Source organism: Anolis carolinensis, chromosome 2, assembly GCF_035594765.1.
Source record: "Anolis carolinensis isolate JA03-04 chromosome 2, rAnoCar3.1.pri, whole genome shotgun sequence".
Taxonomy (NCBI): domain Eukaryota; kingdom Metazoa; phylum Chordata; class Lepidosauria; order Squamata; family Dactyloidae; genus Anolis; species Anolis carolinensis.
In genome coordinates, this window is record NC_085842.1 from 1,687,098 (window position 1) to 1,830,545 (window position 143,448).

The 143,448-nt window shown below is 45.1% G+C and overlaps 6 protein-coding genes across 15 annotated transcripts in view; 3 read left to right on the forward strand and 3 right to left on the reverse strand.

The window, feature by feature from the left end:
* Window positions 1-2,488, reverse strand: part of LOC103281120 (zinc finger protein 709-like) — an 11,900-nt gene extending 9,412 nt beyond the window's left edge. The window contains exon 1 of one of the 2 annotated variants that reach the window (XM_062972776.1): window positions 1-1,954. This exon is cut by the window's left edge and continues 619 nt beyond it. Coding sequence is in view for 1 of the 2 variants with exons in the window: in XM_062972777.1 (XP_062828847.1) it covers window positions 2,231-2,357 (127 nt within the window). In the remaining variant the exon portion in view is untranslated. Of the gene's footprint in view, window positions 1,955-2,230 lie in introns of those variants that run through there. The other variant, XM_062972777.1, reaches the window with a different exon arrangement.
* Window positions 2,489-16,994: 14,506 nt separating this feature from the next.
* Window positions 16,995-70,475, forward strand: LOC103281128 (zinc finger protein 709-like). Of its 4 annotated transcripts, none has more exons than XM_062972763.1 (3): window positions 16,995-25,628; window positions 26,724-26,833; window positions 67,342-70,475. In XM_062972763.1, the coding sequence occupies exon 3, from the start codon at window positions 67,633-67,635 to the stop codon at window positions 69,214-69,216; it is 1,584 nt and encodes a 527-aa protein (XP_062828833.1). In that variant the 5' UTR covers window positions 16,995-25,628; window positions 26,724-26,833; window positions 67,342-67,632; the 3' UTR covers window positions 69,217-70,475. The 4 variants fall into 4 exon arrangements, with proteins under 4 accessions (XP_062828833.1, XP_062828836.1, XP_062828835.1 ...); XM_062972766.1 differs by lacking the exons at window positions 16,995-25,628; window positions 26,724-26,833 and adding exons at window positions 34,461-39,223; window positions 42,189-42,201 and having other exon boundaries at window positions 67,812-70,475; XM_062972764.1 differs by lacking the exons at window positions 16,995-25,628; window positions 26,724-26,833 and adding an exon at window positions 50,575-52,019.
* A 9,174-nt stretch (window positions 70,476-79,649) lies between these two features.
* On the forward strand, window positions 79,650-93,003 carry LOC134296851 (zinc finger and SCAN domain-containing protein 2-like). Of its 2 annotated transcripts, none has more exons than XM_062972819.1 (3): window positions 79,650-79,771; window positions 88,680-88,825; window positions 89,050-93,003. In XM_062972819.1, the coding sequence occupies exon 3, from the start codon at window positions 89,345-89,347 to the stop codon at window positions 90,581-90,583; it is 1,239 nt and encodes a 412-aa protein (XP_062828889.1). In that variant the 5' UTR covers window positions 79,650-79,771; window positions 88,680-88,825; window positions 89,050-89,344; the 3' UTR covers window positions 90,584-93,003. The 2 variants fall into 2 exon arrangements, with proteins under 2 accessions (XP_062828889.1, XP_062828888.1); XM_062972818.1 differs by lacking the exon at window positions 79,650-79,771 and adding an exon at window positions 88,246-88,539.
* Window positions 93,004-95,853: 2,850 nt separating this feature from the next.
* LOC134296849 (zinc finger and SCAN domain-containing protein 2-like) lies at window positions 95,854-108,252 on the forward strand. Of its 2 annotated transcripts, XM_062972813.1 has the most exons (3): window positions 95,854-96,346; window positions 100,600-100,722; window positions 102,855-108,252. In XM_062972813.1, exon 3 carries the CDS (start codon window positions 103,140-103,142, stop codon window positions 104,451-104,453), a length of 1,314 nt encoding a protein of 437 aa, XP_062828883.1. In that variant the 5' UTR covers window positions 95,854-96,346; window positions 100,600-100,722; window positions 102,855-103,139; the 3' UTR covers window positions 104,454-108,252. The 2 variants fall into 2 exon arrangements, with proteins under 2 accessions (XP_062828883.1, XP_062828884.1); XM_062972814.1 differs by lacking the exons at window positions 95,854-96,346; window positions 100,600-100,722 and adding an exon at window positions 100,739-101,875.
* Window positions 108,253-114,694: 6,442 nt separating this feature from the next.
* LOC134296838 (zinc finger protein 709-like) lies at window positions 114,695-126,064 on the reverse strand. Its single transcript, XM_062972744.1, has 2 exons — window positions 124,714-126,064; window positions 114,695-118,809 (listed from the first exon to the last, which is right to left on the reverse strand). The coding sequence occupies exon 2, from the start codon at window positions 118,525-118,527 to the stop codon at window positions 116,812-116,814; it is 1,716 nt and encodes a 571-aa protein (XP_062828814.1). The 5' UTR covers window positions 118,528-118,809; window positions 124,714-126,064; the 3' UTR covers window positions 114,695-116,811.
* A 3,491-nt stretch (window positions 126,065-129,555) lies between these two features.
* The window catches only part of LOC134296854 (zinc finger protein 239-like), a 24,488-nt gene continuing 10,595 nt past the window's right edge, over window positions 129,556-143,448 (reverse strand). For 2 of the 4 annotated variants that reach the window (XM_062972827.1, XM_062972826.1), the window contains exon 2: window positions 141,771-143,448. This exon is cut by the window's right edge and continues 1,241 nt beyond it. In XM_062972827.1, coding sequence (XP_062828897.1) covers window positions 143,297-143,448 — 152 coding nt within the window. In that variant the 3' untranslated portion in view covers window positions 141,771-143,296. Of the gene's footprint in view, window positions 130,133-133,858; window positions 134,001-135,644; window positions 138,590-141,770 lie in introns of those variants that run through there. The other 2 variants (XR_010003696.1, XM_062972828.1) reach the window with 2 other exon arrangements.

Sequence of the window (143,448 nt, forward strand, 5' to 3'; positions counted from 1 at the left end):
AAGGAGGGATTAAGGAAGACCCTATTAAACATCAAATTAGGTTATGATTTTACAAATTAAGCACCAAAACATCATGTTTTACAACAAAATTGACAGAAAAAGTAGTTCAATACGCAGTAATGTTATTTTGTAATTACTGTATTTATGAATTTAGCACCAAAATATCACGATATATTGAAAACGTTGACTACAAAAATGGCTTGGATAATCCAGAGGCTTGGATAAGTGAGACTCTACTGTATTAGGAGAAACCTTGACCCTTTACCCATTACAATATGATTATATATTATTATATGTATATACAGTATTCTATATGATTAGCATAGCACAATATTAGTATTAGGGGGAAACCTTGACCTTTACCCATTACAATATGATTATATATTATTATCTGTATATACAGTATTTTATCTGATTAGCATAGCACAATATTAGTATTAGGGGGAAACCTTGACCCTTTACCCATTACAATATTATTATGTATTATTATCTGTATATACAGTCTATTATCTAATTAGCATAGCACAATATTAGTATTAGGGGGAAACCTTGACCCTTTACCCATTACAATATTATTATGTATTATTATATGTATATACAGTCTATTATATTATTAGCATAGCACAATATTAGTATTAGGGGGAAACCTTGACCCTTTACCCATTACAATATTATTATGTATTATTATATGTATATACAGTCTATTATATTATTAGCATAGCACAATATTAGTATTAGGGGGAAACCTTGACCCTTTACCCATTACAATATTATTATGTACTAGCTGTGCCCGGCCACGCGTTGCTGTGGCGAAGTCTGGTGGTATGGGAAATAAAGTATTGAGGAATTGGTGGTAGTTAAGGTCAAGGGTAAAGGTTTTCCCCAGACATTAAGTCCAGTCGTGTCTGACTCTGGAGGTTGGTGCTCATCTCCATTTCTAAGCCGAAGAGCCGGCGTTGTCCGCAGACTCCTCCAAGGTCATGTGGGATGACTACATGGAGCGGCGTTACCTTCCCGCCGGAGCAGTACCTATTGATGCACTCACATTTGCATGTTTTCAAACTTCTGGGTTGGCAGAAGCTGGGGCTAACAGTGGGGGCTCTCTCCGCTCCCCCAATTCAAACCTGTGGCCTTTCGGTCCAGAAGTTCAGCAGCTCAGCGCTTTAACACGCTGCGCCATCAGGGGATATTATTTCCTAAAGGTTGTGAATATACAATATTTCTGATTGGTTGTTGTATAATATGATGTTTTGTTGCTTAATTTGTATAACGATTACCTAATTTGATGTTTAATTGGCTTTTCCTGAATCCCTTCTTATTATCCAACATATTCACTTATCCTGCCGGCCTGTTTACGTTGGATAAGTGAGACTCTACTGTATATTTCTAATCTTAAATTATCTGCTTAGAACTGGATTATATGAGGCTCCTTCTTCACAGCTGTATAAAATGCACACTGAAGTGGATTATATGGTAGTGTGGAGTCAAGATAATCCAGTGCAAAGCAGATAATATAAGATTATAAATGGGTTATATAGCTGTGTGGAAGGGCCCTGAGTCTACACTGCCATATAATCCAGTGAAAATTAGATAATCTGTGGAAGAAGTCTAAGTGAGGCCTAAATCTGCCTGTCCCCTAACTGAAATCTGGCTGTCCCTTGGTTGCTAGGCAACCAAGTGGGCAGAGATTAGCCCTCTAAACTGGCAGCAATTGGATAAAAAAAATTATTGCTCTCCCTCTAATTAGGACTTTATTTTTCTTTTCTTTTTGTTGTATCAACCTTGAGGCGTGGATGATGGGTTGTGTTGTCAAATTTTGAGGTTGGGGGGCGTGTACTTTTGTTGTTTTGTGAATTGCTGTGATGCCATCACTCTTTTATATATATAGATTATTATCTGTATATATTATCTGATTAGCATAGCACAATATTAGTATTAGGGGGAAACCTTGACCCTTTGCCCATTACAATATTATTATGTATTATTATCTGTCTATCCAGTCTATGATCTTTTTACCTCAGCGCCCTTCCTTCCTTCCTTCCTTCCTTCCTTCCTTCCTTCCTTCCTTCCTTCCTTCTCTCACCCGGATGAGGCCTCGGCCTTCCCAACGGTCCCTCAGCCACTCACGTGACCCCGCCCACGGCTTTGGGTCTAGAGAGAGGAGGAAACTCCCAGTCCCATCAGAACTAGACTTCGGGTTCTAAAGCGACACATTAAGAAGCAGGGAAACCTCGTCTAGCGGAGGCCGGAGGAGGCTGCTTCCCCCGACAGGACCCGCCAAACCAGAGGCGCGTCCCGCTCCTTCCTCCCGTCCCCGCTTCAGCCTGGCGCTTCCTGGAGCGGAGGCCGATCCCCATGGGCGGGTCCCGGGAATGGCCGTTAATGGCAGAAGGGGGAGATTCTGCCCGGAGACTGATGACGTCAAGGAGAAAGGCGAATTCCCATTGGTGGATTCTGGGCGTTGGGAAGAAAAGAAAGGAGGAGCGTCTCTCTCTGTCTGTGTCGGGCTCCGTTCAACGGCCGCGAAGCCCCGCCCCTCTATGGGCATCCTGCCCGCGGCTGCCATGTTAGGTCCGGGCGGAAGTCCACCGAGGAAGGGAGGCCTCTTCCTAGAGGGGCTCAGGACGAGAGGTCACTTCCGGAGGAGGAGGGACAGAGGAGGCCTTTCGGAGAGAGAGCGGGAGAGAGGAAGGAGGCGGAGGAGGAGGAGGAGGAAGGGGTGAGTGTGCGTTGGGGGGGGGGGTCCCCGAGTTTGCTCCTGTGTGAGTGTGGGCGCGGAGGGCTATGTCCCCCCCTCCCCCCGCCTCGGTCTGTCTGTCTGTCTGTCTGTCCCGGGGAGGCTGCGGCCTGCTCTGCCCTCCGGCCCGTGCCTGCGCCCCTGCGCATGCGCCTTCCTCCTCTCACGCCTTCCCTGAGGATGGCTCCTGTGGCGGGGAGACTCAGGGCGCCCAGTCCAGAGCAGACCCCAGGGTGCCCTGCGCTGTTAATCCCAATTCTGTGGCAGAGAGGAAGGGCCCCAGGCAGGCAGGCAGGCAGGCACCCCGCAGCCCCCCTCCCTTCCCCTTGGACTTGTTTATATTTATTTATACTCATTGATTGATTGATTGATTGGCAGTGGTGAGCAACAAAAGATCGCCAAACGTTCAGTGCCTGAGAAATAGAACAAATACCATTCAAATAATACACAGTCACATACATCGGGATATACTTCTAAAACCACTCCAAGTAACAGGTGAGGAATTTAGATATACAGAATAACATAATTGGGACACATTTCTGTCGTGACTCCAGTAATAAATAATAATAATAATAATAATAATAATAATAATACTTTATTTTTATAACCCGCCTTCATCTAGTAGGAGTCAGAAGTAATGAACACAATTAAGACATATCCTTCAGTAAGCAATGGACAAAGGTCACTCTCCATGAGCTGGTTCAGCATTTACAACAAATTCCCAAAAGGCCTTAACTTCTGTGCTGCGTTCCCTCCGCTGCCTTCTCGGATCCCTGATCTGCCCGGAGAGACTGGGATCCCTTTGAAGAGCCGGATCTCCCTCTGCCGTTCTTTTCCCTCTTCTGTGCTGCGTCTCCCCTCCGGCCTCTTCGGCTCCATCGTCCAGCCTTAGGACACAGGGATCCCCTTGGAAGAGCTAGATGTTCCTGTCCTGCCTCTTGACTTGAACCTGGAGGCCCCGGTGTCAGCGGTGGCCAGGAGAGCATTCTTTGCACAATTCAAGCTTACGCGCCAACTGCGCCGGTTCCTTGGGAAGCCAGATCTGGCCACGGTGGTCCATGCCTTAGTTACATCCCGCTTGGATGACTGTAATGCGCTCTACATGGGGCAGCCTCTGAATAATAATAATCTTTATTCTTATATCCCGCCCCATCTCCCTGGAGGGACCGGGGCGGCTCACATGGGGACCAAGCGCAAAATTCAGCATAAAATACAACAGCAAAAAGAATGCTCTGAAACTTCAGTTGGTTCAAAAAGGTGAATCCAGGTTGCTAACCAGGGCTGGATGCAGGGAGCGTACTCCCCCCCCCCCTTGCAGCAGCTCCATTGGCTACCAGGCTGTTTGCTGACCGCATCCCCTTGCATGAACCTGCCCAGGCCCTGAGATCCCTTCAGGAGAGGCCCTTCCTTCCTTCTCTCGGTCCCTCCTCCATCTCAAGCTTAATTGGTGGGAACAAGAGAGAGCGCCTTCCTTCTTGGTGGAAAATGCCCCTCAACTCTGGAACTCCTTCCCCTGGGAAGTCAGAATGGCCCCCTCTCTGTTGTCCTTCTGACGGCAGGATGAAACTTCTTCATCCAGGCAGGCTTTTGAAGGTGAAGGTTGTGAAGATCAAGTCAGGGGCTGCTGTGGTTTTTAATTTTGAATGTTTTTGATGGATATTAACTGAATTTTTTAGTGCTGTTTCTGTTTAATTATGTTTTATATATTTGTATATTTTAAATTATATACTAATGCTTTTATTTCAAGACACTTTGAGTTCCCTTTGGGAAGATACAGCGGGGTATAACAACAACAACAACACAGCTGTAAGCAGTTTTGGTTCTTGGTCAATGGACTGAGCAATTCAAGTCCAACATTTATCCCATCCATCTCTCCATTAAATTGATCTAGTCATTTTCCCAACCTCTTTCGGGCCGATGAGTTAGAAACCCAGAGCTCAGTGATAAATTCTCCTGAATTGACCGACTGGCCCCCTGTTTCAGTAGGGAAGTTGCAGACCTGGTCGTTGGTCTAAAAATAGAAAAGCGGATGGATCAGATTTAATTATCCCAGAGATTTTGAAATCGGATTCCCCCCCCCCCCCCTTTTGCGGCAGTCTTCACCATCATTAACAACACGGGCATCCTACGAAACAGTTGGCAATTTGCCATTATAGTTCCAATCTACAAAAAGGGTGACCCTCCCGATTCTTCCAATTACCGGCCAGTTAGCCTTCTATTGGTAATTTGAAAGCTTTGTGCAAAATTCCTATTAATAAAGTTGCAAACCTGGCTGGACTGGAACAAAATAATCAGCCCTGAGCAAACTGGATTCTGTAAGGATAAATCAGCCTTGGATCACTGCTTAGTACTTTCTCAAATACTCTACTGTTTGCTGCATTGCTCCCAGTTTTTAATCTCTGTTATCCTGACATCCATTGCTTAAACTATTTATTTATTTATTTATTTATTTACATCACTTTTACCCCGCCTTTCTCTCCGAGGGGACTCAAAGCGGCTTACAGTAAATAGGCAAAAATTCAATGCCTAAAAACAATGTAAAAACAACAGTTCATATAAAACGATATACAAAACAACAGTTCATATAAAACAGATACCATTACAAAATAAAATCACATTATATAAAATTTTAAGTATGTCCAAGATTAAAATCCATTCATCCAGAATCCTACTAAAAAGAAACCCTCAAAAGTTGATCTATCTTTTATATTATTGTCCATTATTTTCAAACCTAATAATCCTGTCTTTCTGAATCATCTTCTTGTATTTGATCTTAGTTTAATTGCTTGTCTTTTCTTTTCAGCATTTATACCTCGCCCTTCTCGCCCTGAAGGGGACTCAAAGCAGCTTTACAGAACACACACACATGGCAAACACTCAGTGCCTGATTATACAATCAACAAGGACAGACAACACAGACAGAGGTAAAGACAGTTTTTTCCCATCTTATTTCCGGCATCTTAGAGGCTGTGCTCGACGCTGGTCATGGGGAGGGGGGGTTTCTGTTGCTCCATCTTCTATGTCGAGGAGCTTCCTCCCGATCGATGTCCTTAAGGGCGCTTTTATTACCTCTCCACTGAAAGCGCTACCTATTTATCTACTCACATTTTGGCATTCAACCTGCTAGGTGGACAGGTGAGCTGGGGCTAACAATGGGTGCTCACCCCGACCTGGGCTCAAACTCCCGACCTTTCGATCAGCATGTTTTTTCTCCAGCACACAGCGGTTTACCCTGCTGTGCTAAGCCTGTTTCTCTGTATCAGTTAGATATTCCTGTTCTGATGCGATAGCTTAACAGTGTAAATCATTATAATCAAATACTTTCTGGTAGAGAGTCATTATTTTTTTTTTTTAGTTGCTGTGAGTCTATCAGCCTGTCTGGCCATGTTCCAGAAGCTTTCTCTCCTGCCGTTTTGCCCACATTTATGGCAGGCATCCTGAGAGGTGTGAGGTATGTTGGAAACTAGGCTAGTGAGGTTTATATATCTGGGAGGTCCAGGGTGGGAGAAAGAACTCTTGTCTGTTGGAGGCAGGTGTGGATGTTGTAATTTGATTAGCATTTGATGGCCCTTTAGCCTCAATGCCTGGTTTCTCCCAGTCTGGGAAAATACTTTGTTCGGAGGTGTTAGCTGTCCCTGATTGTCAGAAGAGAAAGCTTCTGGAACATGGCCATACAGCCCGAAAGACTCACAGCCACCCAGTGATTCCGGCCATGAAAGCCTTCAACCATATATGATTTTTTTTGTTTCATTTCCTTCTTTGAATAGTCTTTGATTCCAAGGGGCTCTTGAGGGAAGGTAGTCCAGTTGGGAAAGTCAGTCGGGGTCGGCAGTATCGCTGAAAACAGCTGCAGGGATTATGTGTGTGCACTTCCTGACTTCTTTCTTCCCCTCAATGGGCCCGGGCTGTGGCGCAGGCTGGAGAGCAGCTGCAATGTATCACTCTGACCAGGAGGTCATGAGTTCGAGGCCCGCTCGGAGCCTGTGTTTGTCTTGTCTTTGTTCTATGTTAAAGGCATTGAATGTTTGCCTATATGTGTAATGTGATCCGCCCTGAGTCCCCTTCGGGGTGAGAAGGGCAGAGTATAAATGCTGTAAATAAATTAAATAAATAAATAATGGCGATCCATCTCGGGAGATACAATCCTCCAGGGAACTCACATAAGATCACGGCTTCCCCTATCAACACCGCCATTGCAAAGTTTGCAAAGGTCTGCACTTCTCCTTGGCTTAGTTCAGTGCAGCCAGGTGAACTCCTGCCCTTATTTTGAGCCCATTGGAGGCACTAATCTTGCTACTGACTACAGACAGAGCCTTTCTTCATTTCGTCTGCCGCTATTCCTAAACCGGAAGTTCAAGTTGATGTATTTGAATATTTATTGTTTCTGATTAGACAACCATACATCAAGACTGTTTGCCAAATTAGATGCTCTGAGGAAGGCCAGCTAACTTCTAGAATTGGTGCTACAAGCAGGGCTGCATCCTGGCAAAGTACATTTTCATTACCTTTTTCATTATGTAATTGCGCAAGGGAGGGAGCTTCCAGGGCTCCTTTCTTCCTCATTTTTAGACTTACTTACTTACTTACTTACTTAGGCGATCCCTCGTCGTTCGAGGACGATAGTCTTCCAACCTTGGTATCTTGGGCGTGTGTTCTTAGGCGACTGAAGAGACTGATTCTTGACCCGCATATTCTCCCGCAGTGAGGACATTGGTTTCCAGGTGGAAGGCGGTCCCAGTCGGGGTTAGCTTGACGCTCCTTCCTCTTGGCACGTTTCTCCCTTAAGCCCTCCGTTCGTGCCTCTTCGAACTCCGCAGCACTGCTGGTCACAGCTGACCTCCAATTGGAGCGCTCAAGGGCCAGGGCTTCCCAGTTCTCAGTGTCTATGCCACAGTTTTTAAGGTTGGCTTTGAGCCCATCTTTAAATCTCTTTTCCTGCCCACCAACATTACGTTTCCCATTCTTGAGTTCGGAGTAGAGGAGCTGCTTTGGGAGACGGTGATCGGGCATTCGGACAACGTGGCATTCAGTCCAGCGGAGTTGATGGCGTAGGAGCATCGCTTCAATGCTGGTGGTCTTTGCTTCCTCAAGCACGCTGACATTTGTCCGCCTGTCTTCCCAAGAGATTTGCAGGATTTTCCTGAGGCAACGCTGATGGAAACGCTCCAGGAGTTTGGTGTGACGTCTGTACACAGTCCACGTTTCGCAGGCATAGAGCAGGGTTGGGAGGACAATGGCTTTATAAACAAGCACCTTGGTCTCTCTACGGATGTCCCGGTCATCAAACACTCTCTGCTTCATACGGAAAAATGCTGCACTCGCAGAGCTCAGGCAGTGTTGTATTTCAGTGTCGATGTTGACTTTTGTGGAGAGGTGGCTACCAAGGTAGCGGAAATGGTCAACGTTTTCTAATGTTACACCGTTAAGCTGTATTCCTGGCTTTGCAGAGGGATTAGCTGGAGCCTGTTGGAAGAGCACTTTGGTTTTCTCGATGTTCAGTGAGAGGCCGAGCTTCTCGTATGCTTCTGCGAAGGTGTTTAGAGTGGCTTGTAGGTCTTCTTCTGAATGCGCACAGACTACGTTGTCATCAGCATATTGGAGTTCTATAACAGATTTTGTAGTGACCTTGGTTTTGGCTCTCAGTCTGCTGAGGGTAAATAGCTTGCCATCTGTCCGATAGATGATTTCCACTCCGGTGGGAAGCTTCCCATCAACAAGGTGAAGTATTATAGCGATGAAGATGGAAAATAATGTGGGGGCAATAACACATCCCTGCTTGACACCTGATTCCACCTTAAATGGGTCACTTTGGGAGCCGTTGCTGTCCAAGACTGTTGCCATCATGTCATCATGGAGGAGCCGCAGGATGTTCACAAATTTGTCAGGGCACCCGATTTTTTGGAGGATGGTCCAGAGAGCGCTGCGATTCACTGTGTCGAATGCCTTTGCAAGGTCAATGAATGCCATGTACAGAGGTTGGTTTTGTTCCCTGCATTTTTCTTGGAGCTGTCGAGCAGTGAAGATCATGTCCACTGTTCCTCTGGAGGGACGCAAGCCATTCTGGGATTCTGGGAGGGTGTCTTCTGAGACAGGGAGAAGGCGGTTTGCAAGGATTCTTGCAAGGATTTTCCCGGCCGAGGTTAGAAGGGAGATACCACGATAGTTCCCGCAGTCTGTTCTGTCCCCTTTCTTGAAAAGGGTGATGATGTCATCCTTGAAGTCAGCTGGGATTTTTTCGGTCATCCACACCTTTTTAATGAGCTGGTGGAGTTGTTGTATCAGCTCAGGTCCACCCTCTTTGAAGATTTCAGCAGGAATCCCATCAGGTCCGCTGGCTTTGTTGTTTTTTTGTTGGCTGATGGCATTGCTGACTTCTTCCAAACTAGGCAGTGCTGCAAGCTCATCCCTGGTTTGTTGTTGCGGGATTTGTGAGAGGGTCTCTTCGGCCACATTGGAGCTGCGATTCAGCAGGTTCTGGTAGTGCTCTTTCCAACGTAGTGCAATTGATGTTTTGTCCTTCAGAATTTTGGTTCCATCTGATGAGCGTAGGGGCTGTATGCCATGGTTTCTTGGTCCGTAAATGATCTTTGTGGCTTTGAAAAATCCCTGAGCGTCATGGGTATCTGCAAGGTGTTGGATTTCTTCAGCCTTCTTTGTCCACCAGATGTTCTTGAGTTCTGTTTCAGAAAATTGCATTGGATAGACCACATCAGCTCTAGATTATTAAATACCGTTTTCTGTGGGTGAGCAGATGGCACCCACGAGCAGGGCCAGCCCTCGCTCCCTGTTGTTCCCTGCCAGGCCTGGCCTTCCTCCCCAGCAGCAGGGACCCCCAGGCCGGGAGAGGGGAGGGCTCTCTTCCGGAGGAACAGCCTTGTGCGTCTCCCTCCCTCTCCTTCCCGCGGTCCTGCTCCTTTAAGGCCAAGCCCCGCCTCTCTTTGGGCGCCTGCCTCCGCCCGCCATGATAGCGCAGGGCGGAAGTAGGGCTCCGGGGTGACGTCATGGCCAGGCGCCCCGCCCCGTTCCCTTGGAGACAGGCAGGCAGAGGGAAGGGGGGGGCTCCGCGGGCGGAAGTGGGAGGGCGCTTCCGGTTGGGCCCAGCCGAGGGAGAGGCGCCAGCCCTTCGCGGGTGAGTGGAATGAGGGGGGGGAGGGGGGGTCGTAAGAAGGCCTTGTTCCAGGATGGTGAGGAGAGGGAGAGACACGTGTGCACACCCGTCTAGACACACATCCACTCCCCGGAGGCCTTGGAGAGGGAGAGGCGCCAGGCCTTCCGCTGTGCCCAGGGCTCGGGACCCGCCTCAGAGCCCCTCCCGGGAGGCCTTGGGGTCCGAGGAAGGGAGGGAGGGAGGAGGGCGCCCCTGAGGGAAGAAGGCCCGGCCCTGAGCAGATGCCTCCCCCCCCCCACGGCAGTGGCACCCAAAGGGGTGAGAACAAAAATACTACTGAGGAAGAAGTAAATACAAGCAGGTAGGTCGGTAGGTGGGTGTGTCAAGGAGCCTCAGGGCATTTGGATGAGGCTGGTCACACGCTTTGGTTTCAAATGCGCTCTTTCCTTCCAAACTGCCCTTGAGGGAGGCCAGCTGCCCTGGGAGGGAGGCTTCCCTTCTCCCCTCCCTCCCTCCCTCCCTCCCTTCCTGCCCGGTTGGTGCTTTGGATCCGATGTGTGTCACGTGTCTTGTTCCTGTGTGAAACTGACCTACGGAACATTCTCTCTAACATTAATCATGACTCTCTCTAATAATAAGAGCCTGAAGCAACCTCTGGTCCCCCAACACAGGAGCAGCAACGTGGGACCCACAACCCCTTGCAGGGCAGGCTAAGAAGGGCCTTTTCTCTTCTTTCTTTATCTCATTCTGTAGTCCTCACCAAGGGCTTGCCAAGGCAGGGGGGTGAACTGGCAGGAGAAAGCCCCTCCTCCGCCCATTGGCCTCCCTTCCTTTCCTTTCCTCTTCCTTGTTAGACTGACACATCACAAGGACACACTGCTTTTTCTCAGCACATGACAAGTCCCTGAATCCCCCACATTCTTCTCCTGTGAGCATGGAGAGAGACAAGATATCTGCTAATTTTCCTATCTGGTTATGTACGGTAGCTTTTTGAATAAAGTCCTGTGTAACTTTTCAAGCTTGACTCTGCTGCCTGAATTGCGGAAGCATCATCTCTCCACTGCTGGCCCTAGGAGCTCCTGATCTGCGGAACTGCTGTTGTTGCTGCTTCCCCCTTTTTGACTGCTTTTTCCCTTTTTGGAAATGGCCCCAGACCCATAACCCGGACGCTTCCCTGAGCAGAGGAGAGAGGCCCCAGGGAGGGAGTGGCGGAGCCCCTGCAGAAGAAGCTCCAGGCCGGAGCGGAGGAGGAGGAGGAGGACCAGCAGGTGCAGGAAGGTGAGGTGGGCTTGGGAGTGGAATGGGTATGTTTAGCTTTGAGGGAAAGACAGGCCGAGGGGACGGGAGAGCCAATATGTGGAAGGATGTCTCATTGAGGAGAAAAGGGCAAGTATTTCCTACTTCTCTGGAGACTGAAATACAAAGCCATTGATTCGCATTGTGGGAAAGATGCTTCCACCTAAACATTAGGAACCATTTCCTGCTGGTAACGGCTGTTCAGCCGTGGAAGCCTTGTCCCTTCTCAGGAGCCTCCCTTCCCAAGCCCTGGCCTTCCACCTCTTGGGGACTCCATGTCCCAGAATCCCTGATCTTGGGTCAAGGCAGCTGAGACTTCTGGGTGTTGAAGTCCCAAGAAATCCCAGAGGAATAGAGTTTGGGAATCCCTGCTCCAGAGAGCGGAGGGAATAATGATAATAATAGTAATAGTAATAACTATTTCTGACCCTCCCTCTATCCCCGAAGGGAATGGCTCTCTTGGACTACAATGCCCAGAAACCCTACAAAACGTCCTGGCATGAGGGTTGGAGGAACCTGGGAGTTGTATTCCAAGACAAATATCTCACAAGTCCTTGAGGAAGAGGAGGGGGAGGGGGAGGCGGCAGCCTTGGCCTAGGACTGAGACACGAGGAATCCCCGAAGCCAGAGGGTTGGAAGGGACCCCAAGGGCCACCCAGCCGCACCCCCTTCTGCCGGGCAGGGAAACACAACCCAAGCCCTCCCGACAGATGGCCGTCCAGCCTCTGACTAAATCCTCCAAAGAAGGAGCTCCCTCCAGACTCTGAGGCAGAGAGTTCCCCTGCTGAACAGCTCTTCTTCTTACCCTCAGGAAGTCCTTCCTTGTGTTTAGGGGGAATCCCTTTTCCTGCCGTTTGACCTCCTGTCTCCGTTGTCCCTTAGTCTCCGGAGCAGCAGAAAGGAAGCCTTTCCCCCTCCTCTTCCTCACCAATGGGACATCTTTTTGGATATTGAAACATGCCTGCAGTAAAATCTGGATGACTGACAGAGCTTGGAGGACTCTCCTCAAAAATAAAACTTGACAAGCAGACATAGTCACATAGTGTAAATGTACACAGAATAAACACTTCAAACAACTCAGACCTTATTAAGTGGTCAGATGGTGCCCAACAACTAACAGGCTGAGATCAATTCCAGTATCTAGACAGGATTTAATATATCTAGACAATGATACATATCGAGTCGTATTAGTCTTCCTCCTCTCAGTAGGTCAGAGTGCATAGATGTGTTTTTAGTTTGTAGGCAAGGAGGGAGGGGGCAGTTTTTAGTTATTTTGGGAGGGATTTCCAGAGGAGGGGAGGAGCACGGAGAAGGCCCCCTCTCTCGTTCCCACCAGCCGTGCTTGAGTTGGGAGTGGGACCGAGAGCACGGCCTCCTCCGCTGATCTCAGTGCTCGAGTCGGTTTGTAAACGAAGGTGCGGCTCTGCAAATAGTCTGCATCTCTGTTTACAAACCGGTTTGAGCACTGTGATCCTAAACTCAACAAGCTCTATGAGGTATGACGAGCCAGCTGAGAGCCCGAGTCTCTTCTGGTGTGGGAGAATCAGCCATCTACAAAGATGTTGCCAAGGGGAAGCCGAGTATTTGATGAACCAACATAGTATATTATTTGAGAACACAGAAATGTTGGATTACTCTGACAACTACCATGTCAGACTACACAGAGCAGCCATTGAAATCCACAAGCTTGTAGACAATTTCAACAGAAAGGAGAAAACCATGAAATTGAACACAATCTGGCTACCCGTATCAAAAAAGACTCTAAAATCAGGACAGTAAATAAAAATCAACACTCCAAAAATGAGAATTACAGGCATGAAACAATCCGGGCCAGCTAAGAAAGGATTCCCCCAGGCAGAAAGCAGGCAGGCTTTGAAAATGAAATTCAGTGTCAATCAAGGTGGCCAGCTGCAACATTCACACTTGCCTCAGGCAGACAAGAATTATTTCTCCCACCCTTGACATTACACAGATATATTAACCCCACGTGCCTAGTTTCCAACAGACCTCACAACCTGGAACATGGCCATACAGCCTGGAAAACTCACAGCAACAAAGTTATCAGACCTCCATTATGAAAACGGGTGCCTTTTGGGAGATTGGAATGGAGTGATTTCACCAAAGAAAGACAAACTCTCGGGGAGGAGATGCAAAGAATATACTGTATATACTCAAGTGTAAGCCTCTCCTCCTTTCCCATGCAGCGCACGCCTTCCTCTCCTCCTCTCTCGCCGCAGTGCGTGCCTTCCTCTCCTCGGCGCTCGTCTTTCCCACTTTTCTTTATTCATATACACACTGCATTTCCCCCAAAATGTATAGTTAAAATACATTTAAAATACAAAATGTATAGTTAAAATAGTTAAACTATGGTGATTATTGGAAGGATATGTAAGCACATTCACATTGAAGAAGGTTAGAATAATAATTGGACAGTCTTAAATCTTAAATTACAGTTGTATGTAAATATTCAAAAACATTTAACCTACTGATGCCTCAATTAATCTAATTTTATTGTTATCTATTTTTATTTTGAAATGTACCAATACCTGCTGCATCTCCCACCCCCGTCTTATACTCGAGTCAATAGTTTTTCCCAGTTTTTTGTGTTAAATTAGGTGCCTCGGCTTTTACTCGAGTATTTACGGTACACATTTTTCAGAAAGACAAAAGGCTTTCTCTAGAATTGATAAGATATGGATCTCTGCCAAACTCACAACCTATGTTCAAAAGACAGAAATCCTACCCAAAACTATCTCAGATCATAATCCATTGACTTTAGTAATTAAAAAGAAAGTAAAACACTTAGATGGCAGCTGAATGAATCACGACTGCAAAAGGAGGACGCAATTGAGAATTTGAAAGAAAAACTGAAAGAATATTTGGAACTTAATTTAAATCAAGTTACAGATATTCAAACAGTATGGGATGCCAGTATAGTTTATATTAGAGGATACTTTATAAAATGCAATACTGAAATGAGAAAGAATACACAGAAACATTTTCAGGTAATTTCAGATGATATTAAAAAAAGAAGAGGAGTTAAAGAAAAATCCTTTGAATTCAAACATTCTAACTCAGATAAAACTCCTACAAAAGCAATTATCATGTTACTAGTTAATGAATTGGAAACTAAAATAAAGAATGCAAAAAAATTACTTTGAATCACCTAACAAACTAGGGAAATGGTTAGCATATACACTGAGGAAAGAAAGGCCAAAAAATGTAATTGTCAATTCTTTATTTATGTATTTATTTATTTATGACATTTTATACCGCCTTTCTCTACCCTGAAGGGGACTTACTGTTAAGATACAACATGAGGATAAAATATTAATGAATGATATCAATATTCAACAGGCTTTAAAACATTATTACATTAATTTATATAAGGGTGACCACATATCTCTACAAGACATTGAGAATAATTTAATTGTGCAAAAGACACCAAAAATAAATGTTCACAGTTCACAGCCTGTTATGCCTTCAGCTTTGCTGCATTGTTGGATTTTAATTTGTAGGGTTGAATTTTATTTTGTGCAGAGAACCTTTGCGCACCGTTCCCTTTGGACCTGAGGAGGGATTGTTTGTTGTTGGGCAAGTGTTAAAGCATTTCTCACCAGGCAATGGGCACCTTCCCTCTTCCCTTGGGTTTGTTACAGCACGAGACTTGTTCTTCATGTTCCATGAGATCTTTCTCTGTTAAACTCCTGAAGAGACTTTCCCCTCATTTGTCTGCAGGTAACTTCTGAAAAAGTTCTTCGAAGAACACGGCGTGAGAGCTTTGCCCGAGGAGTGCTCTAAGTCTAAAGTGACTTCAAGATACACAGCAATGACAACAAGAAAAAATAATTAGTAGAAAAATATATTTCAAGTTACAAACCTATGCAGTTAACAGGAAGAAATAAGATTGTGCTGAAAAAAGAGAGGCTTGGAAAAGCGAGCAGAAGGCTACAGCAATACAAAGATTGTGCTATTCAGGAGGTTATGTCTGTGAACCCCTGGCGTAATATTTGAATTATAAATATAAAAGAATGGCAAGTCCTCTACCTCCCTATCCTAGATCACAAACACGGGAGAAGTTACATCAGTGTGTGGAATGTGGAAAACAATTTGATAGGAAAGGTTCTCTTACTAGACATGAACGGACCCACACAGGGGAGAAGCCACATAAATGCTTGGAATGTGGGAAGAGCTTCAGTCGGAGTGACAAATTACGTTCCCATCAAAGGACCCACACAGGGGAGAAGCCATATAAATGCATGGAATGTGGGAAGAGCTTCAGTCACAGTGATAAACTACGTTCCCATCAAAGGACCCACACGGGGGAGAAGCCCTATAAATGCATGGAATGTGGAAAGAGCTTCAGTCAGAGTAGCAGTCTGCGTATCCATCAAGGGGTCCACACAGGGGTGAAACCATATAAATGCATGGAATGTGGAGAATACTTCAGTCACAGTACCCGTCTGCTTATCCATCAAAGGAAGCACACAGGGGAGAAGCCCTTTAAATGCATGGAATGTGGAGAAAGCTTCAGTCACAGTACCAATCTACGTTCTCATCAAAGGACTCACACAGGGGAGAAGCCTTATAAATGCATAGAATGTGGAGAAAGCTTCTGTTGGAGTGGCAGCCTACGTTCCCATCAAAGGAAGCACACAGGGGAGAAGCCATATAAATGCATGGAATGTGGAGAAAGCTTCCATTGGAGTGTCAGCCTACGTTCCCATCAAAGGAAGCACACAGGGGAGAAGCCTTACAAATGCATGGAATGTGAGAAGAGCTTCAGTCGCAGTGACAGCCTACGTTCCCATCAAAGGACCCACACAGGGGAGAAGACACATAAATGCTTAGAATGTGGAGAAAGCTTCAGTCGCAGTGGCAGTCTACGTTCCCATCAAAGGAAGCACACAGGGGAGAAGCCACATAAATGCATGGAATGTGGGAAGAGCTTCAGTCAGAGTGGCAATCTACGTTCCCATCAAAGGACCCACACAGGGGAGAAGCCATATAAATGCATGGAATGTGGGAAGAGCTTCAGTCACAGTGATAAACTACGTTCCCATCGAAGGACCCACACGGGGGAGAAGCCATATAAATGCATGGAATGTGGGAAGAGCTTCAGTCACAGTGATAAACTACGTTCCCATCAAAGGACCCACACGGGGGAGAAGCCCTATAAATGCTTGGAATGTGGGAAGAGCTTCAGTCAGAGTGGCAGTCTACGTTTACATCAAAGGACCCACACAGGGGAGAAGCCACATAAATGCTTGGAATGTGGGAAGAGCTTCAGTCGGAGTGGCAGTCTACGTTTACATCAAAGGACCCACACAGGGGAGAAGCCACATAAATGCTTGGAATGTGGGAAGAGCTTCAGTCGGAGTGACATATTACGTTCCCATCAAAGGACCCACACAGGGGAGAAGCCATATAAATGCATGGAATGTGGGAAGAGCTTCAGTCACAGTGATAAACTACGGTCCCATCAAAGGACCCACACGGGGGAGAAGCCCTATAAATGCATGGAATGTGGAGAAAGCTTCTTTCAGCGAAGCAGGCTATGTTCCCATAAAATGACCCACATGGGGGAGAAGCCTTATAAATGCATGGAATGTGGAGAAAGCTTCCGTCGGAGTGACAGTCTACATTCCCATCAAAAGACTCACAGGGGAGAAGCCATATGAATGCATGGAGTGTGGAGAAGGCTTCAGTCAGAGTGACCATCTGCATTTCCATCAAAGGACCCACACAAGGGAGAAGCCATACAAATGTACCCAATGTGAAAAGTGCTTTAGAGAAAGTTCAGCATACAGTAGACATCACAGAACTCATGTTCCTCTAGAGGAGACGGGCCTTTGAGTTTCCGAGCTCTCTCTAAAAAAGCATTGCAAGGAAAGAGGAAGGCCAGCACCTTGCTCTCTCTCCCCCAGAACTGCAGTTTGTGTGGCCTTGGTTGACGACTACTGGGAGCAGGTGTCACTCAGAGGGGCTCTTTTCTCCGGATTGCAGCAAGCTTGGAAGGGGTTCACCTAACCTCCTCCCCAAGGAGACCCATCGCAGGCTTCTAGGATGATCTGTGAATGTTTGCTGAAATGAGCAGCAGCTGAGATCTCGGGATAAAAGGTTCTGAAAAAGAATAGCTCTTTGGTTGCAGATAACGTCATATCTTCATACTCCTGTCTCATGTCTTGGCTCTGCTTCATTCAACGGCATTGAATGTTTGCTGTGCATGTGTATTGTGTGGACTGTGATCCGCCCTGAGCCCCTTTGGAGAGATAGAGCGGAATATGAATAAAGTGTTGTTATTATTATTATTATTATTTTGGGCTCTAGCTCTGTACCTGTAACCCTTTTCTGGACTTTGTTGTATACTGAATATTTGACTCTAAATTCTGGACTGACGTTCTGGTTTCGTTTATGGACTGGACTTTGTTTGTATCCCTGACTTGCTGTCTTGATTTTGGGACTCTAAATTCAGTTTGTACTCTTGATATTTGATGAACTCTGCGTAATGAACTCTTGGCATATGACCATTGGTCTGTAACCTTGGGTCTTGTTTATTTTTGCTCCTGACCTGGATCTACAGTACTCGACGTGTCTGCATTAACTGGACTCTTGACCTGCACTTGTGTTCATTGTTCCTTCGACTGTGTGGCTCCAATTGCATTATTTTTAGCCCAGTGGTTTCCAACTAGGGATCACTTGACCAGGGACCACTCTCCAAAATTAATACCAAAAGGGTTACAACTCAGTTTTTGGTCAACTTTAGATTCGGTTTGGTTATTTGGGGTGCTGATTCAGAAAATGGCATTGGATAGACCACATCAGCTCTAGTTCCTGATACAGAACACATGCCACCCAGTAGTCGCCATCTGCTCGTCCACAGAAAACCATATTCAATAAACCTCGGCACTATAGGAGGGTTTTGCGAGACTACTCGCTCTCATTGCAATGGTGTAGTAATGGTGAGGCCATGGACCCTATTTAAGCTCTTCCGGACCATTGGTGGCCCACGGACCACAGATTGGCAACCACTGTTTTAGCCGGACCAAAGACTTCAGTCTTCCTGTAAGTTAATATGGTCTTGGCTTATCTTGTGTTTGTTTAATAAACCTCAGAGTTTATACTAGGAGAGCCCTGGAACACGAGACCATCACTCTACATGTGCATTTATCGTTGCTTACAGTGAATCATTTTTGGTATTTGGGACTGTTTAATCCCCACCTTTGGCAAAGGGTCCATTAGGATACACAACATATCTCCCTAACAGCAGGGAATGGAAGGCAAAGAATGATGACAACGACTGATGTACATTCATGAATCAGTTCAGATGGACACATTAACTAAATTGATGAAGTATAGAGTATAGAACAGTATTGAAAGGAAATCGAGTAAACAGATAATCATATAGTGAGTGAGAGGTTTCTAGACTATGGTTTGGGGTCCATTAATTTTGTTCTTATTGTGCAAGGTGTGTGTCCTTGTTCCCTTTATATTTGTTAAGTAGTCATTAAAAAAAAAGGTACCAAAGTTATAATTTGTGTAAAAAAATAAAATGCCAAAATTGTAATTTGTGTAAACAGGCTTTGATTTGTTTTTCTTTTTCTGTGTTTGAATAAAATGTTTTTTTTTTTAAATAAAATGTGATAGAGCAGCTTTAAAAAGCCAATGTGATTCTAGGCTGTACCAATGGGAGCATGATGTCTAGATCCAGGTAAGTTTTAGTTGACTCTGTGTCCAGTTCTGAGCAGCTCAATTCAAGCAAGAGTTTGGGATGCTAGAATGTGTCCAGAGAAGGACTCTAGGGAATGGCTGAGGGAGATGAGTGTGTTTAGTTTGGAGGGGAAAAAGGCCGACGGGACAAGAGAGTCGATAATTGGAAGCATGTCCCATTGAGGAGAAAAGGGCAAGGAATAGCAAACACAGAGCTACAGCTGAATGTCTTGTTCTTTTCAAACAATTAAACATTCATCTTCTAAGTCTAAACGTTAGCAAGGTCATTGAAAAGTAGAGTCCAGCAGTCTCGAAAGTTTAGGACTCCCATGCTTAGGCTTCAGGACTAGTATTCAGGACTAAAGTTGGTTGTGGAACGCCCTCCCAAATGATGCCAGGGAGGCTCCCTCTCCTATCTTTCCGCAGGAAAGTTAAGACCTGGTTGTGGGACCAGGCTTTCAAGCAAGAGCAGCAGCATCAATCACTACCACACCTTTTAGAACTCAATGACAGACCCAGTTTTTAGACTCCAAATGTGCCAGTTGTATATTTATATGTATACTAGCTGTGCCCGGCCACGCGTTGCTGTGGCGAAGTCTGGTGGTCTGGGAAATAAAGTATTGAGGAATTGGTGGTAGTTAAGGTCAAGGGTAAAGGTTTTCTCCTGACGTTAAGTCCAGTCGTGTCTGACTCTGGGGGTTGGTGCTCATCTCCATTTCTAAGCCAAAGAGCTGGCATTGTCCATAGACTCCTCAAAGGTCGTGTGGCCGGCATGACTGCATGGAGCTCCGTTACTTTTCGCCGGAGCAGTACCTATTCAACTACTCTCATTTGCGGGTTTTCGAACTTTAGGGTTGGCAGAAGCTGGGGCTAACAGTGGGGGCTCTCTCCGCTCCCCCAATTCAAACCTGTGGCCTTTCGGTCCAGAAGTTCAGCAGCTCAGCGCTTTAACACGCTGCACCATCAAGGGATATTATTTCCTAAAGGTTGTGAATATACAATATTTTTGATTTTTTGTGTGTGTGTTGGAGGCAAGTATGAATGCTGCAATTAGGGGAAATGATTAGCATGTCATGGCCTTGCAGCTTTAAAGCCTGGCTGTTTCCTCCCTGAGTGAATTTTTTGTTGGGAGGTGTTAGCTCGCCCTGATGGTTTCCTGTGTGGAATTCCCCTGTATTCAGAGTTTAGTTCTTTATTTAGTGTTCTGATTTTAGAGATTGTATTGTTCTGTTTTATTATACCACAGTAATTTTTATATATTCAGATTTCAGTGTTTTTGAATAGTTGGAGCCAGATTGTATTCATTTTCACAGTTCACAGCAAAACAATAATAATAATAATAGTAATAATAATGACTTTGGTAATACACACTGCTTCACTCCCTTCTCAGCTTCCTTTCTGGAAGAATCCTTTCTTGGGAGGTGTTAGCTGGCCCTGATTGTTTCCTTTGTGGAATTTCCAATTTCCCTGCTTTCAGATGTTGCTCTTTATTTACTGTCCTGGTTTTAGAGATTACATTGTTCTGTATTATTCTATCACAGTAATTATTTCATATTACAGTAGAATCTCACTTATCCAACATTCGCTTATCCAATGTTCTGGATTATCCAACGCAGTCTGCCTTTTAGCAGGCAATGTTTTTGTAGTCAGTGTTTTAAATTCATTGTGATATTTTGGTGGTAAATTTGTAAATACAGTAATTACTACATAGCATTACTGCGCTGGAACTACTTTTTCTGTCAAATTTGATGTATAACATGATGTTTTGGTGCTTAATTTGTATAATGATGACCTAATTTGATGTTTAATCAGCTTTTCCTGAATCCCTTCTTATTATCCAACATATTCACTTATCCAACGTTCTGCCGGCCTGTTTATGTTGGATACGTGAGACTCTACTGTATATTGATAATCTTATATGATCTGCTTAGAACTGGATTATATGAAGCCCCTTCTTCACAGCTGTATAAAATGCACACTGAAGTGGATTATATGGTAGTGTGGAGTCAAGATAATCCAGTGCAAAGCAGATAATTATAAATGGGTTATATAGCTGTGTGGAAGGGCCCTGAGTCTACACTGCCATATAATTTATTTATTTATTACAATATTTATATCCCGCCCTTCTCACCCAACAGGGGACTCAGGGCGGCTTACAATAAAACACACATATAAAAACTATACAATACACTATAAATCAGTTTAAAAAATTAACTTACATAAAACATTCATAAAACGCATTATAAAATACAGATAGGCGTGCTCAAGTTTAAAAGACTGGGTCTGTCAATTGAGTTCCAGTATACATAATAGTAATTAATGCTGCTGATTCTTATTCGAAAGCCTTATTCGAAAAGCCTTATAATCCAGTGCAAATTAGATAATCTGTGGAAGAGGCCTAAGTGAGGCCTAAATCTGCCTGTCCCCTAACTGAACCCTGGCTGTCCCTTGGCTGAGCTGGTTGCTAGGAGACCAAGTGGGCAGAGATTAGCCCTCTTAACTGGCAGCAATTGGATAAAAACAATTATTGCTTTCCCTCTAATTAGGACTTTATTTTTCTTTTCTTTTTTGTTGTATCAACCTAGAGGCGTGGATGATGGGTTGTGTTGTCAAATTTCGCGGTTGGGGGGGCCTGTAGTTTTGTTGTTTTGCCGGTGCCGATTCCATTACTCTTTTATATATATAAATTGCTAGCTGTGCCCGGCCACGCGTTGCTGTGGCTTAGTCTGGTGGTGTTGGTCAGTCTACATTAAGTTGTATTTATGCTGTGACCTCCATCCTTCTTTATACTCACATTAGTAGTAGTATTTGAAGTCCGTTACCTTCTTCAATTTTTGTGTTGATTGATAATTGCTTGAGATCCCTGTTGTCTTTGGTTTGTTGTTAATCGTGATGTCTGATTCTGCTGAGTGCGGTTTACATCTTATTGTGGTACAATAGTCTTTCGTTTGTTTTGCCTGTGTAGGTGTTTATTATTGTTGTTGTAGTGGTCATGAAGGCTGGATAAGTTAGATGCTACTGTATTGTTTTTTGGAGGCCCAGTGTAGCACTGACTGGCCTCTTAGCCTCAGTGCCTGGCTGCTTCTTGCCTGTGATGGTGTTGATTCTTATTGTTATTGTTGTCATTGTTATTATTGTAATTGTTTTTCTGGAGGCCAAGTGTGAATGTAGGGATTGGGGAGGTAGATGAGCACTGAATGGTCTTGTAGACTCAGTGCATGGCTGATTCTTGCCTGTGTAGGTGTTTATTATTAGTGGGTGAGTGGATGGATAGATAGAGTGGGTGCTCTCCTTGTTTCCTTTATTCCTATGCTGTTCCCTTTCTCTGCTCCAATCCTGAGCTCACTGATAAGAACACACTGGTCAGAAAGGAGGGTAAATATAGCCGGATCAATGGTCTTTCTCTCTCTTTTGCTCTTGGCCTTCTGGGCAGAGAGGGAGGGCTCTTGTCCTTGGCATTCCTTCGCTTCCCTTCCCTCCCTCCTTCCTTCATTCTATCCGTCCCAGCCTTTCCTGCCTGCAGAGCCATGGAACTGGGTCAGTGGGTTGGATGGTGGGGAAAGGGAGAAGGAAGAGGCCTCTAATTGAAATGCATGGACTCCATGCCATGGGGTGCTGGGATTTGTAGTTTGCATCCAGTCTAACCCCTTTCTTTCTTTTTGTCATGGAGGAAGAACCCACCCAAACCTCTCAGACAGATGGTCATCTGGTTTAGTTGTGTTGTTATAGTCACGATGCATTGTTGTGAGCTTTATGGGTCCGGATTGTGGTTTTGTGGTGTGGTTGTGTTGTTACAACCAGGAGGCAAGGCTTTTGCATTGTGTTGTCAAGTTTTCTATTTCTGGGGCGTTTAGTTGTGTGCCAAGTTTCGTATTTCTGGGGTGTTTAGTTGTGGTGTTATAGTCACGATGCATTGTTGTGAGTTTTGTGGGTCCGGATTGTGTTTTGTGGTGTGATTGTGTTGTTACAACCGGGAGGCAAGGCTTTTGCGTTGTTTTGCCAAGTTTCGTATTTCTGGGGTGTTTAGTTGTGGTGTTATAGTCACGATGCATTGTTGTGAGTTTTATGGGTCCGGATTGTGTTTTGTGGTGTGATTGTGTTGTTACAACCGGGAGGCAAGGCTTTTGCGTTGTTTTGCCAAGTTTCGTATTTCCGGGGCGTTTAGTTGTGTTGTTATAGTCATGATGCGTTGTTGTGAATTTTGTGGGTCTAGTGTGGTTTTGTGGTGTGATTGTGTTGTTACAACCGGGAGGGAAGGCTTTTGTGTTGTGTTGCCAAGTTTTGTATTTCTAGGGCATTTAGTTGTGTTGTTATAGTCATGATGTGTTGTTGTGAGTTTTGTGGGTCCGGATTGTGGTTTTGTGGTGTGGTTGTGTTGATGTAACCGGGAGGCAAGGCTTTTGCGTTGTGTTGCCAAGTTTCGTATTTCTGGGATGTTTAGTTTTGTTGTTATAGTCACTGCCCCCACAACTTTATCCTTTTATATATATAGATTATAAGTATATACAGTATATTATATTTTTAGCATAGCACAATATTAGTATTAGGAGAAAACCTTGACTCTCTACCTATTACAATCTTATTATGTATTATTATATGTATATACAGTATATTATCTTATTAGCATAGCACAATATTAGTATTAGGAGAAAACCTTGACCCTTTACCTATTACAACATTATTATGTATTATTATAAGTATACTAGCTGTGCCCGGCCATGCGTTGCTGTGGCGAAGTCTGGTGGTCTGGGAAATAAAGTCTTGAGGAATTGGTGGTAGTTAAGGTCAAGGGTAAAGGTTTTCTCCTGACGTTAAGTCCAGTCGTGTCTGACTCTGGGGGTTGGTGCTCATCTCCATTTCTAAGCCGAAGAGCCGGCGTTGTCCGTAGACTCCTCCAAGGTCATGTGAGATGACTGCATGGAGCGGCGTTACCTTCCCGCTGGAGCAGTACCTATTGATGCACTCACATTTGCATGTTTTTGAACTTCTGTGTTGGCAGAAGCTGGGGCTAACAGTGGGGGCTCTCTCCGCTCCCCCAATTCAAACCTGTGGCCTTTCGGTCCAGAAGTTCAGCAGCTCAGCGCTTTAACACGCTGCGCCATCAGGGGATATTATTTCCTAAAGGTTGTGAATATAAAATATTTATGATTTTTTTGTGTGTTGGAGGCAAGTATGAATGCTGCAATTAGGAAAATGATTAGGATGTAATGGCCTTGCAGCTTTAAAGCCTGGCTGTTTCATCCCTGAGTGAATTTTTTGTTGGGAGGTGTTAGCTGGCCCTGATTGTTTCCTGTCTGGAATTCCCTTGTTTTCAGAGTGGTGTTGTTTGCGATATTTTATGTGCTTCTACTCTCTGTGGCCCTGAGAAAACAGAGGATTTGCCAGACTTTGATGATGGGAATACTTCGTTGGAGGTGTTAGCTGGCCCTGATTGTTTCCTGTGTGGAATTTCCCTGGTTATGTACTGTCCTGGTTTTAGAGATTATATTGTTCTGCATTATTCTATTCCAGTAATTATTTCATATTAAAGTAGAATCTCACTTATTTATTTATTTATTTATTGACAACATTTATATCCCGCCCTTCTCACCCGAAGGGACTCAGGGCGGCGTACAAATTGGCAACAATTCAATGCCTGCACATAATTAAAACAGCAATGAAAATCCAATAAAACAATTAAAACAATATAAAAATATAAAACATATAATTAAAATCCATTCCATTATTCAACATTCACTTATACAATGTTCTGGATTATCCAACGCAGTCTGCCTTTTCATAATCAATGTTTTTGTAGTCAGTGTTTTAAATTCATTGTGATATTTTAGTGGTAAATTTGTAAATACAGTACAGTAGAGTCTCACTTATCCAACATAAACGGGCTGGCAGAATATTGGATAAGCGAATATGTTAGATAATAAGGAGGCATTAAGGAAAAGCCTATTAAACATCAAATTAGGTTATGATTTTACAAATGAAGCACCAAAATATCATGTTAGACAACAAATTTGGCAGAAAAAGTAGTTCAATACACAGTAATGCTATTATAGTAATTACTGTATTTATGAATTTAGCACCAAAATATCACGATATATTGAAAACACTGACTACAAAAATGCATTGGATAATCCAGAACATTGGATAAGCGAGTGTTGGATAAGTGAGACTCTACTGTAATTACAACATAGCATTACTACGCATGGAACTACTTTTTCTGTCAAATTTGTTGTATAATATGATGTTTTGGTGCTTAATTTGTATAATCATGACCTAATTTGATGTTTAATCGGCTTTTCCTGAATCCCTTCTTATTATCCAACATATTCACTTATCCTGCCGGCCTGTTTACGCTGGATAAGTGAGACTCTCTCCGGGTCTGCCCGGAGACCGGTGACGACGCGGCAGGAGCCCGATTCCCATTGGCGGTCCCGGGAATGACCGTTAACGGCAGAACGGCGAAGGAAAGGGCCGGGGGAGAGTCTGCCCGGAGACCGATGACGTCGGAGAGGAAGGCGAATGCCCATTGGAGGAAAAGAAAGGAGGAGCGACTCTGCCTGTCTGTGTCGGGCTCCGTTCAAGTGCCGCGAAGCCCCGCCCCTCTGTGGGCATCCTGCCCGCGGCCGCCATGTTAGGTCCGGGCGGGAGTCCACCGAGGAAGGGAGGCCTCTTCCTAGAGAGGCTGAGGACGAGTGGGGGCGGGTGAGCGCACTTCCGGAGGAGGAAGAGAGAGCGAGCGAGCGAGTGCGGGAGACCAAGGAAGAAGAGAGCGGAGGAGGGGTGAGTGTGGGGCTGTGTGGTCCCCGAGTTTGCCCCCCCTCCCTCCCTCCCTCCCCCTCCGGGCCGGGCCCTCCTCTCGGCCTTCCCCCTCCCCCTCCGCCTGGGCCCACAGGCCTCCCTCCCTCCCTCCCGGCTGGGGACTCACAGGCCTTGCTCCCTGCCTTCCTTCCTTCCCGGGCGGGGCTGGGCCTTCCTGCCTCTCCCGGGGCCTCTGCGGCCTGCTCTGCCCTCCGGGCCCATCGCGCATGCGCCTTCCCCCCTCAACACCTGCTGTGGTGTTTAACTTGGAAGGTTTTTCATGAAAATCAACTGTGAATCTTTTGTGCTGTTCGTGTTTCATTCTCTTCTAATGTTTATATATGTGTATATTTTAAATTACATACGAATGCTTTTATGTCAAGCCCCTCTGAGTCTCCTTTGGGAAGATACAGCAGGGAATAATAATAATAATAATAATAATAATAATAATACAGTAGAGTCTCATTTATCCAACATAAACGGGCCGGTAGAACCTTGGATAAGCGAAAATCTTGGATAATAAGGAGGGATTAAGAAAAAAGCCTATGAAACATATGATTACATATGTTACAATCATATTACATTATGATTTTACAAATTAAGCACCAAAACATCATGTTTTACAAGAAATTGACAGAAAAAGCAGTTCAATACACAGTAATGTTATGTAGTAATGACTGTATTTATGAATTTAGCACCAAAACATTGAAACATTGACTTCCAAAACAATGACTACTAAAAGGCAGACTGCCTTGAATAATACGGTGATTGGAAAGCTTTTTGCAAGATTCCTATGAATAAAGTGGCAAACCTGGCTGGACCATCATAACCGTATGGATAACTCAACCTTGGATCACTGCTCAGTACTTTCTCAAATACTCCACGTGTTACTGCATTACTCCCAGTTTTTAATCTCTCTTACCCTGGCATCCATTGCTTAAACTACTAAAAAGAATCCCCCCAAAAGTTGATCTGTCTTCTATATTATTGTCCATTATTTTCAAACTCAATAGTCCTGTCTTTCTTCTTCAATCATCTTCTTGTATTTGATCTTGGTTCAAATGCTTGTCTTTTCAGTATTTATTCCTCGCCCCGAAGGGGACTCAGAGCGGCTTTACCGAACACACACACGGCAAACATTCAGTGCCTGATTCTACAATTAAGAAGGACAGACGACACAGACAGAGGTAAAGACCGTTTTTTCTCATCTTATTTCCGGCATCATGGAGGCTGTGGTCAATGCTGGTTACCGGGTGGGGGGGGGGAGTGCTGTTGCTCCATTTTCCATGAGAAGGAGCTTCCTCACAATCAGTGTTCTTAAGGGCGCCTTTATTACCTCTTCACTGAAAGAGGTACCTATTTATCTACTCACATTTTGGGCTTCGACCTGTTAGGTGGGCGGGTGAGCTGGGGCTAACCACGGGTGCTCACCCCGACCTGGGCTCGAACTCCTGGCCTTTTAATCAGCATGATTTTTCTGCAGCACACAGCAGTTTAGCCTGCAGTGCTAAGTCTGTTTGTCTGTATCAGTTAGATATTCCTATTCGTATGCAATAGGATAACAGTGGAAATCATTATAATCAAATACTTGCCGGTGGAGAGTTGGAATTTTTATTGGGGTGGCTGCAAGTCTTTTGGGTTGTCTGGCCATGTTTTTTTGTTTCATTTCATCCTCCTTCGTTGAATAGTCTTTGATTCCAAGGGGCTCTTGAGGGAAGGTAATCAGGTTGGGAAAGTCAGTCGGGAGTCGGCAGTATCGCTGAAAACAGCTGCAACTATTATGTACCTGCACTTCCTGGCCCTGGCAGCAGGGAGTCTCTTCCCAAATCTCTTCCCTTGGCAATTGGGACTGGGCGTTCTGCTGCTCACCATGGTCCTGGCCACCAAGGCGAAGAACATCGCTCTGCCAGCCAACGCGGGGCCCGAGGCAGTCAAGGTTCAGAAGGAGAGGCCTGGGCCAAGGGGGATGGGAGTAGTTTCCCGGGCGAAGCCTTAACGGGAGCACACACGCAGGAGCTGCGAAGGGGCGGGGGCACCCAGCCGCCATCTTGCTTAAGGGCACACATGCGCCTTTTATTCTGGAGAGGGGAAGAGGAAAGCAGCTGGGCAGCTGCCATCTTTGCTAAGGGCAAACTGAGTTAAAAGTGGGGCCTGACTGCATCCGTTCTACAGTGTGTGTCCGAGCTGCAGCCTGACTCCATAGCAACAACAATAATAATAGGAAACCTACTAGGTCAGCTTTGGAGTTACTGCCTCTCAACTTTGCCTACCACACAAAACTCCCAAAAATCTCCATTTATCTCAAAATCCCTTTAGAGAATGAACACGGGGTTTTCCCCACCACAACATTTAGGGCAGAGGAGCAGGCGGCACAAGGCAGTCAGGAGAATTCTGGGAAATGTAGTTTGGGAAGGCGAGGAGGCCTTCAAAATTCAAAAGGCCCCACCCTGAACTACATTTCCCAGACTTGTGTTCACTTCTCGTGTTAAAGCCTCAATTGGAGTGTGGACCAGGGACCCCTCTCTGGCTCTAATGGCCTAAGGAATGGCCGGGATTTGTGGGTTGGATCCGTTCCCCCCGGAAGAGGGCAGGAGGGAGCTCAGAGGAACCCATGGATGAGCAGCACGTCTCAATATCAGCCTTTTCCCCATTTGGGGATTCAAGTTCTGTTCCTCCCCGTTTCCTGTCTCAAGAAACCCACTGAGGAGGGAGGCCTTGGAGGGGTCTTAGGTGTTATATTCCATGCTCTCCGTGTGGAATCTGCCAATATGCTATCTGACGGAAATCCAGTTTGAGCCGGATAAATGTATATCATTTTTGAGGAGGTCCAATCCAGCAGCTAGAGCCGTGGTTCCCAACCTGTGGGCCACGAGACATGTGGGGAAAACTGCAACTGTGCATGTGCCAGGGGTGCGAGAGAGGAGAGGGAGAAAAGGAAGGAAGGAAGGAAGGAAGGAAGGAAGGAAGGAAGGAAGGAAGGAAGGAAGGAAGGAAGGAAGGAGACACCAGTGCGTTGCCCTCACCCATGCTTTCTTGGCTTCTCAGGCCAGGGCAGAGAAGACTCACCCAGCAACACACGCGAGGGAGCAAGAGAGAGAAGGGGAGTCCACCAAAGTAATGATTATTGTTGTTATTAGCTCCCATTGCCACACATCAGTTTTAATGGGAAAGCAGCCCTTTGTAAGAACCTGTTTAGTCCCCAAAGTAGTAGTAGTAGTAGTAGTAGTAGTAGTAGTAGTTATTGCCATTAGGGACAGTTTATTGGGTCTCGTGCTCCGCTTTTTGCATTTTTTTCAATCTCAGCCCCCTCCCCTTCTTTTTTTTTAAACGAGTGTTAACAAAATCCACGGATAATAACAGCCCAACAAAAAAAGTTGTATTTCTTTTTTTAAAAAACAAAACAAAAAAACTTTATTTAATTTTGATACATAAACATAAAAACATTTGGGAAAGAGGAATTGAGTTAGGGAAAAAAGGGGAAGGGGAGGATAGGTAAAGTGGGGTCAAGGTTGGGGTAGGGATACAGGGTGGGTACTTCTAGGACAATCCCATTTGTTACTTATCATTTTACTTTTTGTTCTATATAAATTTTTAATATAACTCCACTTTCTTTTATCAATAAATTGTGTTAGTCTTCCGTATCTTCCGTATCGATTACCGGAGAGGGAAAATTCAATTTTCACATTTTCAACTTCTTAGCTTTTTCTTTTTTTTAGTTTATTTTTTTGAATTTTAGGTAGTTTTCTAATTGACTCCAATCGGTTTCTTTTCTCGGTCTTCCTTGCTGTTTGGCTATCAAAAAGGTCAACGTATCCATATTTTTTATTTCTAGTATCTTGACTATCGAAGGTGTGTTTTCTTGCTTCCAATATCTTGCGTATACAATTCTGGCCGCTGTTGACAAAAATGTTAGAATCTTCTCTTCATTAGAGGTGATTTGGAGATATTCAATAAATAGGTTTCTGGGAGTTTCTGAAACTTGGCACCTAATATTTGTTGGGTATTTTCATGTATTTTGTTCCAATATTCCTTGGCCAGTTTACAGTTCCACCATATGTGATAGAATGACCCTTCTTCCACTCCACATTGACAGCATTTTGTATTTGCTGTTTTGTTTATTTTTCCTAGTTTCTTAGGCGTAAAATGCCATCTATACAGCATTTTCATCCAGTTCTTCAAATTGTATGAATATGTATATTTTATTTTCCTGTTCCAGCATGCTTCCCACTCCTCTAAGAGGATTGGTCTTCCCACACATCTCGCCCATTTGGACATGCTGTTTTTAATTAGTTCTGTTTCAGTATTCCATTCCAATAAGACTTTATATATTTTTGTAATGGTTTTCCTGTCTGAAAAAAGTATCTTATCCCATAAATTGTCCTTATCCATAAATCCCAGGACTTTGTCTGTCTTAAAGTGTTCTCTTAGCTGGTGATACTATAACCATGTCAGGGTTTTATATATTGTTTTTATCTCTTGCAGTGATTTTAGTTCGTATTTTTTGCCAGATTTCTTTATTATCTTCTCGTAGCATGGCCATTCTTCCCATCCCAACAATCTTCTCTGCAAGGCTTCTAATGGATAAAGTTATATTATACATCCTTTTTCTATATTTGTCCCATGTTTTTATAAGGGATGATCTAAAAAAATTATTCCTGAAGTTTTTCTCCTTTGATATTCTCTCTTTCCATAAATATGCATGCCACCCCATACACAGATCAAAACCTTCCAAATTTAGACTTTTCTTGTTTTTTAGTTGTATCCAATCTTTAATCCAAATTAAGTTGCAAGCCTCGTAGTAAGTCTTAAAATCCGGCAATGCAAAGCCTCCTTTCTTCCTATCATCTATTAAATTTTTCATTTTTATCCGTGGCCTTTTCCCCCTCCATATGAATTTGCTTGAGTCCTTATTCCATTCTTGAAAGCATCTCTGTGATCTTAAAATGGGAAGGGATTGGAACAGGAATAACATCTTTGGTAAAATATTCATTTTAATAGAAGAGATTCTGCCCCATAACAATAAATTCAGGTTTTTCCAGGTCTCTAATTCTTTTTTTACTTCTTTCCAGGCTCTTTCATAGTTGTTTTTTAATAGCCCAGGGCTGTGGCGCAGACAGGAGAGCAAACCAGTTGCAATTAACTGCAGTGAATCACTGACCAGGAGGTCATAAGTTCGAGGCCCGCTCGGAGCTATGTTGTTTGTCTTTGTCCTATGTTAAAAGGCATTGAATGTTTGCCTATATGTGTAATGTGATCCGCCCTGAGTCCCCTTCGGGGTGAGAAGGGCGGAATATAAATGCTGTAAATAAATAGCTGGGAATTTTTAATAGCTGGGAATTGTTTTCCTTAGTGTCTTTGTTTTTAGGCCGGTTCCTGGTGTTATTTGGATTGCTGATTCAGAAAATTGCATTGGATAGACCACATCAGCTCTAGATTATTAAACACGGCTTTCTGTGGGTGAGCAGATGGCAAACACTGGATGCTATATGTTCTGTATCAGAAATTAGAGTCGATGTGGTCTATCCAATGCAGTTCTCTGAATCAGCACCCCAAAAAACCAAACTGAATCTAAAGTTGACCAAAAACTGATTCGTAATCCAGTTGGTACTAATGTTGGAGAGGGGTCCCTGGTCAAAAAAGGTCACGAACCACTGAGCTAGAGAATGGATTGCGCTTTTGACCACAAAAAGAACAATATATTTAGGAGCCTTGTTTTTGAAAAATTCTAGGCAACTCTACAGATTGCAGAGGTTTCAGATCCCCATTTCCCCTCCTTTTCCCTCTGCAGGTCTCCTTGCCCTCCTCCGGGGCCTCTTCTGTGTGCGGCCAGGCATCTTTGACCTTCAGGGCCCAATCCCACAATGCCAGGGGTCAAAGGGGATGGTCGCAAGGGTCGGTGAAGCCAAAGGGTTTCAGAAGGCAAAGGTACAGCCTTACGATTTACAGAGTAATATTATTACCATCATCATCATTTCTATCCTACTATCTCTCTCTTAAAAGGAGACCCAAAGTCACTAAGAATAAAAGCAACACTGCATATCATTTCAAACCAAAAACACACACATTAAAGTTAAACACTGAAACAAACAGTTACATCCAATTAGAAGCCTATTCTGAGCCATCCCAGCAAAAGTAAGCAGGCCCAACCAGTTACAGTAGAGTCTCACTTATCCAAGCCTCTGGATAATCCAAGCCATTTTTGTAGTCAATGTTTTCAATATATCGTGATATTTTGGTGCTAAATTCATAAATACAGTAATTACAACACAACATTACTGCGTATTGAACTACTTTTTCTGTCAAATTTGCTGTATAACATGAAGTTTTGGTGCTTAATTTGTAAAATCATAACCTAATTTGATGTTTAATAGGCTTTTCCTTAATCCCTCCTTATTATCCAAGTTATTCGCTTATCCAAGCTTCTGCCGGCCCGTTTAGCTTGGATTAGTGAGACTCTACTGTATTGTAATAAATAAATAAAGTCTTTCCTGCTCCTCTGGGGCCTTCACAAGACATTTGGTATATATATAATATTAATACAGCATACCCTGAAATATCACTCGTTTATTGAAAGGTTTAAGTTTGATAAAGTTTGGGGTACAGTTGCAAGGTCCTCCTGAGGCTTTCGGGAGCTTCGAACTCTGGGCCCTCTGAAACAATAATAATAATAATAATAATAATCTTTATTTGTATTCCGTCCTATCTCCCCAAGGGAACTCGGGGCGTCTTCCAACATACAACGGCAAATATTCAATGTCTCTGTTAAACAAATAAATACTGACATAAAATCCCAGAGAAACCCTGCATATGAAAACAACATTCAAATCTCACATCAAATTAAAGCCAATACATTAAACTACGCCTAGTCAAACGAAATTGCATAATAACGTAAAATCTAAACAAACATCCACATTAATTTAAAACAGCTAACTAGCGGTCACAAAACAGTGTGAGTTGGTTGTCTAGTCAAACGATGGTCATTGGGCTGGCGAAATGGTTGCCAACCAAGGGCTCGGGACTGATCTCTCGTTACCTTATCCGCCGCCTCCTCTCCATAGGCTCGTGGGCATAGGTAGGTAGGTCTTGAGTTGCATTTGGAAGGAGAGGAGGGAGGGGCCAGCTTCATTTCTTGAGGGAGGGGCTTCCAGAGGTGGGGGCGGCCACGGAGAAGGCCTCTCTCTCTCTTTCTCTCTCTCTCTCTCTCTCTCTCTCGTTCCCACCAGCCCTACTTGGGATGGGGGTGGGACCGAGAGCAGGGCCTCCTCCTCCTCTGCTGACCGCACTTCCCAGGCTGGTTTGTAAGAGGAGATGTGATCGGTCAAGTAGCCTCGACCCAAACCGTTTGGGGCTTTAAAGGTAGTGACCAGCACTGTGTATGTAGCCCGGAAGCAGAGCGGCTGTCAGTAGAGCTGCCATCCATGGAAGTGCATCTGCCCCTGAACGGGCTCCTGTCAGTCACTCTGAACCAGTTGAATCTTCCGAACTGTCTCCAAAGGCAGCCCCAGGCAGAGAGCGTGGCAGTAGTCCAAGCGGGGTGTGACTGAGGCTGGACTGCCATGGCCGGATCTGGCCTCTCAAGGGATGGGCGCAGCTGGCGCAGAAGTCTCAATGATGGGAGTTGTAGTCCCCATCCCTGGTGCCAGGCCCTTCTGCAGGGATTGTGGTGGGTGTTCAGTCCGGGCGGAAGGGGAGCGAGAGGGAGGTCTCCGCTCCCCAGAGAGGCCGGAGGAAGTGCTCAGGAGGGGGGGGGGGGAGACGGTGACGCCCTTCCCTCTGAACTCACTACCGGAGGGAGGAGAGGGCCTTGTCTCGGGCGCCTTCCAGACCAGGCCTGGGCCTCGCGTGGGCCTTCTTTCCCTCAGGGACTCCTCAGAGCGGACTCCTCTTCTCCCTCCCTCAGCCGGTGAGTGTGGCCAGGCCTGGGGCGGGGGGGGGGAGGGGTCTCCCGGTGGCCTCCTTCCCCCTCCCCTCCCCTCCCCCACTCGGCCAGGGACAAGGCCTGTCTTCCTTCCCTCTCTCCCTTCCCCAGCCTTCCCTCCCCTTTTCCATTTCCATCCACTCAGCACAAACCAGAATGGCCCCCAGGCCTTTGCCCATCAGACTCCCCATTTTACATTGCATTTCACATTGGACACCTTGCAGTGTAAGACATCGCACACAGAGGACCTTTGGGAACCGTCCCCTTTGTCCCTGAGGAGGGATTGTTTCTTGTTGGGCAAGTGTTAAATAATAATCAAGAATAAAACTTTATTTCATCTCCCCCTACGAACCCACACGTTCTCTTCGCTCGTCGGGGGAGGCCCTTCTCTCGCTCCCACCACCCTCGCAGTCGCGGTTAGTGGGGACGAGAGAGAGAGAGGGCCTTCTCCGTCGTGGCCCCCATCCCGGCTTTGGAACTCGCTCCCTAGAGAGATCAGGCAGGCCCCCACCCTCCTCTCCTTCCGAAGGAGCTTAAAAACCTGGCTCTTTCAAAAGGCCTTTGATACTTAATTTGGTGTCGGACTGATCTATCTGCCCATTTTAGAATAGCCCCATTCTCGAGGTGTTGCCAATGCTATACTGCACTTTGTCCATTTATTTATTTATTTATTTAATACATTTATATCCCGCCCTTCTCACCCTGAAGGGGACTCAGAGCGGCTTACAAATTAAATTTACTTACAATATTATATTATTAGCGTAGCACAATACTGGCAATAAATTACCATATTGTACTATATCTATATATTGTAATATTATTTATAATATTACATGTAATATATAATTTATAATTAATATTATTATATTGTATTATTAGTATTATATTGTATTATAAAATAATATTATTAATATTATGTCAAGGACAGAACGCCACCAGATAAGATTCAACACAGTTTATTAAAGTTACAGAACCAAAAATGCCCGTAAAAGACAAAGGGCAAGGCAAACACTGGCCTTCAAAGTAAAAAGGAACTAAAAAACGTTCAAAAGATAAACCGGATTAAACTGGAGTTTAATCCGGGTTAAACCAAAAATGCTTACTTCAGCCTGGGACTATAAACAAACAGAAACTGGTAAACAAAGGTTCAAAGAAACACAAATAACTGGCAGCAGATACTTCACAACCAAAAGCTGTGATTGAGTAACTAAGAAGTTACTCCTCCGAGCAGCAAACAATCTCCGAGTTCAAACACATCAATCAGGGGCAGCAGCGGTCAGCGAGGTCCCAATCCGGTCCGAAGGTCGTAAGCCAGGTACAGATGTTTGTAGTTCACCAGTTCCAACGATAGCCACAGGAAGGATAGTCCGAGGTCGTAGTCAGTCAGTCAGTCAGTCAGTCAGTCAGTCCAGAGTAGGCAATTAGCGTCCGTCAAAAAGACGACGGAGGTCCAAGGTATTCAGCAAACGAATCACACCCGTCTTCAGGAAATTCCCAACCAGAGCCCAAGCGTTCGTCCAGATTACCTTGCCCAACGCAATTAGCCCTGGATTCTAAACCCCATTTTATGCCAGTTTACAACTCCTCATCGCTATCAGCTGTTACCCTAATTCCAGGTGTCTCATCATCCTCCTCCTCATTAGAGCTGAAACACCTTTGACTACGCCCCACAGCATCCCCAGCTGTGGATCCCGTTCCATCCCTCCAGCTTGTCCACGGGTCTAATCCTGAAGGTCCCCAATCGCCTTCCATACTAGTATTGCCGGTGGCACCCAAATCCTCCCTCACACGAGTCCATTCCATGTCATCCTCCTCTGAGCTAACCATCTCTTCCTCCATTCTCTCGGTAAAACCCTCAAAGGAGTCCTCGTCAGATGGTTCTGCAAATAAGTCCCGCAGCCACTTCCTTTCTCGCTCCTCGAGAGTCTCTGACTCCCGAGGAGTCTTACGACCACGTCTCCCAGTATCGGAGCCATAAGGCTCAACCATAACATATTATGTGCATATACAATATATTATAATATTATATATTATTGTAAATTATATATGTATATATTCATGTGTGTGCGTGTGTGTGTGTGTGCACACACACACACATATATATATATACACAAACACACACACGCACACAAAGCATGTTACTGGTAGGAGGGGCCTTCAGCTGGAGCAAGGAGACAAGATGGAGACTGTCTTTGCTGGCTCCCTCTCTGCTCTGGCATCATTTCAACTGGGAAACTACCTTCCCTATTTCGGCACATGTTGCACTTTGCCTGGGTTCTATGAATTAGTCTCCAGTGTTAATATTTTATGTTTTTTTTTGTTGATTTTAACGATGGTTTTTACTGTAATTGATGTTTTTATTGGATAACGTGTTTTATTGCTGTGTTTTGATATTTGATTGTTTTATCGGGCCAGGCCCCATGTAAGCCGCCCCGAGTCCCTTCGGGGAGATGGGGCGGGGTATAAAAATAAAGTTATTATTATTATTATTATTATTATTATTATTATTATTATTATTATACCCCGCGACCATTTCCCTGCGGGGACTCGGGGCGGCTCACATTGTTACAAAAGTAACAACACAAATAAATAAATAAATTAGCAGAATATACACAGGTTAAAACACAATAAGATAATAAAGCAAAAGTTAAAAGTTAATACAACAGTAATAATATCAAACAACCACCAATACAATTCAGTCAAACTTCACAGGTGGGGGGACTGCAGCAGCAATATAAAGGTTGAATAATTAGATTAAAATACCCAGATGAGAGGGACCTAGTAAAATTCAGAAAATAATAATAATAATAATACAGTAGAGTCTCACTTATCCAACACTCGCTTATCCAACGTTCTGGATTATCCAACGCATTTTTGTAGTCAATGTTTTCAATATATCGTGATATTTTGGTGCTAAATTCATAAATACAGTAATTACTACATAGAATTACTGCATATTGAACTACTTTTTCTGCCAAATTTGTTGTCTAACATGATGTTTTGGTGCTTAATTTGTAAAATCATAACCTAATTTGATGTTTAATAGGCTTTTCCTTAATGCCTCCTTATTATCCAACATATTCGCTTATCCAACATTCTACCAGCCCGTTTATGTTGGATAAGTGAGACTCTACTGTAAATATATTTTAAAAGCACTATATTGGGGGAAGGTGAGATAATAATAATAATATATTTGAAGCATTGAGTCCCTGTATTGGAGGGAAGATGGGATAATGATGATGATAATAATAATAGTAATAATATATTTTAGGGAACATGTTGGTTAATAATAATAACAATAACAACAATAATAATACATTTTAAACATCAAGTCACTATATTGGGAGAAAGGCAGGATAATGATAACAACAATATTAATAATAAACACTTTTAAGCACTGAGTCACTAAACTGGAGGGAAGGCATGATGATGATGATGATGATGATGATGATAACAACACATTTTAAGCATGGAGTCCCAATATTGGGGGGATGGTTGTTTAATAATGATAATAATAATACATTTTAAGCATTGGGTTATAGTATGGATAATAACAACAAAAATTAAATGAAATAAAAGAATAAACTGCTGCAAAATATGGAAGACCAGAACCCAGTTGGCCGCCTCACTGTTACTTCTGAGCACTGCTGAAACCCCACCTCCGCAGGAATCCTGGCCACACCCCTGGCACAGGGAGACCCACCCCATCTCACGCATGTGCACCGAGTGGCGCCGGCCGCCCCACCCCTGGCCACCAGGCAATGGGCACCTTCCCTCTTACCTTGGGTTTGTTACAGCACAAGACTTGTTCTTCATGTTCCATGAGATCTTTCTCTGTTCATCTCCTGAAGAGATTTGCCTCTCATTTGTCTGGCAGGTAACTTCTGAAAGAGTTCTGCGAAGAACACGGCGTGAGAGCTTTGCCCGAGGAGTGCTCTAAGTCTAAAGTGACTTCAAGATACACAGCAATGACAAGAAAAAATAAGTAGTAGAAAAATAAATTTCAAGCTACAAACCTATGCAGTTAAGAGGAGGAAATAAGATTGTGCTGAAAAAAGAGAGGTTTGGGAAAGCGAGCAGAAGGCTACAGCAATACAAAGACTGTGCAGTGAACACCTGACATAATATTTGAATTATAAATATAAAAGAATGGCAAGTCCTCTACTTCGCTATCCTAGATCACACACAGGAGAGAAGTTACATCAGTGTATGGAATGTGGGAAACAATTTAATAGGAAAAGTTCTCTTACTATACATGAACGGACCCACACAGGGGAGAAGCCCTATAAATGCATGGAATGTGGAGCAAGCTTCAGTTATAGTAAGAATCTGCGTATCCATCAGAGGAGGCACACAGGGGAGAAGCCACATAAATGCATAGAATGTGGAAAGAGCTTCAGTCGGAGGGACAGTCTACGTTCCCATCTAAGGACCCACACAGGGGAGAAGCCATATGAATGCATGGAATGTGGAGCAAGTTTCAGTCAGAGAAGCAGTCTGCGTACTCATCAAAGGACCCACACAGGGGAGAAGCCCTATAAATGCATGGAATGTGGAGAATGCTTCAGTCACAGTGGCAGCCTACGTTCCCATCAAAGGACCCACACAGGGGAGAAGCCACATAAATGCATAGAATGTGGAGAAAGCTTCAGTCAGAGGGACAGTCTACGTTCCCATCAAAGGACCCACACAGGGGAGAAGCCCTATAAATGCATAGAATGTGGAAAGAGCTTCAGTCGGAGGGACAGTCTACGTTCCCATCAAAGCACCCACACAGGGGAGAAGCCATATGAATGCATGGAATGTGGAGAAAGCTTCAGTCTCGGTGGAAATCTACATTCCCATCAAAGGAAGCACACAGGGAAGAAGCCACATAAATGCATGGAATGTGGAGCAAGCTTCAGTGAGAGAAGCAGTCTACGTTCCCATCAAAGGAAGCACACAGGTGAAAAGCCATATAAATGCATGGAATGTGGAGCAAGTTTCAGTGAGAGAAGCAGTCTACGTTCCCATCTAAGGACCCACACAGGGGAGAAGCCACATAAATGCATGGAATGTGGAGCAAGCTTCAGTCAGAGAAGCAGTCTGCGTACTCATCAAAGGACCCACACAGGGGAAAAGCCATATAAATGCATGGAATGTGGAGAAAGCTTCAGTTATAGTAACAATCTGCGTACCCATCAGAGGAGGCACACAGGGGAGAAGCCACATAAATGCATGGAATGTGGAGAAAGCTTCAGTCACAGTGGAAGTCTACATTCCCATCAAAGGACCCACACAGGGGAGAAGCCCTATAAATGCATAGAATGTGGAAAGAGCTTCAGTCGGAGTGACAAACTACGTTCCCATCAAAGGACTCACACAGGGGAGAAGCCACATAAATGTATGGAATGTGGAAAGAGCTTCAGTCGGAGGGACAATTTGCGTACCCATCAAAGGACCCACACCAGGGAGAAGCCACATAAATGCATAGAATGTGGAGAAAGCTTCAGTCGCAGTGGCAGTCTACGTTCCCATCAAAGGACCCACACAGGGGAGAAGCCATATAAATGTATGGAATGTGGAAAGAGCTTCAGTTATAGTAACAATCTGCGTACCCATCAAAGGACTCACACAGGGGAGAAGCCACATAAATGTATGGAATGTGGAAAGAGCTTCAGTCAGAGTGGCAATCTACGTTCTCATCAAAGGACCCACACAGGGGAGAAGTCACCTTAATGCACGGAATAGGAATAGAGCTCATGTACCTCTAGAGGAGACGGACCTTTGAGTGTCCGAGCTCTCTCTAAGAACGCCTTGGAAGGAAAGGAAAGCCAGCACCTTGCTCTCTCTCCACCAGAACTGCAGTTTGTGTGGCCTTGGTTGACGGCTACTGGGAGCAGGTGTCACTCAGAGGGACCCTTTTCTCAGGATTGCAGCAAGCTTCCAAGGGGTTCACCTAACCTCCTCCCCAAGGAGACCCATCGCAGGCTTCTAGGATGATCTGTGAACATTTGCTGAAATGAGCAGCAGCTGAGATCTCGGGATAAAAGGTTCTGAAAAAGAATAGCTCTTTGGTAGCAGATAACATCATATCTTCACATTCCTGCCTTATTTCTTGGCTCTTCTGCATTCAATGGCATTGTTTCCCATGCATGTGTACTGTATGTACTCTGATCCGTCCTGAGTCCCTTTGGGGGGATAGGGCAGAATATAAATAAAGTGTTGCTATTATTACTGCCCCTTGGTTGAAATTTTGGGCGCTAGCCCTGTACCTTTAACTCTTTTCTGGACTTTGTTGCATCCCGAATTGTTGACTTTAAATTCTGGACTGACGTCTAGGTTTCGTATATGGACTTGGACTGTGAACCCTATTTTAGTTCTTGCAGACCACTGGTGGTCCATGGACCCCAGGTTGGGAACCACTGTTTTAGCCGGACTGAAGCTTTTAGTTTTCCTATAAGTTAATATGGTCTTGGCTTGACTTAATAAACCTCAGACTTTATACCGAGAGAGCCCTGGAACAGGAGACCATCAGCTTTGCTTTGTGTGTACTTATCCCTGTGTAGAGTGAAACCATTTCTGGATATGAGACTGTTCAATCCCCACCTTTGGCAAAGGGTCCATTAGGACACACAGTATCCCTCCCCAACTACAGAGAATGGAAGACAAAGAATGACGATAACGACTGATGAAGATTCATGAATTAGTTGAGATGTACACATCAACTACATTGATGAAGTATAGAACAGCATTGAAAGGAAATAGAGTAAATAGATACAAATCATGTAGTACACTAGGGTTTGATGTCAGTTTTGTTCTTATTGTGCAAGGTGTCCTTGTTCCCTTTATATTTGTTAAATAGTCCTTTTTAAAAAAAGGTACCAAAATTATTATTTGTATAAAATACCAAAATAGTAATTTGTGTAAACATGCTTTGATTTGTTTTTCTTCTTTAGTCTTTGAATAAATATTGTTTTTAAAAAACAAGTGTGATACAGCAACTTTGAAAAGCCAGTGTGATTTTAGGCTGTACCAACGGGAGGGTGATGTCTAAATCCGGGTAAGTTTTAGTTGACTCTCTTCTATACTTTGATCAGACCTGACCTGGAATAACCCTGTGTCCAGTTCTGGGCAGGACAATTCAAGAAGATTTTGAGATACTAGAATGTCTCCAGAGAAGGACTCTAGGGCAGGGGTCCTCAAACTTTTTAAGTGGAGGGCCGATTCATGGTCCCTCAGATTGTTGAGGGGCCGAATTGTCATTTGAAAAAAAAATACAAACAAATTCCTATGCACACTGCTCATGTCGTATGTGTAGTGCAAAAAATATTAGCATTATATATTACTATATTGCACTATACCATTATACTATAATATTATTAGTAATATTACATTTAATATTTAATATATAATTAATATTATTATATTATACAATATCATTATATTGTATTATTATTCGCCACCCTGAGTCCGCTATTGGGTGAGAAGGCCGAGGTAGAAATACTGTAATAAACAAATAAATAAATATATTGTATTACATTATAATATTATCAATATTATATGTGTACACAATATATAATATTATTACCATATTATTCATTTACAATATTTCATTTACAATATTAGTAAATGAAAGAACAATACAATATTTAAATATAAAAACAATTTTAACCAATATACTGTAAACTTATCAGGATTTCAGTGGGAAGTGGGCCTGCTTTTGGCCAATGAGATAGTCAAGTAGGATTGTCGTGTGCCTTCAAGTCATTTCAGACTTTGGGCAAGCCTCAATCTAAAACTGAGGGCGGGGGCCAGGTCAATGGCCTTGGAGGGCCGCATCCGACCCCCGGGCCTTCGCTTGGGGACCCCTGCTCTAGGGAATGGCTGAGGGAGTTGGGTGTGTTTAGTTCGGAGGGGAAAAAAGGCCGAGGGGACAAGAGAGCCAATATTTGGAAGGATGTCCCTTTGAAAAGAAAATGGCAAGTTTTTCCTGCTTCTCTGGAGACTAAAATACAAAGCAACTGATTCATATTGTGGGAAAGAAATCTCCATCTAAACATTAGGAAGCATTTCCTGTTGGTAAGAGCTGTTCAGCCATGGGAAGCCTGGTCCCTTCTCAGGAGCCTCCCTTCCCAAGCCCTGGCCTTCCATCTCCTGGGGACTCCATGTCCCAGAATCCCTAACCTTGGACCAAGGGAGCTGGAGCTCCTGGGTGTTCAAGCCCAAGAAATCCCAGAGGAATAAAGTTTGGGAATCCTTGCTCCAGAAGTAGAGGGAATGGCTGTCTTGTACTACAACTCCCATAAACACTGTAAAACGTCCTGGTACGAGGGTTGTAGGACCCTGGGAGTTGTAGTCCAAGACAAATACGTCTTCCAAGTCGTTGCAAGTAAAGGCTTTCTTGTAGGATCTCATGTGTTTGTTTTCATCCATGTGGACAAGGATTTAGAAAGAAAGCAGGAAAATGTGCCTTGATTATCTGCCCCTGCTTTAACATTTACTTACTGGTCACTTCTGATGGTAGCGGTTGATCAGGTATATATTAACCCAATGTCCAAAGTGTAATAAAGAGTTCTGTGTTATTACATTATTAGTCCAAAGTTATTTCTTTGGACTCCAGCTCACATAATCCTTCCCTACAGGAAGACCTGAGGAGTTTTGGAGGGAGGCCAGATAGAGAGACTGGCTGTTTCTAGATTTGGGGAGTTTGGGTTGTTTCAGGTCTTAGGCCTCCTGAGGAGAGAAGGCCCCAGATGTCCTTCTCCTGGGATTCCCACGTCCTCTCCTTTTGTGGGGATTTCAGTAGAGACCACAAATAGCGCGTTCGTACCTGGTGAAGTTCCACCAAATCAGATCGGCCAGGACAGCGAACAGAGTTATCTGGGTTTGAAAGCAAACAACAGAGGTTTGTTACAATTTGGCCAAAGTGGATGGAAGTAGCAAGCTACCACTCAAAGATGTACAAGCATACCTTCACAGAGAAAATCATGACTTTCAATCCACTTGCACAGGTATCCAGACCTCCCATGCCTCCCTCCTGATTGGCTGTGAAATGAGCCAGCCAGGATCCGGGCCATGATTGGAGGGGGTTCCCTTCACGTCACAGTTGGAAGGAGTGGTTCCCCATGGCAGGAAGAACAGCCGATTTTGGGGGGGTTTAAAGGGCCATTCAGTTGCGAGGAGACGCTGTGGAGGGTGCCAAACCAATGTGGGTGATGGCGTGGGAATGCAGATGAGGTCATTTGAGACATGCACAAGAAGTGGAAACGGGGAGAAATCACCAAAGAAGAATTCAAACAAATAGCCAACTCCTGTAGGAAAAAGGTTCTTAAGACTAAAGCGCAAAATGAGCCCAGGCTTGCCAGGGATATTAAAAACAACAAAAAGAGCTTCTCTGCTTACGTCAGTAGGAAAAGGAAGAACAAGGAGGTGATAGGGCCTCTGAGAGGAGAAGATGGGGAAATTCTGACAGGGGATAGGGAAAAGGAAGAACTATTTAATGCCTTCTCACAAAAAGAAAGTCGTCCACAACCTCAGCAACATGGAGTGCAGGAAGGATTGGGGGAAATCCAACCCCAAATAGGGAAACAAGTTGTCCAGGAACACCTGGCCACTCTAAATGAATTCAAGTCCCCAGGGCCAGATCAGCTACATCCAAGAGTATTGAAGGAACTAGCTGAAGTTATTTCAGAACCACTGGCAATTATCTTCGAGAGTTCTTGGAGAACGGGAGAAGTCCCAGCAGATTGGAGGAGGGCGAATGTGGTCCCTATCTTCAAGAAGGGAAAAAAGAACGACCCAAACAATTACCGTCCGGTCAGCCTCACATCAATACCAGGCAAGATTCTGGAAAAGATCATTAAGGAAGTGGTCTGCAAACACTTAGAAACAAATGCTGTCATCGCTAATAGTCAACACAGATTTATCAAAAACAAATCATGCCAGACTAATCTGATCTCTTTTTTCGATAGAGTTACAAGCTGGAATGCCGTGGATGTAGCATATCTGGATTTTAGTAAGGCTTTCGACAAGGTCACCCATGACCTTCTGGCAAACAAGCTAGTCAAATGTGGGCTAGGCCAAACTATGGTTAGGTGGATCTGTAATTGGCTAAGCGAATGAACCCAAAGGGTGCTCACCCATTCGTCTTCTTCATATTGGAAAGAAGTCATGAGTGGAGTGCCGCAGGGCTCCGTCCTGGGCCCGGTTCTGTTCAACATCTTTATTAATGACTTAGACGAAGGGTTAGAAGGCACGATCATCAAGTTTGCAGATGAGACCAAACTGGGAGGGATAGCTAACACTCCAGAGGACAGGAGCAGAATCCAAAACGATCTTAACAGATTACAGAGATGGGCCGAAACTAACAAAATGAAGTTCAATAGGGACAAATGCAAGATACTCCACTTAGGCATAAAAAATGGAATGCAAAGATACAGAATGGGGGGCGCCTGGCTCGACAGCAGTACGTGTGAAAAAGATCTTGGAGTCCTCGTGGACAACAAGTTAAACATGAGCCAACAATGTGATGCAGCAGCTAAAAAAGCCAACGGGATTCTGGCCTGCATCAATAGGGGAATAGCGTCTAGATCCAGGGAAGTTATGCTACGTCTCTATTCTGCCTTGGTCAGACCACACCTGGAATCACACTGTGTCCAATTCTGGGCACTGCAGTTGAAGGGAGATGTTGACAAGCTGGAAAGCGTCCAGAGGAGGGCAACTAAAATGATCAAGGGTCTGGAGAACAAGGTCATTTACCTGGCCCCTGTCCTAAACTTTAGATTTAGGGTTGACACTAAGGACCAAGCATGCAACCAAGCTGGAAAATGACTGACCAAAATGGCCACGCAGCTCAACCTGTCCCGGCTAAATGGACTAACTCAGTTTCTTAACCCTCACCAAGGGGCTCTAGTGTCATAGACCATCTTCTGACTTCATCCTCCATAGCTAGTGACATTGATTCATTTGCTAGAGACAAATCCTTGCTTAGTGATCATCTCCCACTTACCCTGGTTTTGAAGAGAAGCAGCACTTCCCCACCTGGACAAGCCAACCACAATGTATTAGGCTGAAGCGGAACCTTAAGACGAAGGGGGTGTGCCTAAATATCTTGAACGCTTATGAAGTGCTGTCTATAGAAACTATGGTCATTGAAATCCCAGATTTCGAGGAAGCGATCACCGAGTTTGAATCCCTTATAAAACCTATCCTTTAAAAATTATACGATTGGCAAAGAATGCCAAGGCAACCCAGGGTCAGACCCAAAAATTGGTTCGATAACGAGTGCATAATAGCAAACAAACAGATCCGCTCCCTCTATAACGATTATCGATCCACATCAAACGATCTCCTTATAAAAATTCGAGAGTCTAAACAGCTGATCCAACTGTTTATCGGCCAGGTTAAGATAACTGGATGGTCATTGTTAGGGGACCTCTTTTTGGTCCATTCTTGGAGATAGAGACAACTTTGCCTCCTCCAGCCTGCTGGGATTTCTCCTGTTCCCAAAAATGAACAAAGATGGTTACCAGTGGTTCTGGGATTACTACTGTTAGTTCAATACTCTTGGGTGTAGTTCACCTGGCCCTGGAGACTTGGATTCATCGAGAGTGGCCAGGTATTCCTGGGCCACTTCTTTATCTATTTTGAGTTGCATTTCCCCAGTTGCTCCATCTTGCTCAGGCAGAATACCCATTTCCTTTTGGGAGAAGACTGAGGCCATGTTCTAACTCCTCCGTATCCCCGGTTAGCATTTTACCACCTTCTCCAGGCACAGACCCTACTCTTGGCTCATTTTGTCTTCTGACCTCATTTTCTGATTTAGATTGTTAGACCTTTTCCCTACTTATGCTGGTAAGTCCTTTGCATTCCTTGGTGATTCCCCCCCCCTTTTCCATTTCTTGTACGTGTCCCTTTTCAATCTTAGCTCCGTTGAAAGTTCTTTGAACATCCATTCTGCTTTCTTTAGTTTTCTCTTCATTTTTTCCCTCCTTGTGGCGCTGTTTGCAATTGTGCCTTCAAGATTTAACTTCTAAGGAAACACATTCCATCTTGTCTGTTTCAAGAGTTGTTCGACAATTAATCCTGGAACCAAAGGCACCCCGGCAGGCCCCGTCCTCCTCTCCCAGGAATCCTTCTGCTTACCTGACTCAGTCCCACTCCATCGCAAAGGGGGGAAACGACTGAGGATTCGGCCACAGCATCATTCCAGACCCTGGAGAGAGAGCAAGGGGTGGAAAGCTGGTCACAGAAACAGGCCTCAGAGGTGACAATTGCAGTCCTATAAAGAAACCGATGAGGAAACTACCCTAAGAACACAGGCGCATTCAACAGCCCAAGAAGATGTAAACTGTTAGGGTTTAGGAGTTTATCTCGCAATCAGTGCTGTGAGGATGTTCGAGTGAAACTTGTATTGGGCTTGGTGTTTCAATTGACTGAAGTGATTATTTGCTGTCTGTTTGTCTTCCAGCTCAGTTTCAGGGCTTATCTTCACTTAGGGTCCCACCTGGGAAGACACTGAAGGGCTGCATTTTCAGTCCTATTGCAAGAAAGAAAACTGCAAATCAAATTGAAATGACACCTTTAGCAACCCAATGCCTACATATAACAATAACAATAGTAGTTGTAGCAGCAGTAGTAATAATAATAATAATTTCATTTTTACTCGCTTCTCCTTGCAATTCCAGTCAGGTTACAACACAATTTAAAAAACACAAACATTGTGAATATTCAACAAAGATACATATTTCTATAAAAGATCCACATTAAAACTGCATTTCTATAAGTACATAAATACATAAAACATCACACAAAGGACACGAGTTTAAGATAAATACCCATCTTGAGGCCAAATGATCCTACATGTTCACCTTCTGAAGCTCCAACTGTGGGTGTGCAATCATCCCCCAAAGCGGAATTCCCACTGGCACAAAACCCCAAAACTCCCAGAAGAGTTCCTTCTCACCCTGCAAGGCGGCAGCCCCGTCTCCTTCCCGCTTCAGCTCCTTCTGCCTGAGACTCTGGGTGGTGTCTGGTGGAGATTCCTCTGGTGCAGGGACTTCCATGGAGTTATTATTATGGGCCTGGAAGAGCACAGAGCATTCCAGAAGGAGTTTGGGAAAAGTTCAGAAATATCACAGACCTACAGACCTTTTTTGAAAGAATAACTCTGAGATGGCAACCTAGTTTGGAACCAATGTCCCCCTCCCCCTCCCATCATTGTCTATGTTCTATCTTGAGCGGAGCGTCAACCAAGCTGACGGTAGAGATGGAGGGGCAGAGCAGGTGGGGAAAGAGGCCGAGGGAGCAGGGCCTTGCTCATCCCCCACATCGGTCCCATCTTGGAAGAAAGGCAGGATGTACGTTCAACCTGTCCATCAGCCCCCAGGTTAGTGAACCCCAGAGGGAATGCTCTCACCTGTCCTTCCTGCTCCTTGTCCTCGGCCTGACTCAGGAGGAAGCCTTCCGCCAGGGCCACCGCCTGGGAACAGGTCTCTGCCCCACACTCTCGGACCCAGCTCCCCATCTCTGGGGCCTTGGTGTGCTGCTCTGGCTTCAGCCACTGGCGGCACAGATCGTGGAGACGACTGCAAACCCCTCTGGGTCCTTCACCCTCTTGGTAGGAGGACTGCCTGAAGCGCTGGCGCTGTGTGTCCGAGCTGTCAAGGTCCACACTCAGGGACTCATGTCTGGTTCTTTCCCAGGATTCCCCACTGCCCCCAGGTCCTGCTTCAGGTCCATGTGAGTTGGGTCTCTCCATGCTGGAACCACTCTGGTGAAGAACCCAACCGTATCCAAGATGTTTTTCCTCCCTCTTCTTTCTTTCAAGGGAAAGAAATCCCTCAGCAGGCTCTATTCCGAGATTCTCAGTCCAAAATCACATTTCCTCTGTGAAAGAAAGGCAGAATGAAACAAACAGGCTTCGGGAGGCTTTTTCTTGGTGGGTTAAGAAACAGGCCCTTGATGTATTCCCGAGCCCTCCTTTCCCTTGGGCCTCTGCTTCTGGAGCCTCCAAACCCACCTGGCCCCACCCGGCCTTCCATTGAGCTCTCATTCAGTCCCAATCCACACTCTCCCCCCAGGATTCCTTCCTTCAGCGGATGCAAGATGATCCAGAGCCTTTCTTAGAAAGAAGAACCAAGAATCAAAAACGGAAATAACAACTGAAGTAAAATATTTGGAACTCCAGATGACAAACAGAAACTGAATCATTTAAGAACAACTATGAAAAAGTATGGTTAGAGATACAAAAAGACTCACAAAGGTGGAAGAATTTAGACCCATCTCTGTTGGTGAGAATTTCAACAATCAAAATGAATGCAATCTCAAAAGTGTTATATTTATTTCAGTCAATACCAATTTTGTCAGAAGAAGCACTCTTTGAAGTCTAGAATAAAGAACCAACAAAACTCATTTGGAACAATTAAAAAACCAGAACAAAAATTAAAAATGTATAAGATGCAAACGATTGAGGAGGAATGGCATTACCACATAGGAGACTATGCTGTGATTCAGCAGCTTGGACGTGGACAAAAGAGAGGATCTTTCTAAAAATGAAAGACTACTTCCAATGGGAGGGACTGATCTAAAATATGGATGGCATGCATCATAAACATCAGATAGGAAATTCATTGATGAGAGTATGGAATAAATACAAAATAATATTTTAACAATAAAATACCTGCATTGACAAAACCACAACTAAGAACGCCTAGGAGAAAATATCAGCCTTATAAACAACTATGAGAAAAAGGAACTTTGCAGAAATTAAAAGAACGACAAGAGCAACCAAAAGAACTCAACAATGACATGGTTCCATTATAATCGACTCTAATGCAGCAGCTCTTGAATATATTCTTTTAAAAGCTCTGAAAATCCCTGACCAAGATGACCTTTACTCAGAATTGTTTTTCCATGAAAGTGTGGACAGGACATGTTCTGCCTGACATTTGCTCTTTGCTCACAATGTAAGGTCATGCAATAGCAACAATGGTTTGACATGCTGGATAATGCATACGTGGGATGAACTAGGAACGGGTCACCTGAGGAGAGCGCCTACGTGGACACTCCACCTGATGTGATGAGTGATGAGTTAAGTTACAAGGCAACGACACATGTCCAAAAGGCAACTACGCATGTCCAAAAGGATGATCATAGTCAGCAAATTCCATTGTCAGTGAGCTTTCTGCGCATGCTTGTGTACAATTCTATAAATTGGGAGGCCACTTCAGACAAGGGGTGGGACTGTGTTTTCTGGGCATCAGCGAACGTTGTCGCCTGCTCTTGGCCAAGAGTAAATGATCTTGAAGAAAACTTTGGTTGTCAGTCTGCTTTCTTCACCCGTGTCCAAACAAAATTCTGCAACAATAATAGAACAAAACTTGTATTGGAATAAAGCCCGATTTCTGTCCCTCACTATTGAGGTAAAGGAGGGAATAAATAAATATTCATGATATCTGCCATACATGCCACAATCGCCTGAGGTTGGAAAGATCAAACAAGGTGGGACCTGGAAACCTGGTGGTCTTACCTTTCTGAGTATTTAATTAATGGCTTTATTAACCAAAAGAAAGATAAATATTTGAATATTAGTAATTCCAAACAAGGCTGGAATAAGAAACGGTCTGGTTGAATCCACGAAATGGAAGGAAGCGACAGGTCCAGAATTTCAAACCAGGCCATCCAATCAATTAAACCAATGTATTAAAATAAGCATTGGGGGCGGGAAGAGGGCAGGGGAGGGTGGGGGGCATTTAAGGGGAAACTAACTGAATTTGGGAGCCCCTGCCTGGGTGGCGCAGCGTCTTAAAGCACTGAATTTGTGACCGAAAGGTTCGAATCCAGTGAGAGGGGTGAGCTTCCGCTGTCAGCTCCAGCTTCTGCCAACCTAGCAGTTTGAAAACATGCAAATGTGAGTAGATTAATAGGTACTGCTGTGGCGGGAAGGTAACAGCGGCTCTTTGGCTGAGAAGTGACCTTTTCCCTATTACAATAAGGAAATTATTGTAATATAATCACTCTCCTCAGGTGACCCGTTCCTTCGTCCCGCCTGGTAATCCGAGTTATCTGGTTGGCCGAGTTGCGGTCCGCCGGTTTAACTCGGAGTACCGGGGTTCTACTGTATATAAAGTATATTATCTTATTAGCATAGCACAAGAATAGTATTAGGGGGAAACCTTGACCTTTTCCCTATTACAATATTATTATGTATTATTATATGTATATTACAGTATATTATATTTTTAGCATAGCTCAATATTAGCATTAGGGGAAACCTTCACCTTTTCCCTATTACAATTATGCATTATTATATGTATGTACAGTATATTATATTATTAGCATAGCACAATATTAGTATTAGGGGGAAACCTTGACCCTTTACCCATTACAATATTATTGTGTATTATTATCTGTATATCCAGTATATTATATTATTGGCATAGCACCATATTAGTATTAGGGGAATCCTTGACCTTTTCCTATTACAACATTATTGTGTATTATTACCTGTATATCCAGCCTATGATCTTCTTACCTCAGCGTCCGTCCTTCCTTCCTTCCTTCCTTCTCTCCTTCCTTCCTTCCTTCCCTTCCTTCCTTCTCTCCTTCCTTCCTTCCTTCCTTTTCCTTCCTTCCTTCCTTTTCCTTCCTTCCTTCCTTTTCCTTCCTTCCTTCCTTTTCCTTCCTTCCTTCCTTCCTTCCTTTTCCTTCCTTCCTTCCTTCCTTTTCCTTCCTTCCTTTTCCTTCCTTCCTTCCTTCCTTTTCCTTCCTCCTTCCTTTTCCTTCCTTCCTTCCTTTTCCTTCCTTCCTTCCTTCCTTTTCCTTCCTTCCTTTTCCTTCCTTCCTTTTCCTTCCTTCCTCCTTCCTTTTCCTTCCTTCCTTCCTTTTCCTTCCTTCCTTCCTTTTCCTTCCTTCCTTTTCCTTCCTTCCTTTTCCTTCCTTCCTTTTCCTTCCTTCCTTCCTTTTCCTTCCTTCCTTCCTTTTCCTTCCTTCCTTCCTTTTCCTTCCTTCCTTCCTTTTCCTTCCTTCCTTCCTTCCTTTTCCTTCCTTCCTTCCTTTTCCTTCCTTCTTTTCCTTCCTTCCTCCCTTCCTTCTCTCCTTCCTTCCTTCCTTCCTTCCTTCCTTCCTTTTCCTTCCTTCCTTCCTTCCTTCCTTTTCCCTTCCTTCCTTTCCTTCCTTCCTTCCTTTTCCTTCCTTCCTTCCTTTTCCTTCCTTCCTTTTCCTTCCTTCCTTTTCCTTCCTTCCTTTTCCTTCCTTCCTTCCTTCCTTCCTTTTCCTTCCTTCCTTCCTTTCCTTCCTTCTTCCTTTTCCTTCCTTCCTTCCTTCCTTCCTTTTCCTTCCTTCCTTCCTTTTCCTTCCTTCCTTCCTTTTCCTTCCTTCCTTTTCCTTCCTTCCTTTTCCTTCCTTCCTTCCTTTTCCTTCCTTCCTTTTCCTTCCTTCCTTTTCCTTCCTTCCTTCCTTTTCCTTCCTTCCTTCCTTCCTTCCGTTTCCTTCCTTCCTTCCTTTTCCTTCCTTCCTTCCTTTTCCTTCCTTCCTTCCTTCCTTCCTTCCTTTTCCTTCCTTCCTTCCTTTTCCTTCCTTCCTTCTCCTTCCTTCCTTTTCCTTCCTTCCTTCCTTTTCCTTCCTTCCTTCCTTTTCCTTCCTTCCTTCCTTCCTTCCTTCCTTTTCCTTCCTTCCTTTTCCTTCCTTCCTTCCTTTTCCTTCCTTCCTTCCTTCCTTCCTTCCTTCCTTCCTTCCTTCCTTTTCTTCCTTCCTTTTCCTTCCTTCCTTCCTTTTCCTTCCTTCCTTCCTTCCTTCCTTCCTTTTCCTTCCTTCCTTTTCCTTCCTTCCTTTTCCTTCCTTCCTTCCTTCCTTTTCCTTCCTTCCTTCCTTCCTTCTTCTCTCACCCGGATGAGGCCTCGGCCTTCCCAACGATCCCTCAGCCACTCACGTGACCCCGCCCACGGCTTTGGGTCTAGAGAGAGGAGGAAACTCCAGTCCCATCAGAACTAGACTTCAGGTTCTGAAGCGACACATTAGGAAGCAGGGAAACTTCGTCTCAAGGGGGCCGGAGGAGGCTGCTTCCCCCGACAGGACCCGCCAACCCAGAGGCCCTTACCGCCCCTTCCTTCCTTCCTGGCCTGGCCCTCCCTTCCCCGCTTCCTCGAGCGGAGGCCGGTTCTCATGGGCGGGTGCGGGGAAGGAAAGCGCCGGGGGAGATTCTGCCCGGAGACTGATGACGTCAGGGAGGAAGGCGGATTCCCATTGGCGGATGCTCTGCGTTTGGACGAAACGAAAGGAGGAGCGTCTCTCTCTGCGTGTGTCGGGCTCCGTTTAACTCCCGCGAAGCCCCGCCCCTCTATGGGTATCCTGCTGACGGCTGCCATGTTAGGCGCGGGCGGAAGTCCACCGAGAAAGGGAGGCCTTTCCGTGTGAGCTCACTTCCGGAGGAGGAGGAGGCGGGACAGAGAGGAAGAAGGACGGCGAGGAAGGGGGTGAGTGTGAGTGTGAGTGGGGCTGTGTCGGTCCCCGGGTTTGCCCCCCTCCCGCCCTCTCCGGCCTTGGCCTGCGTGGCCCCATCGCCTGGGCTCGGCCTCTGCCCACAAGCCTCCCTCCCGGTCGGGGCCCGGTCTGCCCTGGGGAGGCTGCGGCCTGCTCTGCCCTCTGGGCCCGTGGCGGCGCCCCTGCGCATGCGCCTCCCTCTCTCTCATTCCTTCACTGCCAGAGGAAGCCCAGACCAGCCGCCTTGAACTGGGTTAGAGGGCAGTGCAGACGCGGGCCATCCAGCTCCTCGCAGGCCGTGCGGACTCTGTGCTCTCCCTCCCCTCCCCTCCCCTTGGCGGCCCCTCCACCCGGGGACCAGGCCGAGGACAGACCCGTCCTCCTGGGTGTCTGTCTGTCTGTCCACAGGTATGTCTGTGCCCAGAATGGAAAGCATAGTTTACTTTGGCCTTCTCTTTGGCCCATTTATATAGGGGCTCTCACATAGTAAAAACATACCAGAGGGTAATTGAGGTTTTCTGGCTGGCTAAATTGATCATGACAATTTAGTATGTCACATTAAAGTACATAAAATATTATATCTAGTATGTTATACTGAATTATTCATATATTATTTAGCAATATTATATTAAAATATATACATTTTATTACATTTGGTATATTATATTAAACTATTTTATTATATTATTATAATACAATATTATATTATTATATTACAGTAAATTATTATATTCCATTTAGTGCATTATATTAAAGTATATAAAACAATATATTTAGTATATTATATTGAATTATTCATATTATATTTAGTAATATTATATTATATAGTAAACTATTTTATTACAATATAATATTATATTACAGTAAATTATTATATTCCATTTAGTGCATTATATTAAAGTATATAAAACAATATATTTAGTATATTATATTGAATTACTCATATTATATTTAGTAATATTATATTATATAGTAAACTATTGCACGGAAAGCCCTGGGAGCCACGTCTTGGCTGAGACCGGGCATCGTGGGGCTGACTCTTCCCCCTTTGGAACTCCAGAGGCCCCTCCGCCTGTGGGGCCCTGCCCTCCCCCTCTCCCAGTGTGCCGTCCGCCAGACAATAAAAAAAAACTATAAAGTTAAAACGTATCCGGGCAAACTGCAAATCCCTATAAGCTGTCCTAAAAATATTGAACGACTGAGTCTGGACAACTTCAAAAAAGGGATGTTTATTCATACAAAGTTGTAAACTTGGCACAGATCTTATAGTTACAGAAAATGAAACAAATTTCTATAGGTTTTAGTTACAGAATTATCCCTGGTTCCAGAAGGCAGAAGTGATTATAAAACCACTACACCCTAATCACGCTGTCTATATTAGAAGGAGAAACTCTTTCCTTCCCTATCTTTACAGCAAAGATTAGTTCTAGAAGCGACGGAATAACCTTGCTCCTCTAACTAGATTTTCTATTCCAGATCAGTATAATTCAATACTTATCTAATTTGGATAGGCTTAGATTGGCCTGGTTTTGAGGATGATTTGTCCCAGTTAGCTTTGCACAGCTGCAGCACGTTGGAAGACTATAGCCAAAATGAGGCTCCAAAATGGAGAGTAGACCCTGGTAAAAAAGGGCAGTCCTAGGATGTTGTACTCTTTGACCAATCATTGCAAAGAAGACTGCAGCCAGCTCTTGCAGACTCCAAGCCACTTTTCCTGGGCTTTTGCAGCCAGAGGCTGAAACAAAATGTAAAGGAGGGAAAACAAACGACCAATAGGTAAGGCAAACCATCGTCCTGGGGGACGGAACACCCAGGATCCCCTACGCCTTCTCCGTGGCGGCCCCCATCCCGGCTCTGGAACGCGCTCCCCAGGGAAATTATTATTATTATTATTAAATTATTATTATTATTATTATTAGGCAAGCTGCCACCTTGGAAGTGTTCAAGAGGAGCCTGAAAACCTGGCTCTTCACACAGGCCTTTGAAGAAGTACCGCCCACTGAGTGCTAAACCCTGGTACAGTAGAGTCTCACTTATCCAACACTCGCTTATCCAACGTTCTGGATTATCCAACGCATTTTTGTAGTCAATGTTTTCAATACATAGTGATATTTTGGTGTTAAATTCGTAAATACAGTAATTACTACATAGCATCACTGCGTATTGAACTACTTTTTCTGTCAAATTTGTTGTTAAACATGATGTTTTGGTGCTTAATTTGTAAAATCATAACCTAATTTGATGTGTAATAGGCTTTTCCTTAATCCCCCCCTTATTATCCAACATATTCGCTTATCCAACGTTCTGCCGGCCCGTTTATGTTGGATAAGTGAGACTCTACTGTACTAGCGGTTTCTTCTGACCAGTTGTACCTCTTGGTTAACTCCTTGACATAGCCACAGAGTTCACCCCAGTTTAAGGCCCTTCCCATGACCTTGTAGCAACTTCCTTCTTGTTTACAAGTTCCACTCAGTGCACTTTGCCCAGCTCATTTTATGTTTTTATTGCTGTGTTTTTCATGTGTTTTATAATGATTGTGGTTTTTTAATGCCTTTTAAATTTATTTGTGTGTTTTTTGTATTTGATATTACTGTATGCTGGTTTTATATCTGTAAGCCGCCCCGAGTCCCTCTCGGGAGATGGTGGCGGGGTACAAAAATAAAATTATTATTATTATTAAGGGTCAGGCTCCAAGGAAGACCTTTAAAAGGAGACTAAGGAAGTCCAGGGAAAACGCATGGCGTGGGAGGGGCTTTTCATCTTCAACCAGCTCTGTCGTTCTTTACTCTCCTCATTCCTTTATGGATCAACCTTCAGCCATGTCTGCTTACTTCTGGGGCAGACTCACAGCAAACCCTGTCCTCTACTGGACCTAGACCAAACCTTGTTCTGTCCCGCTCTATCTCCCAAAAGGGACTCAGGGTGGTGAGCAACAAAAGATCACCAAACGTCCAATGCCTGAGAAATAGAACATAAACACTATTAAACATACATATAAACATACATCGGGATATACTTACGAAACCACTCAAAGTGACAAGTGAGAAATTTAAATTACAGAATAAAATAATTGGGACACATTTCTGTAATGACTCTAGTAGTAGTCAGAAGAAATTAACACAATTAAGACGTATTATAGTACACAATGGACAGGACCTGGGTCAACATTTACAATAAATCCCCAAAAAGTTTTAACTTCTGTGCTGCGTTCCCTCCCCTGCCTCCTCTGATCCTTGATCTGCCCAAAGAGACCGGGATCCCCTTGGAAGAGCCAGACCTCCCTCTGCCGCCCTTTTCCCATCTCCCCTCCTGCCTCTTGGGCTCCGTTATCCGGTCTTATGAGACAGGGATCCCTTTGGATATAGCCAGGTGTTCCTCTGCTGCCTGTGTACTTATTCTGCATTGTGTTTCCTCTCCTGCCTCTCCTGCCTCATTATAGAATCATAGAATAGTAGAGTTGGAAGAGACCTCATGGGCCATCCAGTCCAACCCCCTGCCAAGAAGCAGGAAATCGCATTCAAAGCACCCCCGACAGATGGCCATCCAGCCTCTGCTTAAAAGCCTCCAAGGAAGGAGCCTCCACCACAGCCCGGGGGAGAGAGTTCCACTGTCGAACAGCCCTTCTCACAGTGAGGAAGTTCTTCCTGATGTTCAGGTGGAATCTCCTTTCCTGTAGTTTGAAGCCATTGTTCCGTGTCCTATTCTGCAGGGCAGCAGAAAACAAGCTTGCTCCCTCCTCCCTTTGACTTCCCTTCACGTATTTGTACATGGCCCTCATCATGTCTCCTCTCAGCCTTCTCTTCTGCAGGCTAAACATACCCAGCTCTTTAAGCCGCTCCTCATAGGGCTTGTTCTCCAGACCCTTAATCATTTTAGTCGCCCTCCTCTGGACGCTTTCCAGCTTGTCAACATCTCCCTTCATCTGCGGTGCCCAAAATTGGACACAGTGTGATTCCAGGTGTGGTCTGACCAAGGCAGAATAGAGGGGAGCATGACTTCCCTGGATCTAGACGCTATTCCCCTATTGATGCAGGCCAGAATCCCGTTGGCTTTTTTAGCTGCTGCATCACATTGTTGGCTCATGTTTAACTTGTTGTCCACGAGGACTCCAAGGTCTTTTTCGCACACACTGCTGTCAAGCCAGGTGTCCCCCATTCTGTATCTTTGATTTCCATTTTTTCTGCCGAAATGAAGTATCTTGCATTTGTCCCTGTTGAACAAATGCAAGATACTTCATTTCGGCAGAAAAAATTAGCTTAGGATATCCTTGTGCAGCCCTTTTACCTCTTCTGTGCTGAATTTCCCCTCCTGCTTCTTCAGCTCCATTATCCAACCATAATAATAACAACAACAACAACTTTATTTTTGTACCTTGCCCCCATCTCCCCGAAGGACTCAGGGAGGCTAACATGGAGCCACGCCCATGTAATTATAATAGAACAAAATAAAATACATGCATAGCATACATCATCAACAAGTAAAAATTGAATCAAGATGAAAATACAATTATACACAGGAACACAGTGAAATAGTAAGAGAGTAAAAATGGCATAGTAGAACATAATTTAAAAACAGATCAAGGATTAAACGAGAGAGAACTGGGCCAAAGTGCGAGGAGTGTATATTGTAAACCCAACGGGTGAGGAAGATGGGTAAAGTGCTGTATTTATTGGGAGACTTGGGGCGGGATAAATGGTGAAATTGTTTCCAACTGATGGAGCAAAATAAAATGTGTCAGATATAGTGATTGCCACTGAGGCAGGACCTGTGGTGGGGATTAAGAATTCATTCTCCAAAAGCACACTGGAAAAGCCAAGTTTTTAATTCTTTCCTAAAGGCTTACAGGGTGGGAGCTTGCCTGATCTCCCTGGGGAGGGGGTTCCAGAGCCGAGGGGCCACCACGGAGAAGGCCCTCTCCCTCGTCCCCACCAGCCGCGCTTGTGACAGAGGCGGAAGTGAGAGAAGCTCCTCCCCCAAAGATCGAAGCAATCGCACAGGTTCATAGGGGGAAGTGTGGTCATGAAGGTGGGCGGGGCCCAAAGCGTTCAGGGCTTTGTAGGTGATGACCTGCAACTTGAATCGGGACCGGAAAATGAACAGCAGCCAATGGAGCTCCTTAAACAGGGGGGTTAACCGCTCCCTGTTATTCTCTCCGGTTAGTAGTCTGGCTTCCGATTGCTGGGCCAATTGAAGTTTCCGGGCCGTCTTCAAGGGCCGCCCCACGTAGAATGCACTGCAATAGTCCAATCTAGAGGGAACTAAGGCATGGACCACCATGGCCAGATCAGACTTCACACGATATGGTCGCAGCTGGCGCACAAGCTGGAGATCCAGGTGTCTGTGGTGGCCAGGAGGACCTTTGCACAACTGAAACTTACGCGCCAACTGTGCCCGTTCCTTGAGAAGCCAGATCTGGCTCCTTCTTGCAGAAGCTCCATTGGCTGCCGGTCTGCTTCCAGACACAATTCAAAATGCTGGTGATGACCTTTAAAGTCCTAGATGGTTCGGGTCCAGGCTGTTTGGCTGACCGCATCCCTTGCATGAACCTGCCCGGGCCCTGGATCCCCTTCAGGAGAGGGGATCTCAGGCATAATCCTTCTTTCAGTGGGAACGAGAGAGAGAGAGGGCCTTCCTTCTTGGTGGCAAATGCCCCTCAACTCTGGAACTCCTTGCCCTGGGAAGCCAGAATAATAATAATAACAACAACAACTTTATTTTTATACCCCTCGTCTATCTCCCCAAAGGGGACTCAGGGCGGCTTACATGAATGGCCTCCTCCCTGTTGTCCTCTTGGCAGCAGGCTAAACTTTTTCATTCAGGCAGGCTTTTGAAGGTGAAGGTTTGGAAGATCAAGTCAGGGGGAGCTGTGGTGTTTAATTTTGAACATTTTGATGGATATAATTTGAATTATTTAATGCTGCTTGTGTTTAATTCTTTTTTATGTTTGTATATTTATATATTATAAATTGTATACTAATGCATTAATGTCAAGTCACTTTGAGTCCCCTTTGGGAAGATACAGCGTGGTATAAATACAGTAACAACAACAAACTGTCTTTTTTGCTTTTTTATATCAGTTTTTATTTATATACATTAGCAACTTATAGTGTAAACAACACAAACAACAAACATTTTACAAACACATAACCCACCTTGACATTGTCTGAGAATGATTGTCTTCCAGTGTTCTGGTGGTGGGTACGTAGGTGACTGTGGAGCCCTATTCTGGACCCACGTGTTCTTCTACAGTGAAGGCGGTCCTGGTCAGATGGAAGGCGGTCCTGGTCAGGGTTGCCTTGACGGGCCTTCCTCTTGGCACGTTTCTCCCTTAAGCCCTCCATTTGTGCCTCTTCAAACTCTGCAGCAGTGTTGGTCACAGCTGACCTCCAATTAGAGCGCTCAAGGGCCAGGGTTTCCGAGTTCTCCGTGTCTATGCCACAGTTTTTAAGGTTGGCTTTAAGCCCATCTTTAAATCTCTTTTCCTTCCCACCAACATTACGTTACCCATCCTTGAGTTCAGAGTAGAGTAACTGCTTTGGGAGACGGTGATCAGGCATTTGGACAACGTGGCCAGTCCAGCGGAGTTGATGGCGTAGGAGCATCGCTTCAGTGTTGGTGGTCTTTGCTTCTTCCAGCACATTGACATTTGTCCGCCTGTCTTCCCAAGAGATTTGCAGGATTTTTCTGAGGCAGCGCTGATGAAAACGCTCCAGGAGTTGAGTGTGATGTCTGTAGACCGTCCACGTTTCGCAGGCATAGAGCAGGGTTGGGAGGATAATGGCTTTATAAATGAGCACCTTGGTATCTCTACAGATGTCCCGATCATCAAACACTCTCTGCAGTGTTGTATTTCAGTGTCAATGTTAACTTTTGTGGAGAAGTGGCTGCTAAGGTAGCGGAAATGGTCAACATTTGGTTTTCTCTATCTTCAGTGAGAGGCCGAGCTTCTCATATGCTTCTGCAATGGTTTTTAGGGTGGCTTGTAGGTCTTCTTCTGAATGCACACAGACTACGTTGTCATTGGCATATTGGAGTTCTATAATAGATGTTGTGGTGACCTTGGTTTTGGCTTTCAGTCTGCTGAGGGTAAATAGCTTGCCATCTGTCCGATGCATGATTTCTACTCCGGTGGGAAGCTTCCCATCAACAAGGTGAAGTATCATAGCAATGAAGATGGAAAATAAGGTGGGGGCAATAACACATCCCTGTTTGACACCTGATTCCACCTTAAATGGGTCACTTTGGGAGCCGTTGCTGTCCAAGACTGTTGCCATCATGTCATCATGGAGGAGCCGCAGAATATTCACAAATTTGTCAGGGCACCCGATTTTTTGGAGGATGGTCCAGAGAGCGCTGCGATTCACTGTGTCGAATGCCTTTGCAAGGTCAATGAATGCCATGTACAGAGGTTGGTTTTGTTCCCTGCATTTTTCTTGGAGCTGTCGAGCAGTGAAGATCATGTCCACTGTTCCTCTGGAGGGACGGAAGCTGTTCTGGGATTCTGGGAGGATGTCTTCTGAAACAGGGAGAAGGCGGTTTGCAAGGATTCTTGTGAGGATTTTCCCGGCGGAGGTTAGAAGGGAGATACCACGATAGCTTCTGCAATCTGTTCTATCTGCTGGGATTTTCTCGGTCACCCACACTTTTTCAATGAGCTGGTGGAGTTGTTGTATCAGCTCAGGTCCACCCTCTTTGAAGATTTAAGCAGGGATCCCATCAGGTCCCCTGGCTTCATTATTTTTTTGTTAGCTGATGGCATTGCTAATTTCTTTCAAACTAGGCAGTGCTGCAAGCTCATCCCTGATTTGTTGCTGTGGGATTTGTGAGAGGGTCTCTTCAGCCACATTGGAGCTGCGATTCAGAAGGTACTGGTAGTGCTCTTTCCAACGTAGTGCAATTGATGTTTCGTCCTTCAGGAGTTTGGTTCCATCTGATGAGCGTAGAGGCTGTATTCCATGGTTTCTTGGTCCGTAGATGATCTTTGTGGCTTTGAAAAATCCCTGAGCCTCATGGGCATCTGCAGCATGTTGGATTTCTTCAGCCTTCTTTGTCTACCAGATGTTCTTGAGTTCTCTGGTCCTTCTCTGGACCTCAGCTTTTGCACTAGCATAGATCTTTTTCTTAACAGCACAGTTGGTGTCTCTCTGCCATGTTTGGAAGGCTTTCCTTTTGTTATCAATTAACTGTTGGATCTCTTTGTTGTTATCGTCAAACCAGTCTTGATGTCTCTTAGTTTGATATCCAATGCTTTCTTCGCAGGCTGTGATGATGGAGGTCTTCAGTTTGTTCCAATGTTCCTCAACATTTTCGGGGTGTTCTATGTGTAGATGATTCTTGAGTGTTGTTTGGAGAAGGGCTTGTTTGGAGGGCTCCTGAAGGGCTTGGGTGTTCATTTTGTGCCTTATTTTTCTTCCTTGGAGTCTCCGTTTGGGGGCGACCTTGATAGACACCATGGATCAGATTAACCTGTGGTCTGTCCAGCAGTCATTTATAGAGTTCACCTAAAAGTTGTTTTTGACGCAGATGTATTTCTTTGTGGCTCTGATTTCGTCAAGGTTTTCTAGTTTTATTCTCTTTCCAATTCTCTTTATTTCCCACTGTTTGGTCTTTTTGAAATATTTGAAGTCCTGCCTCTTCTTCGATTCTCAATTTTCTTAATTTTTCTCTCTCTCTTGTATTTATTTTATTTCTCAATTGTGATACATTTTTCTCCCTCCCTTACTTTTTCCTCCTTCCCTCCCTCCCTCCCTCCCTCCCTCCCTTCCTTCCTTCCTTCCTTCCTTCCTTCCTTCCTTTGCGGCCTGCTTCCCGGTTGGTCGGTGTTTCAGATCAAATGCACATCATGTGTCTTGTTCCTGTGTGAAACTGACCTCTGAAACATTCTCTCTAATAATGAATAATGATTAACAATTACTCTCTCTAATAATAAAAGCCAGAAGCGACCCCCGGTCCCCCAACACAAAGAGCCACAATGTGGGACAAGCGACCCTTTTCAGGGCAGGCTAAGAAAGGCCTTTCCGCTTCGATAGAAGCCAGTGCCTTTTATCTTTCTTATTCTGCAGCAGGGGAGGGAAGGAAGGAAAGGAACAGCCTTGTGTGTCTCTCTCTCATAGATACGTACATATATGCATACAATATAATGTGGTGCGAGAAATAAATATGGCTTATGTGCAAGTGACCATTGCAATGGCCCCAGTCTACGGCTTTGTATCATGTGATTTTAATATTTATATAGGGTGTTTTTAATTCTATGTCCTCATGTCTAAATGTTGTTTATATCTTATGTTTAATGGTCTTATTGATTTTAATGGATACTTATGTTTCTTTTTTAGATTTTATGATTTGGTTTTACTGATTTATTATTTATGTAAAGCATTTATATTGCACCCTTCTCACCACGAAGAGGACTCAAGGCGGAGCACAACATATATAGGGCAAACATTCAATGCCGGAACATAAAATAACTAAAAATACACAAAAACTAAAATCAAATTATTTCGACTTTAAAATCAATTGTTTAAAACCATCTCAGATCAGCCTTGTTGTCATCTTACTTTATATGTATCTTAGGCATTGGATTTTTCTCATTATTATGTTGTAAATCGATTTGAGTCCGTCCCCCCCGGGTAAGAAAAACGGTATATAAATATAGTCAGTCAATAAATAAATAAATACAAACATATAGATACGGTAGATAGATAGATAGATAGATAGATAGATAGATAGATAGATAGATAGATAGATAGATAGATGTGTTTGTGAGTCAAGGAAAATCGAGGCACTTGGATGGTCACACGTTATGTTTTGATATGTGCTAGTTTCCTTCAGAAGTGTGCTTTGGGGATGCCAGTTGCACTGGGAATGGGTTGTGTTGTTTGTGTCATTGGCACCTCCCTCCCTCCCTCCCTTCTCTCCTTCCTCCCTTTCTTCCTTCTCTCCCTCACGGCTAATATCCCATCTACTCACCAATTGGCCAGGAAGAACCCTAAATTGGTCTTGCAGTTCTCTACTGTCCGATCATGACAGAAGGGTAATGGAGCATAGAATCCTAGCGTCGGAAGAGACCTCGTGGTCCACCCAGTCCAACCCCATTCTACCGAGAAGCAAGAAAATCGCATTCAAAGTACCCTAGCAGATGGCCATCCAGCCTCTGCTTAAAAGCCCCAAAGAAGAAGCCTCTACTATTTGGCAGGTGGCCATATTTCTCTTTGCAGCGGCAAAAAGACGCAAGTGCTTCATGAATAATCTGTAACTGCTGACAGTGTAACAAAGAGCAGCTGGTTATAGGGAGCACACCATGCCCCTATTAAAGCAGCCCCACAGGCTGCCAATGAATTTCCGGACTCAATTCAAAGTCACCTATAAAGCCCTTTACGCTTCGGGTCCAACCTGTCTTTGAGACCGCATCTCTTTATGAACCGGCACAGGCTTTAAGATCTACTGGAGAAGGAGGCCCTGCTCTCGGTCCCACCTCCGTCTCAAGTGCGACTGGTGTGGAAGAGAGAGAGGGCCTTCCTTCTTGGTGATGACCCCCCGGCTCTAGAATGGCCTCTCAAGGGAAATCAGGCTAGCCCCCTCCCTCCCAAACCTTCCGCACATATTTAAAGACCTGGCTATTCCGGCAAGCCTTTGTTCGTGTTTAGACTCTCTTATAATACATATGAGAACCTTTATTTATTTATTTATTTCAATTATTTATACCCCGCCCTTCTCACCCGAGGGGACTCAGGGTATAGACTCTTTTGTTAGCACTTTACTATTCTGAGGTCAAATACTGCTGTTTTATCAACAGCAATTGCTGTATTTTATTGTTTTTACCAGGGGGTATTGTGAATTTATGATGTTGTGTTGACTGTTTATTGCCTATGTTTTGTTTTGCACTTGTTGTATTTTGTGTCGCACCTTGAGTGTTTTGTGAGTCGCCCCGAGTCCCCCTCGGAGATGGTAGCGGGATATAAATAAAGTTGTTGTTGTCGTTATTATTTTATTATTATTACTATTATTTCTACTTAGAATCATAGAGTCATAGAATAGTAGAGTTGGAAGAGACCTCATGGGCCATCCAGTCCAAGCCCCTGCCAAGAAGCAGGAAATCGCATTCAAAGCACCCCCGACAGATGGCCATCCAGCCTCTGCTTAAAAGCCTCCAAAGAAGGAGCCTCCACCACGGCCCCGGGGAGAGAGTTCCACTGTCGAACAGCCCTCACAGTGAGGAAGTTCTTCCTGATGTTCAGGTGGAATCTCCTTTCCTGTAGTTTGAAGCCATTGTTCCGCGTCCTAGTCTGCAGGGCCGCAGAAAACAAGCTTGCTCCCTCCTCCCTATGACTTCCCTTCACGTATTTGTACATGGCTATCATGTCTCCTCTCAGCCTTCTCTTTTGCCGGCTAAACATGCCCAGCTCTTTAAGCCGCTCCTCATAAGGCTTGTTCTCCAGACCCTTAATCATTTTAGTCGCCCTCCTCTGGACGCTTTCCAGCTTGTCAACATCTCCCTTCAACTGCGGTGCCCAAAATTGGACACAGTATTCCAGGTGTGGTCTGACCAAGGCAGAACAGAAGGGGGAGCATGACTTCCCTGGATCTAGACGCTATTCCCCTATTTATGCAGGCCAGAATCCCATTGGCTTTCTTAGCAGCCGCATCACATTGTTGGCTCATGTTTAACTTGTTGTCCACGAGGACTCCAAGGTCTTTTTCGCACACACTGCTGTCAAGCCAGGCGTCCCCCATTCTGTATCTTTGATTTCCATTTTTTCTGCCAAAGTGAAGTATCTTGCATTTATCCCTGTTGAACTTCATTTTGTTAGTTTCGGCCCATCTCTCTAGTCTGTCAAGATCGTTTTGAATTCTGCTCCTGTCTTCTGGAGTGTTAACTATCCCTCCCAGTTTTGTGTCGTCTGCAAACTTGATGATCGTGTCTTCTAACCCTTCGTCTAAGTCAGGGGTCCTCAAACTTTTTAAGCCGAGGGCCGGTCCACAATCCTTCAGACTGTTGAGGGGCCGGATTATCATTTGAAAAAAAAATACAAACAAATTCCGATGCACACTGCACATGTCTTATTTGTAGTGCAAAAATAATAACAACAACAATGAAAGAACAATACAATATTTAAAAATAAAACCAATTTTAACCAACATACATTTATCAGGATTTCAATGGGAAGTGTGGTCCTGCTTCTGGCCAATGAGATAGTCCAGTTAATCAGGATTGTTGTTGTTGTTGTTTTGTGCCTTCAAGTCATTTCAGACTTTGGGCGAGCCTAAGTCTAAAATTTATTTATTTATTATTTATTTATTTACTGCATTTATTTACTACATTTGTATCACACCCTTCTCACCCCAAAGGGGACTCAGAGTGGCTTGCAAATTATATGTGCATGCAATATATTATATTATTAGCATAGCACAATATTAGCAGTATATATTACTATATTGAACTATACTGTAATATTATTAGTAATATTATATGTAATTTAGAATATATAATTAATATTATTATATGGTATTATTATTAGTGTTATATTGTATTACATTATAATATTATTATCAATATTATATGTATATACAATATATTATATTATAAAATTGAGGGCGGGGGCCAGGTAAATGACCTTGGAGGGCCGCATCCGGCCCCCGGGCCTTAGTTTGGGGACCCCTGGTCTAAGTCGTTAATAAAGATGTTGAACAGAACCGGGCCCAGGACGGAGCCCTGCGGCACTCCACTCGTGACTTCTTTCCAAGATGAAGACGATGCATTGGTGAGCACCCTTTGGGTTCGTTCGCTTAGCCAATTACAGATCCACCTAACCGTAGTTTTGTCTAGCCCACATTTTACTAATTTGTTTGCCAGAAGGTCGTGGGGGACTTTGTCGAAGGCCTTACTGAAATCCAGGTAGGCTACATCCACAGCATTCCCTGTATCGACCCAACTCATAACTCTATCGAAAAAAGAAATCAGATTAGTCTGGCATGACTTGTTTTTGGTAAATCCGTGTTGACTATTAGCAATGACCGCATTTGTTTCTAAGTGTTCGCAGACCACTTCCTTAATGATCTTTTCCAGAATCTTGCCTGGTATCGATGTGAGGCTGACCGGACGGTAATTGTTTGGGTCGTTCTTTTTTCCCTTCTTGAAGATAGGGACCACATTCGCCCTCCTCCAATCTGTGGGACTTCTCCTGTTCTCCAAGAACTCTCGAAGATTATTGCCAGTGGTTCTGAAATAACTTCCGCTAGTTCCTTCAATACTCTTGGATGTAGCTGATCTGGCCCTGGGGACTTGAATTCGTTTAGAGTGGCCAGGTGTTCCTGGACAACTTGTTTCCCTATTTGGGGTGGGATTTCCCCCAATCCTTCGTCCATTCCATGTTGCTGAGGTTGAAGATGGCTTTCTTTTTGTGAGAAGACCGAGGCAAAGAAGGCATTAAGCAGTTCTGCCTTTTCCCTATCCCCTGTCGCCATCACCCCATCTTCTCCTTGCAGTGGCCCTATCGCCTCCTTTTTCTTCCTTTTTCTACCAACGTAAGCAAAAAAGCCTTTTTTGTTGTTTTTTATGTCCCTGGCAAGCCTGAGCTCATTTTGTGCTTTAGCCTTGCGAACCTTTTCCCTACAGGTGTTGGCTATACGTTTGAATTCTTCTTTGGTGATTTCTCCCCTTTTCCACTTCTTGTGCATGTCACTTTTGAGCTTTAGCTCAGTTAGAAGTTCTTTGGACATCCATTCTGGCTTCTTTGCACTTGTCTTATTTTTCTTCTTTGTTGGCACTGTTTGCATTTGCGCCTTGAGTATTTCACTTTTGAAAAACTCCCATCCATCCTTAACTCCCTTGTTTTTTAATACTGGCGTCCATGGAATGCTGCTCAGTAATTCCTTCATTTTTTGGAAGTCGGCTCTCTTAAAATCCAGAATGCGTGTTTGACTTGTCTTAGTTTCAGCATTCCTTTGTACTGCAAACTGCAAGAGCACATGGCCACTTGGCCCTAAGGATCCAACGACTTCAACTGTATTGATCAGGTCTTCCACATTTGTTAAGATTAGATCAAGAGTTGCTGATCCCCTTGTTGCCTCTTCTACTTTCTGGACCATAAAATTGTCTGCAAGGAAAGTGAGGAATTTGTTGGACTTTGTACTCTTGGCTGAGTTTGTTTTCCAGCAGATATCGGGATAATTGAAATCGCCCATGACTACTATATCTCTTCTTTGTGCCTGTTTGGTCAGCTGTTGACAGAAGGCTTCATCGAGTCCTTCATCCTGACTTAGGAGCTCCTGCTGAACTATGGTTGTTGCTGCTTTGCCCTTTTTGACTGCTTTGTCCTTTTTGGAAATGGCCCCAGACTCAGAACCTGGACCCTTCCCTCTGCAGAGAAGGCCGTCCTGCGAAAGTAGAGAGGCCCCAGGGAGGGAGTGGCAGAAGAAGCTCCAGGCTGAAGTGGAGAAGGACCAGCAGGTGCAGAAATGTGAGGCGGACTTGGGAGTTGAAAAGCTGCCCTCGGCTTATACGTTGGTGCTTTCCTGCCAGGACCCTCACCTCTCTGCACAGCAGCCCAGCTCTCCTTCCTCTCCTCCTCTCTCGACGCAGTGCGCACCTTCCTCTCCTCCTCGGTGCTCGTCTTTTCCACTTTTTCTTACTCATTTACATACAGCATTTCCCCCAAAATGTATACTGAAAATAAACTATGGTGATTATTGGAAGCACATATACATTGAAGGAGGTTAGAATAATGATTTAATCAGAGTTGGGCAGTCTTAAATCTTAAATTCCAGTTGTATGTAAATATTCAAAAACATTTAACCTACTGATGCCTCAATAATATAATTTTATTGCTATCTACCCCACCTTTCTCTACCCTGAAGGGACTCATTGTTAAGATACAACATGAAGATAAAATATTAATTAATGATATCAATATTCAACAGACTTTTAAACATTATTACAGTAATTTATATAAGGCTGACCACATATCTCTAGAAGACATTAAGAATTATTTAATACAGCAAAAGATGCCAAAAATAAATGAAACATGAAAAAACATGTCCACAGTTCACAGCCTGTTATACCTGCAGCTTTGCTGCATTGTTGAATTTTAATCTGTAGGATTGGATTTTATTTTATGAAGAGAGTCTATGGGCATCCTCCCCTTTGTACCTGAGGAGGGATTGTTCGTTGTTGGGCAAGGGTTAAAGGATTTGTCACCAGGCAATGGGCACTTTCCCTCTTCCCCTGGGTTTGCTACAACACGAGACTTGTTCTTCATGTTTCATGAGATCTTTCTCTGTTCAACTGCTGAAGTGATTTTCCTCTCATTTGTCTGGCAGGTAACTTCTGAACAAGTTACGCGAAGAACACCTTGTGAGAGCTTTGCCCGAGGAGTGATCTAAGTCTAAAGTGACTTCAAAATACACAGCAATGACAAAAAGAAGAAAGAAGTAGTAGAAAAATATATTTCAAGCTGCATACCTATGCAATTAAGGGGAGGAAATAAGATTGTGCTGAAAAAAGATAGGCTTGGAAAAGCAAGCAGAAGGCTACAGAAACACAGACTGTGCTGTTTGAAAGGTTATATCTGTGAACCCCTGGCATGATATTTGAATTATAAATGTAAAAGAATGGCAAGTCCTCTACCTCCCTATCCTAGATCACACACAGGGGAGAAGTTACATCAGTGTGTGGAATGTGGGAAACAATTTGATAGGAAACGTTCTCTTACTGTACATGAACGGACCCACACAGGGGAGAAGCCCTATAAATGCATGGAATGTGGAGGAAGCTTCAGTCACAGTGGCAGTCTACGTTCCCATCAAAGGACCCATACAGGGGAGAAGCCATATAAATGCATGGAATGTGGAGGAAGCTTCAGTCACAGTAGCAATCTACGTTCCCATCAAAGGACCCACACAGGGGAGAAGCCATATAAATGCATGGAATGTGGAAAGAGCTTCAGTCAGAGTGGCCATCTACATTCCCATCAAATGACCCACACAGGGGAGAAGCCACATAAATGCATGGAATGTGGAGAAAGCTTCAGTCACAGTGGCAGTCTACGTTCCCATCAAAGGACCCATACAGGGGAGAAGCCATATAAATGCATAGAATGTGGAGAAAGCTTCAGTCACAGTGGAAGTCTACATTCTCATCAAAGGACCCACACAAGGGAGAAGCCATATAAATGCATGGAATGTGGAAAGAGCTTCAGTCAGAGTTGCCATCTGCGTACCCATCAAAAGACCCACACAGGGGAGAAGCCACATAAATGCCTGGAATGTGGAGAAAGCTTCAGTCACAGTGGAAGTCTACGTTCCCATCAAAGGACCCACACAGGGGAGAAGCCATATAAATGCATGGAATGTGGAGAAAGCTTCAATCAGAGTTGCAATCTGCGTACCCATCAAAGGACCCACACAGGGGAGAAGCCATATAAATGCATGGAATGTGGAAAGAGCTTCAGTCAGAGTTGCAGTCTGCGTACCCATCAAAAGACCCACACAGGGGAGAAGCCACATAAATGCATGGAATGTGGGGAAAGCTTCAGTCACAGTGGCAGTCTACGTTCCCATCAAAGGACCCACACAGGGGATAAGCCATATAAATGCATGGAATGTGGAAAGAGCTTCAGTCAGAGTTGCAGTCTGCGTACCCATCAAAGGACCCACACAGGGGAGAAGCCACATAAATGCATGGACTGTGGAAAAAGCTTCAGTCACAGGGGAAGTCTACATTCCCATCAAAGGACCCACACAGGGGAGAAGCCATATAAATGCATGGAATGTGGAGAAAGCTTCAGTCAGAGTTGCAATCTGCATACCCATCAAAAGACCCACACAGGGGAGAAGCCACATAAATGCATGGAATGTGGAGAAAGCTTCAGTCACAGTGGCAGTCTATGTTCCCATCAAAGGACCCACACAGGGGAGAAGCCATATAAATGCATGGAATGTGGAGAAAGCTTCAGTCGCAGAGGCAGTCTACATTCCCATCAAAGGACACACACAGGGGAGAAGCCACATAAATGCATGGAATGTGGAGAAAGCTTCAGTCACAGTGGAAGGCTACGTTCCCATCAAAGGACCCACACAGGGGAGAAGCCATATAAATGCATGGAATGTGGAAAGAGCTTCAGTCAGAGTTGCAATCTGCGTACCCATCAAAGGACACACACAGGGGGAGAAGCCACAGAAATGCATAGAATGTGAAGAAAGCTTCAGTCGCAGTGATAATCTACGTTCCCATCAAGGGATCCACACAGGAGAAATCACCTTAATGCACGGAATATGAAAAGTGCTTTAGAGAAAGTGAAGCATACATTAGACATCACAGAACTCATGCTCCGCTAGAGGGAGCATTTGAGTTTCTGCGCTGTCTCTAAAAAGCATTGGAAGGAAAGAGGAAGGACAGCACCTTGCTCTCTCCTCCAGAACTGCAGTTTGTGTGGCCTTGGTTGACGGCTACTGGGAGCAGGTGTCACTCAGAATGGCAGCAAGCTTCGAAGGGGTTCATCTAACCTCCTCCCCAAGGAGACCCATCACAGGCTTCTAGGGTGATCTGTGAAAGTTTGCTGAAATGAGCAGCAGTTGAGATCTCTGGATAAAAGGTTCTTTAAAAAAGAAAGCTCTTAGCAGGGGGTCCTGCTTCTTAGCAGGGGGTCCTGCTTCTTAGCAGGGGGTTGGACTAGATGGCCCATGTGGTCTCTTCCAACTCTACTATTCTATGATTCTATGATTCTATTTGGTTGCAGATAACATCATATCTTCATACTCCTGTCACATGTCTTGGCTCTACTGCATTCAATGGCATCGATTGTTTCCCATGCATGTGTACTGTATGTACCGTGATCCATCCTGAGTCCATTTGGGGGGATAGGGCAGAATATAAATAAAGTGTTACAGTAGAAACTCACTTATCCAAGCCTCACTTATCCAAGCTTCTGGATAATCCAAGCCATTTTTGTAGTCAATGTTTTCAATATATCGTGATATTTTGGTGCTAAATTCGTAAATACAGTAATTATAACATAACATTACTGCATATTAAACTACTTTTTCTGTCAAATTTGTTGTATAACATGATGTTTTGGTGCTTAATTTGTAAAATCATAATCTAATTTGATGTTTAATAGGCTTTTCCTTAATCCCTCCTTATTATCCAAGATATTCGCTTATCCAAGCTTCTGCCAGCCTGTTTAGCTTGGATAAGTGAGACTCTACTGTATTATTATTACTGCCCCTTGGTTAAAATTTTGGGCTCTAGCCCTGTACCTTTCACCCTTTTCTGGACTTTGTTGTATCCTGAATTGTTGACTCTAAATTCTGGACTGACGTCCTGGTTTCGTTTATGGACTTGGACTTTGTATCCCTGACTTTCTGGCTTGACTTTGGGACTCTAAATTTGGTTGTACTGTTGATTTCTTGATTGTTATTTGATGAACTCTGCTGAATGAACTCCTGGCATGTGACGGTTGGACTGTAACCTTGGCCCTTGTTTATTTTTGCTTTTGACCTGGATCTGCAGTACTCAACTTGTCTGCATTAATTGGACTCTTGACCTGCCCTTGTGTTCATTGTTCCTTTGACTGTGTTGCTGCAATTGTATTATTTTAGCCCAGTGGTCCCAAACCTTTTTAAAACTAGGGATCAGTTGACCAGGGACCACTTTGATCAGAGACCACTCTCCAACATTAGTACCAAAAGGGTTACGAATCAGTTACGAATTAGTACCAAAAGGGTTACGAATCAGTTTTTCGTCAACTTTAGATATGGTTTTGTTATTTGGGGTGATGATTAAGAAAATCGCATTGAATAGACCACATCAGCTCTAGTTCCTGATACAGAACATATGCCACCCAGTAGTCGCCATCTGCTTGCCCACAGAAAACCATATTTAATAAGCCTCGGCATTATAAGTGAGTTTCGCGAGGCCAGTCGCTCTCGTTGCAATGGTGTAGTAACTGAACCCACCGCCTCCAAAGAAGGCACGTGCCCAACTCTCGGCAGGCAAGGTCACGCTCACAGTATTTTGGGACCAGCACGGAGTAGGATGGATGGATTTCCCAGCAAAGGATCCCACGGTCACTGGAGCAGATGACGTTTCACTGCTGCGGGAACTGTGGGAGGGAGGCCATCAAAACCAAGAGACGTGGCATGCTCACCAAAGGTGATGAGACTCTGATTTCCGAAGTCACAACGTGGCTCTTGAAACAACCTGACGACTTCTACAAGCGAGGTGTTGAGAGTCGCTTAAAAGATGGGAGAAGTGTGTGTCCCGAGGTGGCACTCATGGAGAGAAGAAGGACTCAGGACTGGGCCAGGGTCCATTGCTCTCAGTCCGCAGGAAGTGGGCCAGGGGAAATCTTGCATGAGCGCCCTCGTAGAGGGGATGGAGGGGAACAGGTGCCTTCACAAGACATTTGATACAATATGAGTAAAGCGTACCCCAAAATATCACTCAATACCAGTATTAAAGGGTTTACTTTTATTAAGTTTGGGGTCCAGTGGCAAGGTCCTCCTGAGGCATTGAGCTGCTTCCCAACAGCGTCCCCCTGAACACATCCCAGAATCCCCTTCCTCACCTTATGAGCACTCCCCATCTGGCCAGACTGCAAGAGAAATCTGCTCAACCATGTGGGGTGAAAAGTGGGGTGCCTCTTTTTACCCAGAGGAAATACACATGGAGTCTGCATTTTGCATTCATTGAGTTTCCCTTGCTTATCAAAAACAGCCATTGTGTTGTCGAAGGCTTTCATGGCCGGAATCATTGGGTTGCAGTCAGTTTTCAGGGCTGTGTGGCCATGTTCCAGAAGCATTCTCTCCTGAAGTTTCACCCACATTTATGGCAGGCATCCTCAGAGGTTGTGTGGTCTGTTGGAAACTAAGCAAGAGGGGATTATATATCTGTGGAAAGTCAGGCAGAAAACAGCCAGGCTTTGAATCTGTAAGCCCATTCAATGCTAATCAAGGTGGCCAATCACAACATTCCCACTTGCCTGCAACAGACAAGAGTTCTTTCTCCCAACCTGGGCATAATTGCACAGGTATTTAAACCCCACTTGCCTAGTTTCCAACAGACCTCAAAACCTCTGAGGATGCCTGCCATAGATGTGGGTGAAACGTCAGGAGAGAATGCTTCTGGCACATAGCCAGGCAGCTGGAAAACTCACAGCAACCCAAAGATGTCATTTGTTTCCAGGATAGTTTCTTAACCATTGACCCATCAGAGAGTAGTAGCATCCCCCTCTGAGGTTCCCCCCAACCCTGGCTGAGTCCCTGCCCTGCCCTTGGGCTTCTCTGGCACCCCGAGCAGGGCCAGCCCTCCCTCCCTCCCTCCCTCCCTGGAGTTCCCTGCCAGGCCTGGCCTCTCTCACCTGCAGCAGGGACCCCCAGGCTGGGCAAGGGAGGGAGGGAGGGAAGGGGGCTCTTCTTGTTTCTCCTCCTTCCTGAGTCTCTGATGTGAAACACCAAGGGCTGAGCGGGGGCAGAAGGAACCCTCCCCTCGCTGGGGAAGGATGAGGAGAAGGGGGGGCACTGGCGGGGCATCCGGACACCCCAAAGCTGCCCCTTTCCCAAGGGAGCCTGGGAGGGGATCCCACTGAGACCCACGGCCTGGCCTCCATCGGGAGGAAGATTGGGATTGGAAAGCGCCAGGCCTTGGCCTTTGTGGAGAAGAGGAGCAGGAGGAGCACAGGTCTTGATCTTAATGACAAAAAGTAATTTCAGGAAAGATGAAGAAGTGAGGAATGGATTCAGGTCTGGATCTCAGTATCTGATGATTTGGTTTTATTTTCTACCAGCTTAGATACCCAGCAATGCCCGGGTGATGTCTCTGGTTGTGATAAATATTAGAAGAAGTCCTTGTTTGAGTCTCGCTCTGTGAGAAAAGCGGGACAAAAATAAATAAATAATGATAATAATTGTTTTTGGATTTTTAGAAAACGCATAAGGAGGTGGGTAAGCTCCTCCTCCCACCATCACCTGTCGTTGCCCCTCTTTGATCCTGGGAAGTCTTGATCTCCCAACATCATGGCCCAGTTCTCCCAGTCCACACTATTAGGGTTGGTCTCCATGGGTCCGTGTGTCAGGTTTGGCCCAGATCCCTTCGAGAATCCTGGAGGCGGAAGAGGCCTCGCGGGCCATCCAGTCCAACGTGATTGTACCAAGAAGCACAAGGATGTGCAGAGTGTGTAAAGACCTACTGCACGAATCCGCATGGATCTCAAATAATTTCCACAATAGAGAAGCTATTTCAGTGTTCAGGGTGTGGAAAGCAGTTCAGTTCATACGGTTGTGTTGTTTCCCATCAAAAGAACCACAAAGGGGAGAAGCCATATAAATGCCGGGAGTGTGACCAGAGTTTCCGGCTGAAAGGTGAACTCCTATCACATCAAGGAACGCACCCGGGGGACAAACCGTACAAATGCTGCGAGTGTGGAAAGGGATTTGACGGGAGCCTAGAGCAGGGGTCCTCAAACTTTTTAAGTGGTGGGCCGGTTCATGGCCCCTCAGATTGTTGAGGGGCCGAATTATCATTTTAAAAAATACAAACAAATTCCTATGCACACTGCACATGTCTTATTTGTAGTGCAACCCCCCCCCAACAACAATTATTTATTTATTTATTTGCTTACTACATTTATACCCCACCCTCTCTCACCCTGCAGGAGACTCAGAGCGGTTTACAAGTTATATGTACATACAATATATTATATTATTAGCACATCACAATATTAGCATTATATATTACTATATTGTACTATACCGTAATATGATTAGTAATATTACATTTGATATATAATATATAATTAATATTATTATATTATACATTATTATTATATTATATTATATTATTATTATTAGCCACCCTGAGTCCCCTATTGGGCAACAAGGGTGGGGTAGAAATACTGTAATAAATAAATAAATAAATAAATATTATATTGTATTACATTATAATATTATTATCAATACTATATGTATACACAATATATTATATTATTAGGATTGCACAGTATTAGTAAATTAAAGAACAATACAATATTTAAAAATAAAAACAATTTTAACCAACATACTGTGTAAATCTATCAGGATTTCAATGGGAAGTGTGGGCCTGCTTCTGGCCAAAGAGATAGTCAAGTTAAGTAGGATTGTTGTTGTTGCGCCTTCAAATCATTTCGGACTTTGGGCGAGCCTAAGTCTAAAACTGAGGGCGGGGGCCAGGTCAATGACCTTGGAGGGCCGCATCCGGCCCCCGGGCCTTAGTTTGGGGACCCCTGGTCTAGAGCTTATTCGACATGAAATACATCATGGAGGAGAGAAATTTTACAAATGTTTGGAATGCGGAAAGCACTTCCGTTCTGCTGTTCTCCTTGACGCACATGGAAAAACCGACACAGAGAAGCAATCAGGTTTGGAGTGTGCCAAGAGCTTCCCGACAAGCACACCTCTTATTAGCCATGAACTGACCCACATGGGGGAGAGGCCGCATAAGTGCATGCAGTGTGGGGAAAGCTTCAGTGGGAGAGAGTGCCTGGATATGCATACAAGAACCCACACAGGAGAGAAACCGTATACATGTCTGGATTGTGGAAAGGCCTTCACGGCGAGTGCAAGCTTTAAAGAGCACAGAAGAACCCACACCAGAAAGAAATCACACAAGTGCTTGGAGTGTGGAAAGAGCTTCACTGGGAGAGGAAACCTTGATGCACATACAAGGATCCACACAGGAGAGAAACCATTCAAGTGTGAGGAGTGTGGAAAGAGCTTCCGCCAGAAAGGGAAATTTAACGTGCACAAAAGGACCCACACGGGAGAGAAACCGCACAAGTGCTTAGAGTGCGGAAAGAGCTTCCATGCGAAAGAGTACCTTACTACCCTGTTTCCCCTAAAATAAGACATCCTCAGAAAATAAGACCTAGTAGAGGTTTTGCTGAATTGCTAAATATAAGGCCTCCCCCGAAAGTAAGACCTAGGCAAGTTTGTGTTTGGAAGCATGCCTGCCAAACAGAACACCAGAGCATGCAGGTTTGGTAAATGTACGTACCATAGATTGTTGTACATGGAAATAATGGTAGTAACAAGAAATTCTTGATCGGATTCAGTTTGCCTGGTTATGCTGGTTTGTGATGACAACTACTGTACAGTATATAATAAATGTTCATTTTTTTGGTTCAACAATAAATGTGAATTCTTCTTCATGGAAAAATAAGACATCCCCTGAAAATAAGACCTAGAGCATCTTTGGGAGCAAAAATTAATAGAAGACACTGTCTTATTTTCGGGGAAACACGGTAGGCATAACAGAACCCACACAGAGAATCCGCATAAATGCCTGGAGTGTGGAAATAGCTTTTGCCAGTTAGCAGACCTTTCCTCCCACCAAAGCATCCACATGAGGAAACAAACCAATATACTTTCCAGCTTCCAGGCGCCATATGTAATGTGTCTTCCAGGCAGTATAAGTAGTTTTGGAATTAGGAAAGATACCCTTTATACACAATTTCACATTCAACCCTCAAATCCTGGGTACACTTATTCATTGGGTAATGTAAGTATTGTACCTTAACTCTTTATGTGTTTTATTGCTTATATGTTTAGATTGTTTATATTTTAATCAGATGTGTTTTATTGTTTACTTGTGCGGCATTGAATTTTTGCTGGATTTGTAAGCCGCCTTGAGTCCCCTTCGAGGTTGAGAAAGGCGGGGTAGAAATGAAGTAAATAAAATAAATCAATAATAAAGAAGCAGGAAAATGGCATTGGGAGCATTGCTGGTGTTGTGTACAGTGATCTTTCATAGGGGGTGAACTGCAACTCCCCACATTGTGGGTCAATTTCCCTCAAACCCAGTAGGTATTCAAAGTTGATCTTGTTGGTAAAGTGTGTCAAGTTTGGTCCAGATCAGGGGTCCCCAAACTTTTTAAACAGGGGGCCAGTTCACAATCCTTCGGACCATTGGAGGGCCGGACTATAGTTGGCCACCGAGCAATAATAATAATAATTATTATTAATAATAATAATAATAACAGCAATAATAATGAAAAGAGGGTTGGAAGAGACCCTTTGGGCCATTGAGTCCAATTCCCTTCTGCCTTTGTGTACTGAAAGCATAAGCAAAGCATCCCTGACAAATGGCCACCCAGCCTCAATGTTAATAATAATAATAATAATAATAATAATAATAATAATAATAATAATAAAAACAGCAATAATAATAAAAAAGAGGGTTGGAAGAGACCCTTTGGGCCATTGAGTCCAATCCCCTTCTGCCTTTGTGCACCGAAAGCACAAGCAAAACACCCCTGACAGATGCCCACCCCGCCTCAATGTTAATAATAATAATAATAATAATATAATAATAATAATAAAGAAGGTTGGAAGAGACCCTTTGGGCCATTGAGTCCAATTCCCTTCTGCCTTTGTGCACTGAAAGCATAAGCAAAGCATCCCTGACAAATGGCCACACAGCCACAATGTTAATAATAATAATAATAATAATAATAATAATAATAATAATAACAGCAATAATAATAAAAAAGAGGGTTGGAAGAGACCCTTTGGGCCATTGAGTCCAATCCCCTTCTGCCTTTGTGCACCGAAAGCACAAGCAAAACACCCCTGACAGATGCCCACCCCGCCTCAATGTTAATAATAATAATAATATAATAATAATAATAAAGAAGGTTGGAAGAGACCCTTTGGGCCATTGAGTCCAATCCCCTACTGCCTTTGTGCACCGAAAGCACAAGCAAAGCACCCCTGACAGATGGCCACCCAGCATCAATGTTAATTAATAATAATAATAATAATAATAATAATAATAATAATAATAAAGAGGGTTGGAAGAGACCCCTTGGGCCATTTTGTCCAACCCCCTTCTGCCTCTGTGGACCAAAAGCACAAGCAAAGCACCCCTGACAGATGGCCACCCAGCCTTAATGTTATTAATTATAATAATAATAATAATAATGGTTGTAAGAGAAGAGACCCCTTGGGTCATTTAGCCCAACCCCCCTCAGCCCAAGTGCCGTGGGGGCCGGATAAATGGCTTCGGTGGGCCGCATCCGGCCCCCGGGCCTTAGTTTGGGGACCCCTGGTCCAGATTCATGGTCACTTTGGTTCGCAGCGCTTTCTGGATGTGGGTGAATTAAAGCTCTGAAAACATTTGCGCATTGGGTGTGTGTGTGTGTGTGTGTGTGTGTGTGTGGGCCATGTTTGGTCCAGATCCATCTCTGTTGGGATTTGCCTGATCTTTTGAGGTGAGTATATGTACTTCACATCCCATCATCCAGGGCCCATCCCCTGCCAAACCCTACCTGGACTTCAAGTGGGTCATGGTGTGTGTGTGTGTGTGTGTGTGTGTGTGTGTGGGCCATGTTTGGTCCAGATCCATCTCTGTTGGGATTTGCCTGATCTTTTGAGGTGAGTGTATGTACTTCACATCCCATCATCCAGGGCCCATCCCCTGCCAAACCCTACCTGGACTTCAAGTGGGTCATGGGGTGTGTGTGTGTGTGTGTGTGTGTGTGGGCCATGTTTGGTCCAGATCCATCTCTGTTGGGATTTGCCTGATCTTTTGAGGTGAGTGTATGTACTTCACATCCCATCATCCAGGGCCCATCCCCTGCCAAACCCTACCTGGACTTCAAGTGGGTCATGGGGTGTGTGTGTGTGTGTGTGTGTGTGTGGGCCATGTTTGGTCCAGATCCATCTCTGTTGGGATTTGCCTGATCTTTTGAGGTGAGTATATGTACTTCACATCCCATCATCCAGGGCCCATCCCCTGCCAAACCCTACCTGGACTTCAAGTGGGTCATGGTGTGTGTGTGTGTGTGTGTGTGTGTGTGTGTGTGTGTGTGTGTGGGCCATGTTTGGTCCAGATCCATCTCTGTTGGGATTTGCCTGATCTTTTGAGGTGAGTATATGTACTTCACATCCCATCATCCAGGGCCCATCCCCTGCCAAACCCTACCTGGACTTCAAGTGGGTCATGGTGTGTGTGTGTGTGTGTGTGTGTGTGTGTGTGTGTGGGCCATGTTTGGTCCAGATCCATCTCTGTTGGGATTTGCCTGATCTTTTGAGGTGAGTGTATGTACTTCACATCCCATCATCCAGGGCCCATCCCCTGCCAAACCCTACCTGGACTTCAAGTGGGTCATGGGGTGTGTGTGTGTGTGTGTGTGTGTGTGGGCCATGTTTGGTCCAGATCCATCTCTGTTGGGATTTGCCTGATCTTTTGAGGTGAGTGTATGTACTTCACATCCCATCATCCAGGGCCCATCCCCTGCCAAACCCTACCTGGACTTCAAGTGGGTCATGGTGTGTGTGTGTGTGTGTGTGTGTGTGTGTGTGTGTGTGTGGGCCATGTTTGGTCCAGATCCATCTCTGTTGGGATTTGCCTGATCTTTTGAGGTGAGTATATGTACTTCACATCCCATCATCCAGGGCCCATCCCCTGCCAAACCCTACCTGGACTTCAAGTGGGTCATGGTGTGTGTGTGTGTGTGTGTGTGTGTGTGTGTGTGTGTGTGGGCCATGTTTGGTCCAGATCCATCTCTGTTGGGATTTGCCTGATCTTTTGAGGTGAGTGTATGTACTTCACATCCCATCATCCAGGGCCCATCCCCTGCCAAACCCTACCTGGACTTCAAGTGGGTCATGGTGTGTGTGTGTGTGTGTGTGTGTGTGTGTGTGTGTGTGTGGGCCATGTTTGGTCCAGATCCATCTCTGTTGGGATTTGCCTGATCTTTTGAGGTGAGTATATGTACTTCACATCCCATCATCCAGGGCCCATCCCCTGCCAAACCCTACCTGGACTTCAAGTGGGTCATGGTGTGTGTGTGTGTGTGTGTGTGTGTGTGTGTGTGTGTGTGTGGGCCATGTTTGGTCCAGATCCATCTCTGTTGGGATTTGCCTGATCTTTTGAGGTGAGTGTATGTACTTCACATCCCATCATCCAGGGCCCATCCCCTGCCAAACCCTACCTGGACTTCAAGTGGGTCATGGGGTGTGTGTGTGTGTGTGTGTGTGTGTGGGCCATGTTTGGTCCAGATCCATCTCTGTTGGGATTTGCCTGATCTTTTGAGGTGAGTGTATGTACTTCACATCCCATCATCCAGGGCCCATCCCCTGCCAAACCCTACCTGGACTTCAAGTGGGTCATGGGGTGTGTGTGTGTGTGTGTGTGTGTGTGGGCCATGTTTGGTCCAGATCCATCTCTGTTGGGATTTGCCTGATCTTTTGAGGTGAGTGTATGTACTTCACATCCCATCATCCAGGGCCCATCCCCTGCCAAACCCTACCTGGACTTCAAGTGGGTCATGGGGTGTGTGTGTGTGTGTGTGTGTGTGTGGGCCATGTTTGGTCCAGATCCATCTCTGTTGGGATTTGCCTGATCTTTTGAGGTGAGTGTATGTACTTCACATCCCATCATCCAGGGCCCATCCCCTGCCAAACCCTACCTGGACTTCAAGTGGGTCATGGGGGGGGGGGGTTGTGCGTGTGCCTCTCCCTTTGGAGGCTCAGCCCCGCCTCTCGATGGGCGCCTCCTCGTGGCCGCCATGTCCAGTCCGGGCGGAAGTAGAGCGAGAGGGAGGCCTCCGCTGCCCAGAGAGGCGGGAGGGGAGGAGACCGCGACGCCCTTCCCTCTGAGCTCACTTCCGGAGGGGGGAGCGGGGCCTTGTCCTGGCGCCCTCCCTTCCAGGCCTGGGCCTCGCGTGGGCCTCCTCTCCCGGGTGTTTGGGCCTGGCCTCCCTCAGGGACTCCGGTGAGTGTGGGCAGGCCTGGGGCGGAGGGGAGTGGGCTCTCCCGGGGGTCTTCCTCCTCCTCCCCCTCCCTCAGCCACAGACCAGGCCCGTCTCCCGCCCCCTCCGTGGACCCCACCCCAGCCTTCCCTCCCTTTCCCATTCCCATTCCCACCCACGCAGCACAGACCAGAACCACCCCGAGGCCCGCTTCCTTCCACGGGCCTCCATCCTCTCGGTGCTGCGCAATCCCTCCGGCTTTCACCTGATGTTTAATCTCGGTTTGATGAATTTTACTACCAGGGTTGGATGAAAAGTAATGCCTCCACCTTCGGAACTCCTCAGCAGATGGCAGCCCTGGTCTGCGGCAGGTCCTGGCTTGTTCAGGAGACTCTCCTCTGCAGTTAAAGTAGAGTCTCACTTATCCAAGCCTCGCTTATCCAAGCCATTTTTGTAGTCAATGTTTTCAATACATCGTGATATTTTGGTGCTAAATTCGTAAATACAGTAATCACAGCATAACATTACTGCATATTGAACTACTTTTTCTGTCAAATTTGTTGTATAACGTGATGTTTTGGTGCTTAATTTGTCAACTCATAACCTCATTTGATGTTTAATAGGCTTTTCCTTAATCCCTCCTTATTATCCAAGATATTTGCTTATCCAAGCTTCTGCCGTCCCGTTTAGCTTGGATAAGTGAGACTCTACTGTAGTTCCATTTGGCGGGAAGCCTTAGCATTGAATGGTTGTGTTGTTAAAGTGCAAAGTATGGAACCCTGCGCAGACGGTCGGTTAATGCAACTTAAGCTTTGCTTGGCTAGCAGAAGATCTGTGCACGATGGGTACCCAGGATCCTGACAGCTGAAATGAAAGTGCACAGACTTGAAATTTGCCAGGAACTCACTCTCTCTCTCTCTCTCTCTCCCTCCCTCTCCCAGCAGGCCCACCCAGACAGAGTGCATCATGGCTTTGAAACTTGCACCTGATGTTACATCTTGGCTTTCTGTATTTTAATATGTATTTTGTAGAAATATGTTGTGATATGTGTATTTTAAAGAATGTTTCGGGTTAATGTCTGTTTCACAATGTTGCAACCTGCCTCAAGCTACAGTAGAGTCTCACTTATCCAAGCCTCGCTTATCCAAGCCTCTAGATCCGGGGTAACCAAACTAAGGCCCGGGGGCCGGATGCGGCCCTCCAAGGTCATTTACCTGGCCCCCACCCTCAGTTTTATAATATAATATTTTTATATCAGTTTTAATAATATAATATATTGTATATACATATAGTATTGATACTAATATTATGTTACACAATATAATACTAATAATAATACCATATAATAATATTAATTGTATGTTATATATTACATATAATATTACACTATAGTGGTATAGTTCAATATAGTAATATATAATGCTAATATTGTGCTATGCTAATAATATAATATATTGTATGTACATACAGCTGCTCTGAGTCCCCTTCGGGGTGAGAAGGGTGGGATATAAATGTAGTAAATAAATAATTAATTTTATAATTATAATATTATAATAATATTAATTATATGTTATATATTACATATAACATTACACTATAGTGGTATAGTTCAATATAGTAATATATAATGCTAATATTGTGCTATGCTAATAATATAATATATTGTATGTACATACAGCTGCTCTGAGTCCCCTTCGGGGTGAGAAGGGTGGGATATAAATGTAGTAAATAAATAATTAATTTTAGACTTAGGCTCGGCCAAAGTTTGAAATGACTTGAAGGCACACAACAACAACAATCCTAATTAACTTGACTATCTCATTGGCCAGAAGCAGGCCCACATTTTCCATTGAAATCCTGATAGGTTTTTGTTGGTTAAAATTGTTTTCATTTTAAAATATTGTATTGTTCTTTCATTGTTGTTGTTGCTGTTTTGCACTACAAAAAATAAGACATGTGCAGTGTGCATAGGAATTTGTTCATTTTTTTTTTCAAATGATAATTCAGCCCAACAGTCTGAAGGATTGTGGACCGGCCCTCTGCTTCAAAAGTTTAAGGACCCCTGCTCTAGATTATCCAAGCCATTTTTGTAGTCAATGTTTTCAATATATCATGATATTTTGGTGCTAAATTCGTAAATACAGTAATTACAACATAACATTACTGCATATTGAACTACTTTTTCTGTCAAATTTATTGTATAACATGATGTTTTGGTGCTTAATTTGTAAAATCATAATCTAATTTGATGTTTAATAGGCTTTTCCTTAATCCCTCTGTCAGGCTTACTTCAAAGGACCAGTCTGAACGCAGATCAAAGACAGCTGCTCTCAAACACAATCTTTATTGAAGAATACATGACTTTGGAAAAGTCGAGAATGACCTAATGTTTACATACATCTAATTTTATCACTTCTGATTCAACGTAATATCATACGCAAATATCATCATCAAACCCCACCTTCTGGATCACATTTCCACCAAGGTTTCTATCCCCCCCACACTACAGCAATTATAATTGTTTATACTTTCACCCCTGAGTTCCCAGACTCATTTTATCTTCTCCCGCCAGGTGCTCGCATGTTTATGTTATGAAGTCAGATTCAGGGCTTGGAAATTCAGCCCTGGGATCTGGCTGCATGACATGGCGCCCCCGTTTTCTTCGTCCTCCTCTTCGGTTCTTCTTTCACCATAGTCCTGAAACAAATCAAACAATAACTCTATGGGTCCATTTTGTCTAACGTCCCCATATATTTTTTCAGCAAGCTGCGATGGAAGACTGGGTGTATTTTCCCTAAACTTTTTGGCAATGCCAATTGGAAAGTCACTTCATTGATAACACCCTGTATTCTGAATGGTCCAATATATTTGGGGCCCAGTTTTCTTGAAGGTAACCCCAATTTGATGTTTTGGGTACTTAACCACACTAGATCTCCTTTATCTAATTTATCGCCTTCCACCCTCTTTCTGTCTGCGAACGTTTTATACTTTTTGTGTGCTTCTTTTAACGAAGCAGTCACTTGATTCCAACATTCCGTCATTTGCGTTTTCCATTTCCCTGCCTCTGTTCCTTCATTTTCTGTCCACCTCGGCAATTGGGGTAAAGGTTGTATTTCATACCCGTAAACTACTTCAAAGGGGGTTTTGTTTGTTGCTGAATGTATAGTTGAATTAAAGGCTAGTTCCGCAAACGCCAACCACCTAGACCAGTCATTTTGTCTCATGTTAGAGTACATTCGAAGGAACTGCCCAAGCGTTTGCTGAGTACGTTCTACCGCCCCGTTTGTCATGGGGTGAAAAGCAGAACTTAAACTCCTTTCTGCTCCTAGCATTTCCAAGAATTTTTCCCAAAATTTTGCTGTGAATTGTACTCCTCTGTCACTGACTACTCTACTTGGACATCCATGTAATTTGTAAATATGGTTTATGTACAATTCAGCTAGTTTCTCAGCCGATGGTAGCTTCGTCAGTGCTATAAAGTGGGCCTGTTTAGAAAACAGGTCTAATACTGTCCAAATATAACGATGTCCTTTGCTGACTGGCAGTTCTCCCACAAAGTCCATAGCTACACATTCCCAAGGCCTGGTAGGTTCCGCTACTGTCTGTAACAATCCCATAGGCTTCCCTCCTCCCGATTTATTTCTGGCACAATCATCACATTGGACAACATGATTCTTTATGTCCTTCCTCATTCCTGGCCACCAACAATGTTTTGCTATTGCCTTTGTTGTTTTGGTAATTCCTGTATGACCAGCGCTCTGGTTGTTGTGAAAACGATGCAGAATCTTAATCCTTAATATTGCTGGGATATACAGTTTCTTGTTTACAAACCAAAATCCCCCCTTCTGGTCCCCCTTTTCTGCGTTGGACGCGATCCATTGATCTCCTTTATAAGACTGTTTTAGTTCATTTCCCCAGTTATCTTCCCCGCCGAGTTCGACAAAAGCCGTGTCCTCCTTTTGGGTTTGTGCTCTTGTCCTGACAGCTAAGCCCCATTGTTTGTCAGAGAATATTGTCCCCTCCTTTGCTGTGGTTAGGCCTTCGTGTTGAGGCATGCGTGAAAGAGCATCTGCCAAGACATTCTGTTTCCCTTGAAAAAACTTTAATTGGAAATCGAATCTGCTAAAGTATTGCGCCCATCTGATTTGTTTGGGGGACAATTTTCTAGGAGACTTTAAATACTGGAGATTCTTATGGTCAGACCAAATTTCGAATGTGATTCCGCTTCCTTCGAGGAAGTGTCGCCAGCATTCTAAGGCTTTTAATATGGCTAATGCCTCTTTTTCCCATATTGGCCAACTTTTTTCAGTTTCGCTGAACTTCCGTGACAAATATCCACAGGGTTTTAAGTTCCCATTTTGATCCTTTTGCAATAGCACTGCCCCGTACGCACAGTCTGAGGCATCGCAATGGATTATGAAAGGGCTCCTGATATCAGGGTGTTTTAGGATGGGTCCTTCAGTGAAGCATTCTTTTAAGGTCTCGAATGCCTTTTGGCATTCTGGCGTCCAACTCAGTTTGGCGCCGGGAGCTTTCACTTTTGCTGTCTCCCCTTTCCCTTTTGTTTTTAAAAGTTCTGTAAGGGGTGCGGTTATTTGTGCAAAGCCTTTTATGAAGGGTCTGTAAAAATTTGCAAACCCCAGAAATGATTGTAATTGCCTCCTTGTTTGAGGCACTCCCCATTCTTTCACATCTGCTACTTTAGCTGGATCCATAGCTAACCCTTCTGGAGACATCCGATATCCCAGAAAGTCAATTTGAGTTTTATTAAATTCACATTTGGACAGTTTTGCGTACAGCTTTGCTTCTCTTAGTCTCTGCAAAACTTCCCGGACCAATTTTACGTGCTTTTCCTTATCTTCAGAAATGATCAAGATATCATCAAGGAATATGAACACCCCTCTGTACAATAACGGGTGTAGTATTTCATTTATAAGCTGCATAAAGCAGCCGCTTCCATTTTTTAACCCGAAAGGCAAAATTTCGTATTCAAAATGGCCGAATGCGCAGGAAAATGCGGTTTTCCAAGTATCCTCCGGTTTGATCCTTAATTTATGATACGCTTCAATTAAATCCAGTTTAGTAAATATGCTCCCTTTCTTCAATACGGTAATTAAATCCTTGACTAAGGGCATAGGGTATTTATTGTCCTTGGTAATTGCGTTTAAATTTCGATAATCAATGCACAATCTTAGGGAATTGTCTTTCTTTCTCCTAAATAACACTGGAGCCCCGAGAGGAGAATTAGATGGCTTAATGAAGCCTCGAGCCAGGTTTTTATCAATGTATTTTCTCAATTCCTCCTTCTCTTGCACCGACATGGGATACACTTTTGGTTTTGGTAAGTCTGCTCCTGGGGTTATTTCAATCCCTACTTCTATATTTCTTTTGGGAGGCAATTTACTGGCCTCTTTCTGATTGAAAACATCCGCAAAGTCTCTGTATTCAGGTGGCAATAGCTGTGGGTCTATTTCCCCTGCTTCGTCTTCCTCGTCCTCCTCTTCTGCAATTTTGCTTATCTCCCATTGCATCTGCTGTTCTTTAAATGCTAAGCTTTTTCCTCTCCAATCTACTTCAGGATTTGCTTGTTCGAGCCATGGTATCCCCAATATTACATGGTATGTGGCAATAGGGGCTATCACAAAGGATATTCTTCCTCCCCATTTGCCTATTTTGCATGGAACTCCCCGTAATTCCTTTGTAGATACTTCCCCAGCAGCGACTGATCCATCTAGCTGCGAAAATGCAATTGGGGAGTCAAGTGCCATCTGCTGGCATTTCAGCGCTCCTGCTAATTCTGGGGTTATAATGTTCCTAGAACACCCGCAGTCTACAAACGCCTTGCAGGTGGCCCGATTTTCTAGCCCCGAGAGGCAAATTGGTACTACTATCATGCGTTTGTCCCGACTCACCAATCTTTCCGAAGATTCTGGGGCCTGCACCTCCTCCTCCGCACGCCTCCCGGTTGCTGGCTTGGGCTTTGGGGCTTTTGGCGGCTCCCCCTTCCGGGCCCAGCATTCCGCTGCTCGGTGGCCCGTCTTCCCACATACAAAGCACCCCGGTTTAGGTTTGTTGTCGTCTCCTCTGGAGGGAATCCCCGGCCTCCCTCCGGGTCTTTCTTGCTTCCTCGTTTCTCCTCGACCTCTCGCCACCGGTCTTTGCTGGCCGCTGCTGCTCCTGAAGCGCTTTACTTGTGCCAGGGTAGATTCGACGCGCCCCGCTAGTTGAATCCATCCCTGGAGCGTCTCGGGGTCGTCTCTGTGCGCTGCCCAGCTGAAAACCTCGGGGCGTAGTCCCTCTTTAAATAGTTCCACTTTGGTTACTTCAGACCACTCCGGTACCCTTTCCGCGAGGTGGAGGAATTCCTCTGCGTACTCGGGCACCGTTTTGTCCCTCTGTTTTATTCCTTTCAGCTGGTCTCGAGCCCTCAATTGCTCTAGCCGGTCTCTGAACCGGTTCTCCAGTGCGGCGAGGAAGCGGGGCACTGACCTCAGGCATGGGTCGCGTCTGGCATGCAATTGCACATACCAGCTGGCTGCTCCTCGCTTTAGTGTGTTGCCGATGGCTCGAACCCTGCTTGCTTCGGAGGGAAATGTGTGTGCGTTGTCTTCCATGTATCCTCTAATGCTAATTAGAAAAAAGTTCAGTTCCTCTGATTCCCCTCCGTATTCCAGCTTGAGATCTTCCCTTCTAAGCATCCATTCTGCAGCCCTTTGATATTGTCTGGGCGGCATGGGGAAGGGTTGCATCAGGTTTCCTCGGGTGGCTCCTTGGAACACGCCGCGCCCCACTCCGGTGGTCATTCTGCGCGGCTCCTGGAAGTCTGCCGCCGCTGTTGGCTCTTCCGCCCATCCGCATACTGGCCTAGCTGTAGCCCCCTCATCTCGCCTTTCCTCGTCGTACGGCACATCCTCCTCTTCTTCCTGGACCCCCCGCTCCTCTCCGCCTTCGTCTGCGAATCCACTGGACCCGATCCCTGGCCCCAGTGGCCTTTCCACCCCGACGCCCATTCGGGGGGTTGGGAGCTCTGTTGGAGACGGCGGCCTCAGGGTCCCCAGGGCTCGCTGACGCTCCACTTCTCGCGCCATGCTGTCCCGGAACTGCAGCTCCTGCCAGTATTCCTCATCTCCCTCGTCCCTTGCCGCCACGGGGCTCTGCGTTGACGCCCGCTGGCCCCTCTGGCTCCAATCTCCTTCTTTGCTTGGTTCTCTCTCGGCGCCATATCGGCTGGCCTCCTTCTGGAGATTCTCTTCCAATAATGGCACCAATCTCCCCACGGTTTCCGACAGCCTGGATAAATTAGTTTCCAGGATGGATAACCGCAGGGCCACGGTCTCCGGCATACTTCCTCCAGATCCCCAACTGGTTTCTGCAGCTGCAGAGACGCCTCTTCCGAGCCTGGGAATTCTCTGGGTCACGCCGTTCGGCTTGGGGTACCCCGTAGAGGAAGCTATGGCTTGCAGCGTCTCTTCTCTCTTCGGCCGGGCCCCTTGCAAAGGCCTCTCTGCCTCATTTGGGCTTTGATCTTCTTCCTCGCTCATTATCACTTCACTGCGAATTCCGCAGGAGGGTGAGAAATGGGATTCTCGACTTTAATGTCAGGCTTACTTCAAAGGACCAGTCTGAACGCAGATCAAAGACAGCTGCTCTCAAACACAATCTTTATTGAAGAATACATGACTTTGGAAAAGTCGAGAATGACCTAATGTTTACATACATCTAATTTTATCACTTCTGATTCAACGTAATATCATACGCAAATATCATCATCAAACCCCACCTTCTGGATCACATTTCCACCAAGGTTTCTATCCCCCCCACACTACAGCAATTATAATTGTTTATACTTTCACCCCTGAGTTCCCAGACTCATTTTATCTTCTCCCGCCAGGTGCTCGCATGTTTATGTTATGAAGTCAGATTCAGGGCTTGGAAATTCAGCCCTGGGATCTGGCTGCATGACACCCTCCTTATTATCCAAGGTATTTGCTTATCCAAGCTTCTGCCGGCCCGTTTAGCTTGGATAAGTGAGACTCTACTGTATTACTATTATTATTTCTATACTTTTCATAGTGATGACACTTTTTCAAATGGATCATTAGGAACTCAGTAATTCCATTTTCTAGGAAACTGGAGGTTAAACCAAGCCCTTCTAAGAATTAGAGACAGATAGATAAAAAGGTAAAGGCTTCCCCTGGACGTTAAGTCCAGTCATGTCTGACTCTGGGGGTTGGTGCTGATCTCCATTTCTAAGCTTACTTAGAAATAATGGAATGTATGGGAATGCAATGTATCTCATGGAAACCTGTGGATACGGAAGTCTGCCTACACGTTGTGATTCTTACTTGTTTTTATTTGGAATTCTGTAACTTTAAAGCTTGTCCCATGGATCTTCTATCTCTCCAAAAATGATAGGAATAACGTCTGTGAGTAGTTAGGAATATTTGGAGACACGTTCGTATTATTAATCATAATACTTAGTTTATTTTTGTATCCCACCTCCATCTCCCCGAAGGGATTCAGAGCTCACATGGGCATGAACCCAACATCGACATAACTTAAAACAATCCATGAAATGTAAAACAATATAACAATATAGTATAAAACAGCATAAAACAACATAAAATATTTTCCCTCCTTGGAGTGCACTTTCCTCAGCGCCAGCCCAAGGGAGCCATGCTCTGCGTGAGGATCAGGATGAGGGCGTTCCCTTCTGCAGCCTCCCCATTATCTGATGCCCTCCCCTTCAAAGCCCACCCAGTGCAGATGTTGATGTTATTCCAGTCTCCAGGTCTGCATTTATCATGCCTTTCTTTTAAAATAAATTGCAATTCATGAACCATTAGTAAGAAAAGTTTAAAATAGTAAAACATAAACAATTGTGTTTTGGGAACACAAGCTGATGTTCTAAAAATACTTTTTTCAAAACAGACACATCATACTGCTGAGCTGAGCTGGAGGTAATACGAGGCTGCAACACATCCACTGCTCCCCATTCAGGAGCAAAGGAAGGGCGGGAAGGATGTAAGTACCCTCCGGAGGCAGGAAGAGGAGGGCAGAGGGGCCTGCAAAGAAAGGTAAGTGTAAGACATCGCATACATCGAATATTTGGGCACCGTCCCCTTTGTCCCTAAGGAGGGATTGTTCGTTGTTGGGCAAGTGTTAAAAGTATTTGTCACCAGTCAATGGGCGCCTTCCCTCTTCCCCTGGGTTTGCTCCAGCACGAGTCTTGTTCTTCATGTTTCATGAGATCTTTCTCTGTTCAACTCCTGAAGACATTTTCCTCTCATTTGTCTGGCAGGTAACTTCTGAACAAGTTCTGCGAAGAACATCTTGTGAGAGTTTTGCCCGAGGAGTGCTCTAAGTCTAAAGTGAATTCAAGATGCACAGCAATGACAACAAGAAGAAATAAGTAGTAGAAAAATACATTTCAAGCTAAATGCCTGTGCAATTATAAGGGGGGAAATAAGATTGTGCTGAAGAAAGAGACACTTGCTGAAAGTGAGAAGAATGCTAAAGTAATACAAAGACTATGCTGTTCGGGAGGTTATATCTGTGAATCCCTGGCATGATATTTGAATTATAATTGTAAACGAATGGCAAGTCCTCCACCTCCCTATCCTAGATCACACACAGGGGAGAAGTTACATCAGTGTATGGAATGTGGGAAACAATTTGATAGGAAAAGTCATCTTACTAGACATGAACGCACCCACACAGGGGAGAAGCCTTATAAATGCATGGAATGTGGAGGAAGCTTCAGTCGCAGTGGCAGCCTACGTTCCCATCAAAGGACCCACACAGGGGAGAAGCCATATAAATGTATGAAATGTGGAGGAAGCTTCAGTCGCAGTGGCAGCCTACGTTCCCATCAAAGGACCCACACAGGGGAGAAGCCATATAAATGCATGGAATGTGGAGGAAGCTTCAGTCGCAGTGGCAGCCTACGTTCCCATCAAAGGACCCACACAGGGGAGAAGCCATATAAATGCATAGAATGTGGAGAAAGCTTCAGTCACAGTGGCAGTCTACGTTCCCATCAAAGGACCCACACAGGGGAGAAGCCACATAAATGCATGGAATGTGGAAAGAGCTTCAGTCAGAGTTGCCATCTACGTTCCCATCAAATGACCCACACAGGGGAGAAGCCACATAAATGCATGGAATGTGGAGAAAGCTTCAGTCAGAGTGGACATCTACGTTTCCATCAAAGGACCCACACAGGGGAGAAGCCACTTAAATGCGTAGAATGCGGAAAGAGCTTCAGTCACAGTTCTCATTTGCGTACCCATCAAAGGACCCACACAGGGGAGAAGCCATATAAATGCATAGAATGCGGAGTAAGCGTCAGTCACAGAGGCAGTCTACGTTACCATCAAAGGACCCACACAGGGGAGAAGCCATACAAATGCATAGAATGCGGAAAGAGCTTCAGTCGGAGTGACAGTCTACGTTCTCATCAAAAGACCCACACAGGGGAGAAGCCACATAAATGCGTAGAATGCGGAAAGAGCTTCAGTCACAGTTCTCATTTGCGTACCCATCAAAGGACCCACACAGGGGAGAAGCCATATAAATGCATAGAATGTGGAGAAAGCTTCAGTCGGAGTGACAGTCTACGTTCTCATCAAAAGACCCACACAGGGGAGAAGCTACATAAATGCGTAGAATGCGGAAAGAGCTTTAGTCACAATTCTCATTTGCGTACCCATCAAAGGACCCACACAAGGGAGAAGCCATATAAATGTATGGAATGTGGAAAGAGCTTTAGAGAAAGTTCAGCATATATTAGACATCACAGAACCCATGCGCCACTAGAGGAGACGGGCCTTTAAGTTTCCAAGCCCTCTTCAAAAGAACATTGGAAGGAAAGAGGAAAGCCACCACCTTGCTCTCTCTCTCTCTCCCATGAACTGCAATTTGACTGCTGCTGACAGGTCTCACTCAGAGGGGGGCTTTTCTCAGCATTGCAGCAAGCTTTGAAGGCGTTCACCTAACCTCCTCCATAAAGAAACCCCTCACAGGCTTCTAGGATGATCTCTGAAGGTTTGCTGAAATGAGCAGAAGCTGAGATCTCTGGATAAAAAGGGTTCTGAAAAAGAATAGCTCTTTGGTAGCAGATTACGTCATATCTTGATACGCTTGTCTCATGTCTTGGCTCTACTGCCCCTCGGTTAGAATTTGGGGCTCCAGCCATGTACCTGTAACCCTTTCCTGGACTTTGTTGTGTCCTGAATCGTTGACTAAATTCTGGACTGACTGCCTGGTTTCATTTATGAACTAGGACTTTGTTTGTATCCCCGTCTTTTTGGGTTATCTTTGAGACTCTGAATTCTGTTTGTATTCTTGATTTTTTGGTTGTTATTTTATCATCTCTGTCGAATGAACTCTGGGCATGTGACTATTGGACTGTTATCTTGGCTATTGTTTTTTCTTGCTCCTGACCTGGATCTGCAGTTCTTGACATGTCTGCATTAATTTGACTCTTGACCTTGACTTGTGTTCACTGTTACTCCGACTGTGTTGATGCAATTATATTATTTTAGCAGGACTCAAGATTTTAAAGGTAAAGGATTTAAAGTTTAAAGGTAAAGACTCAAGTCTTGAAAGGTATGGTCTTGGCTTACCTTGTGTTCCTCAGACCTTATACCGGGAGAGCCCTGGTACACGAGACCATCAGTCTTGCTTTGTGTGTACTAATCCCTGCTTAGAGTGAACCCATTTCTGTATTTGAGACTGTTTAATCGCCACCTTTGGCAAAGGGTCCATTAGGATACACAGCATATCTCCCTAACTGTAGGGATTGGAAGACACCGGATTATGACAACAGCTGATGAAGATAAATGATGGTGATGATGATGGTGGTGATGATAATTTATTTGTAACCCGCCCTATCTCCCCGAGGGGACTCAGGGCGGTTTCCAGCAAGTAACAAAATGCCAAACATTCAATGCCATAAAGTTAAAAACAATAGATATGACAATCACAATATAAACCTATGAATGAAACTAAAAACATAACCAAATATTAAAACCTAAACATACTCTCACACATTTACCATAGTAAAATCCTACATGTTTCACATAATGTAGTTTACGGCTTCCCAGGAGCTGAGGTAGGTGTCCAATATCTGGGCGAGGATATTTATATGATGTAGTAGTCCTCCTCCTCTCCATATGCTAAAGTGCATAAATGGGTTTTTAAAAGCTTTTTGAAGGAGAGGAGAGGGGGCCATTCTTAGTTCTTTAGGGTGGAGTTCCAGAGACAAGGGGCGATCACGGAGAAGGCCCCTCTCTTGTCTCCCCACAACCGAGCTTGGGACGGGAGTGGGACCGAGAAGAGGGCCTCCTCTGCAGACCACAGCACCCGTGCTGGTTTATTTATGGAGGTGCCGTTTTTCAAAAACTCTGGACCCGAAATGCTTAGGGCTTTATAGGTAATAACCAGCACTTTGTATTAAGTCCAGAAGCGGACGGGCAGACAGTGGTTGCTCTCCCTTTATGGTGCTCCACAAATTAACCTGGTTGCGGATCTTTGAACAATTGAACCTTCCGAACTATCTTCAAAGGCAGCCCCACGTAGAGAGAGTGGCAGTGGTCCAGGTTGGATGTAACTGGACTCATTAATCCGTTGAGATGGACAAATTAACTAAATGGATGAAGTATAGAACAGCATTTAGAGGAATAGAGGTAAAAATCATATAGTGAATGAGATGTTTATAGACTAGTGTTCGTTGGCCGTTAGTTTTGATCTTATTGTACAAGACGTGTGTCCTTGTTCGCTTTATATTTGTTAAGTAGTACAGTAGAGTCGCACTTATCCAACACTCGCTTATTCAACGTTCTGGATTATCCAACGCATTTTTGTAGTCAGTGTTTTCAATATATCATGATATTTTGGTGCTAAATTCGTAAATACAGTAATTACTACATAGCATTACTGTGTATTGAACTACCTTTTATGTCAAATTTGTTGTTAAACATGATGTTTTGGTGCTTAATTTGTAAAATCATAACCTAATTTAATGTTTAATAGGCTTTTCCTTAATCTCTCCTTATTATCCAACATATTTGCTTATCCAATATTCTGCCAGCTCGTTTACGTTGGATAAGCGAGACTCTACTGTACTTCTAAAAAGGGACCAGAATGATAATTTGTGTAAAAACGTTAAATACCTAAATTGTAATTTGCATAAGCATGCTTTGTTTTGTTTGTTGTTTTTTTGTCTTTGTATAAAAATTGTTTATTCTATGAAGTGTGATACATCAGCTTTAAAAAGCCAAAGTGATTATAGGCTGTACCAATGGGAGCATGATGTCTAGATCCGGGTAATTTTTAGTCGACTCTCTTCGACACTTTGATCAGACCTGCCCTGGAATAACCCTGTGTCCAGATCTGAGCAATTCAAGCAAGATTTTGAGGTGCTAGAATGTCTCCAGAGAAGGGCTCCAGGGAATGGCTGAGGGAGATGGACGTGTTCAGTTTGGAGGGGGAAAGGCCGAGGGGACAAGAGAGCCAATACTTGGAAGGATGTCACTTTGAGGAGAAAAGGGCAAGGTTTTCCTGCTCCTCGAGACTAAAATAAACAGCAACTGATTCACATTGCGGGAAAGAAGCTTCCACCTAAACATTGGGAATCATTTCTCAATGGTAAGAGCTGTTCAGCCATGGAAGCCTGGTCCCTTCTCAGGAGCCTCCCTTCCCAAGCCCTGGCCTTCCACCTCCTGGGGACTCCATGTCCCAGAATCCCTGACCTTGGACCAAGGCAGCTGGGAGTTCTGGGTGTTGGAAGTCCAAGAAATCTCAGAGGAATAGAGTTTGGGAATCCGTGCTCCAGAGAGTGGAGAGAATTGCTCTCTTGGGCTACAACCCCCATAAACACTATAAAAAGACCTGGCATGGGGGTTGTAGGACCCTGGGAGTTGTAGTCCAAGACAAATATGTCTCCCAAGTCCTTGCAATTAAAGGCTTTCTTTCTCATGGTGTCGAATGTGTTTGTGTTCATCCATATAGAGAAGGGTTTAGAAAGAAACAAGGAGAATGTGCATTGAGTATCTGCCACGACTTTAATGTTTACTTGTCATCTGGTGGAGCCTCACCAGGTATAGACTCTTTTTGAGGTGATTTCAGTAGAGACCACATATAGTGAGTCTATACCTGGTGAGGCTCCACTAAATCAGATCGGCCCGGACAGAGAACAAAGTTATCTGGGTTTGAAAGCAAAGAAGATGACTTTCAATCCACTTGCACAGGTATAAAGTGCTAAACGGTTCCGGCCCAGCTTACTTGTCCGAACGTGTCTCCCGCTATGACCCATCACGGAATCTAAGATCTTCCAGGGAGGCCCTGCTCTCGGTTCACAGGTGCGGCTGGCGGGGATGAGGGACAGGGCCTTTTCAGTGGTGGCCCCCCGCCTATGGAACACCCTCCCAAACAAAATTAGACAGGCTCCCGCCCTCCTGTCTTTCTGAAAGAGAACAAAAACGTGGTTATGGGAGCAGGCATTTGAGCATGAGTAGCAGCAGAATCGCGATATGAATATATGACTCTTTGACAGACCCCCACCTGGACATGAAAAGCACCTTAAATGTATATTTAAATGTACAATGATGCAGGTTTTTAATGTATATTTTAATTTTTATTGTAATTTTTTAATCTTGGAAGACTTTTAATCTGATGTAAACTGTGTTTCTGATGTATATTGTAAGCCGCTCTGAGTCCCCTGATGGGTGAGAAGGGCGGGGTAGAAATGATGTAATAATAAATAAATCAATCTCCAGACCTCCCATGCCTCCCTCCTGATTGGCTGTGGAATGAGCCAGCCAGGATCCGGGCCATGATTGGTGGGGGTTCCCTTCGTGTCACAGTTGGAAGGAGAGGTTCCCCACGGCAGGAAGAACCACGGACGATTTTGGGAGGGTTTAAGAGTCCATTCAGTTGTGAGGAGACCTGTGGAGGGCGCAAAACTGATGAAGGTGATGGTGTGGGAATGCAGATGAGTCCTTGACTGACTTAATGTCTAATTCCAAAGAAGACAAAAGTGCCAGTCACAGAAGACACAAGGTGATGATGCTACATATCCTGGGGGTCGGGTACCCATTGGAAAGGCTAATTTAGTCATCCTTGCTTGGCCTTGCCTTCCCTGGGAATCCTAAACCTCTGGACACATGTGGCCAGGTAAAGAATGCCAAAGAGCCCTCCTGAAGAAGGGATTGTCTGCCTGTCACTCTCACACAGAAGGGATGACATGTCCAGGCCTGGGAGATGGCTAGAGGGATATTGGACAGGGTTTGATAGGGTTGTATGTCAATAGAGGAGACGGACGGGGACATGTGCCTTCACAGGATATTTGATACAATAGGAATACAGCGTACCCCAAAATATCACTCCATGTGCTTATTAAAGAATTTCGTTGGATCAAGTTTGGGGAGCAGTTGCAAGTTCCCCCCAGGGTTTTGAGCCGCTTCCCAACAGTGTCCCCCGAACCCACCCCAGCACCCCCTTGCTCACCTTCTGAGCCCTCCCAGTCCGGCCAGGCTGCGACGGAAATCTGCTCAGCCACTTGGGATGGAAAGTGGGGTGCCTCTTCTGCCCCAGAGGAAGGAAACACACCTTCTGGCCACGGAGCCTGTGGGTCTGGCACTCGCTGGGCTGTCCCTTGCCCAACAGAAGACAGACATGGATATGATGCGTTGTGTTGTCAAAGGCTTTCATGGCTGCAATGACTGCCTTGCACTGAGTTTTCGGGGCCGTATGGCCATGATCCAGAAGCATTGTCTCCTGACGTTTCACCCACATCTATGGCAGGCATCCCTAGGCAAGAGAGGTGGGGAGGTCAGGCAGGATGCAGCCAGGCTTTGAATCTGCAAGGCCATTCAATGCTAGTGAAGGTGGCCAATGGCAACATTCCCATTTGCCTCTACCTGCCAAGGGTTCTTTTTCCCACCCTGGACATTATTCCACAGGGATATATATAAACCACACTGGCCTAGTTTCCAACAGACCTCACCACCTCTGAGGATGCCAGCCATAGATGTGGGCGAAACGTCAGGAGAGAATGCTTCTGGCACATGGGCAGGCAGCTGGAAAACTCCCTTCAGCGCAATGATGCCATTTGTTTCTAGGATAGTTTCTTAAGCATTGCCCATCAGAGAGTAGTAGCATCCCTCTCTGAGGTTCCCCCCAACCCTGGCTGAGTCCCTGCCCTCCCTTTGGCTTCTCTGGCACCCCCGAGCAGGGCCAGCCCCCCCTCCCCCCCTCCCTCTCCCTCCCTCTACGTGGAGTTCCCCACCAGGCCTGTCCCTGCCAGGGACCCCCAGGCCGAGGGAGGCGGGGAGGGGGCTCTTCGGGAGGAACAGCCTCGTGGGGGTCCTTCCCGCAGTGCTGCTCCTTTAAGGCCAAGCCCCGCCTCTCTTTGGGCGCCTGCCTCCGCCCCCAGGGTGACGTCACGGCAAGGCCAGCCCCGCCCCGATCCCTTGGAAACAGGCAGGCAGAGGGGAGGGGGGCCTCCGCGGGCGGAAGTGAGGGGGCGCTTCCGGTTGGGCCCAGCCGAGGGAGAGGCGCCAACTCTTCGCGTGTTCCTCGGGAGCCTCGCGCGGGTGAGTGGAAGGAGGGGGGGGGGAGGGGAGCCAGGCCAAGGCCTTGTTCCCGGATGGGGAGGAGAGAGAGAGAGAGAGAGACGCACAGACCTCCCGGGGCCTCCTGCGTGGCCTGGTCTCCTCCCGAGGGAAAGAAGGCAGGCAGGCGGGCGGGCGGGCGCCCCTGAGGGAAGAAGGCCCGGGGCCTGAAGGGACTGCACCTCCCCCGCCCCCTCCCTCCCTCGGCCCTCCAGTCTGAATCTCACCAACGAGGCACCTGGAGCTCCACTGGCTGCCATTTATTTTCCGAGCCCAATTTAAGGTGCAGGTGCTTACCTACAAAGCCCTGAACGGTTTGGGACCATCCTACCTCCGTGACCGCATCTCCGTCTACGAACCCACGCGTTCACTTCGGTCATCTGGAGAGGCCCTGCTTGTGATCCCGCCTGCGTCGCAAGCGCGGTTGGTGGGGACACGAGACAGGGCCTTCTCCGTGGTGGCCCCCCGACTCTGGAACCCCCTCCCCAAGGATCTCAGACAGGCCCCTACATTGGCAGCCTTCAGAAAGAACTTGAAGACCTGGCTGTTCCAATGTGCCTTCCCAGATTAATAGGAAATCTCCAATACCAAGTCCCATAAGCACTTTATTAGAACTAAGATCGTATATCGCACTCTGCACTTGCCCTAGAAGCCTATATATCACCGGTCACATCAGCACTTTTAATCTTGTACCCATTACTCTGGCCCGGCCCAGTTTTATTGTGTTTTAGCGTATTGTTTATTGCTTGTTGTTTATACTGTTTTAAGTGTTTTTAATTTGCCTTTTGTTTTGTATTGTTATATTGTGTGTTGAGGCTAGCAGGGTACAAATAAAGTTTAATAATAATAATTAAAAATAGAGCTCACTTGCCACACAGACCCAACATGGCCAAATCTGCATCCTGACCTTGACACCCAGGAGTTATAGTTCACCCGTGTTCAGAGAACACTGAACCCAGCAAATGAGGAATCTGGACCAAACTTGGCACACAAATTCAACATGGCCAACTGGGAACACTGGTGGATTTAGCGGGTGACTGACCTTTATCTCCGGGAGTTATAGTTCCCCTGTATTCCGTGAGCCCTCTGAACCCCACCAATGACGGATCTGGACCAAACCTGGCTCACAGACCCAACATGGCCAACTGGGAACACTGGTGGATTTAGGGGGTGACCGACCTTTATCTCCGGGAGTTATAGTTCCCCTGTATTCCCTGAGCCCTCTGAACCCCACCAGTGACGGATCTGGACCAAACCTGGCTCACAGACCCAACCTGGCCAACTGGGAACACTGGTGGATTTAGGGGGTGACCGACCTTTATCTCCGGGAGTTATAGTTCCCCTGTATTCCCTGAGCCCTCTGAACCCCACCAGTGACGGATCTGGACCAAACCTGGCTCACAGACCCAACCTGGCCAACTGGGAACACTGGTGGATTTAGCGGGTGACTGACCTTTATCTCCGGGAGTTATAGTTCCCATGTATCCCGTGAGCCCTCTGAACCCCACCAATGACGAATCTGGACCAAACATGGCTCACAGACCGAACATGGTCAACTGTGCATACAAGCGGAGTTTGGAGGCGATTGCCCTGGACATCTGGGAGTTGTAGTTCACCCTTACCAAACTGGACCAAACTTAGGATATTACCTAACGTCCCAAAATAAACAATGCCTTCTTCTAATAACCCAGCCACCACTGGGTCCCCAAGCTAGTAAATATATAAATACTAACATATAAATAGGTAGGTAGATAAATAGATATGTGTGTTTGTGTGTAAGTGAACATGAGGGCATTTGGATGTGCCTGGTCACACGCTTTGTTTGCAAATGTGCTGTTTCCCTCAAAACTGTACTTTAGGGAGGCCAGCTGCCCTGGGAGTAAGACTTCTCTTCTCCCCTCCCTCCCTTCCTTCTTTCCTTCTTTCCTTCCTCTCTTCTGTCTTTTGTGACCTGCCTCCCGGTCGGTGCTTCAGGTTCCACAAGCATCGTGTGTCTTATTCCTGTATGAAACTGACCTATGAAACATTCTCTCTAACATTAACAATTAATCTGTCTAATGATAAGAGCCGGAAGCGACCCCCGGTCCCCCAACACAAAGAGCCACAACGTGGGACCAGCAAACCTTTGCAGGGCAGGCTAAGGAAGGCCTTTCTGCTTCAATTGAAGCCAGTGCCTTTTATCTTCCTTATTATTCTGCAGCAGGGGAGGGAGGGAGGGAGGGAGGGAGGGAAGGAAGGAAGGAAGGAAGGAAGGAAGGAAGGAAGGAAGGAAGGAAGGAAGGAAGGAAGGAAGGAAAGGGGCTCTTCTGGAGGAACAGCCTTGTGTGTGTCTCTTTCACAGATACGTACATATATGCATACAGTATTATGCGGTGCAAGATATAAATATGGCAAATGTGAAATTGACCATTGCAATGGCCCCGGTCTACAGCTTTGGATCATGTAATTTTAATGTTTATATGAGGTGTTTTAATTCTATGTTCTCATGTCTAAATGTTTATATCTTTATGTTTAATGGTCTTATTGATCTATGTTTAATGGTCTTATTGATTTTAATGAATACTTATGTTTCTTTTTTAGATTTTATGATTTGGTTTTACTTATTTATTATTTATTTAAAGCATTTATATTGCACCCTTCCCACCATGAAAGGGACTCATGCCGGAACATAAAACTCATGCCGGAACATAATGCCGGAATATAAAATAAATAAAAATACACAAAAACTAAAATCAGATTATTTTGACTTTAAAATCAATTGTTTAAAGCCATCTCAGATCAGCCTTGTTGTCATCTTATTTTATATGTATTTTAGGCATTGAATTTTTCCCATGATTATGTTATAAACCAGTTTGAGTCCCGTTCCCCCCCCTTCCCCCGGTGAGAAAAGTGGTATATAAAAACAGTCAGTAAATAAATAAATAAATAAATAAATACAAACAGATAGATACGGTAGATAGATAGATAGATAGAGAGAGAGAGAGATGTGTGAGTCAAGGAAAATCAAGGCACTTGGATGGTCACACGCTATGTTTTGATATGTGCTAGTTTCCTTCAGAAGTGTGCTTTGGGGATGCCAGTTGCACTGGGAATGTGTTGTTTGTGTCATTGGCACCTTGTGTTGTTTGTGTCATTGGCACCTCCCTTCCTCCCTCCCTCCCTTCTCCCCTTTCTTCCTTTTCTCCCTCAAGGCTAATATCCCCTCTACTCACCAGTTGGCCAGGAAGAACCCTAAATTGGTCTTGCAGCTCTCTACTGTCTGATCAGGGCAATGGAGCATAGAATCCTAGAGTCTGAAGAGACCTCGTGGTCCACCCAGTCCAACCCCATTTTACCGAGAAGCAGGAAAATTGCATTCAAAGTACCCTGACAGATGGCCATCCAGCCTCTGCTTAAAAGCCCCAAAGGAGGAGCCTCTACTATTTGGCAGGTGGCCATATTTCTCTTTGCAGCAGTAAAAGGCCGCAAGTGCTTCATGAATAATCTGTAAGTGCTGACAGTGTAACAAAGAGCAGCTGGTTATAGGGAGCACACCATGCCCCTATTAAAGCAGCCCCACAGGCTGCCAATGAATTTCCGGACCTGATTCAAAGTGCAGGTTATCACCTATGAAGCCCTTTACGCTTCGGGTCCAACCAATCTTCGAGACCGTATCTCTTTATGAACCGGCATGGGCTTCTTTAAGATCGACCGGAGAAGGAGGCCCTGCTCTTGGTCCCACCTCCATCTTAAGTGGGGACGAGAGAGAGGGCCTTCCTTCTCAGTGGTGGCCCCTTGGCTCTGGAGTGCCCTTTCAAGTGAGATCATGCTAGCCCCCCCCCCCAAACCTTCCGCACACATTTAAAGACCTGGCTATTCTGACAAGCCTTTGTTCATGTTTAGACTCTCTTAGAATACATATGAGGACCTTTAGACTCTTTTGATAGCACTTTACTATTCTGAGGCCAAATACTGCTGTTTTATCTACAGCAATAGCTGTATTTTATTGTTTTTACCAGGGGTACTGTGAATTTATGATGTTGTGTTGACTCTTTATTACCTATGTTTTATTTTGCACTTGTTGTATTTTGTGTCACACCTTGAGTGTTTTGTGAGCCGCCCCGAGTCCCCCTCAGAGATGGTGGCGGGATATAAATAAAGTTGTTGTTGTTGTTGTTGTTACTATTATTACTACTGATCTGCTGAACTATGGTTGCCCTTTTTGACTGCTTTGTCCTTTTTGGAAATGGCTCCAGACTCAGAACCCGGACCCTTCCCCCGGCAGAGAAGGCTGTCCTGCGAAAGGAGGGAGGCTGCAGGGAGGGAGTGGCAGAAGAAGCTTCAGGCTGAAGTGGAAAAGAACCAGCAGGTGCAGAAAGGTGAGGCGGACTTGGGAGTTGAAAAAGCCATCCTCAGCTTATACTTGGGTGCTTTCCTGCCAGGACCCTCACCTCTCCGCACAGCAACCCAGCTCTCCTTCCTCTTCTGCTCTCTTGCGCAGTGCTCACCTTCCTCTCTTCCTTTCTCGACGCAGTGCACACCTTCCTCTCCTCTTTCAACGCAGTGTGCACCTTCCTCCCCTCTCGGTGTAGTGTGCACCTTCCTCTCCTCTCTCGACGCGGTGCGCACCTTCCTTTCCTCCTCTCAACGCAGTGCGCACCTCTCTCCTCTCTCGGTGCAGTGTGTACCTTCCTCTCCTCCTTTCTCGACGCAGTGTGCACCTTCCTCTCCTCTCAAAGCAGTGCGCACCTTCCTCCTCTCTCGATGCAGTGCGCACCTTCCTCTCCTCTCTCGACGCAGTGCGCACCTTCCTCCTCTCTTGACACAGTGTGCACCTTCCTCTCCTCTCTCGACACAGTGCACACCTTCCTCTCCTCTCTTGACGCAGTGCGCACCTTCCTCTCCTCTCTCGGTGCAGTGTGTACCTTCCTCTCCTCCTTTCTCGACGCAGTGCACACCTTTCTCTCCTCTCTTGACACAGTGTGCACCTTCCTCTCCTCTCTCGGTGCAGTGTGTACCTTCCTCTCCTCCTTTCTCGACGCAGTGCGCACCTTTCTCTCCTCTCTCGACGCAGTGTGCACCTTCCTCTCCTCTCTCGATGCAGTGCGCACCTTCCTTTCCTCCTCTTGACACAGTACATACATTCCTCTCCTCTCTTGGTGCAGTGTGTACCTTCCTCTCCTCCTCTCTCAACGCAGTGTGCACCTTCCTTTCCTCCTCTTGACGCAGTACGTACATTCCTCTCCTCCTCGGTGCTCGTCTTTTCCACTTTTCCTTATTCCTTTACACACAGCATATCCCCCAAAATGTATACTGAAAATAAGCTATGGTGATTATTGGAAACAAATTTACATTGAAGGAGGTTAGAATAATGATTTAATCAGAGTTGGGCAGCCTTAAATCTTAAATTCCAGTTGTATGTTTCAAGCTAAATGCCTGTGCAATTATAAGGGGGGAAATAAGATTGTGCTGAAGAAAGAGACACTTGCTGAAAGTGAGAAGAATGCTAAAGTAATACAAAGACTGGAGGAGGTTAGAATAACGATTTAATCAGAGTTGGGCAGTCTTAAAACTTAAATTCCAGTTGTATGTAAATATTCAAAAACATTCAACCTACTGATGCCTCAATAATATAATTTTATTGCTATCTACCCCACCTTTCTCTACCCAGAAGGGGACTCATTGTTAAGATACGACATGAAGACAAAATATTAATTAATTATATCAGTATTCAACAGGCTTTTAAACATTATTACAGTTTTTTTTTCGTGTCAGGAGCGACTTGAGAAACTGCAAGTCACTTCTGGAGTGAGAGAATTGGCCGTCCGCAAGGACGTTGCCCAGGGGACGCCCGGATGTTTTGATATTTTTACCATCCTTGTGGGAGGCTTCTCTCATGTCCCCGCATGGAGCTGGAGCTGATAGAGGGAGCTCATCCACGCTCTCCCCGGGTGGGATTCGAACCTGGCAGCTTTCAGATCAGCAGCCCAACCTTCAAGTCACAAGGCTTTAACCCACTACTCCACCGGGGGCTCATTATTACAGTAATTTATTTCTTATTACAGTAATTTATTTCTATCATTTCAAGAGATATGTGTTCAGCTTTATATAAATTAAATAAATCATTATTACAGTAATTTATATAAGGCCAAACACATCTCTCTAGAAAACATTGAGAATTATTTAATTCAGCGAAAGATGCCAAAAATAAATGAAACACAAAAAGAAATGTCCACAGTTCACAGTCTGTTATACCTGCAGCTTTGCTGCATTGCTGGAGTTTAATCAGTAGGGTTGTATTTTATTTGATGCAGAGAATCTTTGGGCACTGTCCCCTTTGTACCTAAGGAGGGATTGTTCATTGTTGGGCAAGTGTTAAAATGTTTGTCACCAGGCATTGGGCACCTTCCCTCTTCCCCTGGGTTTGTTATAGCATGAGTCTTGTGCTTCATGTTTCATGAGATCTTTCTCTGTTCAACTCCTGAAGAGATTTCCTCTCTTTCTCTGGCAGGTAACTTCTGAACAAGTTCTGCGAAGATCACCTTGTGAGAGCTTTGCCCGAGGAGTGCTGTAAGTCTAAAGGAACTTCAAGATACACAGCAATGACAAGAAGAAAAAATAAGTAGTAGAAAAATATATTTCAAGCTGTGTAATTAAGGGGGGAAATAAGATTGTGCTGAAGAAAGAGACACTTGCTGAAAGTGAGCAGAAGGCTAAAGTAATACAAAGACTGTGCTGTTCGGGAGGTTATATCTGTGAACCCCTGGCATGATATTTGAATTATAATTGTAAAAGAATGTCAAGTCCTTCACCACCCTATCCTAGATCACACACAGGGGAGAAGTTACATCAGTGTATGGAATGTGGGAAACAATTTGATAGGAAACATTCTCTTACTGTTCATGAACGGACGCACACAGGGGAGAAGCCCTATAAATGCATAGAATGTGGAGAAAGCTTCAGTTGGAATGGCAGTCTACGTTCCCATCAAAGGACCCATACAGGGGAGAAGCCATATAAATGTATGAAATGTGGAGAAAGCTTCAGTCAGAGTGGCAGTCTACGTTCCCATCAAAGGACCCATACAGGGGAGAAGCCATATAAATGCATGGAATGTGGAGAAAGCTTCAGTCAGAGTGGCAGTCTACGTTCCCATCAAAGGACCCATACAGGGGAGAAGCCATATAAATGTATGGAATGTGGAAAAAACTTCAGTCGGAGTGGCAGTCTACGTTCCCATCAAAGGACACACACAGGGGAGAAGCCATATAAATGCATAGAATGTGGAGAAAGCTTTATTCAGAGCGACCATCTACGTTCCCATCAAAGGACCCACACAGGGGAGAAGCCACATAAATGCATAGAATGTGGAGAAAGCTTCAGTCGGAGTGACAGTCTACGTTCCCATAAAAGGACCCACACAGGGGAAAAGCCCTATAAATGTATAGAATGTGGAGAAAGCTTCAGTCGGAGTGGCAGCCTACGTTCCCATCGAAGGACCCACACAAGGGAGAAGCCATATAAATGCATGGAATGTGGAGAAAACTTCAGTTGGAGTAGCAGTCTACATTCCCATCAAAGGACCCACACAGGGGAGAAGCCCTATAAATGCATAGAATGTGGAGAAAGCTTCAGTCGGAGTGACAGTCTACGTTCCCATCAAAGGACCCACACAGGAGAGAAGCCACATAAATGCATGGAATGTGGAGAAAACTTCAGTTGGAGTAGCAGTCTACGTTCCCATCAAAGGACCCACACAGGAGAGAAGCCACATAAATGCATGGAATGTGGAAAGAGCTTCAATCAGAGTGGCAATCTACGTTCCCATCAAAGGACCCACACAGGAGAGAAGCCACATAAATGCATGGAATGTGGAAAAAGCTTCAGACAGAGTTGCAATCTGCGTACCCATCAAAGGAAGCACACAGGGGAGAAGCCATATAAATGCATGGAATGTGGGAAGAGCTTCAGTCACAGTGGCAATCTACGTTCCCATCAAAGGACCCACACAGGGGAGAAGCCACATAAATGCATGGAATGTGGAATGTGCTTCAGTCACAGTAAAAGTCTGCATATCCATCAAAAGACCCATACAGAGGAGAAACCATAGAAATGCATAAAATGTGGAGAAATTTTCAGTCAGAGTTAACAATATGCATTCCTATCAAAGGACCCAAATAGGGAAGAAGCCATATACATTCATGGAATGGGGAAAGCGTCTCAGTCACAGTGGAATCCGCATTCCCATCAAAGTTCGACAGGGACAAATGCAAGATACTTCACTTTGGCAGAAAAAACAGAATGCAAAGATACAGAATGGGGGATGATGCCTGGCCCGACAGCAGTAGATGTGAAAAAGACCTTGGAGTCCTCGTTTACAACAAGTTAAACATGAGCCAACAATGTGATGCGGCTGTTAAAAAAGCCAATGGGATTCTGTCCTGCATCAATAGGGGAATAGCGTCTAGATCCAGGGAAATCGTGCTCCCCCTTATTCTATTCTGCCTTGGTCAGACCACACCTGGAATCACACTGCGTCTAATTCTGGGCACCGCAATTGAAGGGAGATGTTGACAAGCTGGAAAGCGTCCAGAGGAGGGTGACTAAAATGATCAAAGGTCTGGAGAACAAGCCCTATGAAGAGCGGCTTAAGAACTGGGCATGTTTAGCCTGTAGAAGAGAAGGCTGAGAGGAGACATGATAGCCATGTACAAATATGTGAGGGGAAGTCGTAGGAGGAGGGAGCAAGCTTGTTTTCTGCTGCCCTGCAGACTAGGACGCAATGGAACAATGGCTTCAAAATGCAGGAAAGGAGGTTCCACCTGAATATGAGAACGAACTTTCTCACTGTGAGAAGGGCTGTTCGGCAGTGGAACTCTCTGCCCCAGACTGTGGTGAAGGCTCCTTCTTTGGAGGCTTTTAAGCAGAGGCTGGATGGCTGTCTGTCGGGGGTGCTTTGAATGTGATCTTCCTGCTTCTTCGCAGGGGGTTGGACTGGATGGTCCATGAGGTCTCTTCCAACTCTACTATTCTATAATTCTACTAGCTGTGCCCGGCCACGCGTTGCTGTGGCGAAGTCTGGTGGTCTGGGAAATAAAGTATTGAGGAATTGGTGGTAGTTAAGGTCAAGGGTAAAGGTTTTCCCCAGAGATTAAGTCCAGTCGTGTCTGACTCTGGGGGTTGGTGCTCATCTCCATTTCTAAGCCAAAGAGCCGGCGTTGTCCGTAGACTCCTCCAAGGTCATGTGGGATGACTACATGGAGCGGCGTTACCTTCCCGCCGGAGCAGTACCTATTGATGCACTCACATTTGCATGTTTTCGAACTTCTGGGTTGGTAGAAGCTGGGGCTAACAGTGGGGGCTCTCTCCGCTCCCCCAATTCAAACCTGTGGCCTTTCGGTCCAGAAGTTCAGCAGCTCAGCGCTTTAACACGCTGCGCCATCAGGGGATATTATTTCCTAAAGGTTGTGAATATACAATAATTCTGATTGGTTTTTTTTGTTTGTTGGAGGCAAGTATGAATGCTGCAATTAGGAAAAATGATTAGGATGTAATAGCCTTGCAGCTTTAAAGCCTGGCTGTTTCCTCCCTGAGTGAATTTTTTGTTGGGAGGTGTTAGCTGGCCCTGATTCTTTCCTGTCTGGAATTCCCTTGTTTTCAGAGTGGTGTTGTTTGCGATATTTTATGTGCTTCTACTTTCTGTGGCCCTGAGAAAACAGGATTTGCCAGACTTTGATGATGGGAATACTTTGTTGGGAGGTGTTAGCTGGCCCTGATTGTTTCCTGTGTGGAATTCCCCTGTTTATTTACTGTCCTGGTTTTAGAGATTATATTGTTCTGCATTATTCTATCCCAGTAATTATTTCATATTAAAGAAGAATCTCACTTATCCAACATTCGCTTATACAATGTTCTGGATTATCCAACGCAGTCTGCCTTTTCATAATCAATGTTTTTGTAGTCAGTGTTTTAAATTCATTGTGATATTTTAGTGGTAAATTTGTAAATACAGTACAGTAGAGTCTCACTTATCCAACATAAACGGGCCGGCAGAATGTTGGATAAGCGAATATGTTGGATAATAAGGAGGGATTAAGGATAAGCCTATTAAACATCAAATTAAGTTATGATTTCACAAATTAAGGACCAAAACATCATGTTAGACAACAAATTTGGAAGAAAAAATAGTTCAATACGCAGTAATTCTATGTAGAAATTACTGGATTTATGAATTTAGCACCAAAATATCACGATATATTGAAAGCATTGACTACAAAAATGCGTTGGATAATCCAGAACGTTGGATAAGCGAGTGTTGGATAAGTGAGACTCTACTGTAAATACTACATAGCATTACTGCGCATGGAACTACTTTTTCTGTCAAATTTGTTGTATAATATGATGTTTTGGTGCTTAATTTGTATAACGATGACCTAATTTGATGTTTAATTGGCTTTTCCTGAATCCCTTCTTATTATCCAACATATTCACTTATCCTGCCTGCCTGTTTACGTTGGATAAGTGAGACTCTACTGTATATTTCTAATCTTATATTATCTGCTCAGAACTTGATTATATGAGGCCCCTTCTTCACAGCTGTATAAAATGCACACTGAAGTGGATTATATGGCAGTGTGGAGTCAAGATAATCCAATGCAAAGCAGATAATATAAGATTATAAATGGGTTATATAGCTGTGTGGAAGGGCCTTGAGTCTACACTGCCATATAATCCAGTGCAAATTAGATAATCTGTGGAAGAAGTCTAAGTGAGGCCTACATCGGCCTGTCCCCTAACTGAAGCCTGGCTGTCCCTTGGTTGCTAGGCAACGAAGTGGGCAGAGATTAGCCCTCTAAACTGGCAGCAATTGGATAAAAAAAATTATTGCTCTCCCTCTAATTAGGACTTTATTTTTCTTTTCTTTTCTTTTTGTTGTATCAACCTTGAGGCGTGGATGATGGGTTGCGTTGTCAAATTTTGAGGTTGGGGGGCCTGTACTTTTGTTGTTTTGTGAATTGCCATGATGCCATCACTCTTTTATATATATAGATGATTGTGTTCATTGTTCCTTCGATTGTGTTGCTCCAATTGTATTATTTTAGCTCAGTGGTTCCCAACATTTTTTTAAACTAGGGATCACTTGACCAGGGACCACTCTCCAAAATTTGCATCAAAATGGTTACAAATCAGTTTGTGGTCAACTTTAGATTCGCTCTCAGTCACTCTCATTGCAACGGTGTAGTTACAGTGAGGCCGTGGACCCTATTTGAGTTATTGCGACCACTGGTGGTCCATGGACCCCAGGTTGGGAACCACTGTTTTAGCTGGACTGAAGACTTTAATTTTCCTATAAGTTAATATGGTCTTGTCTTGTATTTAATAAACCTCAGACTTTATACCGAGAGAGCCCTGGAACAGGAGACCACCAGCCTTGCTTTGTGTGTACTTATCCCTGCGTAGAGTGAAACCCTTTCTGGATATGAGACTGTTTAATCCCACCTTTGGCAAAGGGTCCATCAGGATACACAGCATATCTCCTTAAATGTAGAGAATAGAGGACAAAGAATGATGACAATGATCGATGAAGATTCATGAATCCATTGAGATGGACACATTAACTAAATTGATGAAGTATAGAACAGCATTGAAAGGAAACAGAGTAAATAGAGATAGAAATCATATAGTGGGTGAGAGTTTTGTAGACTAGTGTCAGTTTTGTTCTAATTGTGCAGGTGTGTGTCCTTGCTCCCTTTATATTTGTTAAATAGTCCTTTTTCTAAAAAAATGTATCAAAATTATTATTTGTGTAAAAATATTGTTTTTAAATACCAAAATTGTAATTTGTTTAAATGGGCTTGGGTATGTTTTTCTTTTTCTTTTTGTCTTTGAATAAATATTGTTTTTTAAAACGAGTGTGATACAGCAGCTTTGAAAAGCCAATGTGATTTTAGGCTGTACCAGCGGGAGGGTGATGTCTAGATCCGGGTAAATTTTAGTCGACTCTGTTCTATACTTTGATGAGACCTCCCCTGGAATAACCCTGTGTCCAGTTCTGGGCAGGACAATTCAAGGTAGATATGGAGATGATATAATGTCTCCAGAGAAGAGCTATAGGGGATGGCCGAGGGAGCTGCGCGTGTTTAGTTTGGAAGGAAAAAAAGGCCGAGGGGTCAAGAGAGCTAATATTTTGAAGGATGTCCCATTGGGGAGAAAAGGGCAAGTTTTTGAAAGAAAGCAGGAAAATGCGCCTTGATTATCTGCCCCTGCTTTAACATTTACTTACTGGTCACTTCTGATGGCAGCGGTTGATCAGGTATATATATTAACCCAATGTCCAAAATGTAAAACTTTCCTATGTTATAACATTATTAGTCCAAAGTTATTTCTTTGGACTCCAGCTCCCATAATCCTTCCCCACAGGAAGACCTTAAGGAGTCTTGGAGGGAGGTCCGATAAGGAGAGACTCTGGTTGTTTCTAGATTTGGGGAGTTTGGGTTGTTTTGGGTCTTAGGCCTCCTGAGGAGGGAGGGCCCCAGAGGCCCTTCTCCTGGGATTCCCAGTCTCCTCTCCTTTTGTGGTGATTTCAGTAGAGACCACAAATAGTGTGTTCGTACCTGGTGTCGTCGTTTTTTCGTTCAATCGCTTCCGACTCTTGGGTCACCTCCTGGACCAGCCCACACGAAAGCGTGACCTAGACCAGCCCACACGAGAGCGTGACCTCCTGGACCAGCCCACACGAGAGCGTGACCTCCTGGACCAGCCCACACCACAGGGTGACCTCCTGGACCAGCCCGCACCACAGCGTGACCAGCCCACACCAGAGCGTGACCTCCTGGACCACCCCACCCAGAGCTCCCTGTCGGCTGTTGCTACCCCCCAGCTCTTTCGGGTTCAAGCCAGTCACTTCAAGGATAACAACCCACCCGCCTTGCCCTTGGTCGGCCCCTCTTCCTTTTCCCTTCCATTTTCTCCAGTATCATTCTCTTCTCCAAGCCTTCCTGTCTTCTCCTTATGTGGCCAAAGTCCTTCATCTTTGCCGCTAATATCCAGCTGTTGCAGCCATAGGTTAACACAGGGAGTACCATTGCTTTAACTCTGCGGACCTTCGTTGCCAGTGGGATGTCTCTGCTCTTCACTAGGCATTGGATACAATATGAGTACAGCATTCCCCAAAATATCACTCAATACATTTATCAAAGGGTTTTGTTTGATCAAGTTTGGGGTCCAGTGGCCAGGTCCTCCTGAGGCTTTGAGCCGCTTCCCCAAACTGTCCCCGCGGTCCCCCTGAACCCACCCCAGCACCCCCTTCCTCTCCTTCTGAGCACTCCCAGTCCGGCCAGGCTGCGACGGAAATCTGCTCAGCCACTTGGGATGAAAGGTTGGATGCCTCTTCTTGTCCACAGGAAATACACGTGGAGTCTGTGCATTTTGCACTCCTTGAGTTGTCCTTTGCTCACCGGAAACAGCCATTGATATTATGCTTTGTGTTGTCAAAGGCTTTCATCACTGGGTTGCTGTGAGTTTTTCAGGCTGTATGGCCATGATCCAGAAGCATTCTCTCCTGACGTTTCGCCCACATCTATGGCAGGCATCCTCAGAGGTTGGGAGGTCTGTTGGAAACTAGGCAAATGGGGTTTATTTATATATCTATGGGAGGTCAGGCCGGAAGCAGCCAGGCTTTGAGTCTACAAGGCCATTCAATGTTCATCAAAGTGGCCAATGGCAACATTCTCACTTGCCTCAGGCGGACAAGAGTTCTTTGTCCCAACCTGGACATTATTCCCCAGGGATAGAGGGATACACACACACACACAGACCTCACCACCTCGGAGGATGCCTGTCCTAGAAGTGGGAGAAACGTCAGGAGAGAATGCTTCTGGCACGTGGCCAGGCAGCCGGAAAATTCACAGCAACGCAATGATGCATTTTGTATCTAGGAGAGTTTCTTCACCATTGCCCACCCGAGAGTAGTGCCATCCCTCCCTGGAGTCCCCCCCCCAACCCTGGCCGAGGCCCTGCCCTCCCCTCGGGCCTCTCTGGCCCCCACGAGCAGGGCCAGCCCTCCCTTGCCTCCCTCCCTGTTGTTCTCCACCAGGCGCTCTCTCTCTCTCTCTCCCTCCTTCCCGCAGTGCTGCTCCTTTAAGGCCAAGCCCCGCCTCTCTTTGGGCGCCTGCCTCCGCCTTCCATGACGGGGCCGGGCGGAAGTAGGGCTGCGGGGTGACGTCAAGGCAAAGCCAGCTCCGCCCCGTTCCCTTGGAGACAGACAGAGGGAAGGCGGGCCTCAACGGGCGGAAGTGAGCGGGCGCTTCCGGTTGGGCCTAGCCGAGGGAGAGGCGCCTTCCCAGATTCATCGGAAGCCTCGCGCGGGTGAGTGGGGGAGAGGAGAGCCATCCTAAGGCCTTCATCCATTCTTATGGGGGTCGCGGTGCTCTCTGGGAGAGGGAGACGAGGGGGGAACCCCGCCCACACACACGCACACAGACAGACAGACACGGATGCACACAGTATAAGGCCGGGCAAGAAAGAAACCTAGAAGACGTGCCAGTGACCATTGCTTTGGCCCCGGCCCACGACTTTGTGTCATGTCGTTTTAATATTTATCATCGTTGCTTTTAATTCGGTTTATTATATTATTATTGCACCCTCGTGCCTTTCCTCAGGGGAGCATCCCCGCTTTTGAAAAATCCACCCCGTCTCTTTCTGCAACTACCTCTGCCTCTCCTCACGGCATTATTGTTATTTTTTGCCACCAATAAGAATAACTGCCAGACTCTGAAGAAAATCAGCCATTTGGCTGCTGAGCTGCACAGCTGCAGTGGCACCCAAAGAGGTGAGAACATAAATACAGGAAGGAAAACTGCCATTTCTAGATGTTCTGGTCATCGGCAAACCCAATCAACAATTGGGCCACACAGTTTACAGAAAACCTACACACACAGATAGATACCTTCATAAAAACTCCAACCATCACCCAAGTCAAAAAAGGAGCACAATCAAAGCCCTGACAGACCGTGCACAAAGAATCTGCGAACCTCACCTCCTCCAAGGTGAACTCAACCACCTCAACTGGGCTCTCCAGGCCAATGGAGACTCCACCACAGACATCAGAAGAGCTGCAAGGCCAAGAACAAGCCATGAGAGTCAAGACAAAGAGCCACCCAGAGGAAAGGTGTTCTTACCATACATCAAGGGAACTACTGACCGCATAGGGAAGCTGATGAAGAAGCACAACCTACAAACTATCTACAGACCCACAAAGAAAAAACAACAAATGCTACGGTCAGCGAAGGACAAGAGGGATCCTCTCTCCTCTGCAGGAGTCTACCGGATACCATGCAGCTGTGGACAAGTCTCCATAGGGACCACCAAACGCAGCACCCAAACAAGAGTCAAAGAACATGAAAGGCACTGCAGACTCACTCAACCAGAGAAATCAGCCATAGCAGAGCATTTGATGAACCAGCCTGGACACAGAATACTATTTGAGAACACAAAAATGCTGGACCATTCTAACAACTATCATGTCAGACTACACAGAGAAGCCATTGAAATCCACAAGCATGTGGACAACTTCAACAGAAAGGAAGAAACCATGAAAATGAACAAAATCTGGCTACCAGTATTAAAAAACTCAAAAATCAGAACAGTAAATAAAAAGCAATACTCTGAAAACAGAGGATTTCCAGACATGAATCAACCAAGGGCAGTTAACGACTCTAAACAAAGGATGCCCCAGAGGCAGGAAGAAGACAGCAGATAAGCTTTTCAATGCTAATTAAAGTGATTAACTACACAACATTCACACTGACCTCTCTCACCCTAGACTTTCCACAGATATATATTAACCTCTTTGCTTAGTTTTCTCCATACCTCACAACCTCTGAGGATGCCTGCCATAGATGTGGGCGAAACGTCAGGAGAGAATGCTTCTGGAACATGGCCACACAGCCCGAAAGACATACAACAACCCCAACATAAATACAATTGATAGAGAAAGAAAGTAATATAAACATATAGGTAGGTAGGTAGGTAGGTAGGTAGGTAGATGTGTGTGTCAAGGAACATCAGGGCATTTGGATGTGGTTGGTCACACACTTTAATTTCAAATGCGCTGTTTCCCTCAAAACCGTACTTTAGGGAGGCCAGCTGCACTGGGAGGGAGGCTTCCCTTCTCTCCTCCCTCCCTCCCTCCCTTCCTCCTTTCCTTCCTCTCTTCTTTCTGTCCTTCCTTCCTCTCTTCCTCTCTTCCTTCCTCTCTTCCACTACAACTTGGACTACAACTCCCAGAAACCCTACAAAAAGTCCTAGCATGAGGGTTGGAGGAACTTGGGAGTTGTATTCGAAGACAAATATCTCCCAAGTCCTTGAGGAGGAGGCGGGGGAGGGGGAGGCGGCAGCCTTGGCCTAGGACTGAGACATGAGGAATCCCAAAAGCTATAGGGTTGGGAGGGACCCCAAGGGCCACCCAGCCCCACCCCCTTCTGCCGGGCAGGGAAACACAACCCAAACCCTCCCGACAGATCTCCATCCAGCCTCTGACTAAATCCTCCAAAGAAGGAGCTCCCTCCAGACTCTGCGGCAGAGAGTTCCCCTGCTGAACAGCTCTTCTTACCCTCAGGAAGTCCTTCCTCGTGTTTAGGAGGAATCCCTTTTCCTGCCGTTTGACCTCCTGGCTCCGTTGTCCCTTAGTCTCCAGAGCAGCAGAAAGGAAGCCTTTCCCCCTCCTCTTCCTCACCATCTTTTTGGATATTGAAACATGGCTGCAGCAAAATCTGGATGACTGACAGAGCTTGGAGGACCCGTCCCCCCGGGAAGATAGGGTGGAATAATAATAAAGTTTTATTATAATTTGTTATTATTTTGGGCTGTAAATTGCACGAACCACATGCAGAATGATTTCTTAGATGCTTCCACAGCCAAAGGCAATAAGCCAGAATAGCCAGGTCTTTAAAGCCAGTCCCCAATATTCCTGAGAGGAGAAGGGGAGACAAGGTTTTTCATGATCTGTCAAACTACAACAGTTCTCCCACCTATATCCAAGACCATCATCTTACCATAAAGACACCTAGGCCATTGAACACATTCTCAGCAAATAACTACTATATCTAATCTACAAGCCTGGCACTTCCTGCCGGTTTAGTTTTACTTATTTTCCTGGTCAATATCACTATGTCTCTCCCCTTTTATCACAATCTTCAGCCATCAGTTCAAGTTTGTCCCCATCTTTGCGGGAAAGAAAAGATAAAGGCATCCCAATCTTTCTTGAAATGAGTCAAGGACTTCTCCTTGAGCAACACCATCTGTTTCTCCCTCTCCACTGGTTCACACATCTTCATCAGCCATTCTTCTTGCATCAGAATTGCAGGTTCTTCCCATAGTTGGGCACAGAGGGGATTTGCTACAATAATCCAATCGGGGAGTCGTCTTCCATGTTTCCTGCCTAGTTCGTTGTGCAGCATCCCCAGCAAGGAAAACCCTGGTCTCATTATGATTCTAACCTTTACCATCTCATCTCTTTCAGTCCCAAGATTTCTAGGCTCTTTGTAAGACCACAACATAGGAAGAAATGTCCCAGCATTCTTCTTACATTTCCAACATTTGCTAGAACTTCCCCTAGACATCACTGGAATTCTCCCAAGGGATTCTGCTTTTCCTGCCTGGCAGAAGGGGGTTGGACTAGATGGCCAATGTGTACTCTTCCAACTCTACTATTCTATTAATCTTTGATTTGGGTAAGAAGGTAAGGGCCTAGAGAGGTGGGGGTTCCTCTCTCTGGATAAGCCCAAAAAGATGCTGGAGAGCGACCTGCAGAGGATGCTCTGGCTGATGCTGCTGCTTGGAGCAGAACGGGGATGGACTCCACGACCCATGGGATCAATGGTTTCATGGCGAAAGAACACATCTCTCCTCCTCCTCCCAGTCAGTTCTGCTTGTGTGCTGATGGGCTCATCATCCTCAGACCATGCAGGAATAAACAACGAAAGCACCCCCAATAGATGGTCTCTGTTTAAAAACCTCCAAAAGCGACTCTTATGGACTCCCTGCAGGAGCATTCTCCACCACTGAACAGCTCTTACCATCAGGAAAATATTTCTATTGTTTAGGTGAGGCCTGCACAACTGATCAGTGTTAGCGAGGGGTAGAGGACAAGGAGAAGCAGAGTAAAAACACACGCAACACCTCTGCTAGGAAGGCAGGTGAATTCCATCCCCTCATGGCCTCCTTGAGCTGCGCAATGGGACAGACTGTCTCATAGGCAAGTCATTGATTCCTGCCCCCAAAACACTGCACAGTCCTGGTCACAGTTTCACAGCCTCTCATCTCTTTGAATAAACACTCCCGAGTTCTGACTTTCATCCAAAATCCTTGGAGGTTTTATTCTTGATTTATTCACTACTGATAACTATTTACAGGTCTTTTCTTAATATACAAAGATACAAACACAATGAGAACTTCATACAACAAGGATGACGATGGATTACATCTGCAGAAAACTGTGGCAAGGCCTCTAACAACTAGCAGATATCAAGCCGCATGTGGCAGAGAGTCGTGCACATACAAGCCCCTCCCATGCTTCCCTCCAGAGGACAGGAAATGCCTCAGCTGTCCCTCTAGGATCATCTTCTCTGTTTCCTTAACCCTTTAGAGTACTGTGCTGCGAACACATGTCTATCGAGAACTGTATTTTTCCACACTGGAGGTATGTGTAATGCACTCTTATCTATTACATCCTTTTATACCTGACAGTCAGGGGGTCTTATTCACCCAAACAAACATTTGATGGCCTACTCCTCCCTCCCTGCCAAGGGAGAAGCCCTTCCTTCTTTACTCGAAGCTAAACATACCCAGCTCTCTCAGCCATTCCCTACAGCCCATCTCTGGAGATATTCTAGCTTGTCAATATCCATCTTGAGTTGTGCTACTGAAAAACAGAGACAGGGTTATTCCAGGTGAGGTCTGGCCAAAGCAGAAGAAAGGGGGCTGTGACTTCCTTGGATACAGAAACTATGCTCCTATTGGTACAGCCTAGAATCACATTGGCATTTATAGCTGCCACATCACACTCTGTTTTAAAAAAAAGAATTTATATTCAAAGACAAGAAAGAAAAACAAAAGCATGCTTATACAAATAACGATTTTGGCATTCTTTTTATGAAAAGAACTACTTAAGAAACATAAAAGACTCACAACACATACCTACATAAGAACAAAACTAATAGAAAAATGAATCTACAAAACTCTTGCTGCATGCTGGTTCTTATCTCTGTTTACTTACTTCAAATGTTGTTCTATATTTACTCTTCCATTTTAAATTATATTAAACTAATTCCTAAAAGCCACAACAAACAAATGCCCCCTCATTATTATAACTAGTAAATTAGAAGGTCCCAATCTTACGTGTAGTTATACAATTATTTTCCTTCATCAGCTTAGTTAAATTGTCTATCTCAACAGATTCAAGAATCTTCATCTGCCGATGTCATCATTCTTTGTCTTCCATTCTCTACAATTAGGGAGAGATGCTGTGTATCCTAATGAACATTTTGCCAATGGTAATGACTAAACAGTCTCAATTACTACAGGGGGTTTACTATAAGAAGGCATTATTATTATTATTATTATTATTATTATTAATCATTATCATCATCATTATTATCATTATGTTTATTTATAACCCAAAGCGGCTTACAATTAAAAATATGACCACACAATTTACAAATACACAAAGATTGGCCAAGGTCACAGTCCAGATGTAATAATAAATAATCATATATAATAAACCTTTATTTATATACTGCTCCATCTCCTCGAAAGCCTCAGGGCTGTTTCCAGCATGTACAAAACAGTCAGTTGTCAAAACAACATAAAATGTCATGAACAAACTAACATAATAAAAACAGTATCATAAAATAACAGTAAAAACAGTTCAATCAGTTTGCAGGGGTACAAACTGAAGTCCAAGTCCATAAATCAAGCCAAGCAGTCAGTACAGAATTTAAAGTCAACGATTCAGGGTACAAGAGTACAGAACAGGATTATAGGAACAAGGCCAGAGTCAAGAATTCTATTCGAGGGGCAGCAGAGCCAAGATCCAGGGCAAGATGCATGACGTTATATGTTACAAAAGAGCAATTCTTTTCGAAAACTCTTTTGTCATGAGATCTCAGCTGCTGCTCATTTCAGAAAGCCTTCACAGATCATCCCAGGAGAGTGTGATGCTTTTCTTGAGGCGGAAAAGGTCAGGTTAACCCCATCCAAGGTGGTTGCAATACTGAGAAAAATCCTTCTCTATGGGAGACCTGCTGCCAGAATCAGTCAAGCCAGAAAAAAACAAAGTTCTGTACATGACAGATAGAGAGCAAGGTGGCAGCCTTGCTTTTTCTGTCCATTCTCCCATTTTTTCTGCCTGGGACCCGTGATTGGGGAGATTTTTTAGCAGAACTACGAAACATAAAGGCAGGTCTTTTCTAGCTGTGTTCTTTGATGTCCAATGCACTGTGAACCTTTGTGAAGCTCTTTCCATATTCCATGAATTTATGTGACTTCTCCCCTGTGTGGCTCCTTTGATGGATACGCAAATGTCCACTCTGACTGAAGCTCTTTCCACATTCCATGCATTTATGTGGCTTCTCTCCTGTGTGGGTCCTTTGATGGGCACGCAGATTCCCACTGTGACTGAAGCTCTTTCCACATTCCATGCATTTATGAGGCTTCTCCCCTGTGTGGGTCCTTTGATGGATATGCATACTCCAACTGTTACTGAAGCTCTTTCCACATTCAATGCATTTATGTGGCTTCTCCCCTGTGTGGGTCCTTTGATGGATACGCAGATCTCCACTCTGACTGAAGCTCTTTCCACATTCCATGCATTTATGTGGCTTCTCCCCTGTGTGGGTCCTTTGATGGGAACGCAGACTGCAACTGTAACTAAAGCTCTTTCCACATTCAATGCATTTATGTGGCTTCTCCCCTGTGTGGGTCCTTTGATGGATACGAAAATGTCCACTCTGACTGAAGCTCTTTCCACATTCCATGCATTTATGTGGCTTCTCCCCTGTGTGGGTCCTTTGATGGGAACGCAGACTGCAACTGTAACTAAAGCTCTTTCCACATTCAATGCATTTATGTGGCTTCTCCCCTGTGTGGGTCCTTTGATGGATACGCAAATCTCCACTCTGACTGAAGCTCTTTCCACATTCCATGCATTTATAAGGCTTCTCCCCTGTGTGGGTCCTTTGATGGGAACGCAGACTGCAACTGTAACTGAAGCTCTTTCCACATTTAATGCATTTATGTGGCTTCTCCTCTGTATGGGTCCTTTGATGGATATGCAAATGTCCACTCTGACTGAAGCTCTTTCCACATTCCATGCATTTATGTGGCTTCTCCCCTGTGTGGGTCCTTTGATGGTTACGCAGATTCGTACTGTCACTGAAGCACTTTCCACATTCCAAGCATTTATGTGGCTTCTCTCCTGTGTGGGTCCTTTGATGGGAACGCAGTTTTCCACTCTCAATGAAGCACTTTCCACATTCCATGCATTTATGTGGTTTCTCCCCTGTATGAGTCCTTTGATGGGTACGCAGACTTCCACTCTGACTGAAACTCTTTCCACATTCCATGCATTTATGTGGCTTCTCCCCTGTGTGGGTCCTTTGATGGGTACGCAGATCTCCACTCTGACTGAAGCTCTTTCCACATTCCATGCATTTATGTGGCTTCTCCCCTGTGTGGGTCCTTTGATGGGAGCGTAAATGTCCACTCTGACTGAAGGTTATTCCACATTCCATGCATTTATGTGGCTTCTCTCCTGTGTGGGTCCTTTGATGGGAGCGTAACTTTCCACTCTCACTGAAGCTCTTTCCACATTCCATGCATTTATGTGGCTTCTCCCCTGTGTGGGTCCTTTGATGGGCATGAAGACTTGCACTGTGACTGAAGCTCTTTCCACATTCCAAGCAGCTATGTGGTTTTTCCCCCGTGTGGATCTTTTGATGGGCACACAGACTTGCACTCTGACTGAAACTCTTTCCACATTCCATGCATTTATGAGGTTTTTCCCCTGTATGGATCCTTCGATGGATACGCAAATGTCCACTCTGACTGAAGCTCTTTCCACATTCCACACATTTATGTGGTTTCTCCCCTGTGTATGATTTTGACAAGGAATTGAGATTTTCCATTCTTTTATGATTCAAATATTATGACAGAAGTTCACAGATATGTACTCCTGAACAGGACAAGATTTCCTCTTCTCAGTCTTTGTATTGCTGTAATCTTCTTTCCTCTTCACCAAGCTCCTCTTATTACAGCATAATGCTCCCTTTCCTTCTCGAATACACAGCTGTTTAGCTTGAGATATAATTTTTCCAACTTATTTCTTGTTCTTGTCTGTGCTGTGTTCTTTCATTTCACACCTAAGGCAAAGGGCAAAGTGTTCTTCACAAGGTTCATTCAGAGGTTACCTGCCAGACGAATGAGAGGAAAATCTCATCAGGAGTGGAGCAAAGAAAGATCTCACTGGACATGAAGAACAAAAGTCTACTGCTGTCGCAAATGCAGGGGAAAGATTGGCCCAACTCAGAAAAGCCAATTGCCAAACAAATATAAATCCCTGCTCAGATACAAAGGGGATTGTGGCCCAAGATTCTGTGAATGAGATTTCGTGCTCTACAATGGCTTAAGCTTCTAATCCAACCTTTGTAAACGAAGACCTGTAACAGTATGGTCAGCACAGAAAGGGGCTAAGGTTGCAAAGCATTTCCTGTCTAGATCCCGCTTCCTCACATCCCAATTCACACTTGAGTGACCAGAATGGGCAGACCATCCCAAGGGATCAGACTTGGGAGAAAAATATTTCATTGTCTTGTGTAGATTTCTTCCAACTCAGGAAAAAAGATATTTTCCTGATCCTCTCTATCCCTACAACATGATCCCTGCCCCACATTTGTTCCATTGCATCCTAGTCTCCAAGGCAGTAGAAAACAAGCTTGCTCCCTCCTCCCTATGACTTCTTCTCACATATTTGTACATGACAATCATGTCTCCTCTCAGCCTTCTCTTTTACAGGCTAAACATTCCCAGCTCTTTCAACCGATCCTCATCAGGCTTGTTCTCCAGACCCTTGATCCTTTCCCTCACCCTCCTCTGGACACATTCCAGCTTAGAGTCAACATCTCCAATTACGGTACCCAGAATGGAACACAGTGTGATTCCAGGTGTGGTCTGACCAAGTCAGACTAGAGGAGGAGCATGATTTCTCTGGATCTAGACACTAGACTCCTCTTTATGCAGGCCAAAATCCCATTGGCTTTTTAAACCACCGCGTGACATTGTTGGCTCATGTTCCCCTTCCTCCCCACGAGGATTCCAAGATCTTTTTCATACGTCCTGCTACCAAGCCAAGCATTGTCCCCCATTCTGTATACTGTATTTGCATTTCCTTTTTTACTGCCTCAGTGGAGTATCTTGCATTTTTCCCCGTTGAACGTCATTTTGTTAATTTCGGCCAATCATCTCTCTAATTTGTTAAGATCATTTTAAATCCTGCTCCTGTCTTCTGGAGCATTAGCTATCCCTCTGGATTTGGTGTTCTCTGCAAACATGATGATCATGCTTTCTAATCCTTCATCTAAGTCAGTGGTTCTCAACCTGTGGGTCCCCAGATGTTTTGGCCTTCAACTGCCAGAAATCCTAACAGCTGGTAAACTGGCCGAGAACCACTGATCTAAGTCATTAATAAAGAGAAGGGGCACCGGAGGAGGGCAAAGGGACTTGCAGAAGACATGCAGAGGGAAAAGGAGGAACAAATGAGGATTGGAAACCTCTGCAATCTCTAGAGTTGCTTATAATTTTTTTAAAAACAAGGTTCCTATATATATATATTGTGGTCAAAAGCACAATCCATTCTCTAGCTCAGTGGTTCGTAATCCTTTTTTGACCAGGGACCATTCTCCAACATTAGTACCAACTGGGTTACGAATCAGTTTTTGGTCAAATTGAGATTCAGTTTGGGGTTTTTGGGGTGCTGATTCAGAAAACTGCACTGGATAGACCACATTAGCTCTAGTTTCTGGTATAGAACATATGCCATCCAGTATTTGCCATCTGCTCACCCACAGGAAATCATATTTAATTATCTAAAACTGATGTGGTCTATCCAATGCCATGACCTGAATCAACACCCCAAATAACCCCAGGAACGCGCCTAAAAACAAGAGACCAAGAAAAAAAATGGTTGTGATGTGTTATTATCTGAGGATTACTACAGGAAAGGAGATTCCACCTGAACATCAGGAAGAACTTCCTCACTGTGAGGGCTGTTCGGCAGTGGAACTCTCTCCCCCGGGCCGTGGTGGAGGCTCCTTCTTTGGAGGCTTTTAAGCAGAGGCTGGATGGCCATCTGTCGGGGGTGCTTTGAATGCGATTTCCTGCTTCTTAGCGGGGGGTTGGACTAGATGGCCCTTGAGGTCTCTTCCAACTCTACTATTCTATGATTCTATGATTCTATGATTTTGTTAACACTCATTAAAAAAAAGAAAAGAAGAGGAGGGGCCTGAGGTTGAAAAAAATGCAAAAAGTGGAGCACTGAAACTGTCCCTAATGGCAACAACAATAGCAACAACAACAACAACAACTTTGGGGGATTAAACAGGGTCTTTAAAAAAGGGCTGCTTTCCCATTACAACTGATGTGTGGCAATGGGAGCTAATAATAACAATAATCATTACTTTGGTGGACTCCCCTTCTACTGCCCTGGAGACTAGGATGCAATGGAGCAACCCTCGCGTGTGTTGCTGGGTGAGTCTTCTCTGCCCTGGCCTGAGAAGCCGAGAAAGCACAGGTGAAGGCAACACGCTGGTGTCTCTCTCCTTCCTTCCTTCCTTCCTTTTCTCCCTCTCCTCTCTCGCACTCCTCCAACAGCGGCATGCACCCCTGGCACATGCACAGTTGCAGTTTTCCCCACATGTATAGCGGCCCACAGGTTGGGAACCACTGCTCTAGCTGCTGGATTGGACCTCATCAAAAATGATATACATTTGTCCAGATCAAACTGGATTTCCGTCAGATAGCATATTGGCAGATTCCACACGGAGAGCATGAAATATAACACCTAAGACCCCTCCAAGGCCTCCCTCCTCAGTGGGTTTCTTGAGACAGGAAACGGGAGGAACAGAACTTGAATCCCCAAATGGGAAAAAGGCTGATACTCAGAAGCGCTGCTCACCCATGGGTTCCTCTGAGCTCCCTCCCTAAGTTTTCAGAGGGGCGGGGAACAGATCCAACCCACAAATCCCTGCCATTCCTTAGGCCATTTGAGCCAGAGAGGGATCCCTGGTCCATACTCCGACTGAGGCTTTAACACGGGAAACGAGCAGAATTCTGGGAAATGTAGTTTAGAGTGGGGTCTTTTGAATTCTCTGCCACGGGCTTCCTCGCCTTCCCAAACTACATTTCCCAGAATTCTCCTGACTGCCTTGTTCGCCTGCTCCTCCGCCCTAAAAGTTGTGGTGGGGAAAACACCATCTTCATTTTCTAAAGGGATGCTTAGATAAACAGGGATTTTTGGGAGCTGAATCAACCCTGTGAGGTAGGCAACGTTGCGAGGCAGTAACTCCAAAGCTGACCTAGTAAGTTTCCTATTATTATTGTTGTTATTTCAAAGGCTGAATGTGCATCTCTTGGGATGGTTTGAGTGTGCAGAAGCGGGTTAGACTGGATGACCCCTGGGATCTTTCTGAAATATTAAAAAATAACTGGGTATATATATATATAAACAAGTACAGTAGAGTCTCACTTATCCAAGCTTCACTTATCCAAGGTATATATTATCCAAGGCAGTCTGCCTTTTAGTAGTCATTGTTTTTGTAGTAAATGTTGCAACGTTTTGGTGCTAAATTCGTAAATACAGTACAGTAATTACTACATAACATTATTGTGTATTGATCTGCTTTTCCTGTCAATTTCTTGTAAAACATGATGTTTTGGTGCTTAATTTGTAAAATCATAATGTAATTTTATGTTTAATAGGCTTTTTTCTTAATCCCTCCTTATTATCCAAGATCTTTGCTTATCCAAGGTTCTGCCGGCCCGTTTATCTTGGATAAGTGAGACTCTACTGTACTCTCAGTCTGTACGACCGAGTTTTTTTTTTTTTTAAGTAAACAGGAATCAACACAGCCACCCAAAAACGCATGAGTGAAAGCCTCCCCCCCCCCCAACCGCACGCACGTGATGGAAGGAAAACACTGCACAACCATCCGTAGTGAGGCCCAGCCACGGAGTCAGACTGCGGCTCGGACACACATTAGAGAATGGATGCAGTTAGGCCCCACTTTTAGCTCAGCTTGCCCTTATTATTATTATTATTATTATTCCCTGCTGTATCTTCCCAAGGGAGACTCAAAGCGGCTTGACATAAAAGCATTAGTACAGGGGTCCCCAAACTAAGGCCCGGGGGCCGAATGTGGCCCTCCAAGGTCATTTAACTGGCCCCCACCCTCAGTTTTATAATATAATATTTTTGTATTAGTTTTAATAATATAATATATTGTATATACATGTAATATTGATAATAATATTATGTTATACAATATAATACTAATAATAATACCATATAATAATATTAATTATATGTTATATATTACAGAGCATATATCAGTATAGTGGTATAGTTCAATATAGAATTATATAATGCTAATATTGTGCTATACTAATAATATAATGTATTTATATAGTAATTTGTTACCAGTATTGTACTATACTAATATAATATTGTATGTAAATTTAATTTGTATGCCGCTCTGAGTCCCCTTCAGGGTGAGAAGGGCGGCATATAAATGTAGCAAATAAATAAATAATAAATAAATAAATATTGTATGTACATATAGCTGCTCTGAGTCCCCTTCGGGGTGAGAAGGGTGGGATATAAATGTAGTAAATAAATGCAGTAAATAAATAAATAATTTTATACTTAGGCTCTGCCAAAGTCTGAAATGAGTTGAAGTTACACAACAGCAACAATCCTAATTAACTTGACTATCTTATTGGCCAGTAGCAGGCCCACACTTTCCATTGAAATCCTGATAGGTTTATGTTGGTTACAATTGTTTTCATTTTTAAATATTGTATTGTTCTTTCTTTGCTGTTGTTGTTTCACTACAAATAAGACATGTGCAGTGCGCATTGGAATTTGTTTGTATTTTTTCCAAATGATAATTCGGCCCCACAACAGTCTGAAGGATTGTGGACCGGCCCTCTGCTTCAAAAGTTTGAGGACCCCTGCTAGACAATGGGGCTTTCATGTTATTGACCCTGATCTCAATCCCTCCTTATCTTCTTCATGTTACAAGTATAAGCTCAAAATCGTATGGGAACCGGTTCTGACTTGATGTATTGTTATTATTTGAAAGTAACTTCTTTTCTCTGGAACATCTTTTTTCCCAAACATCAGCATTTTCTCTCCTGCACAGGCCTTCCTTAAATATAGGCCTTTTCCAACTTAGGTCGATCAAAACATATGGGACTTGTAGTCATTACAAGTATCTTTGAAAATTCTCTTTTTTAAACCCACGTCCCTCTCATTATGACGACCGAAACGGCCCAGTTTATGCTTGTGGAATACGTGATCCATTGTGGGGCCGGGCTGTGGCGCAGGCTGGTGAGCAGCTGCTGCAATAAATCACTCTGACCATGAGGTCATGAGTTCGAGGCCAGCCCGTGGCGGGGTGAGCACCCGTCAATTAAAAATAAAATATAGCCCCTGCTCGTTGCTGACCTAGCAACCCGAAAGATAGTTGCATCTATCAAGTAGGAAATAAGGTACCACTTATAAAAGTGGGGAGGCAAGTTTAACTAATTTACAACGTGGGAGTGAGGAGGTGCCTTTGCTTCAAAAGTTTGAGGACCCCTGCACTAGAGAATGGATGCAGTTAGGCCCCACTTTTAGCTCAGCTTGCCCTTATTATTATTATTATTATTATTCCCTGCTGTATCTTCCCAAGGGAGACTCAAAGCGGCTTGACATAAAAGCATTAGTCTATAATTAAAAATATACAAATATATAAACATTTAAAGCGAATAAAACACGAACAGCACAAAAGATTCACAGTTGATTTTCATCAAAAACATTCCAAGTTAAACACCACAGCACCCCCTGACTTGATCTCTGGGCGGGGGTGGGAGAGAGGGGGGAAGGCGCATGCGCGATGGGCCCGGAGGGCAGAGCAGGCCGCAGAGGCCCCGGGAGAGGCAGGAAAGAGGGAGGCCTGTGGGCAGAGGCAGGGCCAGGCGGAGGGGGAGGGTGAAGGCCGGAGAGGGGGGGGGGAGGGAGGGGGGCAAACTCGGGGACCACACAGCCCCACACTCACCCCTCCTCCGCTCTCTTCTTCCTTTGTCTCCCGCACTCGCTCGCTCTCTCCTCCTCCTCCTCCGGAAGTGCGCTCACCCGCCCAAACTCGTCCTCAGCCTCTCTAGGAAGAGGCTTCCCTTCCTCGGTGGACTTCCGCCCGGGCCCAACATGGCAGACGTCGGCAGGATGCCCACAGAGGGGCGGGGCTTCGCGGCACTTGAACGGAGCCCGACACAGACAGGCAGAGACGCACCTCCTTTCTTTTCCTCCAATGGGAACCCGCCTTCCTCTCTGACGTCATCGGTCTCCGGGCAGACTCTCCCCCGGCCCTTTTTGTTCCCCGTTCGGCCGTTAACGGTCATTCTAGGGACCCGCCAATAGGAATCGGGCTCCTGCCGCAGCGTCACCCGTCTCCGGGCAGACCCTCTGGGGCTGCTGCTGCTGCTGCCCAGTCCGGGACGGTGAAGAGGCCGAACTCAGGCCCGCAGGCTCTCTCTCTCTCTCTCTCTCTCTCCCGGTGAGATTTAGAATTAGAATTGTTTTGAATATGGAATATTACAGGTCTGCTATATAATTATTTTATTATTATTATTATTAAACTTTATTTGTACCCCGCTAGCATCTCCCGAAGGACTGACAAAGGCCAAGGCCTCAACACACAATATAACAATACAAAACAAAAGGCAAATTAAAAGGAATTAAAACAGTGTAAACCAATAAATAAGGGGGAGGGTTCAGGCCGGAGAGGGGGGGGAGGGAGGGGGGGAGGGAGGGGGCAAACTCGGGGACCACACTCACCCCCTCCCCCTCCTTGGTCTCGCTCGCTCTCTCCTCCTCCTCCCCAAGTGCGCTCACCCGCCCTCTCGCGTCCTCAGCCTCTCTAGGAAGAGGCCTCCCTTCCTCGGTGGACTCCCGCCCGGACCTAACATGGCAGCCGCGGGCAGGATGCCCACAGAGGGGCGGGGCTTCGCGGCACTTGAACGGAGCCCGACACAGACAGGCAGAGACGCACCTCCTTTCTTTTCCTCCAATGGGAACCCGCCTTCCTCTCTGACGTCATCGGTCTCCGGGCAGACTCTCCCCCGGCCCTTTTTGTTCCCCGGCCGTTAACGGTCATTCTAGGGACCCGCCAATAGGAATCGGGCTCCTGCCGCAGCGTCACCCGTCTCCGGGCAGACCCTCTGGGGCTGCTGCTGCTGCTGCCCAGTCCGGGACGGTGAAGAGGCCGAACTCAGGCCCGCAGGCTCTCTCTCTCTCTCTCTCTCTTCCGGTGAGTCTCGTCCCCAGGCCTCCTCCCGAGGGCCCACGGCTCTCCCCCGCCGGAGTCTTGGTCGCCCTTTGCCCAGGAGAAGGCGTTTCCATCCCACAGAAAGGGAATAGGAGGGCCGGGGGGGCGAGGCCCTGGTCAGGCCCTCAGGACGGTGTCCGGTGTCCGTGTGAGAAGAAGGGCCTCAGGACTGCTGCTGAGAGGGAGGGGCGGGGAAATGAGGGGGAGAAAGAAGAGGCGCCTCAGGAAGAGCCGGCATTGGCCACACATGATCAGATGGCATTGGGAATTAAAAGTTAAAAGAGGGGATTTTAAAACAAAGGGATTCCCACGATGGAGGGAGAGAAATTATTGGAAGAGGATTAAGAAAGGAGGATGGGAAATGACCCCCACAAGAGGGAATGAAGTTTTGGTCAGAGGAGGCTCAGGGGGAGGGAGGGGGGCGTGGTGCCATGGGGGACACACACACACACACATATATATATATATGACTGAACATAACTGGATGCAAAAATGTAGAATTGTTTTGAATATGGAATATTACAGGTCTGCTATATAATTATTTTATTATTATTATTATTATTAAACTTTATTTGTACCCCCGCTAGCATTGAAGGGGAAACTGGTCCCTCAAAAACCCAACGGGATCTTGCCAGCTGTAGATAAAATCACACCTAAGCCAAAATAGGTCAGAAGCAAAGTTTTCACAGTTTATTTCTACTGATCAGAAGAAGACGGACAGTGTGGCATAGCAAAGCAATGCTCTCAGAAAACACTGCCGCCCCCTTTGGCAATTAAAGGGGCTTTTTATAGCCTCACGATTACATCAATTACATCAGCCAACTTCTCATTGGATACATCTTCCTGTACATGCAGGACTTGATTGGATGATATAGCTTTTCACGAGGTGTCCACGCGTGCAAGCATAGCTACTTCCTATTACAAATATGGTATTATTATTTCATAACTTTCCTGTTTTCCACTTTTCTCTTCTTGGAAACTACCTAATCTTCTTGCCAGGGAGTTTACTGGAAACATCTGGTCCTTGTTTCCTGTTTTCCCGGTCCTACTCTCAAATGGAAACCAGATGGCCTGTTTCGTAATAAACACATATTTCTCTCGCCTCCTCCTTTTCTCTTTGGCAGTTTATCCTACGACCCCCCCTTCAGCATCTCCCGAAGGACTCGATGCGGCTTACAAAGGCCAAGGCCTCAACACACAATATAACAATACAAAACAAAAGGCAAATTAAAAGGAATTAAAACAGTGTAAACCACAAGCAATAACAATACGCTAAAACACAATAAAACAATATAACAAAATATTTTTAAAAAGAACAATATCAATGTCTTCTGTGTCACCGAGGAAGAGGAAGGAGGGGGAAGAGAAGCCTTGTCTTTGTGAAAGCGATTCCATCCATCTCTTATTTATTTATTTATTTATTTATTTATTTACAGCGTTTATATTCCGCCCTTCTTTCTCACCCCGAAGGGGACTCAGGGCGGATCACATTACACATATTAGGCAAACATTCAATGCCTTTTAACATAGCTCCGAGCGGGCCTCGAACTTATGACCTCCTGGTCAGTGATTCATCGCAGTTAATTGCACTGGCTTGCTCTCCCGTCTGCGCCACAGCCTCGGGCTCTTCTCTCTTCAGCCCAAACCCTAGTATTAGACACATGGTCTCAAGCAGGGCTCCCCAAACTACGGCCCGGGGGCCACGTGCTGCCCATTGAGGCCATTGATCCAGCCCCCACGGTTGGGAACCCCTGGGCAAAAATAATAAAATTGCAACAGCACAGTCGAAGGAACAATGAACACAAGTGCAGGTCAAGAGTCTAATTAATGCAGACAAGTCGAGTACTGCGGATCTACATCAGGAGCAAGAAGAAACTATGGCCAAGGTTATAGTTCAATGGTCACATGCCAGGGGTTCATTCAGCAGAGTTGATCAAATAACAACCAAGAAATCAAGAGTACAAACTGAATTCAGAGTCCAGAAAGTCAAGAACACAAACAAAGTCCAAAGTGTTGTTGAAGGCTTTCATGGCCGGGATCACAGGGTTGTTGTATGTCTTTCGTGAAACATGAAAGGCACTGCAGACTAATTCAACCAGAGAAATCAGCCATAGCAGAGCACTTGATGAACCAGCCTGGACACAGTATATTATTTGAGAACGCAGAAATGCTGGACCACTCCAACAACTATCATGTCAGACTGCACAGAGAAGCCATTGAAATCCACAAGCATGTGGACAACTTCAACAGAAAGGAAGAAACCATGAAAATGAACAAAATCTGGCTACCAGTATTAAAAAACTCTAAAATCAAAACAGTAGATGGGAATCAACACTCTGAGGGCAGAGCACAGCTAATGACTGAACAAAGGATGCCTCCCAGGCAAGAGACAAAACCTTTCCAATGCTAATTAGGGTGATTAACTGAAACATTAATGCTGCCTTCCCAGTGACAAAGGACTCTTGCCACACCCTGGACTCTCTACAGATATATATTCTTTCCTTTCCTTGCCTAGTTTATCCTTACCTCACAACCTCTGAGGATGCCTGCCATAGATGTGGGAGAAACGTCAGGAAAGAATACTTCTGGAACATGGCCACACAGCCCGAAAGACATACAACAACCCCAAAGTCATAAACGAAACCAGGAAGTCAGTCCAGAATTTAGAATCAAAGATTCAGGATACAACAAAGTCCAGAAAAGGGTTAAAGGTACAGGGCTGGAGCCCAAAATTTTAACCAAGGGGCAGTAATAATAATAACGATTTATATTCTGCCCTATCCCCCCAAAGGGACTCAAGACGGATCACAGTGCATACAGTACACATGCATGGGAAACAATCAATGCCATTGAATGCAGAAGAGCCAAGACATAAGGCAGGAGTATGAAGATATGACGTTATCTGCTACCAAAGAGCTTTTTTTTTTTTTCAGAACCTTTTATCCAGAGATCTCAGCTGCTGCTCATTTCAGCAAACCTTCACAAATCATAGGGTTGTTGTATGTCTTTCGGGCTGTGTGGCCATGTTCCAGAAGCATTCTCTCCTGACATTTCGCCCACATTTCATCACATTTCACAAATCATCCTAGAAGCCTGCGATGGGTCTCCTTGGGGAGGAGGTTAGGTGAACCCCTTCCAAGCTTGCTGCAATCCTGAGAAAAGAGCCCCTTTGAGTGACACCTGCTCCCAGTAGCCGTCAACCAAGGCCACACAGACTGCAGTTCTGGGGGAGAGAGAGCAAGGTGCTGGCCTTCCTCTTTCCTTCCAATGCTTTTTAGAGACAGCGCGGAAACTCAAAGGCCCGTCTCCTCTAGCGGAGCATGAGTTCTGTGATGTCTAATGTATGCTGAACTTTGTCTAAAGCTCTTACCACATTCCGTACATTTATGTGGCTTCTCCCCTGTGTGCTTCCATTGATGGGTACGCAAATGAGAACTCTGACTGAAGCTTTTTCCGCATTCTATGCATTTAAATGGCTTCTCCCCTGTGTGGGTCCTTTGATGGGAACGTAGATTGCAACTCTGACTGAAGCTCTTTCCACATTCCATGCATTTATATGGCTTCTCCCCTGTGTGGGTCCTTTGATGTAAACGTAGATTTCCACTCTGATTGAAGCTTTCTCCACATTCTATGCATTTATGTGGCTTCTCCCCTGTGTGCTTCCTTTGATGTAAACGTAGATTTCCACTCTGACTGAAGCTTTCTCCACATTCCATGCATTTATGTGGCTTCTCCCCTGTGTGGGTCCGTTCATGTACAGTAAGAGAACTTTTCCTATCAAATTGTTTCCCACATTCCATACACTGATGTAACTTCTCCCCTGTGTGTGATCTAGGATAGGGAGGTACAGGATTTGCCATTCTTTTATATTTATAATTCAAATATTACGCCAGGGGTTCACAGACATAACCTCCTGAATAGCACAATCTTTGTATTGCTGTAGCCTTCTGCTCGCTTTCCCAAGCCTCTCTTTTTTCAGCACAATCTTATTTCCTCCTCTTAACTGCATAGGTTTGTAACTTGAAATATATTTTTCTACTACTTATTTTTTCTTGTCATTGCTGTGTATCTTGAAGTCACTTTAGACTTAGAGCACTCCTCGGGCAAAGCTCTCACGCCGTGTTCTTCGCAGAACTCTTTCAGAAGTTACCTGCAGACAAATGAGGGGAAAGTCTCTTCAGGAGTTGAACAGAGAAAGATCTCATGGAACTTGAAGAACAAGACTCATGTTGTAGCAAACCCAGGGGAAGAGGGAAGGTGCCCATTGCCTGGTGACAAATACTTGTAACAGTTGTCCAACAATGAACAATCCCTCCTTAGGGACAAAGGGGACGGTGCCCAAAGATTCTCTGCACAAAATAAAATCCAACCCTACCGATTAAAATCCAACAATGCAGCAAAGCTGAAGGCATAACAGGCTGTGAACTGTGAACATTTATTTTTGGCGTCTTTTGCACAATTAAATTATTCTCAATGTCTTGTAGAGATATGTGGTCACTCTTATATAAATTAATGGAATAATGTTTTAAAGCCTGTTGAATATTGATATCATCCATTAATATTTTATCCTCATGTTGTATCTTAACAGTAAGTCCCCTTCAGGGTAGAGAAAGGCGGGTAGAAATGTCATAAATAAATAAATACATAAATAAAGAATTGACAATTACATTTTTTGGCCTTTCTTTCCTCAACGTATATGCTAACCATTTCCCTAGTTTGTTAGGTGATTCAAAGTAATTTTTTTTGCATTCTTTATTTTAGTTTCCAATTCATTAACTAGTAAAACGATAATTGCTTTTGTAGGAGTTTTATCTGAGTTAGAATGTTTGAATTCAAAGGATTTTTCTTTAACTCCTCTTCTTTTTTTAATATCATCTGAAATTACCTGAAAATGTTTCTGTGTATTCTTTCTCATTTCAGTATTGCATTTTATAAAGTATCCTCTAATATAAACTATACTGGCATCCCATACTGTTTGAATATCTGTAACTTGATTTAAATTAAGTTCCAAATATTCTCTCAGTTTTTCTTTCAAATTCTCAATTACGTCCTCCTTTTGCAGTCGTGATTCATTCAGCTGCCATCTAAGTGTTTTTACTTTCTTTTTAATTACTAAAGTCACTGGATTATGATCTGAGATAGTTTTGGGTAGGATTTCTGTCTTTTGAACATAGGTTGTGAGTTTGGCAGATATCCATATCTTATCCATTCTAGAGAAAGCCTTTTGTCTTTCTGAAAAATGTGTACCGTAAATACTCGAGTAAAAGCCGAGGCACCTAATTTAACACAAAAAACTGGGAAAAACTATTGACTCGAGTATAAGACGGGGGTGGGAGATGCAGCAGGTACTGGTACATTTCAAAATAAAAATAGATAACAATAAAATTAGATTGAGGCATCAGTAGGTTAAATGTTTTTGAATATTTACATACAACTTTAAGACTGTCCAACTCTGATTAAATTATTATTCTAACCTTCTTCAATGTGAATGTGCTTACATATCCTTCCAATAATCACCATAGTTTAACTATTTTAACTATACATTTTGTATTTTAAATGTATTTTAACTATACATTTTGGGGGAAATGCAGTGTGTATATGAATAAAGAAAAGTGGGAAAGACAAGCGCCGAGGAGAGGAAGGCACGCACTGCGGCGAGAGAGGAGAGGAAGGCGTGCGCTGCATGGGAAAGGAGGAGAGGCTTACACTTGAGTATATACAGTATATTCTTTGCATCTCCTCCCCGAGAGTTTGTCTTTCTTTGGTGAAATCACTCCATTCCAATCTCCCAAAAGGCACCCATTTTCATAATGGAGGTCTGATAACTTTGTTGCTGTGAGTTTTCCAGGCTGTATGGCCATGTTCCAGGTTGTGAGGTCTGTTGGAAACTAGGCACGTGGGGTTTATATATCGGTGTAATGTCAAGGGTGGGAGAAAGAACTCTTGTCTGCCTGAGGCAAGTGTGAATGTTGCAGCTGGCCACCTTGATTGACACTGAATTTCATTTTCAAAGCCTGCCTGCTTTCTGCCTGGGGGAATCCTTTGTTAGCTGGCCCGGATTGTTTCATGCCTGTAATTCTCATTATTGGAGTGTTGATTTTTATTTACTGTCCTGATTTTAGAGTCTTTTTTGATACTGGTAGCCAGATTGTGTTCAATTTCATGGTTTTCTCCTTTCTGTTGAAATTGTCTACAAGCTTGTGGATTTCAATGACTGCTCTGTGTAGTCTGACATGGTAGTTGTCAGAGTAATCCAACATTTCTGTGTTCTCAAATAATATACTATGTTGGTTCATCAAATACTCGGCTACCCCTTGGCAACATCTTTGTAGATGGCTGATTCTCCCACACCAGAAGAGACTTGGGCTCTCATCTGGCTCGTCATACCTCATAGAGCTTGTTGAGTTTAGGATCACAGTGCTCGAACCGGTTTGTAAACAGAGATGCCGACTATTTGCAGAGCCGCACCTTCGTTTACAAACCGACTCGAGCACTGAGATCAGCGGAGGAGGCCGTGCTCTCGGTCCCACTCCCAACTCAAGCACGGCTGGTGGGAACGAGAGAGGGGGCCTTCTCCGTGCTCCTCCCCTCCTCTGGAAATCCCTCCCAAAAGAACTAAAAACTGCCCCCTCCCTCCTTGCCTTCAAACAGGTTCTAAAAATACATCTATGCACTCTGACCTACTGAGAGGAGGAAGACTAATACGACTCGATATGTATCATCGTCTAGATATATTAAATCCTGTCTAGATACTGGAATTGATCTCAGCCTGTTAGTTGTTGGGCACCATCTGACCACTTAATAAGGTCTGAGTTGTTTGAAGTGTTTATTCTGTGTACATTTACACTATGTGACTATATCGGCTAGGCTTGTCAAGTTTTATTTTTGAGGAGAGTCCTCCAAGCTCTGTCAGTCATCCAGATTTTACTGCAGGCATGTTTCAATATCCAAAAAGATGTCCCATTGGTGAGGAAGAGGAGGGGGAAAGGCTTCCTTTCTGCTGCTCTGGAGACTAAGGGACAACGGAGACAGGAGATCAAACGGCAGGAAAAGGGATTTCCCCTAAACACAAGGAAGGACTTCCTGAGGGTAAGAAGAAGAGCTGTTCAGCAGGGGAACTCTCTGCCTCAGAGTCTGGAGGGAGCTCCTTCTTTGGAGGATTGAGTCAGAGGCTGGACGGCCATCTGTAGGGAGGGCTTGGGTTGTGTTTCCCTGCCTGGCAGAAGGGGGTGGGGCTGGGTGGCCCTTGGGGTCTCTCCCAACCCTCTGACTTCGGGGATTCCTCGTGTCTCAGTCCTAGACCATAGCTGGCACCTCCCCCTCCCCCTCCTCTTCCTCAAGGACTTGGGAGACGTATTTGTCTTGGAATACAGCTCTCAGTTCCCTCCAACCCTCATGCCAGGACTTTTTGTAGGGTTTATGGGAGTTGTAGTCCAAGAGAGCCTTTCCCTTCAGGGAGAGAGGGCAGGTTAGAAATAAAATAGTTATTCTCATTATTCCCTCCACGCTCTGGAGCAGGGACTCCCAAACTCTATTCATCTGGGATTTCTTGGACTTCAACACCCAGAAGCCTCAGCTGCCTTGGCCCAAGATCAGGGATTCTGGGACATGGAGTCCCCAGGAGGTGGAAGGGCAGGGCTTGGGAACGAAGGCTCCTGAGAAGGGACCAGGCTTCCACGGCTGAACAGCTCTTACCGATAGGAAATGATTTCTAATGTTTAGGTGGAAGCTTCTTTCCCACAATGTGAATCAATGGCTTTGTATTTCAGTCTCCAGAGAAGCAGGAAATACTTGCCATTTTCTCCTCAGTGGGACTTCCTTCTACATATTGGCTCTCCTGTCCCCTCAGCCTTTCCTTCCCTCAAGCCCGCCTCACCTTCCTGCACCTGCTGGTCCTCCTCCTCCTCCGCTCCGGGCTGGAGCTTCTTCTGCAGAGGGTCCGCCACTCCCTCCCTGGGGCCTCTCTCCTCCTCTGCACGACGGCCTTCTCTGCCCAGGGAAGCGTCCGGGTTATGGGTCTGGGGCCATTTCCAAAAAGGGGAAAAGTAGTCAAAAAGGGGGAAGCAGCAACAACAGCAGTTCAGCAGATCAGGAGCTCCTAGGGCCAGCAGTGGAGCGATGATGCTTCCGCAATTCAGGCAGCAGAGTCAAGCTTGAAAAGTTACACAGGACTTTATTCAAAAAGCTACCATACATAACCAGATAGGAAAATTAGCAGATATCTTGTCTCTCTCCATGCTCACAGGAGAAGAATGTGGAGGATTCAGGGACTTGCCATGTGCTGAGAAAAAGCAGTGTGTCCTTGTGATGTGTCAGTCTAACAAGGAAGAGGAAAGGAGGGGAGAAAGGCAGGCAGGCAGGGAGGCCAATGGGCGGGGGAGGGGCTTTCCCTGCCAATTCACCCACCTGCCTTTGCAAGCCCTTGGTGAGGACTACAGCCTCAGATAAATAAATAAGAGAAAAGGCACTGGCTTCAATCAAAGCCTTTCTTAGCCCTGCAAGGGGTCGTGGGCCCCACATTGCGGCTGCTTGTGTTGGGGTTGCTTCAGGCTCTTATTATTAGAGGCAGTAATTATTAATGTTTCGTAGGTCAGTTTCACACAGGAACAAGACACGTGACACACATCGGATCCTAAGCACCAACTGGGCAGTGGACTGTAAAGGAAGGAAGGAAGGAAGGAAGGAAGGAAGGAAGGAAGGAAGGAAGGAAAGGAGGGAGGGGAGAAGGGAAGCCTCCCTCCCAGTGCAGCTGGCCTCCCTAAAGTACGGTTTTGAAGGAAACAGCGCATTTGAAAACAAAGCGTGTGACCAGCCACATCCAAATGCCCTGATGCTCCTTGACACACACACACATCTATGTACCCACCTACTTACCTATCAACCTATATGTTTGTATTTATTTATTTATTCTTTTATTTATTGCGAGAGAAAGGAATGCTGGGATGTGCTCGCTGTAACCCGCAATGTCCTGGGAGGGAGTGACTTGGCGGCCCCTCAGCACTGGGAACGAGAGCTTTTTTATGGAGGCCGGAGGGAGGCTGTCTGTATGAGTGGGCACCCGTGCTGCATAAACACGTACAAATTTTCCCTTTTATTATCTGTATAGAAAGACTGTAGTTATTTTCTCACCGCTCTGGGTGCCACTGCACCTGAGCCAGCTCAGCAGCCAAGTGACTGATTTCCTTCAGAGTCTGGCAGTTATTCCTATTGGTAGTAAAAAATACTGAAAATGCCGTGAGGAGAGGAAGGCAGTTAGAGAAAGAGAGGAGGAGGATTTTGCAAAAGCAGGGATGCTCCCCTGAGGAAAGGCAGGAGGGCGTGGGGATATTTCATGCCTCACACGCATATAAAGCCCTCGTGTAAAATCTAAACCAGAAACAGTTCCCTCACATTTGGTTCACACGGGTTCCCTCTGGCGGGGCAGAAGCGGGGGGGAGGGAGAAGGCGCATGCGCAGAGGGGCCGCCACGGGCACGGAGGGCCGAGCAGGCCGCGGGGCTTCCGGGAGAAGCGGCACCAGGCCTGCGAGCAGAGGCCGGGCCCAGGCGGAGGAGGAGGAAGGAAGGAGAGCCCTCGGTGACGAAGCCCCGAATCCCGAGCCGGGGAGGGAGGGAGGGAGGAAAGTGGGGGGAAGCAGGGCCCGACACACACGCACACTCTCACCTCTTCCGCCTCCTCTTCTCCCTCCTCCTCCGGAAGTGAGCTCACAGGGAAAGGCGTCGCCCGGTCCCTTCCTTTTGAGCTTCCCCACCCTCTCTAGGAAACGGAGGGCTCTTCTCTCTGGCTTCCGCCCGGACCAAACATGGCGGACGCGGGCAAAGATGCCCATAGAGAGGCGGGGCTTCGCGGCAGTTGAACGGCACTGGAGCCCCAGAGAGAGAGAGAGAGAGAGAGAGAGAGAGAGAGAGCCCCCTCCTCCTTGTACCAAACGCCCAGCATCCACCAATGGGAATTGGCCTTCACCTCGGCGTCATCGGTCTCCGGGCAGAATCTCCCCGGCCCTTTTCTTCTCCAGTTCTGTCCTGTCAGTGTGGGATGCGGTGAGGGAAAGGCTCTTGGGCCTGGCTCCCCGCAACAAGGCCGAGGCTCGAGACTTGGAGGTAAATCCAGGATGGCGAAGGCGCCCGGCCTGGGTGTTTCCGAGAAGGGAGGGCCGTGTCCGTGGGGCGGAGGGTGGCCGGAGCCTCCCAACGGACAACAACGGCCGCTTTTTCCTCAGGCAAAGGGCACACAAAATGGCCGACGCCAACCAGGAAGGGTTTCCCTGAACCCATAAGAAGGGGCCTAAAAGGAGCCGCCTTCCTGGTGAGATTATGTATTTATTGCCAATTTTTCTATCCCGCCTTCCTTTCTCCGCCCCGGAGGGGACTCAAGGCGGCTTCACATACAGGCAGCCACCCGAGGCCTTAATAACAATACTAATTTAAAGCAGACATTTAAAATAAAAATAATAAAATACAGTTAAACAACTGAGGACATTTAAAAACCATACAGTTTATTTACAGTAGAGTCTCACTTATCCAAGCTAAACGGGCCGGCAGATGCTTGGATAAGCGAGGCTTGAATAAGTGAGACTCTACTGTATTTATTTATTTACAGTATTTATATTCCGCCCTTCTTTCTCACCCCGAAGGGGACTCAGGGTGGATCACATTATGTACATATAGAGCAAACATTCAATGCCCATAAACACATCAAACAGAGACAGACAGACAGACGCAGAGGCAATTTAACCTCCCCCTGATGAGATGTTCGATTCTGGCCACAGGGGGGAGCAGCTGCTTCATCATCCACTCTGATGGCACTTCCTCATTCCAACCTCGTAAATTAGTTAAACTTGCCTCCCCACTTGGTTAAACTTGCCTCCCCACCTCATGGTCAGAGTGATTTATTGCAACAGCTGCTCACCAGCCTGCGTCACAGCCTGCCCCCACAGTGGATCACGTATTCCACAAGCATAAACCGGGCCATTTCGGTAGTCATAATGAGAGGGAAGTGGATTTGAAAAAGAGAATTTTCAAAGATACTTGTATTGACTAAAAATCCCATATGTTTTGATTGACCTAAATTTGAAAAGGCCTATGTTTGAGGAAGGCCTGCGCATGAGAGAAAATGCTGATGTTTAGGAAAAGAGATGTTCCAGAGAAAAGAAGTTACTTTCAAATAATAATATATCAAGTCAGAACCGGTTCCCATACGATTTTGAGCTTATACTTGTAACATGAAGAAGATAAGGAGGTACTGAGATCAGGGTCAATAACATGAAAGCCCCATTGTCTAGAGTCACATGTTGTTACAGCACAGAAAACCAACGGGATTGCATGACGGTTAAGATGCTTGTGAGGTAGCCAGCATTAGACGAATGGGGTAAATGATCTTTGTAAGCCAATAAGGATATGTCTGCTATTTTCTGTGGAAGTGATCAAAACCCTTGCAACCATTTTGAAAGTCGGACAAATCCTTTGATTGCATGTATGCATGTATTTGGCACATTGCTATGGCCATGCAATAAATAGTTCTTTTGCAGTTTGAAGATCCAACTTTCGTCGTGTCCTTCCTCGCCCTCTCCACAGAAAAGGGGCCTCCTGATTTGGTCTTTGGATTAAGAGGAGTATCTTTACATCTTTTACATCTTTTCCCCTTCAATAACACGTCATTCCGTATCTGTTTATGGCCCGATTCTCCACAGGCTTGGCCACAGTGCCATGTTTTGACCCCTTGTGGAAGGTCAGGAGGGAGGGGGCTGGCCGGGTGTCCCTGGGGAGGGAGCCCCACGGCCGAGGAGATCAGCCCCCTCCCTCCTGTCCCTCAGAGAGAGAAAGGCCAAGACCTGGCTGTGGGGCCCAGCCTTTGGGGCAGGGCAATGGGGCAAGAACAGGAAACCTACTCTTCTGACCAGAGCCAGCATGGGGCCTTGAGTTGGTTTTAACAGCTGGTTTTGAAGTAGATTCCACTGATTCTAATGTTTGTGTATGGTTATTTTATGACCAGGCATGGAATGCTTGCCGTCTATATGTTGTGCTCCATCCTGAGTCCCCCTCAGGGTGAGAAGGAGGGCGGAATATACATGCTTTAAATAATAAATAATTAAATACATATATACATACATACATACATACATACATACATACATAATAAAAACAATGAGCGAGGAAGCCAAACAAAGGGATCTGGAACTGGCGCAGATCCTGCACGGCTGGTAAACTGTCTGGGATTTCTGGGAGTTGTAGGCCAAAACACATGGGGACCCACAGGTTGAGCACCACTGCGGTAAAGGGAATTCCCTTTAGTGCCCCCAGTGGCGCAGTGGGTTAAACCCTTGTGCCAGCAGGGCTGCTGTCCGAAAGGTCGGAGGTTCGAATCTGGGGAAGCTTCCCATGAGAGCAGCCTCCCACAGGATGGTCAAACATCAAACATCCCTGCGTCTCCTGGGCAATGTCCTTGGAGACGACCAATTCTCTCACACCAGAAGCAACCTGCAATTTCTCCAAAAAAAAAAAAAAAAGGTAATTCCTGGGATCTGCCAATGGGAATGACCTTCCTCTCACAGCGTCATCGGTCTCCAGGCAGAACCGCCCGTGCCTTCCCGCCTCCCTTCCGCCTCTAGCACTGATTCTCCAGCAAGCACACCCGTCCCCTCAGAAGACATGCTGCCTAAGGAAGGGCCAGGATGAAGGAAGGAATAGAGAGGAAGGAAGGAAGGAAGGAAGGAAGGAAGGAAGGAAGGAAGGAAGGAAGGAAGGAAGGAAGGAAGGAAGGAAGGAAGGAAGGGGGAGAGAGGCATCGAGATCAGGGCTGGCCAAAGAAAGAGATGGGATTTGCAGCGCCCTACCCTGAAGGAAGCCTGGGAACTGCAGCCAGGACTGAGCTGCTCTTTGTTGTTGTGATTGTTGTTGTGGTTGCGCCCTGAAGTCCTTCCCTCCATCCCTTCCTCATCTGGATGTCTTGAGGAGGGGAACAGGAGAGGGTGGCACACGAAGGCCTGTCGGTCACCAGGCCTCGTTGTCATTATTGTGTATTATCATTATCATCATCAGTGTGTTTTGTTTCTATCGCCTTTCTTTCTCCCCACAAGGGAGGCCCCTCCCCGCCTGGCCTTCCCCTCACAGCCCCCTCCTTCCCTCCCTTCCATCATAAGGGGCTACTACCAAGCGGGCCTCACCCGGGCAAGCCTGGATACCTCAGCTAGTATACACTAAGAGAGTGCACATTTGTACATATCTATGTCTTTTTATATTTTTCAAGATGGCCCCTACTCTTAGAGAGCATTCTAACTCCCTAAAACAACAGATCTGGACCAAACTTGGCACACAGAACACCAATGACCAACTTTAAGTCCTGTTGGTGTTCGGGAGGAATGGAACCTGGACAACAGGAATTGCAGTACCTACATCCATATCCAGAAACCCATCAATGATGGATCTGGACTACACACCCACTTAGGTCTGGGTAGGACTTGGTGGGGGATGTACCCTGGACGATGGGACTTGAAGTACATACACTCACATCCAAAGACCACTGCAGGGTCTATGAAGCAGGCTGAACTCCCACCATGATGAGTCAGTGTTGAAGGGAGGAGAGCACTCAGGAAGGAGAGAGTGTGTGAGAAAGTTAGCGATTAGTGGCTACAGCCCCCTCTATGCTCTTCCCCCTGCTCTTTCTCCTTGTCCCTTCTTTCTAGCTGTTCTCTTTCCTCCTTCGCTCTGTCTCTATTGATGAGGGCCGGCCAAGACCAGGGCATGCAGCTGTGAGCAAGTTTTCTCCTTCGGTTGCTCCTCTTCTTCCTTGGTGGTTTCTCTGTTATTGTAGAAGGCAACATCATTTAGCTGGGAGATGGCCATGCCCTCAGCCCCATCAAGCTTCTGGAGCTTGGTCTGGATGTCCACAATGGGCCTTCCTATGAAGAGGTTGTTAAACATCTTCTGGTTATTTGGGGAAGCAGGGTCAAGGGCAGTCCATTGGTGGGCAACTTGGCAGATCCTCTCGTAGAACCCAGCTAGGCTCTCATCTGGCTCCTGTCGGACCTCATAAAGCTTGTTGAGGTTAAGTGCTCTAGGGTAGACACAGGGAAAGCCCAAGATCAGGGATTCTGGGACATGGAGTCCCCAGGAGGTGGAAGGCCAGGGCTTGGGAAGGGAGGCTCCTGAGAAGGGACCAGGCTTCTATGGCTGAACAGCTCTTACCATCCGGAAATGCTTCCCAATGTTTAGGTGGAAGCTTCTTTCCTGCAGTGTGAATCAGTTGCTTTGTATTTTCATCTCCAGAGCCACAGGAAAACCTTGCCCTTTTCTCCTTAGTGGGACATCCTTCCAAATATTAGCTCTCTTGTCCCCTCTGCCTTTTCCCCTCCAAACTAAAGACGCCCATCTCCCTCAGCCTTTCCCTTGAGCCCTTCTCTGGAGACATTCTAGCATCTCAAAATCTTCTTGAATTGTCCTGCCCAGAACTGGACAGAGTTATTCCAGGGAAGGTCTGATCAAAGTATAGAAGAGAGTTGACTAAAACTTACCCGGATCTAGATATCATGCTCCCATTGGTACAGCCTAAAATTACATTGGCTTTTTAAAGCTGCTGTAAAAAAAAGGTAAAGGTTTCCCCTGACGTTAAGTCCAGTCGTGACAGGAGCTGGGGCTAACAGCGGGCGCTCATTCCGCTCCTGGGATTTGAACCTGGCACCTTTCGGTCTGCAAGTTCAGCAGCTCAGCGCTTTAACACACTGTGCCACCAGAGGTCCCTACTTTTACCTTTTTTTTTTAAAGCTGCTGTATCACACTTTCTATTAAAAAAACATTTTTTATTCAAACACAAAAAAAAGAAAAACTAATCAAATTGTAATTTTGGGTTTTTTTTTAAAGAACTACATAACAAATATAAAGGGAATAAGGATACACACCTTGCACAATAAGAAAAAGACTAACGGACACCAAACCCTAGTCTAGAAACCTCTCACTCACTATATGATTTTTATCTGTTTACTCTATTTCCTTTAAAGGATGTTCTATACTCTATATTTCATCAATTTAGTTAATATGTCCATCTCAACAGATTCATTAATCTTCATAAGTCCATTCTTTGCCTTCCATTCCGGAGATATGTTGTATATCCTAATGGACCCTTTGCCAAAGCTGGGGATTAAACAGTCCCAAATACCAAACCTGGATCATTGTAAGCAACATGGAGAGTGATGGTCTCATGTTCCACGGCTCTCTCGGTACAAAGTCTGAGGTTTATTAAACAAACACAAGATAAGCCAAGACCATATTAACTTATAAGAAAACTAAAGTCTTCAGTCCGGCTAAAACAGTGGTTCCCAACCTGTGGTCCGTGAAACACCAGTGGTCCGTAAGAACTAAAATAGGGTCCATGGTCTCACCGTTACTATGCCATTGCAATGGGAGCGACTGGTCTTGCAAAACCCTCTTCTAGTGCCGAGGCTTATTAATATGGTTTTCTGTGGGCGAGCAGATGGCGACTACTGGTTGGCATATCTTCTGTATCAGGAACTACAGCTGATGTGGTCTATCCAATGCAATTTTCTGAATCATCACCCCAAATAACAAAACCCAATCTAAAGTTGATCAAGTTGGTACTAATGTTGGAGAGGGGTCCCTGGCCAAAGTGCTCCCTGGTCAAAACAAGGGTGGGAACCACTGGGCAAAAATAATACAATTGCAGCAGCACAGTCGAAGTAACAATGAATACAAATGCAGGTCAAGTGTCTAATTAATACAGACAAGTGTGACACCCCTGGCTGCAAGAGCACTGGAAATCAATACACCGAGGCCAATAAACAATCTAATATCTTTATTAAGGAAATGAAGAGATGAAACAAAAAGAAGCAGAAGATATAGTTCAGCAATAGACCTTTTGGGAAAGGTTGAATATAGTCCAATAACATAGTGTCCAATGTCTGATATTAAAGTTCAAAGTTTGTAATCCAAGAAACCGAAACACACTCAAACTTCCAAATAGTTTGAGTGGGGAGAAGTCCAGGTCTTCACTAGAGTTCAAAACAAGTCCGAGGCAAGGAATTGTAGACAAGGCTGTATACACGACGTGACAAGGCAAGGCTGGAATCACGGCAAGGCAAGGCAAGGAACACGGCTGGACAAGGCACGGCTAGGCTGAAAGGTAGTGGACTCCGACGCAGTCCACACTTGGCTGGGAACGAAGTTATCCCTTCAACTGTCACGTTGACTCCGCGCTGGCTAGCCAGCGCACAGAACTTTTAAAGAACTTTGAATCTTCCCTCAGAACAGGTGTCTCAAATGCTCTTTTCCCTTGGGAAAAGAGCTAGAACAACATCTTGACCAGATGCAATCCTCCCTTAGAATTCTCAGGGGGAAATAGGTTAATCAGCAGATTCCCTTGCTGCTAATCGCACGCTTCGTCTCCTGCCAGCTTTCTCCTGCCTGTTAGTTTCCACAAACATCCTTCTATCAAAGGGAGGGGAACTGGGAAGAGAAGACTCCGTTTCAAGGGCCTTTTTAATGAGCGTTGAACTAGAATTGTCAATAGGGAACATCTGGAACGGGGCAGAGTCTTGCTGAATCGGCACAAAACTTGTTTCCTCATCACTGTGGTCCACAATGGAGTCAGGTTCACGGCCCAAGGGTCCATGGGACATCACAACAAGTCAACTACAGCAGATCCAGGTCAGGAGCAAGAAGAAACAATGGCCAAGGTTACAGTCCAATGGTCACATGCCAGGAGTTCATTCAGCAGAGTTGATCAAATAACAACCAAGAAATAAAGAGTACAAACCGAATTCAGAGTCCCGAAAGTCAAGCCAGAAAGTCAAGGATACAAACAAAGTCCAAAGTCATAAACGAAACCAGGAAGTCAGTCCAGAATTTAGCATCAAAGATTCAGGATGCAACAAAGTCCAGAAAAGGGTTACAGGGACAGGGCTAGAGCCCAAAATGTTAACCGAGGGGCAGTAGAGTCAAGACATGAAACAAGAGTATGAAGATATGACGTTATCTGCTTCCAAAGAGCTATTCTTTTTCAGAACCCTTTTATCCAGAGATCTTAGAAGCTGCTCATTTCAGCAAACTTTCACAGATCATTCTAGAAGCCTGCAATGGGTTTCCTTGTGGAGGAGGTTAGGTGAACGCCTACAAAGCTTACTGCAATTCTGAAAAAAGCCCCCTCTGAGTGAGACCTCTGAGTAGCAGTCAAACTGTGGTTCATGGGAGAGAGAGAGAGAGAGAGAGCAAGGTGGCGGCTTTCCTCTTTCCTTCCAATGTTCTTTTAAAGAGAGCTCAGAAATTCAAAGACAGATCTCCTCTATTGGCGCATAAGTTCTGTGATGTCTAATGTTCCCTAAAGCTCTTTCCACATTCCGTGCATTTATGTGGCTTCTCCCCCATGAGGGTCCTTTGATGGGAACGTAGACTGCCACTCCGACTGAAGCTCTTTCCACATTCCATGCATTTGTGTGGCTGCTCCCCTGTGTGCTTCCTTT

Excerpts from the sequence above, each read along its gene's own strand:
- LOC103281128 (XM_062972766.1), top strand. The coding sequence starts at position 37,714 with ATGGCAAGTCCTCTACTTCGCTATCCTAGATCACACACAGGAGAGAAG.
- LOC134296851 (XM_062972819.1), top strand. The coding sequence starts at position 89,345 with ATGGCAAGTCCTCCACCTCCCTATCCTAGATCACACACAGGGGAGAAG.
- LOC134296849 (XM_062972813.1), top strand. The coding sequence starts at position 103,140 with ATGTCAAGTCCTTCACCACCCTATCCTAGATCACACACAGGGGAGAAG.
- LOC134296838 (XM_062972744.1), bottom strand. The coding sequence starts at position 118,527 with ATGGAAAATCTCAATTCCTTGTCAAAATCATACACAGGGGAGAAACCA.